Consider the following 144,179-nt stretch of genomic DNA (forward strand, 5'->3'; position numbering starts at 1 on the left):
AAATAAAAAGATTATCATAGATTATCTAGGTGGGCCAATATAATCACAAGGGTATTTAAATATGGACGAGGTAGCAGAATAGTACCAGTGATATCATGGGGAAAGCCTCCATGAACATTTCTGGCTTTGGAGATGTCAGGGACCATGTGTGAAATGTAGTAGTCTCTACAGGCAGGAAAAACAATTTCCTGCTATAGTGTCCAGAAAAAAAAAAAAAAAAAAAAAAAAAAAAAACCATACCTGCTTACAGTATGGTTATAGCCCATTTAGACTCAATTAGAACTTATGACCCCTAGAGCTATAACATAATAAGTTGGTTCTCTTTTAGGTCTTCAAGTTTATAGTAATTTGTTACAGCAGCAACAAGAAACTAATACGCCTAGATACTTGTTGCTTGATCTCAAAGAAGGTGTGCTGGCTTTGTGCAGGACGGGTGTGCTGAGAGGAAGGATGTGTCCAGAGGTGAGCTTGTATGTGTGTGCATGGGAGTGGGTCCTTTAGAGTACAGGGACCTCGGTGCCTAGAGCTAAAAGAGATAGGTACTGCTGCCTGTAACACAAAAATGACAGACACTGCTAAAGGAAAGGCACACTCTACCCAGGAAGATGGAGCAATCAGGCCAGTGTGTTGGATGGGGCCAAACTCTCCTACCCTTCACCTTTTCAGCCTCACTGTTTAACTTCTGGGTCATAAAAGGCCATCTTTTCCTAGTACTTGGGAGGCTAAGACAGAAGGATCACAGGTTCAAGGCACACACACAAGACCCTACTTCAAAATAAAAAATTAAAAGGGCTGTATGTTAGCTCAGCGGTAGACTACTCAAGGCTGAATACCCAGTACTCCCCCACAAAAGCCACATTTTGCTTTGCATAATAAAAAGGCTCATAAGAAGGGGGCTTCTAAGAGAAAGAGAGAGAAGTAAAAACAGAACCTGGGGAGATAGAAAAAAGGAATTGAGCCATAGGAATAATAGGAAACCATTCTCCATAACTCCCAAATCGGTTTCAATTATACTCACTACTTGGTTTGGCTAGATTTTCTTATAGAAACTGGTAGAGGAATGAAGCCTGTGCCTGCTACAACATGAGTTTATGTTTCTGGAGTTCCCCCTAATCTCCCCAGGAGTGAGCCTCTCTTTTTCCCAGCCTGCAAGACCAGTAGCTGTTGGCAATGCAGAACTGAATTCATTCCTGGGAAATGCGAAGGACACGCCCCAAGGGACAGCTTGTGGCCAATGAGCTTTGCAGAGGACCAGGGTCTACTGCAGTCCTGATTAGAGACCGCTTTGCAGGGCTAACCTGGGTCCAGGGTGCCCCTGAGGGGTAGCTGAGACCTCTGTAGCTGCTATAACACAGCCCAAATCCTCCCTTGACCCCACCTTGGCCCCTTATCATGCCCACAGAAGGGATTTCAAGAGATTTCCCCGATAGGATTCCTGTACAGAGAAATCTCAGTTTCAAAGTTGGCATTCTGGGGACACGGATCTGCCACAGAGGTGCAAACAGAGATAGAAAAAAATGACCTCAAAGTCCATAAAATCAAAACACAGTGAGGAGAGGCAGGCTTGTAATACCAGTACTTGGGAGGTTGAGACAGGAGGGTCACGCAGGTTCAAAGTCAGCCTCAGCTACTTAGTGAGGCTCCCAGCAAAATAATGAGACCCTGTTTTCAAATAAAATATAAAATAGGTCTGGAAGTGTAGCCTGGAGGTAGAGATTACCCCTGGGTTCCATCTTCAGTACCACACACAGAAAAAAAAGAAAGAAAGGAAGAAAGAAAAAAGAAAGGAAGGAAGGAAGGAAGGAAGGAAGGAAGGAAGGAAGGAAGGAAGGAAGGAAGGAAGGGAGGAGAGATGCTTGTCAATTAAGGAGAGGTTTGGACTGCTGCAGACCATGTCAGTGGAGTAACTCAGGTTCTCTAGGGTCAAGACGCCTTTGGGTTGATGAGCAGGAGTCCAAACGCTCAGGGTTCATGTGTATCCATGGAGCCCACTCTGGTCACAGAGGACAGGAGTGAAGAAATCAGCCAATCTGCATCTTCAGACCATGCTGTCATTTTTAGCGCCCCTGTGTTTCTGTGTGTTTGCTTATAAGTTTCCTTTTAGGTTCTAGTTCCAAAGCAAAATGATTAGAAACTAGAAGGCCAGCGTAAGTGGCAGGGAAGGAATGGCATATCAGAAACTTGCCTCTCCTATCTCCCTTCTTTCTGGAACTTAAACCCCTACACAGATGTCCTCATTGCTGGCCTGCTGGCCTGGATAATCATTATACAATATTTGTGAAGAAATAAAGTCTTTTTAAATTTTTCAGTTTTGTTGTCCCAGTAGTTCTACTACCAGAAATATATTCAAGGATTGGGTTATATTTTTGAGAGTATGATCAAATGATTATTTCATTCTAAGAGTATGATAAAAAATGTTTTATAATTCTCAACTTTTGGGAATCAGAAACTTCACTGGCCAAAACAAAGCATAGAAAGTTTCTGCAAATTCGGACACATCCATTTTATAGAGTTTTGCATCTTTAATGAGGATTCCTGTTTTTGAAGAGTTTAGAAGGGTATGAGGGAACATCTAGGAAGCTAACAAAAAACGGGAACAAAATTATTTATACAGTCTTGCCCTAAATTTGTACACATATGTGAATATTCATTGTTATTTTTATTTTAAGTGGAAGAACTGAAAGTATGCAGGATTCACTAAGGCAGAACCATTTTACGGTAAACGTTGCAATTTTTAACTTTGACCTTAAGTGCCAGGCTCTCATCCTCTGCAGTCCCATAAAACAACATCATCCACATTTTAAATAGCCCAGACTGTAAGACCTGAATCAATACCTGCATAACTATTTGATTTTGTTATTGCTTTTGTGCCTAACGGTGGCCTTACGAGAGGCATCCAGAGTGTGGCAGCTATAATAAACCCGAGTTCAGACTCTTTCTTGACTGCATCACACTCCGGAAAACACTGAGGAATTGGAGAAATGTGATTTGGGATAGCTAGTGATAAAATTATTCGTCTATGGCTTAGGGCAGTGGTTGTCAAAGTCTGGCCCCTGGACCAACAATATCCACATCCTAGATAACTTGGTAATGTGTTAGAAATATAGAATTTCAGGCTCTATTCAAGCCTACTACAATCAGAAACCATGGGGCAGGGCACAGCAGTCTCTGTCTAACAAGTTCTCTAGGGGATCATAATGCAGGCTAAGGCTTGAGCATCACCGGTGTAGTTGAATGGCCCTTTGATGAAATGTATGAACTGGCAGAGGGAGGTATATGGATAAGGGTAATTAGGACTGGGTATGCGACCTCGGGCCGCCTTTGTTTTCCATGGGAGTTGGCTTATGGTTCTCATTAGGTTTTCAGAAGAGTTTGTGATTTAGAAAAAGAAAACTATCTACAAAAACAATAATAGCTACAGTAATAACAACAGGGACAAGAGTATCACTGTTCTAGACAACCAATCAGGATGCTTCCCTTGTCTTAGAGCCTCAGTGGTTGAGATGTGGTTTGGAAGGACAGATTTGAATGGCTTACTGCATCTAAATGCATTGCACCAGTGTCCCCAGTGGAAACGTATTGCCTCAGTATATACAGCTAATGGCTTCCCTGCATCCTGCAAATGGGAGATCAGTGTTAAAATGGTGTCCGATTTTTTTATCAACCCAACCTCTGCTGGTAGAACCACATCCCTGTGTTGAGACAAGACCACCCCCCTCCATTGCATGAGATACATCCATATTTCCCATCTCCCTACCCCAGGAATGAATGTGTGATTTGCAAAAATAATGCCCCATTAAGTTTGATTAAAGTGATTTGTCAAGAGATGTCCTTTGATTCTCAGATTGAACAAAGGAGTCCTTTCCTTGAGCATACTTAAAGAGAGGATGTTTTCCCTGGCCTCTAAAGTTAAGCTGGATTGTTGCAGGACTATACTTGTATGTCAGAAATCTACTATTTCTTCATTGCATGAGGGAAAATATATGGATATGTATTAAGAGAGAATAATGCCACTGAAAAGCATAAGAAAGAGATACGTGATTGCTAGTAGATACATGACCATTTCTGGAGAGAGAGAGAAAGAGAGAAACAGAGAGTGTTCTGTGAGTTGATGGTATATGCACTTGTGTATACACCATGTCAATCAGGTGTAGAATAGCTCTTTCACCTCAAACTCCTCCACACCCCTGTAATTGACCTCTCCTAGGCCCTGGAAGCCATTGACTTGTTTTTTGTTTCTATGGTTTGCCCTTTGCAAAAATACCATGTAAATATAAACAGAGAGTACGTGGTATATCAAATCTTATTTCTTTCACTTAGTACAATGCACTTAAGATCCAACCATATATTTGTGTACAACAATAGTTCATTACGTTTTATTGCTGAAAAATATTCCAGTGTGTAGGTGTTTCAAGATTTGTTTATCTATTCCCTTATTGAAGGACATTTGATTTGTTTCCAGTTTGGGGTAGTTATGAGTAAAGCTGTAAAAAACACATGCCTTTGCAAGTTTTCAACTCACATGGTTAAATACCTAGGAGTATAATTATTAGGTCACATGGTAAAGACACATTTAACTTTATTAAAAACAAAACCTGCTAAGTTATTTCCAAATTGGCTCTGCTATTTTGCATTTCGACCAGCCATGTATGAGAGTGCTTACTCATTTACCCCAGAATTCTTAAGCCAAGCCAACCCTTGATTTTCAAATTAAGTGAGCTAATACATTCCTAACTTAAGTTCAGTGGCTATCACTTCCAGCCAAAAAAGTCTTGAGTAATATACGAAGCTTGTAATTAATAGAGCCACTTTCTTTGCATAATTTATTTTCTCCATATTTAGTTTGTCATTCCCAGTAATACTTGTTGAATTTCTACATGAAAGTACTGTTTTAGGAATCATAAAGGAACACATTTCTAAAAGCTTTTATATTTCCTCAAAGGATTTTAGAATCTGTTGATATCATCAGCGATGGAAATTTTAGAAGACATTCTCTCTTCATGGTGGGGTATTCTTACAACTTTGCACCTCTCAAATTAAGACCCAACCTACTCTTACAACCTAAGAAGAAAACATGTAACCATCCTCTGAGGATGCATTACTAAGGTTCATTTTGGGTGATAGGAATTGTTTCCTCAGCTATATTAGAACCTGGTAAGTAGTATATATATTATGGGAGAATTATCTTTGGGAACTTTAGAGATTTTTAGCAGAAAGTTCTTTTATACAGGATTATTCCAATCACCTAAAAACAATGAGCCATCATTTTCAGTTAACCAGACTCTTTGATGCAAGATTACTTTCCTAGGAAACCTGAGGTTGAACACTTTCTTCCTAGATCCTTAAAAGTCATAATATAAAAAGATCTCTTTGTGTATGGGCAAAACTGCACAAAAGTTATGTCATTCTGAGACCTCAAGCCAGGGCACTTGTTAGAAGCAGTCAAGATGACATCATCAGAACTTCTAAGCGTATCACTACTCCACACAAAGCTCTTGAAAAATACCCAAGGAAACCTTAAAAAACAGAATAGAATGTGCAGTTGCTTCTGATTCTGACACCTTCAGCAGAGGAAGATGGACTACTTTGTCTTCCTCTCTATTCTATTGTCAAAGACCATCTGTAGAACTTTTTATCAAGAGTTGTTCATAGTTTTCCATCAAAAATTTGATATGGAAGAGCCCCTTCACATAAAATCCTATTTTGATGTCTATCCAGATTTTTGGTTAGTTTAGTTGAAAAAAATTTTTATAACACAGGACATAATAAAAAATCAGAAAGAGTTATTTCTTTCCTGGCAAAAACAAAATGCTGCTCAGTGTACACGCGTGACCTACTGTCCAAATAGAAACCAAGGGCTGAGCGGGGTCATTGTTCAATGTCTATTCTGGTGACGTTAATCTCGGAAAATAAAGACTAAGTGAAAATAACCAAAGGTGTTCAGTCTGGTCCAGTAACAATGTAACAGAATTGTCCACATAAACCTATAAAATGGTGAACAATTTCACAGTTTAAGTTGGAAAGGCATTCTGAATAGATTTTTTAAAAACTTTGATTTTAACTTTGGGGGAATTTTAAAAAAGCACTGTGGGAGCACAGGATGTGGTGGTACATGTCTTAATTCCAGAACTTGGGAGGCTAACATAGGAGGATCACAGGTTTGAGGCCAGCCTCAACCACTTAGTAAGATCCCATTTCAAAAGTCAAAAATGATGTGAGTGTAGAATGCCCCTGAGTTCAATCCCTAGTACCAAAACAAACAAACAAACAAACAAACAAACAAAAAAGTACTGATAAATAAATGCATACGCATAGCCGGGCATGGTGGCACACATTTGTATTCCCAGTACTAGGGAGGCTGAGACAGGAGGATCACAGGTTCATGGCCAGCCTCAGCTACTTAGTGAGGCTCTCTGTAACTTAGTGAGACCCTGTTTCAAAATAAAGAAGAAAAAATCAGGCTAGGGATGTAGCTCAGAGGTAGAATGTCCCTGAATTCCTACCCAGTACTGAAGAAAAATGCATCTGCAGAATATATATATATATATATATATATATATATATATATATATATATATGTATGTATTATATATATGTGTGCGTATATATAAAATCTCCTGTCCACTACATCACCCAAGAATATTTTGTTATGGATAGTAAGGAAGAAGTAACAGATTAAACAACTAGAACTGATCATTATCAAGTTACAGGCTATGAAGGGGGCGAAATAAAAAATTGTGCCGGTGGAGAATGAGGAAGAATACTTTGAATACTTTGAGATGAGAGCTTGGGAAGTGAAGTTGGTAATATGTATCCATGCTGTTTCCCCTCAGAGGGCCTGCAGAGCTGGCAGGGTGAGCCCAGGGGCAGTGTGCAGCCCTTTCCCCCATGCAGGCAGCTTGCTTCTTGTTTTTGTTCTTTTGGCTGAAAATTATCTAATACATTTTTATATATGAAGCATTTTCTCCAAGCAGAATAAAGATGTTTACCTGCCTTAGTAGATATTGAAAAAGAAAAGTCCTGCACATCTCTCCAGTTTAACAGTGTTTCAAGGAGTCAGTGATATTACCAATACACAAATATTGCAGTGATAACTAAGTGCCAGGTATGGTGTTGGCAACAGACAGCGCCTGTTCCCAATAAATTATAGTTTCTTATAGTCAGACCCAAGGGAAGAGAATCAAACTTGTGCCTGAGTGATATTTGGAAATATTACTTTATAGCTTTCTCTCATTTTATTTATTTTTCCCTTTCCCTATGCAAGTACTCACTTGAAGGTGTTAGTGATTGGACATACTTAGAGATATGCAGGTTTGGTTTTCTCTACTTTAGCTTCCCCTTCTCGTCTCCTGTCCAAGTATTTTCAAGGGAAGATGGAGAAAGGAAGGAAGGAAGGAAGGAAGGAAGGAAGGAAGGAAGGTTGGTTGGTTTGGACTGGAAGTGATAGAAACTGAACTTGTTAGTGATTTATTTGTTCATTCCTTTGGGAAATCGAGTCATTTGCTGGGCTTAAGAACTCTGGGATAAACAGACATGCTCATTTGTGGCTGGCAAAAACGCAGAATGGCAGAGCCACATTGGAAATAGTTTGGCAGTTACTTATTTATCACTTTTGTAACAAAAAAACCAATAAAATGTGTAATAATACATAAAATATAATAAAGACAAAATCAATAAATATTAAAATATACATCATAAAAAGTAATTGCCAACATTCCCAACTAGATCCTTACTACAATTAAAACTTCTAAAACTACTTGTTAGCACCTAGAAATGACTTGAGTGTTTGCTTTGTATTATTTGAATACTTGAGATGCACCAGAAAAAAAAATATCATTCTTTTCCATACTTGAGCCAGACAGTGTAAAGCCTGTTACTGGAAACGTGCACACCACACAGGGAAGACATGGCATTTTGCCTTTAAACCTTAAAACCCCCTTCTCTGTGTGGAGATCTGAAGCCAGCCACCTTCCTAAATAGCCTGTTTTGCTTGTCACCTACCTTTGTGCCATTAGGAGCCTGTTAATTGATGCCTTGGTAACAAAGAAAAGCGGCATCATCGTGCTGCTAATAAAAGACCATGCAAATTGCTTCCCTTCCCAAATGCAATGATTTTAATGGACTTTATTTTCTTCCAAAAAGAAACAGAGTGAGGTCGGCCCTCGTTAATGGAGATGCGTCACTCTTCTCAGAGGAGAAGGGCACCTGGTAAATACCCACCTTGCAGCCGTGCAGCCTGCAACGTAGAGAACCCGCCTGTGCCTCTCTCTGACCCCTCCTCAAGCTCAGCTTCTCCTCCTGGGACCCAATAAAGGACTCGGGAGCAGGTAAAAAGCAGCACATTATTCTGTAGCTTTATCCCAGCTGCACTTTGGAAAACAGATTTGCAGGCTCTGAACCAACAGGCAATAAGTCACTCAGCCCATTTTCTCAGAATTACCGCTGCACTCTTCCTGTTTGCTTCCCAATAACTCTATAACCATGGAAAGTAACAAATACGCAAGGACATTTTCTTCTGGGCACTCAGAAAGCTATGCCTTCATGAATATCTCTTCCTCCGCTATTTTCTAATCCAATTCCTTCATGTCAGAGCTAGGGATTTGTGTGACAGTGCATTTGGTGATTTCCATAAGGCGAGGCTCAGCCACCGCTCAGCCACCGATGCTCGGATTCCAGCTGGCTTTGAGTTACTGCTTCCTGGGGTAACTCTGTGATAATTAGCAGCACTCTCAGGACTAGGAGGGGTGTTTTTAATGAGAGCCCCAGGTTATTTAAGGAGTTTAAAAGACGGGTATTAATTTAGAGTATTTTATATTTTTTTAAGCTCTGTGAGGGTTACATGGTAAAAATCGCATCTACAAATGTTTATTGTACACAGACTCTGTTAATTGAGCACTTACTATGTGGGGATATAGCTATGGGCAAAATTCCTCATGCTCCTGCTCTTGTCGAAATTGCATACCAGAAAGAAAGTCGGATTAAATTAGGCAATTAAAAATGCATTTACAAAATAGGGTCAAGTAATGGCAGCCCGAGGACAATGAAAGAGGAATGGTGATGATGATTCCAGGCTGCTTCTTGGGGAAGCCAGGAAAGGCCTCTCTAAGGAAGTTATGGCCAGGTTAGTGTGGTGCTGCTGTTGCTGTTGTTGTTGTTGTTCTTGTTGTTGTTATTGGGGGATTTTGTTTTGTGTTGTTGTTGTTGGTGGTGGTGGTGGTGGTGGGTGTGTGTGTGTGTGTGTGTGTGTGTGTGTGTGTGCGGTTCTTGGGATTTAGAGATTGAATCCAGGGGATTTATACCTCTTTGCCCTTTTATTTTCTTTATTTTAAAATAGAGTCCTGTCTCGACAGTTTAATGCATCAGCCTCCAACCTGCCATCCTCCTGTCTCAGCCTCCCAATTACTGGGATTACAGGCACCCACCACCCCACTGGACTTAATGTGAAGGTATTAAAACATGATACCCAAAGTCTCTGATACCCCTCCCTCAAGAGGTGAATTTGGCTTGGCTACTTGAGAGATAGAACAGAGCAGACACAGTGCTGGGCAGAGTCCCACCTCCGGACTTAAGAAACCTAAAGCTTTTATTTTGTGTATCCAGGAGGGTGCAGCGTGTAGGGAACAGGCCCTGTGCAGCAAGAGCTAATAAGACCCTAACTGGGGAGAAATGTCCCTTATCGGTACAGCAAAGAAATGTAGCTATTGAGACCTAATCCTGACCTCCAAGCTATATATTACATATGTCGTATCTATAGGTCAAAATATTTATGGTCAGTATAAATGCATTATTCTTTGCTTGGGAAAAGGACACCATCACCTTGCTAGTACTGAGATATAAACTTCAAATTGCAGGCCTCGCAGGTCAGTATGGGAAACGCCTTAGGGTCAAGGAGCATGCGCACACCTTTTGAGGGGTCATGGGGCATCTCAACATCTGTGCACATTTCCTACGTCTCTGCATCTGTCTCTGGTATGAGACAAAGGGAAGTCTGATCCTTTCAAAGCCTTTCCTCCTTGGAAGTCAGAAGTGGAACGCCGGGTGAAGGTTCTACATGGTGGTGCTAGTGTCCTCTTCATGCTTTAGGATGATCTGATTAAGTCATTTTGCTTCAGGAACAATGAAGGGTTTAGTGTTGATTTTTCTCCTGGCAACAGTTAATACCGGCGAAAAGTCATCATGAAAATATTGATGGAGAACAGCAATATTAATACATCAGCCGTTATTTATTAGCGATGTGTCATGTAACAAATACAGCTCATAAATTTAATGAAATGCAGTGCCGTTCATCACTCAGCATTGATAATGAGAGAACAGAACTTGGTTTGAATGTTTCCTTCTCACAGTCTGCTTATTACGAGGTCAACTGTGGCTGCCTTTCCTGTCCTGTGACAAATCCCTTCCTTCTTTACTTCCTAATTGCCAACCTTCCTTCCCCATCCTTAGGAAGTGTCTGCTCTCTGTTGCTATGGCTCCCGGCCAAAAGCAAGGTCTTTTTTCCTTATTGCTAAGAGCTACCGCCCCCTCAGGCAGTAATGTATGCGGTTCCCAAAGGACAAATCCTAAATGGTCTATTCCATCTGCCCATGACTAGCCTAGAAATGGATATTCTAATAATTTCTAGCTAATATGATAGAAATAGAATTCTGCTGAGACACATGGGTGAGATTTCCTACCCTAAAGATGCTGGATGTGGTTGTACACACCTGTAACCTCAGTACATAGGAGTCTGAGACAGGAAAATTGCATGTTCAAGGACAGCCTCAGCAATGTAGCAAGACTCTCAGGGACATAGGAAGACCCTGTTTCAACACAAAAAAATAAAAAAGAGTAGAAGTATAGCTCAAAAGTAGAATGCTCCTGGGTACAACTTATTTTGTTTAAATAAGGCATATTAACCTAATTGAAACATTGGCCTCTCCTAAGAACATCTTGACACCAAGTGCTTTCTAGATACCAGAAAAAGAATGCCTTCTCAATGCTACGTTGCTTCTTACTCAAGGCTCAGTTGTGGAATAATGGAATGTGTGAACCTGTGGCAACCATCTTGGGGAATTGAGAACAGGCCTTTCTGATTCTGAGGGGAAAAAAAAAACAGAGGGGAGGGAAATTCTGAGCTTTCGTTGCTTTATCAAGTAGATTAGCTAGCCCTGAGACTTCCTGGAAACAATTCTGTTTAACTTTTCATGGGTTTCATTCCTGTTTATGCAGGTATCTTGATGGATAACTTTGCATTCAGCAAATTGGGGAAAGGGCAGGGCAGAAGCCTTCAGAGCAGTTATGTCTCTCACAGCAAGTTGAAATGATGAGCCAAACACCATATACTATTTAAAAGCTACAAGTTAAGCTACAAATGTGTGTCTCTATCTTCACGTGGCATTTTCTTTTTCCTATAAAAACACAAGTTATAATGGATAACAGCCAACCATCATCTTAATTCTAGTATATCTGCCAAGACTCTATTTTTAATCCATAAGTAGGATCAGGGATAAGGTACCTATCGGTCAGTTTAGGTGAAGCAATTCAACCTATAATGACCTTCCTGGTCTGTTTTTCATTTGAAAAAATGAGAATAATTATTTATACCTTATGAATTTGCTTTGGAGGAAGAAAAAAAAACACTGAATTCCATAAAATATCCCTGAAGGATGTATGAAGAGTCTATATAGACTGCTCTGAAATAGATCCAGAGAACTTTAAAATAAGAGGAGTAGGATTGTCTATTAGTAGTCAAACCTTGCATTGAACAAAGAATCAAAGGAGAAATATTTACAACTTATTTTGTTTAAATAAGGCATATTAACCTAATTGAAACATTGGCCTCTCCTAAGAACATCTTGACACCAAGTGCTTCCTTCAGTCCTGGAAACAAGAGTCATCACAGTGAACAGCAGAGACGCTCCCCAGCCCCACAGAGCTGGAGAAAGAGGCACCAGGGCCTCCCTTGCGCAGAAGACCCTCACCGGTGGAGCCTGGCTCCCAGCTCCTTTCTCCCCTGGGCCTGCTTCCTGCTCAGCCAGCCACCTGCGGGGACTGATTGGATTTCCCGTGTCCCTTTCTTCCCAGGGAGAGAGCCCAGCTGCTACACGCCGCTCACCTGATCTGTTTTCGCTATAAATCAATATACCTGCAATCTGATTTTAGGCCTCAGTCCTAGAAACTTGCTTACCCACCCCTGAGAAAAGCCCTCCTTCTTCCTGGCCCTGACTCTCAGACCTGGAACACGGGATCTTGGCCAGGTACCGTGGGGAGGAGGGAGGGAGGCATCAGGCTCTCCCAGGTCATCGTGCCTCTTGGTTGATTTCGGATGTTGTCACCTGTCTTCTGACTGTCTACTCTGGTGCTCCTCCGTCTTCCATGAGCGCTTGATCACCTCGAGGCTCTTGGTAAATGCACATTCTAAGGTCGCCTGGATGTGACTTGGCTTGTGGTAGAATCGCTGCACTACGATTCATAATTCGAAGACATTCATTGGTGTTGCCAGCACTGCTGGTGTGGGGTTCACGCTTTGGGAACCATTAGACATCTTCAGAGTGTAGTCTCAGAATCAAAGACTTGTCAGGAACTGCACCTCCTTGGCCTCAGACCCTCCAGGGGAGCGGCCCCCGACCTGTGCTTGAGCCAGGCCTCCCCGTTCTCATGCTCGTGACAATGCAGGTCTAGAACTTGTGCTCAGCCAATTCGATATCTTCGTTTCCTCCTGTCTGCCATGAAAGACCAAGGGACGTAAGATGCGCACACCATAAGGTACCAGCTCCAGTGAACACAAGGAGCGGGAATACTCATACTCCAGGGACCCTGGGGATTCACTGTAAGCATATCAAATCAGTGAAGTTGCCATGAGAAAAGAGACCCATGCTAGAACCGTGCGAACCCATGAGGACTGCAGGCTTTCTACTCAGGGGATGCAAACCAGACTCTGAGGTGAAAGTAAAGACCCAGGTGCAGAGGAACCAAGAGCTGCCACTTATCAGAGCAAGAGAGGAACCGAGGCTTTGCCCGCCGGGCAGGAAGGCAGCTCTTCTGGTCCTTTTAAGGACATTTCTAAGATTGTAAAAGTGATGTTTTATTTATTTATTTATTTATTTATTTATTTATTTATTGACTTATTTATTTTTGCGGTAGTGGGTATGGAACCCAGGGGCATTCTACCTCCGAGCTACACCCGCAGCCCTAGTTTTTATTTTTTATTTTGAAACAAGAGTCTCACTGAGTTGCAAAGGGCCTCACGAAGTAGCTGAGGCTGTTTGCGAACCAGGATCCTCCTGTCTCAGTCTCCCAAGTGCTGGGATTACAAGCGTGTGCCGCCACGCCCAGCTAAAAGTGAAGTTTTATATTCATGGAGTTTCATAGAAAATATAAAAAGACAAAGAAAATAAAAATCATCCATGATTATTATTCACCCTTTACAAATGGCTTCTTAATACACTATATATTTTAATATATATTCTATAGCCTAAGATAAACATACAAGTGTAGATATAAATATAAATATGCATATATGCAAGTATACATGTTATTAAAAAGTAAATACATTATCTGTGGAGACATACTGATACACATGTCATACTCATACATGTAATTTATTTATTTATTTATTTTTTTGGTGGTACTGGGGTTCCTGGAAGCCCTCCTTCCTCCGGGCTACACTCCCAGACCTATTTTATATTTTTGAAACAGGGTCTTTTACGCCAGCACGGCTGGCTTCGAACCTGCGCCATACTCCTGTCTCCGCCTCCCAAGCGCGGGGATTACAAGCGTGCGCCACCACGCCCGGCTCATACATGTAATTTAAACCTTTTAAAATGTAAGAAACCTTTTAAAACATGAATGCAAATGTATAACATTTATATACAAAATGTGTATTATTATATATTTTTGTAGTATTGAGAATTGAACCCAGCATACTTTGTCAGTGAGCTACACCCTCATCCCTTTATATTTTTATTTTGGAACAGGGTCTTGCTAAGTTTCCAGGCTCTGGCCTTGAACCTGTGATCCTCTTGTTTCAGCCTGCCAAGTACTGTGATTACAGGCATGCACCACCATGGCAGCTATTACATACACTTAACAATTACATATTTGGTTTCTACAAAACATTTGTATATACAGAAATACATATAAAATATATACACAAGATTTTTGAAAATATGATGTAGGATTTTGTAGCCTGCTTTTTACACTAATTATTATATTGTACTTCACCCATATTAGCAGGACCTTCACACACAACGTCCAACTTTAAAATTTCCAATGTGTCACCACTAGCCATCCCCCGTTTCTCCAACACACAACTAGATATTAGAAACCTTTGCAGGTTCCACGAAGACTCAGCAGAAAGGTAACAGGTGAAAAGCAGCTCTTCTTCCAATTAGAACCAGTGAACCAGGCCATTGCGCCAGGACAGCCAGTTCTAACCGGCTTGGGGATCACCCCTCGCATGCTGGCGCCCTTCACACCCGTCTGCATGCTCAGAACCAACTCCGGGACTTCAACTCTTCCCAGCATATCTCATTTTAGCCACCCCAACTCTCCAGAGTATTTTATTATTCAATATAAATAAATGACATATCATTTTGAATTTTTCTTTTTATAATTCTAGATTGCTTCTTGAGTGAGCAGAGAATCCACTGAGGTTCTCTAAACAGGGATAGGAATCATGGTCATAAAGCCAAGCACAGAAACCCCATAGGAATGTCCCCAAGCCACCACAAAACCCAAAGACACCCTTTCCCTTTGTCTTTATCGAGTTGTCTATCCAGGCAGAGTCTAGGAAATTTTAACAGAATGATGTAGCCCTTCATTTAGATCTTTTTAAAAATAAATGATTTCACCGAGCTCATTTCCATGTTTATTCTATTGATTAAATTTAAAACACATTTTAACACAGAGCTCATAATAAGCCCAAACAGTCCAGGGATCATTTTCATTTTTAGACTAATAAGTCTTAGGGTTTTTTTTTCTTCTTCCTTCTACTGCTGCAATTACATTAGAATAGAAAATTAGATTTTAATTAATCAGCAAGGGTTCTTTCCCTCCAATCCCTGGGAATTTTGAGCCTGTAAAACTACCAAGTAGAGAAGTTGCTGGCTGCAAAAATACCTGGGGAAAAACAAATGATTCTTTGGCCTGATGCTGTGTTCTTTTCCCCCAGAAGTTAGAGGCAATTAATTTAAAGCAAGTGTCTCAAGCTCAGGTGGACATCTACTCAGGTGCAGACCAAGATTGCTGAGAGCTGGAAAGCTTTTGCTAAGGACAGAAACCACACGCATCACCATAGACCCTCATAAGACCTGGGGTGGGGGGATGGCATACAGGCACTTCTCTTATCCAGCGAGCTCGAGCCAGCAAACTTAGTGCCAAAAGGCACCTGCTCCTGGCACCGGGATCCAGCTTGCTATGTGGCAGGAATGCAATGGCAAATGCCACTGCTACCCATCTCTGTTCACTCTTCCAAGCTGCCCAAAGATTGCTTTTGTCTCAGGTACTGGCATTATGAGCCTTATTAATTATAGATCAATCTCTAATTTGAAGGTTTGAGCCAAGACTGTAGGGGGTCTCATTAACATAAGATTAAAAGCTGACTCAGAGACTAATTATTTTCTAACCATAAAAATTCAGACTGGATTCAGGTTTGAGGAAAATGGTCTCTCAGAAATAAGCATATCTGTAAGGGATATATTAAGATACACGTGCCATTTTTTTCTGAGTCCTTTTTTAACTTTACCTTTGTTTCATTGCTTGTGGTTAAATATGCATATATTTGCTGTGAAGACAAACTATATATTGTGAAATAGCAGGTGAGAGAGATTTCTGAATAGATGAAAAGAATTCCTATAGGGACATGTCGACTAAACTTGGAAGCCTGGTGCGAGCCAGAAAGACAAAGTCAAGTTCAAACACTTATGAAATGCTAAGTAAGCTTCATTTATTAATGACCGTTGATATAAGTTAAATATACAAACACCAGTACACTTCTAGCTCTATTTTCTTGAACTATAATTTATTAGGGGAGCATATAGGTGTACAGTCTCTACTAGCAGCTACAATACTACCATCTTCCATTTTCTTATACAATGATTATGGTAGGTGGTAGTTTTGTAGTTATTGCTATGATTGTCACATGGTTGGCATTTTTCAGTTTTGTTCCATTTAATTTTTGTATTTGAGCTTTTAAATGCATAAAGTTAATAACCGTGAGATGGTTCCTTCCCCTCTCTTTCTCTTTCCTCTCTACTTTTGTCATTTCTCTCTTTTTGTCTTTCTTTCTTTTGTTCTTTCTTTCTTTCCTTCTTGCTCTCTCTTCCTCTTTCTTTCTTTCTTTTCTTTCATTTTTCTTTTTACCATACAGATGATTTGTTATCAATTGGGAATGGGTTTAGCCCAAAGTAATAGAAAATCCAGTTCACTGTGGCTTAAGCAACAAAGATCTCTTTCACACATAATACAGCAAGGCAGAGGGTTATTGGTTTGGTTGGGCATTCCCTCACTTGCCATTTGTCGTATTTGTATTGTTGGTTTCTTTCCCTTTTGGATGACTGCTTGTGGTTCTGATAAAGCTGCTTTAGTTCCAAACCCAAATCCAAGAAAGGGGGAAGTTCCAGTGCATAGGTTACTGTTTAGTAGAACAGTACCCTTCCCTGAATGCCCCTCCCCCTGGCAGATCTCTGCTTAGGTTCATTGGTCAGTGCTCTGTTATACTGTCACACACTCAGTCCCAGCTACAGAGTTAGCCCGAGAAAGTGAACCTTTCCCTACTTAAGCTTCTATATTGGAAAAGGCAAGGAAAAACTAGAGCAGAGATGAGCATTCTGTTGGAGATAAAACAGCATCTGCCATATCCAGGAAATCAAGAGGTCTGACTCACACCATAACATTTTGCAAGTCCTTAGTTGAATGGTTGTCAAAATCTGTTCCTTGCACCAACAACACAAGCATCAACTCAGGATTTGTGAAGACATGCAAGTTCTGAGACCCTACCCTTGACTCACCGAATCAAAATCTGGGGATCCAAGTGTTGGGACCAGGTGACTGTGATGCCCTTTCAAGTTGGAGTACCACCGCCTCAGCTATGATACCAGGATCACCTCATGGCAGTGCTTCTGAATTGGTGAGATAAGAGCATGGCTTTGAGAAAAATATCAAAAATTTTGGTAAAGGTCAGGAATGTTTCAAACCACTCATGGCCTCTTTGCCTAAATTTAAGTGACCTGTTGACTACCCGTTCTCAAACTTCAGCTTGAGAATCATATTTCTGGGCCTTGCCCACAGTCTGAGGGTGGGGCCTCCAAATATGCTTTCCTGAGGATCACCAGGTAAGGCTGATACTGGTCCCACTTGGAGTTTTCAAGTGTGATCTGCAGACCAGTAGCACCAGCATCACATGGGACCTTGTTGGAAATGCAGACTGTCCCCAACACACCCCTGTGCCAGGCATGATGAATTAGAATCTCAGGGGTGAGGCCCAGAAGTGTGCACTTTAACAAGTCCTCAAGGTAACGCTGATGCACCCGAAATTATGTCCTAGATGCCTGGATGACTGCTTCTTATGCACTTGAGTCACCTATGGACCTTGCACCTCTATAATCCAAGCTAGTAGGAGGCAGAGGCAGGAGGATCACAAGTGTAAGGCCAACCTGAGCTATTTTAGCAAGACTTTATCTCAAAAATAAAATAAAATAGCCGGGCATGGTGGTGCCCGCTTGTAATCCCCGCGCTTGGGAGGCAGAGACAGGAGGATCACGCAGGTTCAAAGCCAGTTGTGCACGCTCGCTTAGGAGACCCTGTTTCCAAATAAAAATGTAAAAATAGGTCTGGGAGTGTAGCCCGGAGGTAGAAGGGCTTCCAGGAACCCCAGTACCACCAAAAGGAAAAATAAAATAAAATAAAATAAAATATGGAAAGGTCTAGTGGGGTAGCTCAGTGGTAGAGTACCCTTGGGTTCAATCCCCAGTGCCATAAAATACATATGCATTTTATGTGTTTGTGTGTGTGTGTGTGTGTGTGTGTGTGTGTGTGTGTGTGTAATCTCACAGCAGATTCTAATTTGGTACTTTATTTGTCTATTAGGTTTATAAAAGCGTAGTACCAGATGACGGGCAGCTTAAGCAATAGAAATGTATTTTCTCATAGTCCCTAAGGCTGAAAGGTTGAGATGAAGGTGTCACCAAGATTCACTTCCTCGTAGGCCTCTCTTCTCGGCGTATAAATATTGATGGTGTTCTTCTATGTGTCTTGTGTCTCAATTTTCTTTTCATAAGAATAACATTCACATGGGATCAGGACTGTACTAAATGATTTCATTTAACTTAATCAGCCTCCAAAATGTCTTATCTCTAGATATGCTTACACTCTAAGGTACTTTATGAATTAGAATGAGGGACAAAAATTCAGCCCTTAATAGTAGATATGGGGTGAGTCTGCAATTCTGCATTGCTAACCAGCTTCCTGCGTCACCCAGGCTGCTGCTGGTCTTTGGACCCCACTTTGAGTGACAGCGACAAGATTCTCCATCTTGCACTGTGACCAGGCAAGGACTGATCCAATGGTCTCATTTAAGTGACTCTCTGAATAATTCATGCATTGACCATTTATCTTTTATACATCTTTACACTTTAATGCAGTACATAATATAATAAACCTTCCATTATCTGATCTTCTCCAAATTGATTCCTCCTGGAGTTCATATAATTCTTAATTCAATTGTCCTGGGGACTCTCCTTGAGCAATAGAAATTAGAATGTTGGACTGCAGGATCAGAATTCTAAGTAACTTTGACAAATTGGAGAAATGTTACATTATAAATGAACAGGATAGATCCCAACAGAGAGAGGTGCAAGACAGGGCCCTTAGGCATGAAAAAGAAAGGATACAGCAGGAGGAAACCTATAAAGCACACATGGAGTGGAAATTCAGAAACTTATCACTCAAGGCGAAAAATTATCCTAAATACAAGCATTCAGGCAAGAAATTACAGAGGAGTCAGACAGAAAATGCAAAGCCTCAAGTTAGAAAGAAGCAGATAACTCAGTATTAAAATTACTCACATGTTACTAAGTTTTAAATATTATCCTTGTGAGAATTATATTTGCTTGGCTCCTGAACGGATTTGGATAATATTATCGTCTACTTGGGTCATACCTGCTATACACTTAGTTGCCTTAATAGTAAATACAGTAGTGAAAACCAATGCTGGCTGCACATTAGAATCACCTGCGTAACCTTAGAAATGGCCAGTGCCCAAGCCCGTCTACATGAACAGCCTGTGGCTGCCATTGCAAAATGCCACCAACTGGGTGGCTTAGAACAACATCAAGTTCTTGTCCCACAATACCAAAGGTTAAAAGTGAGAAGTTGAGGTGATGGGCATGTTCCCGCTAAAACCTGGAAGGAAAGGATTTTTCCCTTGCCGGTGCCTACTTCTAGCAGTGCCATACATCCGTTGGGGCTCGTGACCACATAACTCCAGTCTCCTCTCTACATGGTGCCCCCCTCCCTATCCTTTCACATTTTTCCTCTGTGTATCTCTGTCTCAGTGATCAAATTTCCCCTTTGAGCAGAAGGAACAAGTCATGTTAAATTAGGGTCCACCCTAATGACCTAATTTTACCTAGATGCCTTTATGAAGATGCCCGAGAAGGAAATCATTAAGATTCCCTTAGTGGCAACTTTTTCCTTAATGGCCCTGATGAACTATACCCCTAAGTACTCAGAGTCTCTTCGCTTGGGAGGCGGAGACAGGAGGATGGCGCAGGTTCAAAGCCAGCCTAGCTGGCTTAAGAGATCCTGTTTCCAAATAAAAATATAAAATAGGTCTGGGAGTGTAGCCCGGAAATAGAAGGGCTTCCAGGAATCTCAGTACCACAAAAGAAGAAGAAGAAGAAGAAGAAGAAGAAGAAGAAGAAGAAGAAGAAGAAGAAGAAGAAGAAGAAGGAGAAGAAGAAGTATTTGTCCTTCTTGGAATGCTCACTTCTGAAGATAGCTACCAAATTACAAAGAAGCGTGGACTAGACTACCCTGGAATAAGACCATGATAAGAGGGAGAAGCTCTGGGGAGGAACATGTGGCCTTGGATGTCACTGCACAGCCCTACTGCATCCTGTCCAAATGTCCGACTTACAGACTGTTATGACTTACAGATGGGTTGTGGAAGCTGCTGTCAGGGTTCTTCATAGGAACAGAACCAGTAAAGGTCCATACACGAAGGGAGATATTTTATTATAAGGAATTGGCTCATGCATAGGATTATGAAAATGAAGAGGTCCCAAGATCTGCAGGGTGAGCTGGCAAAGTGGAGACCCAGGAGAAACAATGGTGTTGTTCCAGTCTGAAAATAAAGACCTGAGAACCAGGGAAACTGGCCAGATATGTTATGGCATGAAGATGGGCAGGCCCAAGCTTAAGGAACAGTCAAGGTTTCCTTCTGAATTTGAAGGCAGAAGAAAGCATTTCAGTTAGAAGGCCATCAAGCAGGAGGAATAGTTACTCTGTTCTATCCAGGTCTTCACTGACCAGTTGAAGCCTACCCACATTAGGGAGGGCAATCTCTTTTACTTAGTCTACCAGTTTAAATGTTAATCTCGTCCAAAATAAAGCCTCACAGAAGCACTCAGAGTATGGTCATCTCCCCTTCTCTGTAGTTTCCCTTCCCGTGATTTCATTTAACGGCTATCAACTGTGGGACTGCAAATATTAAATGGGAATTTTCAAAAATTTAGAAATGTCCCGTTGCACAATATTCTGAGTTGTATGATAAAATCTCACGCCTTGTTTTCACATCCTACCCAGGATGTGAGGAATCCTTTTGTCCATCATTACAAGAAGGTATATGATGCCTGTCCTCAGTCACCTGGCTGCCAGATTACCTAGGTTATCATCAGATCTACTGCTGCAGTATCTCAGTTCTTATGTTGAAGTGACCCTCACTGTGCTTACAATGGCCCCAAAGCTGAAGAAAAATGATTCTGGCAACTCAGATATGCAAAAAAGAAGCCATAAAGTGCTTCGTTCAAAGGAAAAAGAGAAAGTTCTCAACAAGGAAAGAAAAAGAAAATGAATGGTGAGGTTGCTAAGATATATGGTATGAACAAATATTTTATTCCTGAGGTTGTGAATAAGAAAAAAACTGCCTAATTTACAAATTAAACTTTATCATAGATATGTATGTATTAGGAAAAATGTAGTATATGTAGGGTTTGGTACTATCTGTAATTTAGGCATCCACTGGGGAATCTTGACATGTTCTCACATGGACAAAAAGGAACCAATCAAACAGACACATATGTTTATAGGTCACTTGTTATGAATTGATAACAGAAAAAATACTTTTCATATAACATGATATAATAAAGACCAACATAATACAGACTCAAACCTGCTTCTTATATTATGATCCAAGAAATAACATAATAATCCAAATGTCAGGATTTTCCTAGATTCATAGGTTACTTCATTTGTACTTGGTCACTAGTTTGTTTTTGTTGGTGTTTGTTTGTGGGGTTTTTTTTTATACTGGTATGATTGACCCCAGGGGCATTCTACCTCTAAACTATACCCCCAGCCCTTTCTGGTTTTTTTTTTTTTAAACAGTATTTTGCTAGGTTGCTGAAAGCCTCCCAAAATTGTTGAGACTTGTTTTGAACCTGTGATCCCCCTGATCCAGTTTCTCAAGTACTAGGATTATAGGCATGCACCACCATACCTGAGTTGTCACTACTATTTTTTAATCTTTCCTCCTAACTGTGTGTGTGTGTGTGTGGGGGGGGTACTGGGAATTGAACCCAGGGACTTTCTACCTCTGAACCACACACCCAGCCCTAATTTACTTTTATTTTGGAACTGGGCCTCACTAAGTTGCAGAAGTTCTCCCTAAGCTTCCCTCAAACCTGTAATACTCCTGTCTCAGTCTCCCAAGTACTGGAATTACAAGCATAGACCACCATGTTCGGTCTAATTGTTTTATTTTATTTATTTATTTATTTATTTATTTATTTATTTATTTATTTATTTTGGTGGTACTGGGGGTGGAACCCGGAGGCTTTCTACCTCCGGGCTATACTCCCAGACCCATTTTATATTTTATTTGGAAACAGGGTTTCACTAAGTTGCTGAGAGCCTCACTAAGTAGCTGAGGCTGGATTCGAACCTGCGCGATCCTCCTGCCTCAGCCTCCCAAGTGCTCCAAAAGACTCTATGACCTCAGTGCCACTGTCCAGGGTGAGACAGGGATGTCAAATACTTGGCACTGTGCTGTCTCTCCTCCCTTCAAGGATCATGGCGGATGTGGCCAAGCCATCTGGGCCCTATGTCCAGCTCACTCCGGAAAGTGGCCACATAATTCTCTTTAGCACCCACCGCAGGCATTTACTACAAATCGATCACAGTGTGCAGGCTATTTTCTATCCCTGTCCCGGACCCTCCTGATTTATCACATGCATTAAAACAAAAGCCACTTTCCCAGTTACAGGTTATATCAACCTCCCCCATCACTATCCAAGTCAATTTATCTCCCGCCTTTTTAGAAGGATTACTCAACAAACCCTTCTGAAATTAACTGAGAGTTGTCTGAGTTGCCAACCTGTGTTCACCTTGGAGCTCAGAGTTGCTTAGGTGCATGCTAGTTGGGTTGACTGCAAAGATCGATCTTATTCCCTTTCCTCACCAGCATCTATGTTCTTTGTGATGTGGTTTTGCTGTCCCTCTCATTAAAAGAGTAAGTCAGTTTTGCCATTTTTTTTTTTTGCATCAGGGCCAGGCTGGTAACTTTCCTTGAACAGTGGAAATGACGCTGCAGAGATTCTGAACCTACGCTCAGAAAGCTTTAAGTACTATCTCTGACTCATTTGGAGTCCTGTCACGTCCAGAACAAACCTGGACTAGTCTGCCAGATGGGACATAGGTCTCTCTCAGCCTGAGTCCCCAAGCCATGTCAGAGAACACAGCCTAGATAACAAAGCCACCTGGCTGCCCACAGCTAAGCACAGATAGACTTGTAAGCCATTGCCACTCAACTGACAGACTCGTGAGGTTTGGGAGCTATTTGTTACGCAGAATTCTGTGGCCATAGGCAATTGATAACACGTTTATAAAAAAATCCATGTAGTAGGTCCGTGAGAACTCCATTTGATGAAAAACTGAAAAATGGCTGCAAGGGAACTCAGTCATTAAGTGAGGAAAGCAAACATAAGCACCAACAAAATTAAGAGGTGGCTATTGTAGGAAAATGTCTACAAGGCTCTAAGCACACAGGGAGCACCTGCAGATCCCACAACGCTGGGGCTAGCACGTTCATCACTGGCAGAGACAAAGCCCGCATCAGCTTCTAAGTGTCCCCAGAATCTTCAAAGGCATTGCCAGCATCAGCGACCTCAGCAGCTGATAGCCCTGCAGGGAGTAGAAGCAGAAAAAAATGGTAGACACCACATGGTATCTAAGAACAGTGCAATTGTAAAAAAATTTGTGATGTCGCTGGGGAACTGCCAGAAAGAATAGAAGGCACCTTGAAAGGCCCTGCCAGGGAAAAATGCCTTGTGGATATATATATATACTTTATCTTACCCCACAACCTGATGTATAAAGGTCTATTTTTAATTTTACAATAATGCATACCCACACATTCACACACGCAATTTCCAGCTGCCTCATTTCTGTGCACTTCTACCCTCTCCTTACTCTCCCTGTACCTCTTAGGTCATGTGGTTTCTCGTTTCCTGCCACATCAGCTGGAGAGGTGAATGTCTCCTCTTGAAAGAGCCCCCACCACTGACCTCCCTATAGGACACAGGATTTTTTGCAAGGAATAGCAACTATCATTCCATGTCTCAAGCTACTGTGTAAATAGGGAAAAGACAGTTCATTTTTTTTCCAGCAGTGAAAGTAAACTTGTAGTAGGATACACACACACACACACACACACACACACACACACACACACACACTTTGCAAGTCCTGCCTATAGCAACAAAGCCTTTTCTTCTAGTCCTTGAATCTAAGGTCAGGTGCTTGCTTTGGCCAATGGGACAAAAGTAGTACAAGGAAAGGCTTAGGAAGGGCTCACTGAGGCTTGCCCTTTCTCTATGTGCTTAGAAGTCTGATAAAGCAATTTGGAGAAGAGCAAGTGGCTTAGCCTGATGGAAAGGCCAACTGAAGGAAAATGTTAAGTGCTCCAGCCTTCAGCCTGCAACCAGTAGACCCGTTAGTGAGGCCACTCCAGCCCATCCCAGCAGCTGAACAGACAGCTCCCAGAAGCCTCAGGAGTGTTCACAGCTAAGATCAGGTGAAGAATGGCCAGGTTAGTCCAACCCTAATTGCCAACCCACAGCAAGGCATAGTAGCACCTGCCTGTGATTCAAATACATGGGAAGCTGAGACAGGAGGATGACAGGTTCAAGGAAAACCTCTGCAACACAGCAGGACTCTCAGCAACCTACCAAGACTGTTTTTTTCAAAAATTTAAGAAAGGGCTGTGGGTGTATAATGCCCCTGTGTTCAGTATCCTCAGTACTGCCCCCTAAAGCCAACCCACAAAATTACTAGCAAATAAATGATTGGCATGTATCCCCCATGTTTAAAGGGGGACTAGTATCGCTCATAAGTTTTACCAAATATCTGGGCACACCAAGTCTCAGTCAAATGACACATTGAACTTTTAGGCAACTTGTTATGCAAGCTGCCAGGTTTGCATAACAGGCCTCAGCTTCCCAAGTACTAGAATTACAGGCACATGCTACTCTGCCTTGCTGTGGGTTGGCAATTAGGGTTAGACTAACCTGGCCATTCTTGGATGACAAAAAAAAATTGTACTCTGTATATAATGTGACATAATAAAGACCTTTACAATACAGATTCAAACATAGCTCTTATATTGTGATCCTTTTGTTGGCTTAAGTCATTAAATTTTGAGATACCTTATTTATGAAGCAAAGTTGAATGGATGCATTGATAAAAACACAGTGTCTGAGGCCCATGGTGCAAAGGGGGTCACAGCACCACCTGATACAATGCAAGCTCTCCAAGCCACAGCACACTGCAAAGGTAATGCCATGAGAGAATGTCTCTTTCTCTATCATCAGGATCTTATTGAGGCCCATGGTAGGCTGGGGACTTGGCTCAGTTCTAGAGATCTTTCCTACCATGTGTGAGGCCCTGGGTTCAATCCCCACAACTGTCAAAAAATCCACAGAAGAAAAACAACAAAACCACAAAACAAAAGCTTTTCTCAAATCTTAAAAACAGAGCAGGTGCATTTTTCTGAGAACAGCAGTTAAAGTTATGTAAACTATGTAGATGCTCGTGTTTCCTTCTTTTCTTTGGTTTAAAAATAAAATCAGGTTCGCATTTGTGTCCCATCTCTAAAAAGTGAGAGGGCTTTCTGAACACAGTGTGTGTCTTCAACATTTGCAGGTCATATTTGCCTCGTGGTATACAAACATTTACCCCTATTTCACTGTTGTTTTACCAGGTACCTATTTGTTTTTCTTTCAAGCATTCCAAATGTCTTTGAATGAAGACTTGATACATACGATACTTACCATGATTATCTGTTTGTCCTGTTTTGATTTAAAGGCAAACTTAGGTTCAGCTCCTCACAATGTCTATCCTTTTGTTTATGTACCTTCTGTCTGGCTCCACATGTCTACAGTCATGGGAACGGAAGAGGCAGAACACAGAGGTGGTAAAACAGTTTGCAGTTCTCCAAGTACTAGAGATAATCTGGTATATACATTTTCCATTGAAATCGTTTTCCTCATAACAATACATACCCTTATTAGAATCGTAATTTTGCTGACAGAGCCCAGAGTTGCTTCACTCAGCATCCTACATAAAGAGGGGAAAAAGCAATATGTGCTCACTACTATGATATAAATATATTTGATTTACCTCACCTCTTTTTTGCCTTTGTATTTCCCCAATTTTTCCTTGATACTTCCAAATGACTTTGACACTCACTGCATTTTAACCAAATCATTGGAATTTTGATCTCTGTTTTTAATCAGGCACATTGTTTTGAATCCATTTGTCTGAATATTAGAGTCAAATGGCTATTGTTTTTTCTGTGATGTGAGTAAAGAAATTAAATAGGATTTAGGGTTAGCTTGAATGCCTTGTTTTATGTGGCTTAGATAAAACAGTGTATTATTATTACTGCATTCCTAGAAATAAAGTATATAGTGTTTTTCAATGAGGTAAAACAATAGCTATATAAACACAAAACATATTATTCATACCCATTGTGTACTTAGTTGTCCATTATTAATATTCATCATCTTTGCTTTCTTCCAGGGAGCGTAAAGTCCCATGTATTTTACAATCAAAACTGTCAAGAATTACAACACTACTCCATGTGATCTCTATAAAAGGAGGTATAAATGCCAATCAAAGGGAATGTTGGTTGCTTAATTTATATTCAAAGCGCTTCTGCCCACAAATTACATTAATGGTTTGTATTCTTCTTACCTAGTCTCAGAAAGAGCTTCAAGCATGTCAAGTTCTTTCTTTTTGTAACTTCTGCTTGAGGGGGAAGCAACCTTGGCAGGACCCTCAGAGGCTTTGCTCTAGACAATGCCAAAACAGAGAAGAGATGCTGTGGGCTGGCTCCTAGACTCCCAGACTTCTGATGCAAAGGTGCGACAATGACCTGAATCAACTCACGTGGCACATCTAAGGCGCTATTACAATTGTGTCCACCACGTTAAATCTACTCGAGATCCAGGGTCTTATTTTTCTCTTGTTAGCAGTAAAATGACAGTATCAAATGCAACATGCAGTGAAATGTCCTCTTACACCCATCTGGGCAGAGTTTCCTTTTGAACTTCTGATACTCCAGGACATCCCAGTCTGATATCAATGTGTGCTCTTTAGCAAATACCATTTATATGAAATTCAAGAACACATCTGATTTAAAGCAACCTTGATTAATCCATTTTAAAATGTCACTACTTTACTCCCAACGCCTTTGGAGAACGTGCTAACAAGCACGGGGTGCTGACGACCTGTTTGAACAATGATGCTGGAAAAAGAAAGGTCATTCCCCAGGAGAGCAAAATCACCCAATCAGCTGCACGAAACCATTTAAGCTAATTGTCTCCCTGCTTTCTTCCTGTTTGCTAAAGCACTTATTATTTGAATTGTGAACACTGAATCAGATTTGGGAGAAAGCCTCCTTCCAATTGACCAGCAAGTCAACCCCTTCGGAGACAGACAATATCAAGGGCACACCTAGGTCCTCAGTCAGAGTAGCATCTTGTCTCCAGGGCAACACCATTTCCTTCTTCCAATTTTTATAATTTCTTGGCTCTAATTGGAAGCAGGAAAGGCATTGTTAGGTAGAATTTTTAACATTATTTTGGGCAGAATTTTGTTTTTGGTACTTGGGTTCCTGGAAGCCCTTCTACCTCCGGGTTACACTCCCAGACCTATTTTATACATTTTATATTTGGAAACAGGCTAGCTTCGAACCTGCGCGATCTTCCTGTCTCCACCTCCCAAGCACAGGTATTACAAGTGTGCGCCACCACGCCCGGCTGGGCAGAACTTTTACTTTGTAGATCAGGTGGGGATGATTAGGAATGGGATGCTGCAAGTTCATTGTTTTATTTTTTTTCAAAGCAACAAAAAGTTGTGGTTTTAAACCACACTACTTAATTAATCACCATTTGAAGCTGGGTATGATGGCACATGCCTGCAATCTCAGTGCTTGGGAGGCTGAAACAGGAGATTCATAGGTTTGACAACAGCCTCTTCAAGTTAGTAAGATTCTCAGAAACCTAGTGAGACCCTGCTTCAGAAATTAAAAATAAAAAGGTGGGAGTCCTTGAGGTGAAGCTTAGAAGTATATGCCACTGGGTCTAATCTCTGGTACCTAAAAATAAATGAATAAATAAAATCTCCACTTACATCATCTTAGACTATGCATACATCTGCCATTATTCTAGGCACCTCAGAGTCAAGGTAAATGTGAATAAGCAATCATTGCCATTTCTTATGGGTACAGATACTCATAGTTTACATAAATACATATTTCTTATGTCCCTACTAGGTGCCAGACGGTATTCTCCCTCAGGCAAAGGAGCAGCGAATAAAGCAGAAAAGGCCCTTACTTTCATAGAAGTTTAAAGGTTAGCTGGAGCCGGGCATGGTGGCACATGCTTGTAATCCCCGCAATTGGGAGGCGGAGACAGGAGATGGCACAGGTTCTAAGCCAGCCGCGCTGGCTTAAGAGACCCGTTTCCAAATAAAAATATAAAAATAGGTCTGGTAGTGTAGCCCATAGGTAGAAGGGCTTCCAGGAACCCCAATACTACTACTACTACTACTACTACTACTACTAATAATAATAATAATAATAATAATAATGGTTAGCTGGACATGGTGGCACATACTTGTAATCCCAGCACTTGGGAGGCTGAGACAGGAGGGTCACAGGCTTGCTGCCAGCCTCAGCTACTTGGAGAGGTTCTCCACAACTTAGTGAGACCCTATTTCAAAAAAAAAAAAAAGAATAAAAAAAGGCCAAGGGTATAGCTCAGAGTTAGAATGTCCCTGGGTTCAATTCCCAATTCCCCCAAAAAAGTTTAAAGGAGACAGTAGTAAAAGAATGAATAAGCAAAGTGCACCTCTTGTAGTTCTGTAGAACCCAAAAGAGAAGAGAAGGAAATAGAAAGTGGGGTGAAAATGGGCATGGACGTGATGTCACATGCCTGTAAAAAAGAAAGAAAAGTAAGGGGGCTGGGAATATAGCTCCAAGGCAGACTGTCCCTGGGTTGAATCCCCAGTACCACAAAAAAATTAATTAATTAATTAAAAGAAGGTTGGATCTTAATTTTTACTGGATGTCCAGGGAAGAACCGGCTTAAGAGTGTTTAGGTAAAGATGTGAAAAAGAGAGAGCGCCAGGGACATGGATATCTAAGGGAAGAACATCTCAACAAAGAAAAACCAAAGGCTAAACCATGACAGGGAGCAGGCCCAGTGCAAGAAGGAAACAATCACAGATTTTACATCCAAAAAGGACCACCGCCATGTCCTGTCCACGTGACGGCTACTGTTTTACAAGCCCTTGTCTATTTTATCGAGGTCTGTGTCTTCACCCCTTGAGCCTAGACAGGCCTTTGTGCTAGGCAGACTTTTAGAGAACGGCACGCAGGACAGAAGTGACAGATTGTGAATTCCAGGCTAGGTCATTAAAAGCAATACAGCATTTGCCCATATCTTCTGGAACACACTCACCTTGGAGAGTGCAGGGAGATTTCCCCCATCGTCACATCCTTCAAAATGCCCAACTCGGGTAAAACGAAGGGCACTTCCTTTTTTCTGGAGGCTTTCATGGAGGCTTCTGGAAGTTGTTTTCCCTTGGGCTTAAAGAGCAGCTGGCTGACTTAGAAGGACTGCAGTATGGTTCATCTATCATGGGGACATTTGTTTCATGGTGTGGGAGGACAGGCACACACAGTCCGAGAAACAAAACATTTTTCAATGCTGAGAGGCTCAGGAAGACAAACATTAAAGGAATCCATCTTTGCCAACTTTTAAATGGATGAACGGGCCAAGGTGAGCTATAGTATCAGCCCCTGCTTGGGGCTGTGATTATAAAAGTGCTCATTCTGAAGTTTGTAAAGTCTGGATCGCCTCCAAAAAACAAGGCGAGGAGAAAGTCCAAAGCAGACAGCAATTAAGTTGAGTCTAGAATAAAAAGGCCATTGCTCCCTTCTCTGCTTCTGAGAGTCTTAACCATGTTAGGGTAGATCCGGGTGCCCCTGGGAACAACTCCAGAAACTTGGGCTTGAGTTCTAGATCATTCTACTACTCAGATGTTCAGGTTGAGACAACTACTAAGAGTGAGAAATTTCCAAATGTTACATTATATTTCTGGGCAGGTTTAGAGAGAACATTTGGGTTGGTAGATTAGCAGAGTATTTGACAAAATGCCATTTAGATCAAGCCCAGTCAAGAAGAAACAGATATCTCTGTTTTTGTTATTTGTTCTCTTTCAGCAAAACAGGATCATGGCTAGGATGGCTTATATGCTAAATAACATTTAAGTTATTAAATGACATATAGACTTACCTTGAGAAGAATTTTCTTCTCAACTGCATTGAGATAAAGGGAGATACCCAGCTCTAAAAAAATAAAATAAAATAAAATAAAATGTCAAACAGGAGAACAAGAGATTACTTTCAGGTTTCAGATGTTTTACTGAATTTTAAATCACATGGTACCATCACAGAAATGTTAAGCCTCTCTTAAAAGAATCCAGTCCTAGCCAGGTGTGGTGGCACACGCTTGTAATCCCAGCATTCCGGAGGCTGAGACAGGAGGATCAGTTCATGGCCAGCCTCAGCTACTTAGTGAGGCCCTTTGCAACTCAGTGAGACCCTGTTTCAAAATAAGGACTAAAAAATATAGGGATGTCATTCAAAGGTAAAATGTCTCTATTTTTCTGGGTTCCATCCCCAGTACCACACACACACACAAAGTAAGAACTAAAAGCTTCATTTGAGATATTCTTCTCATGAGAAAACTGAGCCCTAAAATAGTTATATGACTTATCCAAGGCCCTTAGGTCTGTGGGGGCCAAAAATCATACAGGTTATATCCTAGGATTTAGGGTCTTTGTTATTTACTGCAGTTGCTGATATTATAAGCTAGATACTCCAACATTGATCGGCACCTGGCATACAAATGTCATGTAATAATAGTGGTCTCCCCAAGAATGTCAGGTTTTGATTAGCTAGGTCTTGTTTTCTCCTAATTCTTCCATGTTTAGCAAATTGCCTTCCACAGGAAAAAAAAAGGCTCATTGAAAACAGATAAATGGATAAATGTTGAATTTAAAACACATTCAAAATGTTAAAGTTTTTGTTGTTTCTCATTGCTGAAACTCCAATATATTTAATACACATTGATTGCTCTTCTTTGATCATTCAGTAGATGTTCCTGAGTATCTGCTATGGGCTCTATGCAGTGAATGTTGTTGATCAGTACAATTGAGCCCCCCCGGCTCCTGGAACTGACACTAGTGCCGCTGTGTCCAGTCATAAATACTCAGTCAAAGCAGTTGATGGTTTGCCCCATAAGACTCACGGGCCAAGCAGATGAGGCAGCTCCACCTATTTAAAGAAAATCCAGAAGGTGAGCATGGTGGCATACACCTGTAATCCCAGTACTTGGGAGTCTGAGACAGGAGGATGCAGGTTCAAAAACAGTCTCAGGCACTTAGTAAGGTTCTTGGCAACTTAGTGAGACCATGTTTCAAACTAAAAAAATCAAACAAGGCTGCTAGTATAGCTGAGAGGTAGAATGACCCTGGGTTATATTCCCAGTAACAAAAATAAGAGAAGAAGATCCAGGCAGTTCTTTAATTCAGAATAACATTAGGGCCAAGTGTGGTGGTGCAAATTTGTAATTACAGTATTTGGGAGACTGAGACAGAAAGATCGTAGGTTCATAGCCAGCCTCAGCAACTTAGCAAGACCCTGTTTCCAAATAAAAAAAATTAGAGCTGGGAGTGTAGCTTGGTGATAGACTGTCTGGGGTCAATTTCCAGTATCACACACACACACATAAAAAGAATAGCATTAGAGTTAAATAATGAATTAGAACACAGTGGTTCAGCATGCCAAGGAATCAAGCAGCCAGAATAGTCTTTGGAGGCCCCAGAGACATTGTGACCAATTTTTTGAAGGTATGGTTGGACTGGAAAAGCTGAGAGAGAAGGTGGTAAAGTAAAAGAAGCAACGTAAGTGTGCTTAAGGGGACAGGGATGGCAACTGTGGTCCAGTCAAATTTTAGATACAGAGGGCAAATTTAAGCCAGAAAGATGAAATCATATGATGAAGCTATCAGTTATGGAAAAACCCAAACTGGCAAAATAGCATCCTTAATGTTCACCAAAAAATAATCAGAAAGTAAGTGATGGGTGATTACTTACTGTAGCTATGTTCTTTCTTAAGGCATGCATGTGCAGAGTGAAGATAAATCAGGAACTTACTCCATGACACTCCACCCTCCTCAGAGCAACACCTCTACAGGTGGAGAAACTTACTGACATGTAATAAGGCTCTTATACCATGGATTGTCAAATGTGAGAAATTAAATATCCATGATCACTTTATCAGAGCATACTCCAGCTATTCATACACCATGCTATTACTTCATAATTAATATATCAGGAAATTAATTTCAAGTGTGTACATTCACTTTGTCTAGCTCTCTCTCTCTCTCTCTGGATATACTCTGTAAATTGACACAGAGCACAAGCACATTAAAAGTGAATTAGTGATCAAATTACATTATATGCATGTTCCGATATTTTGAAATTAAACTCATCACTGTATGTAAATAATAAGCACCATTGAAAAATAAAAAGGAAAAGTAGATAAATACCTTTCTAGCTAAATTTCCAGATAAAATTTATTATCCTAAACTTAAGTATCACAAATAGGACATTTTACTCAGTAATGCATATATAATTAAGTAAGTGGAAATAAATAGAAACTCAAAGTATAATGCAATATTACGAATTCTATCATATAGTTAAGAACTATGATGTAGTCTACTCTATTATTTTCTCTTTAACACTATAAGCTAGCTGATTTCTCATATTGGTCTCAAGCCTTTCTCATGTAATAGATTTTATACAGTCTTATTAATTGCCTTACATATAAATTTAAGAACTTTCATAATCATATTTAATGATGAATATTACCTTGTAATAAATGTATGTCCTTTTGAGAAGTAGATGAGAATTTTAAAGATACAGGTATTTTCCTAATTCATGAATTATAGATATGTCATAGCTATAGTTCAGATTTCAAATATTGCTCATAATGGAGAGGTGTGTGAGGGAGAATGAGACAGTGAATTAATTTGTGGGTGAAATGTCTTAAGTTTTAAAGTAGCTCCTCTCTCGACCATTAAGTTAAACATTAAGTGTGAGTGGTAGATTGACGTCGCTATCGGTCTTAATTATTGGCCTTGATTCGTCAAGGTACTTGATCCGCTAATTCTGGAGTCTCCTTCTCTGACGGCAAGCTAGCCTTTTGACTTGCTTTGACCAACAGAAGATGAGAGAAATGAAGACTGCTGGTTCTGAGCCTAGAACTAGGAGACCACACGATTGTATGTCTTGGAACCCTGCTATAAGCTATCATGTGACTGCAGCTCACCTAGGAGATGAGAGATCATGCGGAGAAGAGCCCACTTGTCACAGCAAAGAACATGTAGCAGCTAGCAATGCGAACATTACCAAAATTAACAAAACTTTCTATCCCATCCACAGCTGACCTCAGATACATGAACAATCCCATCCTTCACCAGAAATACTATGCCCTGGGTCCTCAGACTCCCAAGTAATAATTCGTGTGTTTAAACCCATTCAGCTCTTGTTTTTTTTTTTTTTAATAAGAATATCTACCTGATACCAGATTTTGGCTCAACATTACAATTTTCTTGAGTTTTAAAACACATCAATACCTGTGCACTTTCCTCTTTACTTCAAAATTCTATTTAATTCACCTGGGCATAGTCATTTTTACAGTTTCCAGGTGATTATAGTGTGTAGCCACAGTTAAAAGCCTTCTTAGGAGAAACTCCTTGCTTACCCTTCTGAATTTGAAAATTCAGGGTAAGTGGGACTTTTTTTTACCTTATATCTAGATAATTCTAAGGTATGTTCGTGTTTGCACATATATCACAGAGAAAACAAGAATACTTCGTCTTCCTACCTGCAAAACAACTCTCTAATTGTCCATCAGTATCTCCAGGTAGTATGACAGTAATTTATACTTCAAATGCTAAAATGTAGGGCTTTGACTTACAGGATAGATGACAGACCTTGATCCCCATAGCTTCTCTAATTTCCTCTGCTGGCTTTGACAGAAATAAGCCCTTTTTCTCCTAAATACTTAGTGTAGGCAGGCAAAAACAGGCACAAAATGAATATGAGAGTAATAAATCTTTCGGTGAGAAACAGGTAGGAAGTGACTTTCAGAGAACTGCACTGTTTTTACTTTCTAGTTAAGAGAGAGTTTGTCAGAGAGTTTGTCTGGGGAAGAGGGAGATAAACAAAAGTCGATCTGAGCACAGGATCTTTCTGCGTGGTAGATCCCTTCGTGCTCCATCCAGATTCTCTTTCTTTTGGGCAAGCATTCCCTTTCCCAGTTGCTGTGGATGTTGGCTACCAGTGTCTTGAGACCTCTTCTCTTTCCCGAGAATTTCCTTCAGCACATATAGGCCTTCCTGGAAATACCTGGGAAATTACACCTCATTCCCCTCTAGAGGCCAGCTGCAACTGGCTAACGAATAAAAGACACAAAGGTACAAGATGTTGGCCCATCTTCTCAAGATACAACAATCCTCTGGAGCCATTCATAGTCTAGAGCACCCCTGAGGGTTAGGCTGAAGCTCTACATTAGTTGAAAGTTTTATTCCCCTACTACTTTTTTCCTTGCCTCGGCCCACCTCCTTCCTTTCTTTCTCCTGAAACTCTCCTTTGATTTCTCTCTCTCTCTCTCTCGCTCTCTCTCTCTCTCTCTCTCTCTCTCTCTCTCTTTCATTGCAGGTCTTCGTGTGATGGATCTCTTGTACTAGACTTTTCATCTCCCATCTTAGGCTCAACTTCTGGGGAATCTAGTCTAAAAATCTGCTGCCTGGAAAAGTCTCTAGCCATCCATCAGAAGCTGTCACAATTTTTTTTTTTTTTTTTTTTTTGCTGGTCTAGAGATGGAACGCAGGGGCATTTGACCTCCAAGCTACATCCCCTGCCCTATGTTTTATTCTTTATTTTGAGACAGGGTCTCACTAAAGTGCGAAGGGCCTCACTAAGTAGCTGAGGCTGTCCGCAGACTGCGATCCTCCAGTCTCAGCCTCCCGAATGCTGGGATTACAAGCATGCGCCACCACGCCCGGCTAACATTTTTTTTTTTTTTCCGTATAACAATCTCTTCTTTCTTTCCACTGGCTCCAGGTAAGAGGAAGCTTCCCAACACTACAATGTGATTCACTTAGTCAGATTTTATCTTCTCAAATTTCATGGATTGTTGCTGCACCACCACCTTAAAAATTCCTCAGTATCTAATCCTTCCTCTGACTCCATATATCCTGTGTAACCCCCATCTTAGGCAAGAGTATAGTGAACTGTCTGGGTGTTATGGTTTGGCTTGGGTAGTATGGTTTGGATTTTTTCCCCAAAAGGCTCATATGTTGAAAGCATGTCCTCAAGGCAACAATATTCAGATGTGAAATAACTGAATCTGGATTCTAATCTCATCAGTGGTTAAGTCCACTGAAGGATTGATAATGTAAATGGATTTACCTAGTGGCACCTTAGGCAGGTGCGATGTGGCCAGAGGAGACCAGTCACTGGGGTTGTGGCCTTGGGGACTATCTCTGTCCCTGGTCACTTCCTGCAAGTCTCTGCTTTCCAGCAGCCATGAGATGAGCTGCTGTCCTCTGTCATATGCCATGCCACCATGATGTCTGCCTTGACATCAGCCAACTATGGACTGTGCCTCGGAAACCATGAGCCAAATTGAACTTTTTCACTATGTTGTTCAGCTCAGGCATTTGGGTCACAGTGATGATAAATCTGACTAAAACACTAGGCTAAATGCTCCACTTTCTGGAAAGCACTCAAGGTCATATTCAAGCCCTGCTCCCTGCAGGAAAACCCTTCATCGCTTCCTCCCTCTCTCCATCCTTCCAACACTACTTCACACTGGTCTCTTTCACTTCCTTCTCCACATCTACTGAAGCCTTGTTACCCTGTCCTGAAAGGACCCCTCAGGTGCTAACGTCATGCAGAACACTTACTTTGTTCATGTGCCTTGTCTCTCCAGTTAAACAGCAGGTAGTCTTCATGGATAGGGACTGTCTCTTTCTTAGGCTTTTGTATTCCACAGTATCTTGTTTAATAGATGTACATTATTGACTGATGAGCTAAAAGAAAAAGTCAAGAGTTATACCTAGATTTTATAGTGCAGGCAATACACAGCCTAACCTCACTGTCAGAGCATAGAAAAGGTTAACTCGATGGTTGGACTTGCCATTTTAGAATACCACATCTTTAACAATTATATCCTCTACCAGAAGAACCCAGTAGACTGAAATACTTAAATGCCAGTTTCCTAGTTAATTGCGAAGATAGATATATTTTTCTCCTTGTGTAAAAGCTGCTATTGTTTCACATAACGACTTTAGCTTTCATGGAAATGAGGCAGGACAAATCAATTTTTAGCCCTCAGCAAGTTAAGTTTGTCAATAGAGAAAGTAAACAGCAATAGAGATTGGTAATTAATACTATGGTTTTATTCCCATATTGTAATATGTACATTCTCTCCTTCCCAATTAAATTTGGCATTCTGTAATTAACACAATTTATTCAACCAGTATAAAGGTCATTTCTGTAGCATTAAGAATAGCTTATTATTCAAAGGGTTGTGGCAAGGGATACAAGATAGGAAGGTTATATGGAGTGCGAGTAGGTTCCATTTTTATTCAGTTAGGTGGGTAACAAGTTTTAGAAGCAGATGATAAGACTTAGAAAGAAAGAATGACACATACCCTTACCCCAAGATTTTTTTTTCCAAGATGAATTAGATTATTGCAGATTTCTCATAGAAATCTACGTTTTCAAAATCTCTAACATAATATAATCCTTCATGACCTAGAAGTTTGCTACCATGTCATAGGTGAAGAAGGGTCCAGGGGTCTCTGGATGAGACAGCAGCACCTTTAAAGACACACAGAATTTTAGTGCTTGGTGTAGGTATAGCTAAGTCAGGGAGGAGGGCAGGTATGGGAAAGACTTGCAGGGCTACTGATGTGTTCCTGGTAGTAGGGCAGCTAGAAAGGTCATCAGTAAGATGGACTCTGCTGGGTCTGACACCCAGTGGAACCAGAGCAAAAAGACAAGAGAATGGTGGCAAATAAACGGACCTTGAGGTCTCAAGCTTGGATGCCTGGGAGAAAGGCACTGTTAGTAGATACAGAGGCAGGAGCTTGGCTGGTCTTGACCAGGGCACCTTTACACAGGAGGCGCTGGTTGTCGGCCAGTAGAGCCTGCCAGCAGGCAGTGTGAAATATCAAACTTGAGACAGACCTAGAACGTGGCGTCCTCTCCCAATATAAGATCATCTGATCACCCCAGCTTCGCGGTTTGTGGACCACAAATTTGGAAGAGCATTGGAAATGCGCTTTCCTGGGCTCCACCCCTGAGCTACTAAACAAAATCTCTGAGATGAGGCTCACAGTCTGCATTTTCACAGTGTCCCAGTGATTTTGCCTAGTAGACTAGGAAGTGAATTAGATCATATGAAGGAGAAAGTATATAGTCCAAAGAAAAGAAGTTTGCACATTGGAAAATTCACTTAGGGCTAGAAAATAAAACAACATAATAAAAAGACTCCCAAGGGATTATGAGAAAAATGATGGTGCATTTCATCATAAAAATCAAAGAAAGATAAAATTACTCATATACTTATCTTGAGTTTTTTGATGAACCATTGAATTGTGTGTAAAGAGACTGTTAAGGGGTAGGCTAAGAGTTAGAGCCAGCAGCTCCAAGAATAATCTCTTGTTTATTGCTGGCAAATAAAAAATGAAGACTGTTCTCTATAAAACAGAGCTTTGGTTACTTTGAGATCAAATGTGTGCATGAATGGTGGCTCTATGGATGGCAATATTCCAGCTGTGGCCAATCTTTTGGCTACATTTTAACTTCTTTGCTAGGAACATATGCCTTTAACCCCACTCCAAATAGACAAATTGTTCATCTAAGAAGCTGCAACACAATAAACACCAGAAATCTGTAGTGGGTCCCAGAAGGGAGGAACAAAAGAGCTCATTGGCCTCACTCACCTGTAATTTATCAATCTCATAATTTCTCACACACAAATATTGGACCACATTGTTTGATAACTTCCCTCCAATGTACACGAATATCAGGCACAAAACCAAGTTCGCTGTGGTCCCCGATGCTGAGAGAAAATTACTTGCAGCCATTATCTCTCAGTAATGACAGCATTTAGTGTGCACCCCTTCATCAGAGCCATCGCAAAATCATCTGGAAAGTGCCTATTTACACAGAGCACGGAACTAGGCTCCTAACTCTGGAGAGCAGGGTCTGGCTTTCGTGCAAGGCAGCGGCTGGCAACCCTGAAGCTGCTTCTCTGTCTGGCTAAACTAATGTGGCTTGAGAACGTGTGACTGGGGGAGAGACGCCACCCTCAGCTTATCTTTACTCCACTACAAAAACCTGTAGGTACCATTGCCAGGGATCTTTATTGCAGCCTCTGAGCTCACTGGCTTAACGTGATATAACGTTAGAAGGTTTGGTGAAATCCCATAAAAAAGAGAGAATATTGGCAGCAATGCCTATATATATATATATATATATATATATATATATTAAAAAAAGAAGTAGTATACATTTTTAATGTATATAAAATAAAACCTCATGGACAAAACTTTTTCTGTTTGTGTACTTTCTTGTCCATAAAATATGTATACAAATCCTTTAACTGGGTATGGTAGCTCACACCGGTAATCCCAAAACTTGGGAGGCTGAGACAGAAAGATCTCAGGTTGGAGGCCAGCCTCAGCAACCAAGCGAGGCCCTTAGTAACCTAGCAAGAACATGTTTCAAAATTTAAAAATATAATAAAATAGGGCACAGGGTATAGCTCAGAAGTACAATGCCCCTTATTTCAATCCCACTACACACGTGTGTGCGTGCACACACACACACACACACACACACACACACACACAGTCCAGAATTTCTTGATTAAGTTATTGACTCTCTTTTCTCTTTTTTCTCACTAGAAAAGCAAAAGGAACAGGTTTCATTGCTCTAAGTTCCTCTCATCTCAAATATCCCATAGACCCCTACACTCTTACCAACTGAAATTAATTATAAAATGATCGCTTATGTGTAAACTACATGAAATATTTTATAGATCTGTGCTTCCTTTTTTGAAGAATTGCTAAAGTTTTATCTATTATTGAAATAAAACATACAAATAGAAAAATGACAAATCAAAATATCAACAAAATTTGACCTGTGTAATGAACATTTAGATCGGATGAAAACTTGACCAGATCCCAGAGCTCCTGACCTTTTCCCTCTCGTACACCTAGTAAATATCCGTTAAGACACACAGGAAACTGCTAACATAGACTTTTTGTTAAAACTTTAAAACAGTGTTAACATTTTGTTCTCATTAAAACAAGGATAACAACAAAAACTTAGGCTAAAGAAAGAAGCTGTTTTATTTTTTGACGTTTCAAGTGCATTTGAGGCTTTATTCATTTTTATAGACTTTTATATCTCCCATCATCCTGTAGTTCTGAGACCAACATACATCCGCACAGCACTCGGTGGGCTTTCCCTCTGCTCTCTCCCCACCTCTTCTCTCCATACAGGATATTGAGATTGGCTTGCTCATCTCGAAATAACCAGGTTGGCTTTGTTTGTTTGTTTGTTTGTTTGTTTTTGTGTGTGTGTGTGTGTGGTACTGGGAATCCTGGAAGCCCTTCTAACTCCGGGCTACACTCCCAGACCTATTTTTACATTTTTTAAAAATTGGAAACAGGGTATCCTAAGCCAACACACACGGCTGGCTTCGAACCTGCGTGATCCCCCTGTCTCTGCCTCCCAAGCGCGGGGATTACAAGCGTGCGCCACCACGCCAGGCCAGTTTTATTTAAATTAATTTTTTTTTTGTGTGTGTGTGTGGTACTGGGGGTGGAACCCAAAGGCTTTCTACTTCCGAGCTATACTCCCAGACCTATTTTATATTTTATTTGGAAATAGGGTCTCGCTATGTTGCTGAGAGCCTCACTAAGTAGCTGAGGCTGGCTTTGAACCCATGCGATCCTCCTGTTTTAGCCTCCCAAGCGCGGAGATTACAAGTGTGTGCCATCACGCCTGGCTGAAATAAACAGTTTTTATAAATCACATTCTAGACAATAAAAATGTAAAAAAGTTGGATCAAGATAAATAATCTTCACCTTGGACCCCACCAGAAAGCTAATTTCTTGACCCATACCAGTCCTCCGGTCACCTAGAAAACACGCCTTAGACTGAGCCCGTTTCTTTATGTGTCCGTTATGTTATTGCTGCTGGTGTCCTGACGTCCCTCTCCCTGCTGGTGTCCTGGTGTCTGTCTCACTGTGCCGCAGCCGGCCGCTTGCCTTTACCCAGTTCACTCTGCAGATTTGCAGTGCTTTTTCCTGGCTGTCTGGTGGAAAGATTTTCAATCCAGACAGACCTGCGTGCCTTTGGAAACGGCAGTCGGCGAGCTGAAATAGGGCTTCCTTTCTGGCTGCATCATTATCTTTTAAACATACCTTTATGCTGAGTTCCAGAGAGTCATTTTCAATGTGTGCGCTCTTTTCCTACCATCACACACTAGCTTCAAACATAAATAGACTCCATTAAAGTCACAATAACAGTCTCACAAGGTTGGCATCGAAAGCCATGAATAAAAGAAATGTTTTGTAGGAAATGTACACTCTGGGCTTTTTATTTTTGCTTGAGCTTAAGAAAATTAAAAGAGAGAATAAAAGGAGGAACTTTTAGGTCTTACTGACAATTGGTGGGGGGGCTGTAGATTTTCTAAGAATGCTGTTTCTCTGAGTTTGGAAGAGACAAGGTGAAATATCTTTGATTGCATTCATGTTGCTTGGTTCCCACTTCCACTCCTGCCAGAGGTATCGCAACCCAGGGAACCCAGAGTAAAGGAGGAGAGGACGAAGAGGAAGAGAAGGGAGAGCGAGAGGGTTTTGAAAGAGCAAACGCAGCCCAGTGTAAGGTTAGCACTGAGGGGGGCCCCCAGCAAGCAGCAGCGCGCTAGCCCGAAGTCTTCTCCACTAGTTTTTTATTTCTGGTGATTCTCCCTGCTCCTCCCACCAACTTCCTCCCCAGAGACTGTGAGGTCCTCATTGCTTGGGGTGGACCTAACCCAAGGAAGAGCAAAAGACAGGGTGTTCAGGTTCTAATTTCAAAGTCACCTCTGGAAGCCCATGTAAGCCAAAGTAAAGGATAGCTGTGAAAACCAAATCTTTCATTTGTAAAATCAGAAGTTTGGAGGGCTGGTAGGAGAGAAAGGAGTTACTCTTTGTGACTTTTTACTTATTTATTTATTTATTGTTTGTTTGTTTGTTTATTGCTAACCAAAATCCAGAGAATATAGAGGAGTATTGAGGGACAGGGTGTGGCTTCCAGGGCATTTCCTGAAGCAGAGACTGGAATGGGCCTTCCTGGGCTGAGGCTGGTGGGAAGGACCCCAGAGAATCTGACAAGGGAGGACGCCGCCCAGCTTCCTGTCTGCAGCTCTGGGAAGAGAATCTCCAATGGGGCCCCACAGTTTGTAGGAAGCTTCCACCTCAGCATACCCATATCCCTAGGAGGTCCAGAAACCCTGAGAGAGTTGAATGCCTGACCTTCCTCCTCAACACACACACACACACACACACACACACACACGCACACGCACACGCACACGCACACACACACACACGCAACAAAAGCCAAGCAGGGAAGACTCAGGCATCACAGCTGGAAGCCTTGGCCAGGATCACAGCCATGAGCAGGATGCTGTTAGGCAGGACACAACTGGGAGGTACCTGAGGGGAAATTTAGCAGGCCCTCAGGAAAGGAAATGGGGGAGCCCCATCCAGCTGCCCTTAGAGAAGCAAAGTGACACCAAGAGGGCAAACTTACTGCATAAGTCCCCACTCCTGCCTCACCTGAAGGCAGCCTCTGGCAGCTAAGGTCACATTGCGCAGCTACTTTACACACCCCCAGTCCTCCGTCCCAGGGTTCACTTAGGCACCTGCGGGAAAGTTTGCAACATGGAAAATCAAGCACAGATAGCGACCCTATGGTGAGAGAAAGGACAAGTGACTGCCCCGATGCATCTGTCTGGGAAAGAAGGCAAGGCAGGTGTCCAGGGTCCCTGTGAAGCCGCACTGTTCCACCTCAGGGAACAGCCGGTTCCAGCCCCTCTCTCTGCAGTGTGCCCTTTATTGTTGGCTTTCTCTTAAACTGTACCACCACTACACTAAATAAACCTCTTACGCTTCCTATTTGTGTTTTCCATTTGAAATCTCTCTCACGGGAGAAGCCAGGACTGAGGAGGCCATCTCTGCCCTGGAATCTTTATTTCTAGAAGAGATTGTCTACCTGGTCACAGTTGCCAGAGCACATCAGTGGCCACAGTGGTAATGGTGTTGTCCCCAAGCCCCTCTAGGACAAGGCAGGAGACCTATGGAGAAGCATTGCTAAATCCATTCTTCTCAATCCTGATGTGCCTCCTCTGAATCCAGCTGCCCTCCTGGATCCACCGAGAGGGAGGACCGTAGGAAAGGAAGAGGAGCCTTGAACTTAGAAGGGAATTCTTGGAAGCCCAAATCACCTGAATACCTATCCCAGAGTAGTTACACTTTAATCAGAAGGGACTGAAATTATTTAGTGTGAACTGCTGCACAGGCTGGATCCCGTTACATGTGCTTCTGCTTAGCTGCATCCTAATGTGTCCATATCAAACCTCGGGAGGCTTCTGGGCAATTCCATGGAAACCGTTGATTCATCATATGCGCAGTGTCCTAGGAAAGGCATCTCATGGGAGTCGGGAAGGCTCAGTGGGTATAACTAACTATATCCTAATCTGCCCTCCAGCAAGGGTACGGGAGAGCATCCTTGGAGACTGGAAAGCAGGTGGCCTTCTGCACCATCCTCCTTCAAATGACCAGAGGGGTTCAGAAAGCCCCTTCTGCGACCCAAACCCGCACCCCAATAATCTGCACCTGCTCTTCTACTAGCATCCTCAACTCTGTTCTCCATCTCGCCTCAGAAATCATCCTCCCACCCAATGCTTATCCCTCCTTGTACCTTTTCCCAGAAGTGATCCATGAGACTTTAACATAGTTCTACCATTTAAGGAGAGGCTCCCAGTCAAATACTCCTTCTCTGGCTTTAAAAGACTTCTTCCCAATGTGTGCACAAGATCAGAAGCATCACTAAGAAGCTGGCTGGCTAGAAGGTAAACTTTTGAGACCTGCCCACACTTACTGATCAGAAACTCCAGGCAGGGATCTGTTGGAAAAGTCCCCACCCCGCCCATTCCAGCCCATGCATGCTAAGTGCAAGATGCATGGTGTTCAGAGACCCAAGTGGTCACTCTTTGTTGAGCTCCACTAAAGGTTTCAGCAGGTAGGACAGATGCCTTAAGATTCCGTGGTGCCCAAGCCTCTAGCAGCCTTTCGGCAAATCCACTTCAATCGCCAAGAAGTTCAGTTCATTCAACAGTTGAGGATCCATGCTTAGAACTCTGAATTCTTACTCTGTGGATCCGTGATAAGTTTTATCCAGAACCTGTGAATAAAAATCTGAGTTTTCACCCAGAAATTAATATTCGCATTAAAGTTTGAGAAGCAGTCATCTTGCTCAAAGGTTCTCAGCTCAGGCTTTATAAAAACATTAATATACCCAAACCTTATCATTTAATTGGCTGTGGTGAGTCCTGAGGGTCAGTATATCTTAAGTTTCTTCAAGTGTCTCTAATGTGCAGCTTGGGCTCCTGGCTCAACCAATAGACCTGGAAATGTCAGGTTTCCTGGTTCAAAATCTGCAAGTGGCAATCCCTAGTGCCACAAAAATTAATTAATTAAAACAAAAACATGGAGCTTTGTTGATGTGTCTTCACTGATGGAAGTGCAGGAGTAGGTAAGGGAGGGAAGGGACCTGATGGTCTCCTTTTCTACAGAACGCACTTCCTAGGCCACTGCACTGGTCCATTAGTGAAGGTGAAGCCTCCGTAACTTACACCTCTAAAAGGCCCCACCTCTCAGTGCTGCTGCATCGAAGACCACGTTTCCAATGTATGGATTCTTTTTTTGGGGGGTGGGGGTTAAAATCATAGCAACTCTTTCAACCAATAATGGAAACTGAAGCTTTGATAGTTTAATGAATTTAGACAAGATTCCAAAAATAGCGAGCTATGGAGCCAGTATTCAAAAGTCTGAATTGAAAACCTAAATACAGAAACTGAAGCTACAAAATGAAAAAATAAAAGCATACAGCAGAGATCAGTGGAAGAAAGCAGGTTCCCAGCACAGCGGAGCTTTACAGTACATGGGATTCTACAATGGTCCACAACTAATCAGATATACACTAAGTACTAGACCAAAGCAGGGCAGGAGGTCAGACTCTTCAGACAAGACTTAGGAGATCTGAATTCTTTCCCAGGCTCTGTTCTGGAGGTAGCCTGACTGGAGGTGGATCTATAGATTAGTGGCTTAAAAAAGCACTGCATAAGGAGGAATCTTGCAGTGAAAAGAACACTGGGTAAGAAGACAGAGCGCTTCGCCACACAACCTGCAGGTGGGGCGCTCCTGAGACCTTCTTGGGTCCCAATTCTGAGTCAGGGGCTCCCCACAGGCAATGGCAAGGCAGGATGTTTAGTTAAAAATCTTCCCTTTGCCAGTGTGTCATCACGTGTTTGTAATCCTAGTAATCGGGAGGCTGAGATAGAAGGATGTAGGTTCAAGACCAGCGTCAGCAATTTTGTGAGACCCTCAGAAACTTAACAAGATTCTGTTTCAAAATTTAAAACAAGCTGGGCATGATGATGCAGGTTTGTAATCCCCATACTTGGGAGGCAGAGACAGGAGGACCACAGGCTTGAGTACAACTTCAGCAAAGAGTGAGACTCTAATCAACTCAGCAAGACCCCATTTCAAACATAAAAATAAAATAGAGCTTGGAGTGTAGCTTGGAGGTAGAATGTCCCTGGGTTTGATCTCTAGTGCCAATAGATGAATAAATAAAATAAAATAAAATAAAATAAAATAAAATAAAGATAAATGGCTGGTGATGTAGCTTGGAAGTAGAATGCTCTTGAGTTTGACTCCCAGTACCAGCATTAAGTAAAAATGAAAAATCACACACACACCCTATATCAAACCTGCCTCAGTTTACATGCCAACTCTCCCACCTCAGGCATGACCACTGTTGGCAAGGAGCTAAACCTCCATGCCCCACGTAACTCGTGAATTGGAGGAAAGGGTCCTGCAAAGCCTCCTCCCTGCTATTCTGTTGTAAAGATGGAAACAACACTTTTGAAGCACAGAGCGCCATGCCAGTGGTGAACATGATACTCTGACTCCCCATGGCCTCTGCCCTTGCCTTCACTAAGTGCAGTTCCTATACCCATCACCACTGGAACTTTCAGACACTCACCCTTTCAGGCAGAGCTGTAGGTCCTGGGCTCAAATTAGCATCTCACAGAACAGAAGACAGAAATATCCCAATAATCTGAGCTGAATACAGCCATCTGTATTCAGAGGCATAGCTGCCTCTGCTAGTCGACCACAGGCTTCCCAGGACAGGGTTTTCCTTGTTCCCCCTTATATCCCCAGCATCTAGTCCAAGGCCTGCTCATAATCAGTTCAAAAGAAAGCTTCAGAGAATACATGAACACATAAATATATGGAACTGACCTTTCTGGACATGGCTGGCTGATTTTCCCCAAATCCCAAAGACCTGGCTGTTGGGGGACTGGTAGTAACTGGGACATTTCCCTGCACTTTCTTCTCTGCATCCTTTTATCCACTGCTGGCCCCTGGTTTGAACCTTCAGGTGGCTGTTTCCTGCCCATGACTAAGGTTAAGACAGTCTCCATGCACTAGTTTTCTGTGGCTGTGACAAAATGCCTGAGAAAGCAACTTGAGGTCGTAACGACTTATTTTGGCCCATGGCTTTAGAGGGTTCAGCCCATGATCTGCTGTCTGCATTGATTTCAAGCCTGCGGTGAGGCCGAGCATCGTGGAGGAAGCAGATGCCTGAGCAAAGCCGTACATCTCATGGCAGGTGGAGAGCAGAGAGAAGGGGCCAGACACAAAATACACCCTTCAAAGGCGTGCCCTAATGACCTACTTCCTCCAACTATGGCCCACCTCTTAAAGTTCCTGCCACTCCAATAGTCCAGTAAGCAATGAATATATATGAATTAATCCACTGATAAGGTTACAGCTTGTGATCCAGTCACTGCCCAAAGCCCCCACCTCTGAACACTGCTACATTGGGAACCAAGCCTTAAACACAAGAGCTATTGCAGGACACTTCACAGGTGAACCACAACACTCAGGCTTTTGCATAAACTCCAAAACTCTCTTGCAAAGTACTTAAGCCAGATGAACCCGTCCACCTGGTACAGTGGAAGAGCATTTGAAGGGTTTTCACCTTCAAATCAATTTTTGCCCTTTGAATCACATGCTAAATACATATAACTTTGTTCTGTCAGAGACATTCCTTTAGACTTCTTAAATAACCTGTAATTGGCCAGCATGGTGGCACGCATCTGTGTTCCCAGGACTTGTGAGGCTGAGGCAGGAGAATCACATGTTCTAGATAGCCTCAGCAGTCTAACAAGACTCTCAGCAACCTAGAAAGACACTATTTCAAAAATAAATAAATAAAAAGAGCTGAAGGGGGTGGCTCAGGTGGCTCAAAGACAGAATGTCTTGGAGTTCAACCCTCAGTATCCCCCTACAGATCTGTTATGTATAACTATATACGCCACATATCTCATTCCACTGCATACTATTTCATGTAGAGATAACTACTTTACATTGTTTTAGGATGGGACAGATGCTCCTAGGAGCCTTCTTAATTTCCTTTCCCTTTTCTATAAATAAATAAATAAATAAATAAATAAATAAGCAAATAATTAAATATATTTTTAAAAACAAGATTTAAAATACTAGTTATTTTTCCCACCTCTTCTTGGATCTAAGACATAGGCAGGTGCTCCAGTTTTGGCCAATCAGACCTGACCTACAGGGAGACATAATGGGTGGGGAAATTTCACCTCGAGAAAAAGAGATGCAAGGAAGACATGATTCTTCCTGAGCTGGATGTTGCCATGGCTACATGTGATGCCTGTAACAGCAGCCTCCAGCCTATATCCATGAGGAGAAAGCGCTAATAGAGCAGTTCCATGTGGTAAAGGTGAGCAGCAGAGGGACACGCCTTGAAGACAACATGGAGCCACCATCCATCTTTGGAACCACCTATTTCTAGGCCTGTTGCTATGCGATAGAATAAACATTCACATTGTTCACTTGTAGATAATATTACCTCATGCTGAAACAAGAAATAAGACCTGAGAAGCTAATTACCTTGGCCAAGAAGACTATTTGCAATTAGCAAGAGATAAGAACATTATAGCAGAGGAAAGGTGCTAACCTTATTAGCTCATCTTCAGCAACAAACTCTGTCAAGAGCAATACATAAAATGTATCATCAAATCCTCACCCAAACCCTAGGAGGATGTTATAAATATACCTTTTTTTTTTAATGTGTGTGTGTGTGGTACTGACCAGAGATGGAACCCAGGGGCATTGTACCTCCAAGATACCCCCCCCTCCAGCCCTATTTTTTAGTCTTTTTATTTTTTTCAATATTTTTTATTGGTGCACTGTATTCATTCATCCTAATAAAATTAAAAACTTGTGTATACATACATGCACACATCGCCCAGTTAGCCCCTACCCAATCCCTACCCCATTCCCTTCCTATCCCTCCTTCCCATGCTTGGCTTAGTGGTTGACATCTAATATTATAGTAATTTATCCAAAATTAACAATGGTAATCTCACATAACAGATTCCTTTGTCTGATATCAAGCTTTTGATGACTTAGAGATAACATTTTAATATTCTTTTTGCTTCCTTTCTTACCAGAGGATTTTCTAACATAAAATAAAACTCTAAATACCCAAAAAAATCTCAAAAAAGAACAAATCTAGAAGATGTACATTTTCTGATTTCAAACCTTATACAGCTACAATAATTGAAACAGTATAGTACTACTATAAAGCAGACATATAAACCAGTGTGGAGTAAAATAAAAAGCCTAGAAATAAATTCTTCCATATATGTTCAAGTTATTTTTGACAAGGTTTCCAAGAAAATTTGGTGAAGGAAATAATAATATTTTCACTAAATATTGTTGAAAAATAATAATTACATGAAAAAGAATAAAATTAGACCCTTACCTAACATCATATACAAATATTAACTCAAAATAGATAAAAGACCTAAATGTAAATCCTAAGACTATAAACTTTTAGAAGAAAACCTGGGATGTGAAACTTCACAACAATGAAAGTGGCAGTGATTTCTTGGATATGATTCCAAAGGCACAGGCAACAAAAGAATAAACAAAAAAACTTCCTAAAAAATAAAAAAAAATTTGTACATCCAAAGACAATGTAAATAGAGTTAAAAGTTACTGATTGAATGGTATAAAATATTTCCAAATTCTGTATCTGAAGGTATATTAATATTCCAAATAGAAATCCTAAAACTTATTAACCAAAAAAGCAAACAATACAATTTAGAAATAGGTAAAAGACTAAAATAAATAATGAATCTCCAAATATAACTAATCTCAGTTGTCTGCTGGATGGAAAATCTTTTTTCTCTGGTTCTAGTATGTATTGCCTATTTCTTCTTTGTAGTTAATCTCTTTGAGTATTTTTCTCTAGCCCTGGTTTTGAAGACATGAATTCCTTCAGTTTCTGTTTGTCATGGAAGCTTCTTATTTCCCCATCTAATTTGATAGATAGTTTTGCTGGGTAGGAAATTTTTGGCTGGAAGTTGTTTTCTTTCAGAGTTTGGAATGTTACTCCAAGCCCTTCTGGCTTTCATGACTTGATTTGGGAAGTCTGGAGTGATTCTAATTGGTTTGCCTCTGAATGTCACTTGGCCCTTTGTTTTTGTTGCCTTTAAGATTCTGTTTGGCTTCCACATTGGTCATTTTGACAATTATGTGGTGTGGGGAACCTCTTCTCCGATCCTGTCTAAATGGAGTTCTATAAGTTTCCTGGACCTGTGTATCGACCTCTTGCTCTATGTTTGGAAAATTTTCTGCTATTATTTCTTTGAATATATTATTGATCCCTTTGGTTTCACCTTCTTTTCCCTCCTCTATTCTGATTATTCTTAGGTTAGCCCTCTTAAAATGGGCCCATATTTCTTCAATGTCAGATTCCTGCAGTTTGATTTTTTTTCTAAGTTATAAATTATGCATTCATTTTTGGAGTGATCCTCTTCTAGGAGCAAGATTCTATTCTCCATGTGGTCTAATCGATTGTTTATACTTTGAATTGAGACCTTTACCTCAATGATTGCACCCTTTATCTCTTTTAGACTCTCTCTAAATTCTTTACAAAGGTCCTGTATTATATCTACAGTTATATTCCTGATTTGATCTTCTGGAGCTCTCTGAAATTCTGTACTATCAGGTTCTGATAGTATGGGGTTGTGGGCATTCATTGCTCTATTGTTGTTCCTCTTTCCCATGATTTCAGAATTTTGTGCCTTCCCTGAGTCACTAAGACTTCACTTAGGGTGCTCTGTATCTGAAGTCTGTGGTAATCTCAGCCGCCACTACTCCTTTACTGGGTTGTATCGCAAAGTCTCAGACCGAGGGAGTTAATGGAGGCTGTGCGAGACCATGGGGGTGCCAGGCTGGGTGTTTTCCCAAGGGCAGCTGTGACTAGGGTGTGGTGTCTCTGCCACCACTACTCCTTCACTGGGTTGGACTGCAAAATCTCAGACCCAAGGAGATTATCAAAGCTGCACAAGTCCCTGGGAGTGCAGTATAAGGATTTCTCCTTTAGGGGCTGCAATTTCACTCACGGTTATTGTGCGCACTGATCAAGACCTGTTGTGGTGCACGGTGAACTCGCTGTCACTGCTGGCAATATGGCGCTGCTGCCACACCCTCGGCCGTGAGGTTGGCATATTTCTTTTCTGTTTTTGAGCTCTGTTCTGAGTCCCTGGAAGGCATGATGAGCTTGGCCACTGAGAGTTTTAGGCATTCTTTTTGCCGAAAGATCTGCTGAATAACACCCGAATGATCCGCAGCTGCTGACTTCAGCTCCTTGTTTACCTTTCCTTTCTGGAGACTCATGCTGTGAGGGAAGATGGTGCTGGTGCGGCTCCGGTGCTACATTGAGGGCTTGATTTCTTCTCTGGTCTCTGGTTGTTCTTCTAGTCTTTTTTTCTCTGACCCTTGTGTTTACATTTTTTATTTCTCTTTTGCTAGTGTTTTCTGGCTATGAAAAGTGCTGATTTTATGGCAGTAGAGATCAAGTATTAGCAGGACTCGTAAATGCTGCTTTTCTAGGTCGCCATCTTCCCAGAAGTCAGTCTTTTTATTTTTGAAGCAGGGTCTACTGAGTTGCGAAAGGCCATCTGTGAACCACGATCCTCCAGTCTCTGCCTCCTGAATGCTGGGATTACAAGCATGCACCACTACGCCTGGATAAATATTTTATAAAAGAAAACTGAGAGAAATTAAGTAGCTTTCCTGAAGTCAAATAGTAAGTGGTAATCTTCTTATTCTAACTCCTGGTGGCATGGCCCCTTTGTACAGAGGAACTTGCCATGCAACACACCCACGGACTTGGCATTCCCAGAGGTTGCCCTTTTCTGTAACTCTCTTCCTTACATCTTGTCATTTTATTTTGGAGAGAAGAGTGTGAGGTATAAGGGGAGAAATGATGTCTCAGGAAAGTTGGAAGAGTGAGGGGTACGTGACAACAGGAAGGGTGTCAGAGACCGAAAACTACCTGAGAAGACTTTAGATGTTCACACAGCAGACCTGAAGAGACACCGCTTTGATCAGAACGATACAGGTAAACACACACACAGTACCAACATTTTTTGCACAGTCCTTATTAACTGTATGTTTCTTGATGTATTTATGGAATTGTTATAAGGAAAGCATTCACAAATGAGTTGGATCTGGTTTGGGCTGGATAACAATGTATCTATTTATTTCTGTTAGACCTTGGAAATTTCAATACACTGTAATTGTTTCTAATGACAGAAGATTCATCTCATCTGTATGCATTCCATTATTCACCACACATCTATATTCGGGTAAATGAACTTGTTCATTATACGTTGTAATCTTTTTGTTGTACAATGTTTCCATTTTTGAAAGCCATGTAATCACTTCATTGTGGTATTGGCAATTGCCATTATATAATATATAAGATTTCAAAAGGATGCAATTTCAAGGTTTTGATCTTACAGCATAAATATATGCTTGACACGTAATACAAATAAACTTCTCCAGATGGTTGCTCAAAACAGATAAATCAAATTTCCCAGTAGTAACAAACTAAAGCCTCAACCAAATATAGTTTTTTTCCTTGATTAAAATAAGCAGAAAATTTATGTCAATCAAACATAATAAGTGTGACAAAATTGAGATAGATCCTAAATTTAAAAATTAGGTTTTCTGGTCATTTTTAAGAATTCCTTGGGAGCTACTGAAGATGAAGGACTTCATGTCTCAAAAGGCTCAGGTCTCAAGTTCAGCTCTGCAGAGTTTCAAAAAACATGCAAGCTCAGCATGTTAGGATTTCATGGGGAGAACACAGACACAGTGAGTTTAATCCTCCATGATGAAGTTGGCAAAACCTTTCCCTTCTACGGCACCTTCTAGTTTTATTTACAGGCCTTTCAAACACAGGCAAAAACAGAACTCTACAGAAAAATGTTAAGTAGGAAACAACATATTGGCTCAGTAACACCAATAACCCCCAAAGCCAGAGCGTGGCATGTTTATTGAGTGTGCTGCCCCTGTTAGCTCTGCTGTAGGTAGTTACGGTGCAGCCCACGTGCATTAACAGCCTAGCTCCTTCTGCTCAGCTGCTAGCAACCTCCCCGCACTCAGCAACTAGTAAAATTAAACTTCTTTCAAATAATTCTCATGTGCACAGACTGTAAAGTGAACATAAATTAAAGCAATACATTACAAAAACCCTCAACTTCTTTAGAGAGCTGCTCGCTAGTCTCACTTTTGCAAACATTTTTCATTTACCACCTGAATCAAACACTTAGTCAGTGTTCACAGAAACTCACCTTTGTTCCCACCCTTCTTTATAAGACTGTTTTTCCTATCCACATGGCTTCTGTGTGCTTCTAAGTGCTCAAAATACAGTGCTCCTGGTGCTACACAAGATCAAGGATCAGTGACCTTTTGTATACATGGTCTCATTCTAATCAATGAAAAAGAAAGACAAAAATACCAGTAGTGGAGGGGGGAAAGGAAGGAGGTCAACATTTATGAATAGGCCCGAAAAAGAGTGAAAAGCAAACGCCCAATGAACACAAGAAAAAATGTGTATTTCTTAATAATGTTCAAATGGATAAAAATAAACATGTACGTTTGATTTTTAACTGTGAGACTGAGTTTTTTTAAATAATACTCTTACCTTGAAACGTGGAACAAAAATGAGTGCACTTAAGCTATTGTTAATTGTGATGTTGTGAATTGGCATCACAATTGAAAATAAGAGGCATTTGCTAGCTGACCCAATAGTTTTCTTCCTATAATTAAATCCTCTCCTTTGAAGTCAGTTACACACACCATGACCAACCACCCCAAGCCACGGGGCCTCATTAATGCAGAAGTCCTGGCTAAATTTTGATCATCAATCAATTAGCCCAAATCAGAAACATTGGGGACATTAAAATTCCCAGTTTACCAATAACTTTAGTCAATGTCAAATTATGCCATATGGTACTTAATATATTCATTAATCTTCATATAGGATCATATTACAAGAAGCATATTCGATCAATTTCTCACATTATATCTAATAGGCTTTGTAATAGACGGCATGAATATTCTGCATAGGAGGGGTCTATTCACACACTGATGCTTGACAAATGTTTGCCTATGACTTTCATTACTGATTAACAAGGTCATCTTCAAACCCCATCATACAACGAAAGAACACTCTAATCCTATGAGTTTTATGCTGAGATAACCAACCTAAAACAAAATCATAGCAAACTTCCCATTAATATAGAACATAAATTATCATAAGATAACCTTCAATAACAATTGTAGAAGTAAACACGATTGCTGTATCACACCCAAAACATCTGCAGTGGCCAACACGGGCCCAGGTATACTGGGAAATTTCTAATGCTATCATTTGCATGCCTTTATCCTTCTTACTGGCATCTCTGCCTAGGTGAGTTCTTTAAATTGAATAGAAGCAAGATGTGCGAGTTGCTTGGTTACATGCAATCAGTCTATACAAAGAGTCCCACCTGGTGTCTGCCTGGGACTCATCACCACCTTTTAGGAAACTTGTCATCTTTTAAGAAAAGGGAGCTGCCATCACTGGGCAGTCATGACTCTTATCTGCTCAGCAGGTCTGGCTAAGCCACGTTTTCTGCTAATTAAATTCACTGTGGGAGATTCCTAACGTTTGTCTCCATGGGAAATGGATCTGAAAATCTGGATGATGCCCCTAATTGCTTCTTGTAACAAGGTTATGAAACCCACGATGCCATGCCTAGAGAAAGAACTCAGATAAGGGTGTCTGGCTCACCAACCATCTGGGCTTCTTCAGCCTGTAGCTGGAAAAGCTAAAGACTGGGCTCAGCTGCAACTGGGCACTTCCTGAACAAGGCCTGTCACTTTGTGCTTTTCAATTACTTACCTGGAAATGCAGCAGGCAGGCAACTGTGAAGAAGCACAATGGTAAGTGAGCAGATGCTAATGTTTGCTTAACCTGTGCTGTGAGATTAGCTCAGCCTGTCTGAGGCAGGGCTACTCAAAGTGTGGCCAACAGACTGGCAGCTTGTTAGAAATGCAAATTCTCAGATCCAACTCAGACCTATTGAATCAGAATATCTGGGGGAGGGGATCTGGGTTTTAGCAGCCTCCCCAGGTGACCCTGGAGCCCACCAGAGCTGGAGAAGCCCTGAGCTCAGGTACACTGAGTGGGTAACAGAGGAATGTCGTTCTCCTCTTGGCTGTGCCATAAGTAGCCTTTGCCCTTGAGGAGATCCCTTAGCCTCCATATTCTTAGTTTCTTCATTGTCTGGTTATCTACTGCTCTGTAATACAATGCCCAAACTTAGTGGCTTAAAGGAACATTGCTTCTGTAAGATGATGGAACTCAGCTGGGAAGTTTCCACCTGGGGTCTTTGTCATGCTTATAGTCAGGAGGTGGTCAAAGCTGCAGTCATAGGGATAAGCCCCCTGGCTGAATGGCCACCTGGCTGGCTACCTCATTCTCATGCCTGGAGTCCTAACTGCAATGGCTCATGGCTGGTGTGGCATACCTCCTTCCACATGGCCTACAGTGGGGAAGCTTGGGCTTCCTCACAGCATGGCATCCCTCTTACATGATGGCTACCTTCACCAAGAGCATGGATTCTAAGAGACACAAACCTAAGCTTCCGGCTCTCTCTAGGATTTAGGCCTGAAACTGGCACCATACCATTTCTGCCAGATTTTGAGGGTAAAAATCAAGCCACAGGGCCAGCTCAAGTTCAAGGAGAGGTTCCCATGTAAGATTGGTGGGGAAAAGCTTCTTTAAAAATAAGCTACCACATTCACTTATAAAATGTAGAAGGTGGCTTACTTCTCTCAAATGCCTTCATGGGCTTTATCATTGTAATTTTCTGATGTAGACAGTATCCATATTTCTTAGGGAGGCCCATTTCTCTATAATATCTCTGCCACTCATTTAGAACTGAACACATGCAGTCTTGCATTATGATTTACCTTATAAATGTAGTTACTCTGACTTCCCAACTTGATTATAAGATCCTCAAGGCCTTTTCGCCTCCTTGAAACCCCATTGCCTGGTGCAGTGACCTATACATCATTTTAGACTTTCATTGAAGATGTAATAATGATGAGGATGATGATAGTGATGGTGATAATGGAATCACTGCTGTTAAATTATCCTGTCGCCTGGATGAGTACAAAGCAACCATTTACAGAGCTGAAAAATAATGCTACATGCCTTTTGTAATTTTTCACAAGTTTTTGAAGGTAGACTTTTTTAAAGGTAGACAATAGGGCTGCGAATATTATTTTCCATTGGTTTTTTTTTTGCTTTAAATTAATATTGTTCTTTTTCTCATGAACTTCTTCCTTCCTTCCTTTTTGATATTCCCCAATGCAAAGGAACATTTCCTCCAACTGTATTTTATCCTCATTGAACCCATTGTTCCAGTCAATAATCCTAGTCAGTAAAAATTCACTGAAGAGGGCTGAGTGAAGGTCCCGTGTGAACTTTCATCCTCTCCTCGGCATTTGTAGGGCCTTCTGGATGGTAGCAGAAGCGCTCCTGAAGTTACAAGATGGTACAGTCACAAGACAGAAATGGCTTTGTTCCTATTTACTGCATGGAGCAATTCCATCAAAACAAAAATATCTTTGTTACATTTTATCTGAGCAAGAATCAAACTTACATCAGATCAAAACATTGAATTTGAGAGTTCAGATTCATCCACAGAGTCAGTGCAACATTGTCTCACAGCAATATTTTAAATTGTCATTTAAATAGAATATTTTATTAACAAATACATTTCTACAATATCATTTTAGTAGAAATTATTAATGCATGTTTGAACATTTCATATTTTATTCAACCAAAATCACAATATTTTACACTTAGAGCGATATCTTACTATTCGAACAAAGCTGGCCTCTTCGATTCATCTCTTCACTATATTTTCCACCACCTCCCCAATAATACTGCATAAGCATCCTGTGTATATTGGGCTCTCTGTGCTTGTTACCTTTGCTCATTCCATCCCTCATTTTATCCAGTCATTTATTCAAAAAGCAATGTGTTATAACCTGCCATGTACCAGACATTATCCATATCCTTCAAATGCCAAGATAAGTAGTCAGGGGGAAGACAGTCATGGTGGTATTGGTGGTATTACCGTTCTGTAACGAGAGGATGGACAAAATACAAGAGCATACAAAACAATGAAAGTGCAGAGACGTTTTCATTTTTACAAAGGTGGTGACCTTGATAGGCAGAGCGGTTGGTAGGCAGTTTACTAGGAGAAGGAAGAGGCCAAGTCAGACACTGAGGCTCTAGAAGGTCCACAGTTTGCATCACTGCATCCTGCAGCATGATCACTATTGCTGGCCTATGGATGTGGTTAGCATGACCCCAGAGTTGACTGGATAACCAATCCAAGTTTACCTGAAGAGGAAAGAGGTTTGTCTAGATCTGTTGTTCTGGAATTTGTATTGCTTGAACCCAAGATTTATGTGGGGTATCAGATGACTCAGCTAAAGTGGTCATGACAGCTAAAATGGGAGGGAGAACATTTTTAGTCTTATGTAAATAAATTTGGGCACTGAAAGACCTAGTTAGGCCTCTCTCGAGGTCTACTGTGTTCTCCTTTATTCACACACTGTTATTTCCAGCTATGCATCACCTTGAGGCGGATTCTGTGGTGCAGGAGACTGCACCCTGCACCTCCACCCATCATCTGTCTTCCTTGAATCCTGGGTGCACTTGACTTCTTTTGGTATACTTGACTTATCCAGTTACTACCAATGGCTGATCTCTTACCCTCCCATTCTAATTCTATTTGTTAATTCAGTGTGTTCAGGGAACTACAATTAACTTTATATAGCTAGGAGTGTGTTGGTGATTTGTAAAAGATGATGGAAGGAGTGTGCATGCATGTTTATATCATTTGAATCTTACTATGATATTTATAATTATAATGCACCCATAAAAATATTTTTATGCTAACTAGATAGGTGATACATAGATAGATAGATAGATAGATAGATAGATAGATAGATATAGATACAGATATATGGTTTGAATATACATATATGTCTTTTTTTTTTTTTTACAAATAGGACCTTTGATTTGTCACTATTAAAAATCTGGATTTTTAAACAGATTCTTGAACTGGTGGTTCATATCCATCAGCGCTCGACTTTAGCGCCTGTCTCATCCCCAGTAGCTTTTCCAGAACTGCTACCTTCACCATGAAGCTCCATTAGTTTTCCCAATTCAAACTTGGGTTTCTTCAGCATTTTTACTTTTCTAACGAAGACGTCATGAAGAGGATAAATAGACTGGCAAGCCTTTTCTATGTCCTTCCCAATGCTATCTGGAATCAACTTATTGACTACTTCTTTTAAGTCATTTGTCTGCACCTCCCGGGTCATGATTTCCATCATCTTCTTCCGGATTTGGCGGACCTGTTGGTGCTGAGCATAAGAGGTCTTCCATATCTGATTGTTGCGTTTTTTAGTAAAACCAACACAGAAGAGACGCAGCAAATAACCATCGGTAGTCTTGACATCAACATGAGCTTCAATCATAGTCTACCATTTTTTGACCATGGAACACATCTTGTCCCGTGTAAGATCCAAGCCATGGAAGTTAGTCAGGCGGTTTTTACCCTGAACGTCCTCAGTGATTAGCTTGAATTTCCTAAATGCGACTTCATCATTCTGTAGATCAGCAAGGCTCACTTCAAACACACGACCCTTGAGGCCATCAGATGCAATTTTAGTTCCTTGAGTTCTCGTGACTAGTGTTTTCCCAATATTTCTTATATTGAACATGGCTGGGGCTTTCACATCATACCAGTCTTTCTTAGAAAATGCATCAACCACTTTCTTCTTGGCTCCCTTCTTGCAGCCTTTAGTAAGGTGCTTGTTCTTGCCGACCGCCATGGTGCCGCTGGGAGAGCCAAAAGGGTGTCATTTCTGATAGAAGTAGAAAAGCAACATTTTTAAGGTATAGCAACTAAGAAGCTCTTGCAAAAACCTAAGAAACGACAAGACTAAGGACAATGGAATGAAGAAGAAAGTATAGACCTCTATGGTACTGAGAAAGTAAAATAAGCCAACTCTGGTGTGCTTAGGCATAAAGGGAAAGGAATGTAGGTGACCCTAAGGTTTATCTTGAAGTAGACAATGAAGTGTCATTAGTTAAAATTAGTACTAAAGCCTGAAAGGGAGGCAAGAGGTAGAAATGGGGAAGGTGATAGATTAAGTGTAGTATATTAAGTGTGAGAGGACTCTCAGAATTAAGGGTAAAAATTGTTGCCAATTGGAAATGTCTAAAATTCAAAGCTGAAGTCTTGAGAGGAGAAATGGCTGTGGGAGTCATTTTCACCCAGAAGCAGTCATCAAAACCATGGCTGTTGATTGAACTGAGAGCAGAGAGAAGGATCGAAGCCACCGAGGCTGGACTCCTGAGGAAAGGGAGCACTGACGGACCAGTGGAGAGAGAAGGCACCAAAGGAGACCAAGATGCAAGGGACACTGAGTAGCAGACCAGATGCTCACAGGAGGGCGCCTCTGCCCCCCTAGACTGCAATCCCCTCCAAAGTTCAGCTGAAGCCACATTCACAGATAACCCCTTACCAACTATCCCCATTACCCCCTATGTCAAACCCAACCTGCTGTTAGTTATGTCCCCGCACTAGCCCTTACAAGAGAAGACTCTGTCTCATTAAGTTGCAAATGATGGTAAACTTAAATTGGCTTAAGGAAAAAACAAAAGAAAAGCTAAGAGTAGACCCTGTCTTTCAGCATGTCAGCTCTAGCTGCAAAGCTACCTGTTTCTCCTCTCTGACTCTGTCCCTGGAGATTTCCAAGACTATAACTTATTTTTTTTTCAACCAAAGGGAAAAAAAATCCTTATTCATGAACATTCTCAGCCTTAGTTGGTTTTAATCAGGTCTTGTACCCCATTTTTAAAAAATTGGTATGAAGGATTGAACTTGGGAAAATTTCACCTGTGAGCTATACCCCCAACCTGTTTTGTTTTTTGGTGGTTTTTTTTTTTTTTTCAAAATGGGTTGTTGCTAGGTTACTGAGGACCTCACTGAGTTGTCAAGACTGGCCTTGAACCTGCAATTCTTCTGCTTCAGCCTCCCAAGTTCTAGAATTATAGGTATGCACCACTGCACCTGGCTCATGTACCTGTCTTTACCCAATCATAGAGGCCAGGAATGCTGAGCTGTAATTGACCAGGAAGGATCACATGACAAGGAAGAAAATAAAGTTCAGTTTCACCCTGGGAGGATTATGACATGAGCTAAAGGCACGCATGAAGGAAAAGGAAGAGTGGTCAAAATATGTACGGGTGCTATCCAGAAAAATAAATGGGTATTGATACCAGACAAGAAAACAAGAGTTGTCCACAGTGAAGATCTTGCATGTCACGGGCGTTCCGCAAATAAGTCCTGATTGACTGGTGATGGCCTTAATTGCCCACTTTGCACTCGTCATGAAAAGACAGGCAAATGTGTAATTAGGAAGAGAAGCGACTTTAGTTTATGTGATTAGGAGAAATCAGAAAAAGGAGAAGCTGAGGCCTGTACCCACTGGCCTGCTGACTGGTAGAGAAAGAGAATTCAGAGAAAGAGAAAGAAAGCAAGTGAGAGGGGGACACAGAAGTGCTAAGAAGGAAGGGGCGCAAGGGCCAGAGCTTTCTCTGGGGGCTGGGGGCAATTTAGGGTGAACAGTAATGGGCACCGCTATGTTTTGAAAGTCAACCAAGTTCTGAGGCATCTGGGTAACGAAAATAACTAGCTTGGCTGTATAAATCAAATCTATGTTATAAGAAAAGTTTGACATTTGCTAAATTACCTATGAAAACTTACCCTGGTTGTTAAGAAGAAGAAGAAGAAAAAAAAAGTATATTCATTTCAAAGCTAAATGTCAAGCTCTCTTTAAAGTTCTCCTAACACCTACAGATGAGGGTGGGGGAGCAAGTGCTGTGCAAATTACAAGCAATAAACTTTCCAGACATCTTCCTCTCCATAACTGCTCAGAGATGTCTCCCGGCCTGCTTCGCTGGGTGACTGCAACTTCCTACTGCGTCTATATTTTGGTGACCCATTTTTAAAGCCATGTTTACAGAGCACTTGAAAACTAAATTGAAACGCTAGAAGACAGACATGGCAAAATTGACCCAAACTCACTTTATTTAAAGGCTGTTGCCAGAGGTGTGTTAAGAGGGGAGCCCACAAAACAAATGTTTCCAGAATACTAAACTAACAGCGCTCGTATCAGGAGACTGGCAAACAGCCAAAACAACTCTTTAGTAAATTAGAATTAAGAAGTACCTCACCCCTTTACATGTCAGCGAATCGGTTGTCCATTACTAAACTGAACCATTGATTATAAAGGAAGTGGGAAAGGTAAATAAATCTGAAATACAAGACTGGAAGTGATCTCACAAAAACATTGTGAGGTCAATAATTCTTAAGAAAATTTTGCCTATTTCAGTTCCTAGTTTAAACACTTGGCATGAAAATCCAGTTTCTGGCTATTTGTATACTGAGAACAATTATGTGTACACACACACATACACACACACACACACACACACACACACACAAGCACTGTCTCAAACCGTTTGTGTGAATAGTGGCTCAATTTTTGATCATTGTTCAAACATTTATTGTTTAAATATTAATAAATTAGGTTCTGAATAGAATGGAAATCATTCATATGCGTGTCTCTTTTTTTTTGTTTGTTTGGTTTCTTTTTGTTTTGGTGGGACTGGTGTTCCTGGAAACCCTTCTACCTCTGGGCTACACTCCCAAACCCATTTTATACATTTTTTTATTTGGAAACAGGGTCTCTCATGCCAGCGCAGCGGCTGGCTTCGAACCTGCGCAATCCTCCTGTCTCCGCCTCCCAAGCGTGGGGATTACAAGCGTGTGCCACCACGCCTGGCATGTCTCTTTGTTTTCTTGGAACTCATAGTTGACAAAAAAAAAGATCCTTCTTAATTCTCAGTAGGCCCACTTCTATACTAGATACCTATGACTCAAATGAGTTAATAGAACCAAATACCCTTCTTCCAGGGTTTCTTTATTTTCTTTCTTTCTTTTATTCTTTCTTTCTTTCTTTCTTTTTCTTTTCTTCTTTTTTTCTTTATTTGTTTCTCTTTTTTTTCTTTTTCTTTTTTTTTTCTTCTTTCTCTCTTTCTTTTTTTTTTTTTTTTTTTTTTTTTGCAGTACTGGGGTGGAACCCAAATGGCATTTTATCTTCAAGTTATAACCACAGCCCTATTTGTCAATTTTTATATTTTGTTTTAAAACAAGTTCTCACTAAGTTGCAGAGGACCTCGCTAAGTAGCTGAGGCTGGCTGCAAATCCAAGCTCCTCCTGTTTCAGCCTCCCAGTACAGGATTACAAGCGTGCATCAGCATGCCCAGCGAGAGCAGGTTTCCAAACAGGCATTTCAGAGGTGTCTGTATGGAGATCTCAAGTGACTAAGAAAAGTACTTACGGAGCATTTGGAAACAAAATCAAAATACCGAAAGAAAGACATGGCAAAAGTGACCCAAACTCACTTTATTTAAAAGCATTTTCTTCAGGAGATACCAGAATTATACTCCCCCCATCTCTGGGCACCAGAATGATCTTTAGTGAAATTAGCAAGAATCCTAGCAGGACATGGTGGCATACTCCTCTAATCCCAGTACTTGGGAAGCTAGCTGATGAGAGGATCACAGTCCAAAGACAACCTCAGCAATTTAAAGACCCTGTTTTAAGCCAGGTGTCATGGCGCACGCTTGTAATTCCAGCGTTGGGGAGGTTAAGACCAAAGGATCGCAGTTTGCAGAGAGCCTCAGCTACTTAGTGAGGCCCCTGCATTTTGAAACAGTGAGACCCTGTTTCAAAATAAAGAATAAAAAAATAGGGCAGCAGGTGTAGCTCATAGTTAGAATGCCCCTGGATTCCATCCCCAGACCCATAAAAAAAAAATTACAAAAAGACCCTGTTTCAGAATAAAAAATAAAATAGGACTGGGAGTAAGTGCAGCTTGGAGATAGAAAGCCCCTAGGTTCAATACATAATTAAAACACACACACACACACACACACACACACACACACACACACACATCCCCTGCCTCTGTTCAGATCAATCTGTCCCTGGTGATCTTACTTGTACCAAGATGGTAATTCTTGACATCAGAGTGAATGGGCCTTTCTTCCATCTTCTCCCAACCCCTTCAAGCAGATTCGTGTCCAAAAAGAGAAGGAAATGGCAGTGAGTCTCCATTAGTGTCTTATAGCCTCACAGACACACACCTGCAGCGCCCCCACCGATACTCGAGGCTTCCCACCCTCTTCATATACACTCCTGCGCGTATCTGGTCTACTTCCCTAGCCTTTGAGAGTTATGGGATTACTAACGCCATCATGATGCCCCAGTCCCTAGGAATCATGAAGTTACTGTCTCTAATAAAGAACAAAGACAGAGCATGAGGACAGGGCCAAAGAAGCCCAGGGAAAAGCTCCTGTTGTTCCTGAACCCAACCTTAGGCTGTGGCTATTGACGTTCTTGCTATTCTTTCCTGAGGCCATCTCTTTTGGGACAATTCCAGGTATAGCTGGATGGTCACCAAATTGGACAATCTTTTATTTATTGGCATCATGGAAGAGAGTTAGAGAGGACAGAGAAGAGAAATGCATTTTATTTTTCTAGATACTTTTATGATTTATGAAAAATTGATCTACTTCCTTCAGTTAGATAACCATGAGTCAGAGAAATACAGTTACAATAAAGTGGCAGTGTCATTTCTAAAGAAGACTATGCTCTGTATCAGGAAGGATGGCCAATTAAAATAAGTTATTCCTGTCTGGTGGGGCTGTATAAAATGAACTATCACCCAAGATGAATTAAAGCTGGGGCTTGGAAGACTTCTTATTGACTGGCCTGCAGTATAATTTATAATTATTTCTGTTTATGAGCAAGGTGGGGCAAAGGAGCCAGGAAGAACGCTGGCCTAGCCCTCACCTGAAGATGAGTAAGAGGAAGAGAAAGGGCATCTGCTTATTAAAGTTGTGACCCATAAATATATTTTCAGCCATCACAGTGTCGAATAGCTACAAGGATATAGATGTACAGGAGAATGTCAACCAAGTGCTTTTCAGCCATGTATCCATCCCAGTTCAGTGACCAGGAAGGTCTTACCACTTGGATCACCCCACATCCAGGAGGCTGGGAGCCACCTCCATGCACTTTCTATATTTCTAAATGCAAGTAGTTGTATTATTTCATAATGACAGGACTGCCTTTCAAGGGAGTTCCTTCTATTTTAAGGATGATTTTCTCTTTTTTTAATCTCAATTTTTCCAAGCCTTATAACATCTAACAGAAATAGGCCCCTAGAGTTTCAGTTATTAAAGTAAGAATTGCCAACTGTCATGATTAATGGGCAGAGGGAGATTCCAATAAGCCTGCCTGTGATTCCTTTTATACCTTTGTTTCCCTTTCCAAATTCATTTCTGTGTATTTCTCTGCATTTCTCTGTATCTGTACATCACGGAGCTATGAAGGCACACTACACAACTATATGCACCTCCTGTAGACTCTCTGTGTGTTCTCTATACTTCACTCTTTCATAAACACACAGATACACACATTGATTAAGATTTGGAGGCATCTCAACAGAATTTTTTCCTTCCTGTTTGTACTTCTAAATGAATGTTTTTAAATGCCTGAAATGTGAGTTTTTATGAATCCACTTGGATCAAGGAAACCCTTCACCCTTCAGGTTCCTTTAGTGGGTGGGGACCTTTTGCACCTGCCACACAGAATCATCTCTCAGATAGCTCAGATAGCAGCCCTGTGTCTAGCCAGCAGGGATGTGAAGATCGTGGGCCTCAAGATGACCCATTCAGCCTCCAGCCAGCCTTGTAGCCAAGTACAGACTAGAACCCTCTCCTTGTTCCACAAAAATATCCTTACCTGGCCTTGGAGTCAACAATGGTTCCATGTATCTGCTCTGTTCATTATATAACTATCTTATTCTCAGGTTCTTCAAAACACAACTTGTTACATTGTCAGTTTCTCCAATTATATTTTATATTAATTTATTCATCCATCCAATTAATCTATGTCCATTGAGCATCAGCTACCTACTGAATTCTGGAATAAACTTAAAGATGGTGTCATAGAGCAAAATGGTTAACACCCTCCATTTTGCATGAGTTTGCCATCTAGTTGAGGGAAATCAAACTCTACCTCCAGCTCAGACTATGTTCCTTTGATTGGTCCCCTCTCTCAACCTCTTTGATCCTGCCTGGCATTGCTTTAGTTCTTTGCTTTTCCTAATGATCTATCTCAACTTCCTCACATTCTGGTGACTATTCCATCCTCCAAATCTATCTGCTACTCAGGCTCTCCCCTGCCCTCCTTGCCTGGCCCATCTTGCTTTTGAAAGATTGATACATACTAGTAGGGATGGGTTAAATTCTTTCAACTAAAGGTCATTCCTTTATATTTGCCACAGTATGCTAGTCTTCTTCCAAAATTTCGTTTGAAGTGAGAAACTCCTTTACCACGTAGGAGCCTGGCTTTCTGTGTAAAGTGGAGAGCTTAGTGTCAGTTTTTTTTTATCTTTTTATTTCTATGAGTATTTTTAAGTTAAATTAATATTTTTACTTCTACTGGTGCATTGTAATTATATATCCTAGTGGGATTCAATGTGATACAAACATTCATGCACACAGCACTTGGTGTTCGGGTTTTTTTTTTTTTTTGCATCTTATAATAAGGACAGGAGGACTTTAAGCTTGGCTAGGAAAAGAGAAGCTTCCTGACCTTAATTTCCAAATCCTCCTAAATAAGATCCTACAAGACACTAAATAGAATCCCTCAGAATCCCAGGCAACCTGCTTGGCCTCTTGAGTCTTCTCAAAAGATTATGTGACTGTTCATTTATGGATATCAAGATTGAGTGTGTGTGTGTGTGTGTGTGTGTGTGTGTGTGTGTGTGTGTGTACATGTGCTAAGTACCATCATCAGCCATTTCCTTCCACCTCTTTAAAAGCTGAAGTGTCTGTTTGTCGCAGTATTGTACATCCCTGGCATAGGTCACCAGGATCCTTGGTAGTCACAAAAACTCTTGCATCCAATGCTGTGACATCTATTTCCAGTGAGTCTTTATATAGCCCCATTGTGTAGCACTGGGAAAAGATTTCCAACTCCCCGGAGAGCCTATAATGAAATCATATTCATAAATCTCTTTCCCTTTTTCCACCACTTTGCTTTTACCAGAATCCGCGTAAATGTGCCCTTTCTGTGCCTTATGATTAATAAATCTAATGCATAACAAAGGAAAGATGCTGAATCCTTGTGCACATTCCAAATGAAATGTGCACAGTGGTTCTAGAGAGATAACTTCTGTTTGTAACTGGCAGATCCTGGAGTATGGCTGCTGCCTTGAGGGTGGCCAGGGAGCTGAGCAGGTTCCAGTCCTTCCCTGGAAACGTGATTTCTGGATAAAGACTCCCATTAAAACAATAGAATGCAGTGCACACCAGTTACCAATATATATATGTTTACTGTGTCATCCATCCCAACTCAAAGCAAGTACATATTTCAGCAAAATGAACTGCCTATAATACACGTGAATACCACTGAAATAAGAATATCCTTAAATTCACTAGTCACAGAAAAGTGGGGGCTAGCACTTGTGAGAATAGGTTGATTCGCTCCCTTTGTGGATCCTTCAAGCCTTTTGCTTTCCTCTCTATTTTGTCCTCTCATACTTCTCCATGACTCCCTCTTGAAGGTACATTTGATTTTATTATCCTTAGTTTTATTGTACCTATTCAAACTCCTAAAACAGACACGCAGATAACACAAGGAAAATCTGTGTACCCTATTTCCCAGAAGAAAAGCTGGACCCTGGACAATAAGAATTGCAGTTACTTTTTTAGGTCCCCTCCTACTCCTGAGAAGGGTCTCAAACATTTCAGCTAATGGAGAAAGCAGGTATTTATTCAAGCAGAGGCAGGCAGGGCGCTATGACTAGAAATGAGTAGTCAATTTCACAATTAGAGAGCAGAGCCACTAAAAGCTCTTACTCAGAGGGCCCTGAGATTATACTGTGAACAAATTAAATTTCCTGTTGCTTCCATTCTCACCAGGTGACTAGGGACATGTGATAAAAGGTTGAGTAGATATATTGAATTGGATTCCTGCTTTAAGATGAAAAGTGTTGCAGAAACTTAGAACCCAACATTAAATTTTGCAAACCCCAATTCCCACCAAAGGAAGACAGGAAGTCTTGACATCTCATGCTTTTTCAGAACATGGGGACTTGGTTTTTGGGTAACTTGCAATCTGAAAATGTCACAATCTAATAGTCCCACAAGTAGAGTTACAGCCTCCTAATTTCCAAACAAGTAAGATAGATATTAATTAATCTCACCAAATCTTCCCAGAGAAGCTGCAATCTCAGCCTGGTAGTATTTCATAAATAATATAAAGTTTGATCAAAAGGATCAGGAGAAGCAGGCATGTATTCAAGGTTATGATGACAAGGAGCAACTCCACTTCAGGATGCTCTCCAGACATTTTAGTTACACTGAATCGCCAACCAGAGTGCACCACTAACAGAATTCCCACATCATCTAATTAGGCCATCTTCATGTAGGAAACTCATAGGCTAATGGAGAGCCCAGACTGCAATCCCATTACTTCATTAAGCAGTCACCTTTGCTTGGACAATAGCAGAAAGCTCTGGCATTGCACTCGCCCAACACAACAGCCCAAGAGAACCTGCCAAATCAAATGTCATGTGAATTTTTCAAGGTCACACAATGAGGTAGCAGTGAGAGACACCACTGCAGAAGTTGTGACATATTCACTCGCCAAAATTGGCTAGTTCATATAAATGGGTGAGAATTTTTCAGTATAGTACCTAGTCCGAAGACTTGGAAGACTCAGCCAGCATTACCCCTCTAACCACCAATTTCTAAGGTCCCAGAAGCCCCCCACACTTACCCCATTAGGACTCTTGACTTATTTAACTCCTTACTAATTATAATAGAGAAATCAAAGGAGATGACTACTTTTAGGAGATGGGGTCTATTAGTAGGTCTTCTGGTCCGTGGGGTGTATCCTCAAAGAGGATATTAAAGCTCACGATCCTTTCCTCTTACTCTCCTTTTCGCTTTATGGCCAAAGGTGAGGGACTTTCTTTGCCTTATGCTTCCAGATCTAAGCTTCTGCCTCACAGTGAACCCAAAGCAGTGGACCAATCGCTTATGAACAGAAACCTCCAGACTAAACCTTTTCTCTTTATGAATCAATTATTGCAGGTATTTTGTTATGGTGACAGAAAGCTAATTGATGATGTTGAGCATTTTTAATACATTTATTGGCCATTTCAATTTCTTTTTTGTGAAGTATCTATTTAGTTCATTCACCCATTTTTTGATGTGGTTATTTGTTTTCATAGTGCAGAATTTCTTGAGTTCTCTGTATATTCTAGATAATAGTTCTCTACCAGAGGAGAAGGTGGCAGAAATTTTCTCCCATTCTGCCGACTCTCTGTTGAGGTTCTTGATAGTTTCTTTTGCTGTACAGAAGCTCTTCAATTTCACCAAGTCCCACATATTGATTCACCTTTTAGTTTCTTGTGCCTCTGGAGTCTTGTTGAGAAAGTTTTCACCTGTGCCGATGTGTTGCAGTGTTGAACCTGTGCCCTCTTCAAGGAGCCTCAAGACCTCTGGTCTAATTTCCAACTCTTTGATCCATCTTGAATTGCCTCTTGTGTAAGGTGAGAAAATGGAGTTTATTTCCATTTTTCTGCATATGGTTTACCAGTTTTGCAAACACCATTTGTTGAAGAGGCTGTCATTTTTCCAGTGTATGTCTGTGGTCCCTTAGCCAAAAACCAATTGGCTGTGTGTGGATTTGTTTCTGAGTCTTCTTTATGTTTCTGTTTTCATGTCAGTAGTGTGCTGTTTTTATTACTAATATGTCATAGGAGGAACTCTAGATGAAGAAGAAGAAACTATAGATGAGCAAATAATGTGACCTGAGGGAGATGGGATGGAAGAAGAGGAAAACTCACTAATGCAAATGATGTACATTCACAAACATATCAAAGTCAGTCACTGAGCCAAACTTGAGAAGGAGGGAGGGGGAAGGAATGGGGTTGGAACTGTGTAAGGGCTAATTGGGTGACGTGTGCATGTATGCCTCTACCATCTTGTACTCCATTAAGATGTATGACTACAATGCACCAATAATGTTTTTTTTTTAAAAAGCTAACACAAAGACAAAAAAACAAATTAAATACATGAGCAATCTGTCCAGTTCTTGGAAATTCTGCCATCACTGTAGACAATATAGTCCTAATCATTCTCAGTTTCTCCTCCAAAAGCTTTTCTGACCTCCCATTTCCTGTGGTCATCTAGAGAGTCCCTAAGTTGTACCCTTTGACACACATGATCTGCAGGTGGCCTGTCGTAGCCATAATCATTTTTTCTATCTCACATAAGAACTGGTCCCTGTGGTAATGTCTTCCCAGGTAAAGACCTGCCTATGCCATTAGTACATTAGTTAATGATAAGTTAGACCATTGCTTCCTCTCTTGCTCAGGAGAACAATTGAATGTGGGAGACATCTCAGGCTGAATATACTTCTCAAAATGTTCTTTATATTATTACTCTCACATGCCAATAAAACAAATAAGGTACATTTTGGTTGCTGAACAAGACACTGTCAGTAAAAATGGTGGGGATACTATACACAGGTAAAAATTCACTCTAGATTTTAGGAGTAGTCTATGGGAATTTGTTCTATTTAATCTTACAACCTTAAGCAAACATTTCTAAAGCCTTAAAAATAATATTAATTTACACACGGACCTTTCCATAATTCAGCAATTTCACTACTAGGTTTTATCCAAGAGGAATGAAAACATATGCCCACAAAGGACTTTCACAAGAATATTTAGAGCAGTTTTATTCATACTAGCCAAGAACTGGAAACAACCCATATATCCAGCAACAGGAGATTTAAGAAATAAATCGTGCTATATTCATACATGAGAATATTATTCAGCAATAAGAAGAAGCCAAATAGGTAAACACAACTATCCAGTTGTATCTCAAAAGTGAAACTTAATATCAGTTGAAAGAAGACAGACACAAATAGTACATCCTATATGATACTATTTATATGAAAGTCATGAAGGAGCTATTCCATACTAATAAAAGGCACAAGGATCATTGGCTGAAGGTGGGGAACACTGGTTGGAAACATCCAGGAGAGAGTTTCTAGGGTAAGGAACATGTTCTATATCTTAATAGGGGTTCATGTCATATATATATATATATATATATATATATATATATATATATATATATATATAATATATATATTATGTATACTCATTAATTCATGCAAGTAATATTTACTTATTTTGCTCTATGCAAACTATCTCAATTTTAACAAAGATTTACTAAACAACATAGTATTGGCATACATGGAAAATATGCCCTATATTCCAACCGAGTTTATACACATCCAATATATGTAGGTTCACTTTGCGTCACTGACCAATAACTCATTCCTCTTGAGTGTTTCTTTCATTATCAGTTAAACCAGCATCCCGATATCTGCAGAAGAATCTACTCTAAGGAGAAGCTAGAGAATTTTAGGTGCCATTCAGATCCTTCCTATCTACAAACACTGGCAGTAAATACAACCAATTAACTGGAAGGAAGAGGAAGAGACCTCAGGCTGTGTGCGAGTACCTATCAAATCTCCTACAGCCTGGAGAACACATGAACTACTTCCCAAATCCACCAACTCAAACCTAAAAGAGAGAAGGTGCTAGAGTTGGCAGCATTCAGTAAATCATTCGATACTACCAACATAGCTGTTTACTTGGGATGAGTGCTAAGCCTCGATTGAAATTTCTTCAATAAATCAAATGGAGCAAGGTAATTTTGTAATTACCCATAAATAACACTGCAGCCCTCATATCTTAGACAGAAAACTAGGACCTGAAAACTGCTAGCAATGAGACGAGCTTAGATGGCAATGTCACCTGAGCCTTGTGGTGCCAGACTTGACAATATAAGAGCAAGTCCAGCTTGAAGAAAATCATCACAATTTGCAAACCATGCCATCAGTGCTAGAGAATGCATACAAGGCAAAAGAGGGCTGGTTATAATGCCTCTATTCTTGAGGGTGGACCCCGGGAAGGAAGAAGTGTAGGGAAGAACAAGAGTAGAAAAAAAAAATCCAGAGAAGCACAGATGGAAGGTGCCATTGGCCAGATTTTGTGATTTGGATAACTATGGTGATTTTTAGTTCCAATGCAAATGCACTGAATATTTTCACTTATATTTCTTTTTCAGCCCTAATTACTTGTCTTTTTGGGAAAGGAATGTTTGTAGGAGCCTTGTTTCCTGCCAACAAGATAATGTGGGCTTAGATGTCATAATTGGAGTGAACTACATGGGCCTTTAACTTCTTGGTCAGGACCTAGCCAATCTCAATATTTTCAGGTAATAGCAAACTAAGCGTTAGGATCTTAATTAAAACTATTATTTCCTTTTCATATTAGAACTAAAAACTAATCAATGAAGCTACAATCTGCTCTCATCTTAAGAATACAATGCCTAAATTATCTTTATGAGGCTGAATTAGAAGTCCTAATCTATTTAGGAAATTGTTAAAAATTAAGATAGGAACAATCTTCCCAGAAGGTCATAGGAATGGTGACCTGCTGAAAGCAGCTGCAAACTTCCCGCCGTGATATTATTTCAGTTCCTGCCAAAATGGGCAGAAGTCCTGGGAAGTCATGCCTCCAGAAGCCGGCTGCGGCCAATAAGAGGTGAGAATTAGTAAATGAACTACCCCAGCTCCTCAGAACATCAGGATAACTCTGAGGTGTGTTCTACACTGCCCCCTGGCTGTCCCCAGTAGTAGTGAGTCTTGATGCCTGTGGTGTGAGTTAACATACAAGGTGCACAAATCGGCACTTCCTGCAATTACAACCCACATCATTGATTTGCATTGCAATCCTAGACTCAGGAACTGTTTCTAGCAGAATCCAAGTTTAGCTACCCATTAGCATACTTTTGATTAGACCCAAGGCCAGCTGCCCAGAAAAAAATTGTGTGGTTCAGGAGAAATAAAAAGAAGGCTTCCGCACCGACCTCTAGGAAGTACAGACTGTTCTGTGATGGATCAAAAAGGAAACATCTGCGTTGACATTCTAATTACACAGGGCTGGTGGGGAACTGTCTGCTTGTCTGGTATTAAATTTATAAAGATTAGGAAAATTCTCAACCATGTTTGTGTTGGGGAGCTCCATAATCGTAATCTTATTTTGGACAGTTATATTATGTGCTAGCATGAGGTCAAAAGTCAGTTCTTTTCCCCATCAGACTTGGAGTTTGGGGATTTTTTGTTTTTTTGGTTTTTTTCCTTCTTCTTTCCTGTGTCAGAGATTGCGTTCAGGGGCATACTACCTACAAGCTACATCTCTTGTCCTGTTTTATTTTTTATTTTGAAACAGGATGTCCTTGAAAGTTGCTCAGGGCTTCACTAAATTGCCAGCGCTGGCCTCAAATCTGCGATCTCCTATCCAAGTCTCCCAAGTACTGGAGTTACAGGCATGCATCATCATACCCAGGGAGTCACTTTTAAGTATCAGGCCCTATAGAGGTATTCTTTTTTTTTTTCACACTCCTATTCCTGCTAGCTAGTCTGTTGGTTATTCTAAGCTATTTATCCATTAGTATGGCCATTCGATTCCTAAGACTCCTTAGCATCTAGAAGTGTTTAGATTGCATTATGATACCTTCAGAAGCCATTCTGCAGAGGCTTGCAGAGAACTGTTGGAGGTCGGCAGTAGTTCTGGTACTTGCTATTCACCTTCAAAGAAGGAAACTAGCCAGTTAGGTCTTCAAGAGATGGGGACAATAGACCATTTGGACATCCAGCAGTAGACTCCCTTCTCACAGTCTCCTTTGGCAGTGGGTGCATTGTATGAAAATAAACCTGAACAGGGAGCTGAAGGTGTAGATCTTATCTCCACGCAGCAGTGGCAAACTCTGTGACTTTGGTGGGCACTTTGGTATTTCGTCAGCCTTGGTCCTTCTTCTCTAAAATGAAAAGAAGCAACTGAAAAATTCCTCAGCTCTTTAATTCTATTCTCTGAGGTTAATGTTAATGTATTATTCAGGATGGTGATTGTATTATAGAAATAAAAACTGCCATAATCTACCTGGGATTGAAATGTGTCCTGAATGATGGACATTGGTTTGGGAAATTGTGCTCTTTTTGTTGTAATCCAAAGACCTTTTAACCTAAATCCTTTAAGAAATTTTTATAACAACTTGTTCAGTAGAATTCAGAAAAAAATCCTTTTCTTTCAGCAAATAAGTTGAGAACCTGGGAATTATAAAATTATAAAAAAGTTTTAAAAGATTATTTAAAATCTTACACAGAATTAGAGTATAGTCAGAAATACAAATTTTGAAAGCATGTATGTCCTTAGCACCGTACCAACTAGAAATAGATGTAACTCATATAGTTTTGTGCCCAAGCCAGTGGTGATGTCAGCAAGTGGTGTTTAGGATAAAGGTGAAGTTTCAGGTTCATGTTCAGTCCAGTGTCTCCACTCTTTAATGTGGATACATGCACCCTCAGGTTTCTGATTTGCATATACATTAGCCCATTTTCCATTGCTATAACAAAATGCATGAGGTTGGGTATCATGTAAAAAAGAGATTCGTTTAACCCACAGCTTTGGAGATTCAAAGGCATGTCACCAGCATCAGCTCAACTCCAGTGAGTACCTCTTAGCATATGGCACTACCATGGTGGGAGTGTGTACAAAATAGGGAAACAGAGATTATATGGCAAGTCAGGAAGCCAAAGAGAAGGAAGAAGCCAGCCCTCTTCTATATAACTACATACTCTTTCAGGAACTAACTAGGGTCCCACAAGAGCTACATTAATCTCTTCTGAGGTTAGCACTTTCAATGACTTCCCAGATCCAACCAGATTTAAATTGAATTACATTCATGCATTACATTGAATGCCTTGGCATTTTGAATATATATTAGTCCTCCCCTACAGAAATGTTTTCCCAATTAACTTATGTCTTATTTTATATTTTGAATAAGATTTTATAGTTTTCCTCATTTTCTGAACTATACCCTGTTCATTTTATTTATCCCTAAATATTTTAATTTTTTGTCATTAAAAATAATAATTTCTTCCCAATTCTAACTTGTTATTTCAGTTATGGAGAAAAACTATTTATTTATTTTCCAGTCCCCTTCACTCCCAATTTTGATGTTCTCATAGTAATTTTAATGTTTTAGTGGAGTATCCCAAATTCTATATGGATAAAATAATTAGGTCTCTTCCACAGTATTTATGCTGATTGGTTTATTTTCTCCCTTCATTGCACCAATTAGCATTTGTGAAACATTGTTCAATTTTAGTATAATGAAAGTTCTCCCTAATATTCACATATTTTAATGTAATTTGCTTCAGGGTTTTAGCAAGAATTTTTATGTTTTCTGCTAAGTAGCTGGCCTCTGTGGTGGCTACTTTTTTCCTCCTATTCAATTTTACTTAAAATTTTTAAGAGGAATGGAAGCTGGATTTTATAAATTTATCCATTTACTATCCAATGTGATTATCATATGGTTTCTCTTTTTAATTCATTTGGGTAAGGAAGCATGTGATCTATTTCAAGACGTGAAATCTCTTTGAATTTTTGAATAAGTTTCATCTGGGTGCAATAGTCTTACTAATCTATCGTTTGATTAGAATCTCTTTGCTAGCACTTTGTTTTAGAAATTCTGCATCTATACCCTTGAGTGAATAGATTCAAAGCTTTAATTTAGGAACCTTATCAGATTTTTAGCAATAAAATTATGTAAATTTAACAAAATGAATTGTAAAGCTAAAGTCCTATTGTCTGTTTCTAATTATTCATAGAGAAATTTTCATATTTTTAAAAAGCCAAGCCGAATGAGGTGGTGCAAGCTTGTAATCCCAGTACTTGGAAGGCTGAGATAGGAAGATCTCAGGTTTGATGTCAGCCTTGACAATTTAGCAAGCCCTCCACAACTTAGTGAGAACCTGTTTCCAAATAAGAAAATCAGGCTAAGGGTTTAGCTCAGAGGTGAAATGCCTCTGGGTTCAATCCCCAGTGTCACACACACACACACACACACACACACACACACACACACACACACGTCCAGATTTGACTATAAACTAATCTGGACCTGATGACTTTGTTAAATGGTAGGTATTTAATTACTAACAATTTATTGGCAATTTTGGCCTAATTAAATATTTTTTCAGCGAATCTATTTTATTTGCTTATGCTTTTCCAAATAATAAATTCATTCACAATACATTTATTATGTTTTTCCAAATAATAAATTCATTCACAATACATTTATATATGATATTCTCTAGTAGATTTTTAAAGATCTCAGAGATCTGTGGTTTCTCTCTCCTGATCCCACAAACTATACATTTGCTTTTTTATTTTTAGCTAATCATACCTGCTATTTTATTTTATTCATTTTTCCAATAAAATTAATTTTTGTTTGCTGTGCATTCTATTTTTAAAATATTTATAATTTTCCTTTTTTATCTTTCCTCCTATATTTTTTTTCTTTTGGTTGACAACATTCTTTGTCCTGATTTCTTAATTTGAAAATGAGATTCTCTTATTTACATTCTTTTTTTTTAACTGCTTTAAACCCAGGGCTTCCCACATGCTGAGTGAGTACTCTGTCACATATTTTGCATGATATAGTTTCAACTATAAACCACAGATTTTTATACCAAATGTTCTCTTTTCATTATTTTCCTAATACAGTAGGTAGTGTGTAATTTCACTTTAATATCTTTATTGATCCAGTAATTTTTTAGGAGAATACTTTTAACTTCAACCTAATGTTCTTCCTGACCATTTTATTTCTTATGTTTTGCTTAACTGAGCTTAGTCAGAGAATGTGGCCTATCAAATCTCTATGTAGGATATTTTATTCAGATCGCCTTTATGGCTAAATACACAATCAAGACTTATAGACACTCCATCAAAATAGGGGGAAATGGGCATTTCCTGTCAGTAGTTTGCAAAAAGAAAGGTCTACAAAGAGAATATTACATTATTCACTCTAATGTCTGTCTTAATATGCTCCTGCTAAATTGAATTTGTTAATTATATTCTTCAATGCTCTATATTGTTTCTCAGATTTTTATTTGATATTTGAAATTCAAAGGGCTATTTATTAACTATGATAGCATCATGTTTCATCAAAGCTTTCTTATATTCCTGGTTTGTTCATTTAGCTTTGTCCTGGCTGACATGACTTTGTATTTTTATTCTTTTTGTGAACCCAGGGGCATTTTACCTCTGAGCTACACCTTCAGCCCTATTTTTTATTCTTTATTTTGAAACAGGGTCTCACTAAATTGTGAAGGACTTTAAAAAGTACCTGAGGTTGGCCACGAATCTGTGATCCTCATGTCTCAGCCTCACAAGTACTGGGATTACAATCCTGTGCCACCATGCCCTGCTCAGATATGACTTTTGAGGCATACATTTTTGTAGCTGTTGTCTCCTCTTTGGTGAAAAAGATGTTTACCATTATTCATCCTTCGTATCTCTGTTTGATGGTTTTGTCCTTGTATTTCACTTTATTCTGCATTAATATTCATTTTTACTTGATTTCCTGGAATATTTTTGGTAAACCCTTGATTTTTCATATCTTATTGTACCTCTGTTTTACCTATAAAAATTCTAGATGGCATGGGGTAAATTACTTTGATTTGCACAATCTGAAAATCTTTCTATTGTAACAGAATGTACCTACCATAACAGAATTCAGCCCCCATCAACACACACACACACACACACACACACACACACACACACACATTGGCACTACTGGGGATTGAACCATTGGGTATTCTACCTCCATGCTATGCCCCAGCCCCTTTTTATTTTTACTTTGAAATATCAAATAAAAAAATAAATAAAAAGGATCTCGCTAAATTGATGCGGCTGACCTCAAACCTGCAACTTCATGTCTCAGCCTCCTAAGTATTAGGATTAGAGTTATATGCCTCCATGCCTGGATTATATTTGTTTTAACAATTGATGTAGTTTACCTATCCAAATTATATTGTGTTGTTTTCCCTTTTTGTGTAATTATACATATATAAAAGCAAGGGCCACCGCTGGTCTTATGTATCTGTATTTTTGCACATTTTTTAAAATTTTGAGATGTATGACCTGAATCAATTATTAGTTAGACTGTGTCCTTGAATATTTTCCTCAAGGTTCATGAGGTTTTTACTTTCTAGTTGCACTCTCTCCTACTCTCTGCAATCTTGCAACTCTAAAAATAAATGCTGGGGAGAAAAACTAAATTTAAACTCAATTTCTCTTCCTATACTCACACAATGAAATTTGTTTCTGTGACCCCAAAGATGTGGAAATTTCCCCACTCCTCCTACCACCAACAGCAAGCAATCAATCAGTTCTGTAGCAGACACCAGGTGGTGTCCTCCAGCCCAGCCCAGCTCTGACTCACTCTACCTGGAGTATCACATCCCACAGTTGACGCTCTGTCCCCTAGACTGGCCCCCTCCACTTCCAATACTAGTCCTAAGTCCCAGGTCCTTTTACCTCTGCTTCTGATTGATTGGCTAAAAGACAGGATCCCCATAACCCACCTTTTGGGTTCAGTTAATTTGCTTGAGTAACTCACAAAACTTAGAAAAATAAGTTTACTACTTTATGCAAAGAATATTATGAAGGAAAAAGATGAAGCGTCATAGGACCAGGTTTGTGGGAAGCAGTGGAGAGCTTCAGTGCCCTTCCCAGGGTGCCACCTTCCAGAACCTCCAAATGCTCTGCTGTCTGGAGGCTCTCTGAACTCTGGTGCATGTGTGCACGTGTGTGTGCGTGTGTGTGTGTGTGTGTGTGTGTGTGTGTGTGTGTGTGCTTTATATATCAAATTATTTATATGTATAAATACTTTATTCATTTATGTTTATATATTAAAGTATACACACACATACTTTATTTAAAGGGCATTGAACACAGAGCATTCTACCTCTGAGCTACACTCCCTTTTAATTTTTTACTTTGAAACAGAGTCTTACTCTAAGGCTGGCTTCAAACCTCGGATCCTCCTGTCTCACCCTCCCAAGTACTGAAATTACAGACATGTGCTACCGCGCCTGCTTATATAAACTATTATTGGTGCCTTGTTGTTTTATATCATAGAGAGATTCAGTGACACATTCACACCTGCACACAGCACTTGGATTATTTCCCTCTACATCCCACCCTTCTCTCCCCTTCCCGCTCCCCTCCCATTGTATACGTTAGTGGAATTGACAGTAATAGCTTCATATGTAGACATAGCATTATTTGAACTGTTCACTTCTTCAATCCTCCTTTTACCACACCTCACTCTCTCCCAACCCACCCCCCAATATTTTTCTGGTCTCTTTCATTTATCTGAATTCTTTATTTCCTATTTAATCTTTAGCTTCTTCCTATGAGAGAAAACATATGATCCTTGACTTTCTGAGACTGGTTGATCTCACTAAGCATAATAGTCTCTTATTTCATCCATTTTTCTTATGGCTGATTAAAATTCCATTGTGTATATATAACCACGTTTTCTTTATCCATTTATCTATCAATGGACACCTAGTTTGGTTCCACACTTTGGCTATTGTGAACTGGGTTTTTATGAAGATTTCATTGCATGGGATTAAATGATGGACAATTGTGTAGAAATGTAACTGGACAAAAGGCGTACAGTGTAGTAGGCTGAGTGAGGAAATCCAGCGAGGCCTGTCTGTTCAGATTCTTCTTTATGTAGAGCTCCTTCCTTCAGGGTATAAGGCATGACCCCTTGTGAAATGGAGATTTTATGATCTACTATCAGAGAAGGTATGTCAGAAACTTCCTTTGTGGCCAGCTCCAAGGCAGATAGGTGGGGGAAGATTAGAGTTTCTAATCTTCTGCCTTGGGCCAGGAATTCTAAACTAGAAAATGTGGACAACAAGTAGGTGTGTGTGTGTGTGTGTGTGTGTGTGTGTGTGTGTGTGTGTGTGACAGAGAGAGAGAGAGAGAGAGAGAGAGAGAGAGAGAGAGAGAGAGAGAGATCATATTATGCCTATTGTTGGCACTGGCAGATACTTGGCTGGGTATAGTAATATAGAATCTTAGCCATTTTCTCCCTAAATTGCTATTTATGAGAAGTCCTTTTCCCTAACAAGGTGGGCTTCATCTCTACATTTACCAGGGTCAAAAGGTCTGAGAGCCTCTCACCCCACAAAGCTCATATGCCTCAAGTAGGTAGTAGCATCCCCTCCCCAAGGCCTCTCTGGATGAGACTCCTTAGGTAGCAGCAAAACCTGTAGACCTCAATCTGGATCTCCAAAAGAGGCTACTGTGTCTGCTATAGGTCCCTGGGCTTCTCCATCCCACATATTCTGATGGAAAGCTCAAGAGCAGAAATCAACTCAGATGTTCCCTTCTGATTCACAGACTATTTTGTTTCTGCAGAAAAGAAAGAGAGGTGGTCAGGGTACAAGGATGAACACTGACGCATGGTCCCACGCTCCCATCTTTCTGGTGGACTTCCTATTTGTATATCATTGTTCTAATTACTCTTCTACGCATTTTCTCATTTTATCTTCAAAATAACCTTTGAAGTGAGGAGGGGGATCAGAGCCAGAGAAGGACAATGAAACTCAAGTAGTCAGTTTATCCAAGGTCCTATGGAAAGTGAGTCACAGAAAGAGAACAAGGGTTCAAGTGTTCTGAGGTCTATTGCAGTAATTTTAAATTACTTATGCCTAATTTCACTACCATATGGATTTTTCAAAAGTGCAATTTGTACGACTCAGTGCCAAAACACATCAAATGGAATGTTCCCCCAGCAATGCAAAAATAAAACACTTCTTTCATCATCCTAACAGCAAAAAAGCAAATGAAATGTCCAGATATTAAATAACCAGTCCTGAGCTAATATATATATATATCATATAAATTTATCTATAATCTCTATATAATATGTATTATATATAAATATATTATATGTGTAATCTCTTTTATCCTTATTTGGACAAGTGTTGAATTCTACACACAACCTATGCGGGTTTTGAGAGCCCACAGGATACTTTGCAAATCATGGCTGACATTTTCTGCTAAAGGAGAAGCATGAGACATTATACACAGCATCACAGAACCATCGTTCATATGATTTATCTCAAAAGTTTCTCTTCCTTGCAGTTCTTACTGCAAGGAAGAGCAACACAGAGACTGGCGCCGCCCCACGCTAAGTTCCCAGTGCAGCACCATAAGGCTGTTGAACAATGGGGTACAAGTGTCAAATTCTTCTTACACCGCAGTCTAATACTTCATAAAGTCTAATATTTCATCGATTCCTGTAAGTGCTGCTTATGCAGAAAAGTGAGTCTGAATCCGTGGCTTAAAGCAGTGCTTCTCCATCTTCAAGGGGCCCCAAGATCTCCGGGAGGTTTGTGGATACGCAGAGTTCTGGACCCTGCTAATCTGGAGAGACTCAGACTGAGAAGGTCTGTTACAACCTGATGTGGTGCCTTTCTATAACCCTTCCAGGTGGTGGTGATACCCTGCTAGCCTGAGCCCTCTAAAGAACCCTGGCTTTGAGAATGTGCAGCTAGGCAGCTGGTATGGAATCCTGAGTGGTGAGGTTTATCCATCAAAGCCCTCCTATTATTTTATATAGCCCATCTTTTTCCCATCTCCAAACCCTGAAATCTTTCTAGTTCTTACATGAATAATTCCTAGCTGAAGCTAAAAGACCTGCTGAAGGTACCGCCATGTCTAGGGTGCTTTCATTTTAATAAATATAATTTGGGAGGGTACAAGGGATTGAACTCAGGGGAATTTTACCTTTAAGCTACACTCCCACCTCTTTCTATTTTAAAACAATGTTTTGCTAAATTGCTGGGGCTGGCCTCCAACCTGAAATTTTCCTATCTTAGCCTCTCCAGTGGTGGGATTACAAATGTGTGCCACCACGCCCGCTGAATATACTTGAATTCCACCCTTCCATACCAAAGTCTGGGAATTTGCAAAACGTATGTATATCTGAAGATACTGCCTGCTCTGCCCCGCCCAAACTGCTCAGAGAGGGTAACTACATACCTCATGGCAAAAGAGACAGGCGGGGATGAAAGCTTAGCTAATTTCTCTTAAAGTTGTGTCTTTAATGCTTGCACTCACGTGCTCTCAGCCACAGAATGATAATGCATCTGCCATGCAAGTGGAGCCCTGGGGTGGTGGTGGGGTAAGGGTTGTGGAGGGCAGAGAAAGGGCACAAACAAAAGAACACAGAGCGCCTTGCCCACCACACACCCAAATTCAGAGCTTCCACAAAGACAAACGGAAAGCCTCAAAAGGAGATGCCTTTTCTGCTTCAGAGTGAGGGTTCCAGATCTGTTGAGACGTGCTGTAATTGAGAGACACTGGGATAAGAATAATGCAGCTTCTGTCCCAAAGGAATCAAAAGTTTAGCAACCTCAAGCAGTCAGACCTCACTTGTCTTCTTTAGCTGACAAAGTTTCAAGTCTTACGGCTCAAAGCTCTGTAATATCCAGCTGCACCATTTACTTTCAAGTGACCCAGAAAAAAGGTGGCGAGGCTACCCACATACCTGGGGATGGGCCTGCATTTCATTTTGAAAGGCTCTCTCAAGGGAGGTTTAGGACAGAGAGGTCTGTGAGGTGTTAGGCTCTATTTATTCAAAATTTATAAATGAACAACTTTTTTCTTAGTCAATATCTTTTGAATCCTGTTCTAATTATAAAAATCCCTAATTTGCATTGTTTCAGAATAACTTAGCTAAATATTCCACTCACCTTCTGATCTTTTCATTCCCCTGAGGCAGTGACCCCTTGTCACCAGCTTTATCAGTTTTTGATGGGTCTCTTTCAATTCTTGAGTGCATGCTGACCAAGGCAGGCAGAAATGTCACATCCTCCAACTTGTCCAGTCCTCAGGTCTGCAACGTGTTTACTGAGCTGTGGCTCCCATCGGATCCTTGCCATTTAACTCTGCCTGTGAGGCCAGCATGCCACCTAATCCCTCTCGTTAGCGCCCCTTTCCATAGTCTGGTTCACAGAGTAGAAGCCTGCACTTTGCAGCCAGGAGAATGCCTGTGTCTCGGCTAGTAGGAGGCTCCTGTATCCATTGGTCCAGACACAGTCTCTGGAGAATTGCGGCAGCATGGCCATCCACCAGAAGCCTACTCCCTGGGCCCTGGAGCCACCAGCTTGTGTTAACGATGCCCATTTGCACAATTAAACTGGAACCTTGGCTCAGTCTTCTGAAAGAGGGGCCAGCGCCTTTGGGTGCCTATGGCTGGTGACAGGGGCCCCAGTGCAAGAACCTTGATTTAAATTTATTTTTAATTGATATGAATGTATACTCATCTACAGAGAATAGTATGATGATTTTATACATGTATACTTCTATCACTTATCATTTCTGTGCACTGGGAACCTTCAAATTCTTTAAGGATGTGTGTGTGTGTGTGTGTGTGTGTGTGTGTGTGTGTGTGTGACAGAGAGAGAGGAAGGAGGGAAGGAAGGAAGGAAGGAAGGAAGGAAGGAAGGAAGGAAGGAAGGATTGAACTGAAGGACATTCTATCTATCTCCTCAGTCCTATTTTTTTTGAAGCATAGCCTCACTAAGTTGCTGAGGCTGGCCTTGAACCTGTGATTCTCCTGTTTTAGCCTTATAGGCTTATGCCACCATGCCCAGCTGAGTTATTTTTAAACATATAATAAATTGCTATAGACTACAGTTTACCCCATTGGACAATACAATACTGAGAGAATTGTCATACTTACCTTCGGGGAAGGAACCTCCATGGTAACTTTAAAAAAACTCGAATAATTTTTTTCGGCATGTGTGTAGTGCTGGAGATTGAACCTAGGGGCATGCTACCTCTGAACTACATTTTCAGTCCTTTTTATTTTTTTTTTTATTTTGAAAAACAATCTCACAAAATAACAGAGTCTCCCTAAGTTGTTGAGGCTGGTCTCAAACCTGTAATCTTCCTGTCTCAGCCTCCCAGTACTGAGATTACAGGTTTGCACCAACACACCCAGCTACTCAGGTGATTTTTGAAACTAAGTAGAGTTGTATTTTTAATAACAAATATCAACTGAGCTCCCAGAATAATCATGGTTATATTTATTTTTATTAAGTTATTAGGTGATAGATTTGGGCTTTTTTAGGAGTCTTACATCTCTGAGTACTTAATTCTTTGTCATCAGGCTTGCTAAAATATAAGTAAGACAATAAAATTTATTCATCTTCTTTGTCATACTATCTTTTGAATATTGGCATATACAATCTGATAGCTACAACCATAATCAAGATATAAAACAGTTACAATTACAACAGAAACTTCCCTGGTGACCCCTTGAAGTCCATACACACCCCTACTCCAGGCAACCATCTGCCTATTTTGAGTCCTCATGGCTCTCCCTTTTCCAGAATGTCATATAAATGGAATCGTGTAGTTTATAAATTGTTTAGGCTCATGCCTTTCACATAGAATAATGCATTTAAGAATGAAATTTTCAATTTCACCTTTTCACAATCTAGCTAATTGTTACAAGTCACTGTAAGAAGACATGTGCAGGAAACAGAGATACCCACCAAACCCAGCCATGTTGCTGACAGATCATAGAAATTCTTCTTAGAGAAAGAAAGATTTGACTGTGGTCAATAAAGAAGCCAAGCCCAAGGTTAAGATAATGAAAGAGCCTTTCATGCACAGAAAGTCAATATCCAAAGAAATAGCAATCCCTTCCTAAAAAGTGAAGCTACCAGTTAGCAAAGGGTCTTACATTATAGTCTAAAGATCAAAGCCAATGTAAACAAGTGGCTCTTAATAAAGTAAAAATAATATAGTTTCCTAAAGCTAACAACTCTTGACACAAGTGAAAATGTCATGCTTCTTTCTGACAAGAATTTCAGCCTTATTGACACACACATCTCTCTCTCGCTTTAATAGTAATGAGAGGCAGCAATTTTTCAAGCTGGAAACACATCAGATGAATAGACTACTTCTACCGTAAAACCCATCCTTGACTGAGGGTTCCGGAAGGTGAGGTAGGGACTGGAGGAGAGCTCTGAGTTCCAGCTCTCAAATGTCCTCAGATACATAAATAGGAGAAAATGATTTATCATTTAATGGGATTATATATCCATCAGTTTTCCCATGAGAATGCTAACAGAATGGAATTGAAAAAATAATGGGCAGAGTTTTACCCAACTGTCTCTAGATTCAAGGGCAGCAGACAGGTTCCATACACTGCCAACTGCTATATCTTGGATGGATCTCTTGACTTTTCTGGTCCTATTTTTTTTTTTTTTCTGTTAAAAAAAATGAAAAAGAACCAAGAAGCTGGATCAGGCCATTTCAGAAATTCCTTTTAGCTTTCCTACTTTGTGGTTTTCCATGTTGACGTCGAAACCACTGCACTTAAAGAAACTTGCAGCACTCTGAGAAACAGGGCTGGAATAAAGGCCTCATTCATGCCACAGGGTTCAGTGAGCACAATGTGACCTTTTGTTGGGATGGTGGGTGGAGAGGGAATCTGGGAGGTCTGGTGTTCGCTTTCTCCACCGCAGATCTTAAATGAGTTCCTGAAATTATGGGAGCAATGGTGAATGTGAAAAGAAGGGAGAAAACAGAGCACCTATGGGCTCTCTCATCCTCCTGAACCTCTCCTGGGACCATCAGATGTTCCTCCTGAGGTCCCTGTACCTAACCAGCCTCTGTCTTTATTGAAAGACCAGCTCAGCCGTATCTGTTCTCATCAGTCAAATATATTTTTAGTGTGTTCACCCTGGGACTACTGGAGAAGTTATTATACATGAGGCTGTATATCTACCACCAGGAGCACTTCCAGAAGAGCCCTCCTCTGGAGAGGGACACAGGGCCTTTTCCCAGGCCCCTTTGCACATAGGTGATACGTAGAAACTTCAAGAGGAAACTTCAAGGTCCTAGCATCAGCCTTAACTTCTGAAATACCAGGTCTAGAGGAGGCTCAAGAAAAACTGAGTTCACAGTAGTGTTCTAACCAGTTTTTGTTTGTTTGTTTATTTGTTTTTGGTTTGTTTTGATTGGGTTTGGGGTTTTTTGCAGTACTTGGGATTGAACCCAGGGACCTTCGATCTCCAAGGTCCACCCCCAGTGCTAGTTTATACTTTATTTTGAAACAGAGACTCACTAAGTCTCTGAAATTCTTGCTAATCAATCTCACAATTCTCTTGTCTCAGCCTCCCAAGTACTGGGAGTACTACGCCACCACGCCTAGCTCTTCACTTTTATTTTTTAAGCAAAGCAAAAGTTCTCAAATAAACCTTGTAAGGAAAATCAAAACAAAAAAATGACAAAATTATGGAATTGGGGCAGAAAGGTAGAGTAGAATCTTTTCAAAAAGAGGGGACTTGAGATCTTTTCAAAAGTATTTTTCCTCATATATTTATTTTAGATTGACTCATCATATTTGTACATATTTATGGGATAGAGTAGATAATTTTACATATGTGTGTGATGTATAATGATCAAATCAGGGAAATTCAGTATTTCCGTCCCTTCAAACATTTATCATATCCATGTGTTGAGAAGCTTCAAATTCTTCTAGTTATTTTGAAATGTATAATAAATTATTATAGACTATAGTTATTTGCTGTGCTGTAGACCAATGGGAAAGACTCCTGCTATGTAATTGTATTTTGGTACCTTCTTTCTAATGCTTTTCTATTTTCCCTGCCCTGCCGTTCCTAGCCTCTAGTGACCACAACTTCACTCTCTACTATAAGATTAACATTTTTAGTTTCCATATATGAGCAATATGTAGTATTTATCTTTTTAGACCTAACTTATTCCACTTAATAATAATGTTCTCCGGTTCCATCCATGTTGCTGCAAATGGCAATATTTTATTCTTTTTATTAATTAAACTCAGTCTCACAGTGAACACACACACACACACACACACACACACACACCTGCACACAAATGCAGTGCACATATGCATGCATACCCACACTGCTGAAAAATCCAATTTTAAGAAACAGTCTTTTCACAACCTGAAAATCATTTCTACAAAAGTAATAGAAAAAGCACATTTATTGTAGGATAAGCATTATATGTCCATTAGCTTTCCCATGGGAGTGTTAGCAGGATAAAATTGAAAAAATAATAATCTACGGAGTCCCCAGCTAAGAGTTTCTAAGTCCAGAGGCAACAGATGAGCCAGAGTGTGCTGTGCATTGCAGGTGACATGCAAGGACAAAGAGATCACACGCGCCCTTTGGTAGAGCCAGCACCTATGACCTGGGGGAGACATATTCTCAAGATACACAGTAACTAGCTCCCAAGCAACACTTGACAGCACCATTTGCCATGCATGGCTAGTAACTCCTAACTTTTCTTGGTAATTGGGGTGATTATCAATCTTAGCTAATTGCTTTTATGGGTGGGAATACATCTGGAAAAAGACACGCAGGAGAAAACAAACTTCGATCTTTTTGATGGTAAATAATTTTGCAACCTGATGTGAAGCTCTAAAGTTAGATTCTTTCCCTTCCAAAGAAGTTCTGGAATGGGGTATTTCCCCCCTTGATGTTTGTGTTTCAAAGAGATAGACATTCCAGTGCTGACAAAAGGCTTATTTGCTTTCTAAAAGGTATTTTTTTATAAAGAGGCAGGGAAAGTACTTACATTCACAACTTTTCTAAGGGAAAAGGTTTGACAAAAAGGGAGGGAAAGGAGATGTCTTCTTTACTTTCAACAGGAGGACTTAAGCCTCTTCCTCCTCACTCACACGTGCCCTGGCAGCACAGGTGCAGGCATGTGTGTGCTCACAGGCAGCATTTGCTTGAATCCTTCATAATCCTCAACTAACTAGTCTAAAACCTGCTGTTCTGAAACCACCCAGTCTAACAAGGGCAGGGTGGGTCGGGCAGAATGACTAACCCAGCCTTTCTACCTCAGCTCTTAGCACTTAGAGTCACGGTGGTCATGCCCACATTAGCTACACATCAGGACCCAGTGCTGCTGGGGCCAACCCAGATCAACGACATCCAGATCTCATTGGTGTGGTGGTGCACATCTGTAACTCCAGTGCTCAGGAGGCTGAGACAGGAGGATCACAGGCTTCAGGCCAGCCTCAGCAGAGGTGCTTCCCCTCCATAATTCTCCTTTGATGTTCTGCCTCATCCCAGGTCCAAAATCACTGGGGCCAATTGACCATGGACTGAACCTTACACAAGTCTAAGCCAAAATAAGCCTTTCCTCCTCTTAAAAGGATTATCTCGGGTATTTTGTCACAGTCACAGAAGGCAGACTAACACGGAACCTGGACACCAGTGTGGTTTAAAAAGGAAACAGGTGCAGGGTTGAGATCCATTTAGCAAAAGGCACAGCAAGTGAATGATAGTCTGGATGAGACAGTGGCGCTCAAACCTGCTTGTTAGAATCTCAGGGAGCTTTTATAAACCCTAATGAACAGGTTGTACCCTAGACCTAATATGTCAGGAGCTCTGGGGTGAGGACTCCAGTACCAATTCTTCTTAAAGCTCCCTGTGTAGACCTAGGATGCAACCAAGATGCAGAACCAATGGGCTAAAAGTTGGTCCCCTAAGAGCTGTGGACTCACAGGCAAGGCTTCCAACCCCATGAGTTCTATGGATACATCCCAGAATCAACGTGCTCATTAACTGACAGGCTTTGAATCGTGTTACTACAGCATAGGTCGTACACTTAGAGTCCACAAATTGTAGTCATTATTCTGGGTAACTGTAATACTTAAATAAAAATGATAAACACTATTTAAACTAACTCTGTACTGGATATAAAGACTACTCTCTAATTGAAACTCTTCCTTCAATGTGACTTTCGGCTTTGTGAAGCTGACAAAATGTCTCATTTTTCTTCTTTCTTTCTTTATTTTTATTGGTGCATTGTAGTCATACATATTTAATGGGGCACAAGGTGGTATGGCATGCAGGCACACATCACTCATTTAGCCCTTCCCCAACTCCCACCCCACTCCCCTCCCTCCTTCTCATGTTCGGCTTAGTGACTGACTTGATATTTTTATGAATGTACCTTAGAGAATGTCTCTTTTCTCCTCCTATCCCCCTCAGTTAGGTCTCCTTATTTGCTAATCTATGGTTCCTCCTTCTTTGTCTAGAGTTCCTCCTATGACCCCTTTTCTCCCTAGCTTCTGCGTATTAGGGAGACTATCTAATTTTTTACATTTTGTGATTGACTAATCTGTTGGTGGGATTCTGTCCTTCCCTGACCTGGTTCCATTTTTTTTTTTCATCCAATTAAAGAAATAATCCTCTAGACAAAAAGGACCATTCTCTCCTCTGCTCCTCTCACCAGACTTTGATAGCCCTGCACACTTAAATAATCCATATTTTCATTGAGGGTGAGGGGGCAAAATTTTCCTACTGGCTCTTAAACTTCAGCCTACGTGGGAATCACCTGATTGGTTTATTATAACACAGACTGATGGCTCCCTTCTCGGAGCTGCTGGTTTAGTAGGTCTGAAGTGGGACCTGAGATCCCACACATCTGATAAGCTCCCAGCTATTGCTGAGACTGCCAGTCCAAAGACCACACTAGAGAACCACTGGACTGTCCCCTTCCTTTCTGGTCTTTTTCCTCTTTATCATGCAAATGAAAAAGAATATTCCAGACCTGCCCTTGTTCCTTATGCACCCTCATCACTACCCAAGCTTGGGCACGGTTTGAGGCAGCCCAATCCTTCACAAGGCCTCAAGTCAGGCAGTTTTCAAAGAGAAATAATACAAGCAAATAGACTCGGTGTTTTTAAGGGAGGTCCCTGCCTGCTCACCCACCATCTGAAAAAGGCCTTTGTATCAAGCGGAGGGAGAGAGAGTTGGTGGTGGGGGTTGCTTTCAGACAAAATTCTTGTTTTCCTGCGGCTGATGTTTTTCATCTCCACCCCCATATTTTCTCGCCACACCCAGGACTCACTTCATTTCTCGCCCCAGGACATTGTCTATCACATAATTGAGAAGAATAAGAACACTTGAGAAATGTAAATTCATGGGGACATCTCTAATGTGGTGGTGCGCTCGAAGATGGTAAATAAATAAGAGCCTTTTTCTAAATACAGATGAATTTAAGACTAAAAGCTTTTCTTTGAGGAGAAAAATAAAGCACATGGAGAAAGCTCAAAATTCACTTTAAGAAACAAAGGGAAGCCTGGCCTTGGAGCAAATGCCTGAAATCCCAGTATTCCAGAGATTGAGACAGGAGGATCGCAGGTTCTAAGCAAAGGCATCTCGCAAGGCTACTTAGCAACTTGATGAGATCATGTTTCAAACTAAAAAATAAAATAGAGCAGAGGGTATAGCCCAGAGGTAGAATGCCCCTGTGTTCATTTCCCAATTCACCTCCCCCTAAAAAAAAAAAAAAAAAAAAAAAAGGAAACAAAAGGAAAACAACTGTCAGTGAAGAGACCCAAGAAAATCTAAAAATGGGCCGGGTGTGGTGATGCACGCTTGTAATCCCAGCATTTGGAAGGCTGAGACCTGAGGATCCCGGTTCGCGGATAGCCTCAGCTACTTAGTGAGGCTCTCTGCAACTCAGTGAGACCCTTTTTCAAAAAAAAAAAAAGAATAAAAAATTAGGCAGAGGGGGTTATAGCTCTGAGGCCAAATGTCTCTGGGTTCCATCCCCAGACCCGCAAAAAAAAAAAAAAAAAAAAAAAAAAAAAAAAAATCTAAAAATGAAGACTAAGGGAGTGATTTAGACCAAAGGCAGGTATGATGCATCTACTCTGGATTTAACTACAACCTTTTCATGTCTTTGACAGGATTTCGACCTACTCAAAACTCACATTCTTATGATGGCCCTCAACTCCCGATTCTTATAAACCAGGTTAGAGTTCATCCTAAGATTGCCGGATTTATTAAAAAAAAAAAGGGGGGGGGTCGCCTAGTTAAGCTTAAACTTCAGATATTCCAAGTATTGTCTCATACATACTGAAACATGAAAGGCTTCGCTGTTTATGTGAAACGTGAACTTAGCCAGGTGTCCTGAATGTTATCCAGCAACCTGTAGTATCAGCCTCTCTCAATGTACATTTCCTGCAAAAACTCGAGTTTGGTGCTCAGCTCTTAAAAGGCAATTTGCAGTCTTTACTAAAGTGCTGGGAAGATAGAAGTTGTGTTTGTTTTAATTTTTTTTTAATCCCCAAAAGCACAGGTAACCTAACATTCAATGTTGGATATTGCTCTTCTCAAAGCCCCCTCAGCTATGTCCACAATTTGAAATTCCACTTGGCCTCAACTTTCTTTCTCTTCTGTCATTCCTTTTTCTTACTCCTGTTATCCCCAAAGGACAACACATTTCAAAAGCCAAATATTCTTAAGATTTTCGTTAAACTTAAATTATTTATAAGAGCCAGCATGGTAGCACACACCTGTAATCCCAGTACTTGGGAGGCTGAGACAAAGGTATCACAGGTTCAAACCCAGCCTCTGAAATTTAGGAGGCCCTCAGCAACTTAGTGAGACACTGTTTCAGAATAAAAAAATAAACTAGGGTTGGAGTATAGCTGAGAGAGAGAATGCCCCTTGGTTCAATTCCTGTATCACATGCACAAAAAAATATTTGTAAGATTTTTGTCATTTGACTCTTCTTGGCCCTTCTGCACATCTTACCCCCCACCCCTTAGTACAGTTAAGATCACAGAGAATAGATTGCTCTGAATAGAGGCAGATAATTCATATTAATTTGTTCTTGTTGTTTTGCTTTGGTACTAGGGATTGAACCCAGGGCATTCTATCTCAGAGCTACACCCCCAGCCCTTTTTATTTTTGAAAAAGGGTCTCACTAATTTGCCAAGGGTTTTGCTAAATTATTTAGGCTGGCCTTGAACCTATGATCCTTCTGTTTCATCCTCCCAAGTACTGGGATTATAAGCGTGTGCCACCATGCCCAGCTCTGCATCTCATTTTATATCTCCAAACAGTTTATCAGAGTATCATCTGGGAGTTTTATAAATATACAGATTCCTGAGGCCACTCCCAAAGATTCTAATTAATTGGCTTAGGGAACCTGGGTACTGATGTTCCTTTAAAGCTCCCAAGGTGACTCTACTGTACAGCCAGGGTTGAAAGCACTTGCTTAGATCAGGGCTTCTTAATTCACACAGGACACACTAGAGAAGCATGTAAAAACATAGGGTTATGTCCAGCCGTTGGTAGTTAGGGATAGAGATTTGAATTTCTAACAAGCTCCCAAGCAAGGCTGACACTGCTGCTTGTCAGATGAGCACATTTGGAGTAACGGACTCTTAGAGGAAGGCCAGGACCAGGTGTTAAGACATTTCTTAGAAGTTGCAGCTGGGTCATTATTGAGAGAGTGGAGTAGTTGTAGGTCCCACACTGTGCAGTTGAGGAGGCACTTGGACGATGCTACAGTGTAGTAGAATGCCAGTGCGCTGCATGGGTAGATGGTTGGACATTCATAGCATCATGAAGCAGAAGAGCAATTCTTGAGCTCCCAGCTCCCTCAATGTTTAGAACTTGTAGTAGCTAAGATATTAAATCCAAATACTTCTCTGATAAAATAATAAAATCTAATATGTATTTACTCCTTTGACAAGTAAGCATGAGAGTTATGAGGCCCCTTTTGGTAGATATAAACACTGATGCCTAAAGATAACAATAGACCTATAGCTGTTGTTAACACTCCCCACCAATAAAGGTTCTAAAACGCCAATGTTTCTATTAAATACCCATGTGGCCTCTGACTCATAAAATAATTCATTATAGTGGAGTGCTTCTCAAATGTTCATGCACATAGCAAGCCCCGGGGTTTTGATAAGCTGCACACTGGCTCAGCAGCTCTGAGTGGAGCCAAGGTCCTTTTTGTGGGATGTGGCTGCGTGGGTCCCCGGCCTCACTGTAGGCATCAGAGAACGTGGCCTTGCCTTAGCCAGTTCAGCTCTTCTCAGCTCTGACATCTGGTGGATTCTTTTCATTGTTCTCTTATGTTTCTAAGCCCTTAGCAAATGTGGTGGCCAAAAGAATGGTCTGAGTATTTGCTATTTATTTTTTGGTAATGGGGATTGAATCTAGCCATGCTTTACCTCTGGGCTATATCTCCAGCCCTTTCTGTTTTCCATTTTGAAAAGGTGTTGCTAAGTTGCTGAGGCTGAACTAGCATCTGTGATCCTCTTGGCTCAGCCTCCCAAATACTGGGATTACAAGCTTCACCGTCAAGACTGGCTCAGAGTTGTCTGTTTTGGTATTATCTTGAAACTATCCCTGAAGAAGCAGCTCAGTGGTAGATGTTTGCCTAACATGTTTGATACTCAATCCAAAGGGGGGGAAAAAAAAAAAAAAAATATATATATATATATATATATATATATATATATATATATTCAGTGCTTTGGGGAAAATATTTTTGCCATTTTATTTTAAATTATCATCTAGCCGGGCGTGGTGGCACACGCTTGTAATCCCTGTGCTTGGGAGGCGGAGACAGGAGGATCGCGCATGTTCAAAGCCAGCCGCACTGGCTTAAGAGAGCCTGTTTCTAAATATAAAAGTATAAAATAGGTCTGGGAGTGTAGCCCGGAGGTAGAAGGGCTTCCAGGAACCCCAGTACCACCAAAAAAAAAAAGAAAGAAAGAAAGAAAGAAAGAAAGAAAGAAAGAAAGAAAGAAAGAAAGGAAAGTAAATTATCATCTAAAAAACAAATATAAGTGGTATGAAGCCTTACTGCTTCAGTCTTTTTATTCTATCTTAATGCTTACCTATAGTACTTCAGTAGCAATATTTGTATATAAAAAGTATAAAGTTTTATTATTTGTCCATATCTCTTACTATCTTCACTCAAACATGAGTCTATGAGAAACCATTTTGCAAAAGTAACTAATCTACGTGGGTTTGCTTTTTTTCCTTAGTTACTCACTCACGCCTTTAAAATAAATATTTCTCTTGGCTTCTGTTTGTGTCAGGAAAAAAAAATGATCAGCTTTCCAAAGATAAAATCCAAGCTCAGAATGCAGGCATCTCTTGATGTCAAAACTGAGATGTCAAAAATGAAACTAGCATTTGTTTAGAAAAAGGTCTCTCTCAGTTGACAGTGTCCTTAAAACAATCCTCTTACAGTTTCCAAGAGGGACTGATAAAAGAATTTTCAAAGATCTTTAAAACTCTCTTTACTCTGGGTATGGGAGGGGGGGGAGAATGAGAAACCTTACCTTCTCCTTCCCCTTAACTCACGTGCAGAACACACTCAAAAATGCCCGTCCTCATTCCACTATGGGTCCATTCTCCTTATTTTTCTTTAGAAAGCTATCACATTTTTTAGCAAGGACAAGGGGAATAATGGTGCCTGTATCACCCACATATAAATCATCACTTTAATATTGGAGACACATTTATCGCATCATGCTCCCCATGGCTTTGGTAATGACCTCCCATGTTGACTTCAGGCTTGGCCAGGCTATTTGTTTTGGCCAATGGAAGTGGAGCAACTTTGAAGCAAGCTGATTCTTGAAAAAATATATTTGTTATTTGCCACTGTCTCTTCTACTATGAAAATGAACGCTTTAGTTGTTTTGTTAGAAGCTTATAAAGAGCAAGTCGAAAGAGCCGTCAGCCCAGCTGAGGCCAAACTGGACAAGCCATAACCCAGCTGAGCTACCAACTGACCACAAATACATGAGTAACCCAGGAAGCCCAGCTGGACTCAGCTCATATCAGCAGGGCAGCTTGACCAAGCCCTAGACTCTTGAGAAGTATTGAGCAGTCGGCTGTTTTGGAAGGTGGCTTCCTTCTACCAGTAAGCATGAGTTGTCCGGGAGAGACAAGGTCTCCCGCTGATCCATCAGTGGGACTTCTAATCCAAGCTCACCACACATCCAGGCACAGCACCAGCTCAAGTTCCCAAGTGAGCAAAGTTGGAAAGATGAGAATACAGTAAAAGAGCATTTTGAGCTAACATAATCTTAACAGTTCTGTAATCTTGACGTTCACAGCATGAAGAAACCCATTCTCTCAGAGCAAAATAAACAGCAGCTATAGATAGAATCAATATAAACACACCTGCCTACTCCTTGGCACTTTAAGGCTTTTGTTTTGTATTTTATTGAAACGTGGGAAGAAACTATCTCAGCAGGGCTTCTAAAAGTTTCTGAGTCTTTAATCAAACAAATGATAAGGAAAATCTGTCAGTCTTACCAAACATTGATGTCTACAGCCATTTATTATTGGGAAAGAAAACAAAATATTGTGATTTGAGTTTATATTGTAGAGAAGGGAAGAAGGCTTTTATACAAAATGGTGAAATATGAAAGCCCTGTTCTACAATAAGAGCAAAATCACAAGTACTGCTTACCTCTAGACAGAGAAATGTTTTACCATCCAGTTCTGTTTTCACTATCAGATTAGTGGAGATGGAAGATAATTTACTGGTCTCCAAACTCATCTCCATGCAAGCTGGCAAATTCCTTTGATGGTATGGATTCCATTTATAGATCTGAAAATATAACCAACCACAGCAGAAATAATTTTGCTCTGGAAGGAAGAAGGGCTCTGAATCCTATGAGTAAATTTCCTTTTTCTCTCCCCACTTTATATTCGCTTCCAGTACAAAACTGACTAAGACCTTGTCAAATCCAAGTCCCAAATCTGGTTATCCTTGGGATTTACCTGGGGATCAATTTAAAAATATATTCCCTGAGGCCCACCCCAGACTTGCTGAGTAAAAGCTTGCAAAGGGCGAAATTAATCTTGGTATTTTTCAGATGTTCATTAGGTAATTTTAGTTCATATCCTGGTTTGAGAACCACACCACTAAAATAACCTTTCCAACCTCATGAATGACTTATGCAGTCATTAAGGCACCTACTTTTGCTTCCTTTAATTAAAAGGGGGTGCAGCACAAAGGAGGTTCTCCCTTGTATAAACAAATAGAGAAGATTTTAAGCTCTAAATGCAAATATTCAGTTCTTGAGCAGTTAGATTTTAGAAAAGCTTTTAATCTCTGGGCTTTATCCTTCAGCTGTTAATTGGCAAGTTTAGTTAAGACGGACTAAAAATCATCTGATTCTGTTTGTCCTGTGCACTGGTCCCAAAACAAACTTTGAACAATTTTTTTCACTCATATCTCAACACTTACCCAAAGCCCCTCAACTTTGTAAACACTCTCCTCCAAGATGTGTGAGCCATCTCTTTGGCTTGCCTCCCTAAGGTTCAATTGGTACCTAATGCAGGCAGAAGAAAGGGAGAAAAAGAGAAGAACAAGTAGAAAATAGAATTTTCACTTCTGTCTGATTCAAATTATTTTCTTAAGGCCCTCAATCCTCCTGGGTCAGTCACACAAGGCTATGTGCTTGGCACTGCAAAGACACAAGGTTCAGAATAGGAGTTCAGAAAAGACTGGTAGTGTTTGACAATGCCTAATTAATAGCTACACTCAAACGTGACAGAGTACACCAATGCCCCCAAATTATCCATGTTGGTGCTGAACTTGTATGTTGGGCAAGGAAGGCCACATCCTTCTGGGAGGAGTTCAGCAGGCTCTCCTGCTGGAATGACCCAAGTCTGAAAACCCAAGTCACTCATGTTTTATGTACAACTTACATGATATGTCTATACATAGCCTAAAGGTAATTTTATGTGACATTTTAATGCACCTGTGTTTTGACTGTGACCTTTCACATGAGATCAGATGTGGAATTTTCTGTGTAGCCTCATGTTGGCACTCAAAAAGTTGTGACTTTTGGAGTGCTTTGGATTTCTCCAAATTAGAAATACGCACCTGTATTTCATTACAAGAGTATGCCATTATTTTAACATATTTTTTGTGTGTGGCACTAGGGATTGAACCCAAGGGCGTTCTACCTCCAAACTACACCCCCAGCCCTGTTTTATCCTTTATTTTGAAACAGAGTCTCACTAAGTTGCAGAGAGCCTCAGAAATTGCTGAGGCTGACCACAAACCTGTGATCTTCTCTCAGCCTCCCAGGTACTGAGATTACAAGCATATGTCACCATGCCCAGCTCATTTTAACATTTTAATGGGTAGTGTGAGAAGGGTACAGAGGCTAATAATAATAATAATAATAATAATAATAATAATGTCTTTTCTAAATAAGCAAGGATTTGAAATGCATTTTGTGATTAATTATAGGATGTTGAAAAGTCCCTATTGGTATTGGTCAATGCCACTGTAGGATGCCATCAGGATGAATAATATTGAACTGAGTGTGGTTCTCAGCTGGTTCTGAGATGAGTTGAAGGTTCAAGTAGGCTTTGGGTTGTACAAGGGTTAGGCCCTTTGGTGTAATGGAAAAGGTCCAAATGAAAATTTTCTTTATCTACTGCAAAACCAAAATAAATAAAATCTGTGCTTACTGTTTTATATCTTGCCCTTTGGACTCAACTATAGCCTGCAAACATTTTACTCTATTCAAATATATCTTTTACATTATTTTTAATGAATGCAAAGTACAGGTGGAACAGCCCTTACGTGAAAGACTTGGGAACAGAAGTGTTTTGGATTTGAGACTTTTTCAAATTTGGGAATATTACGTATATAAAATGAGATATTTTGGGCAAGGGACCCAAGGCTGAAAACAAGGCATTTGCGTTTCATACACAACTTAAATGTTATGTACGTAGCCTGAAGGCTATTTTTTCAATATTTTAGTTGCACCTATGTTTTGACTATAACCTGTCACATGAAGTCAAGTGTAGAATTTTCCACTTGTAGCATCATGTTGGCATTCAAAAAGTTGGTTTTGTCTGTTTGTTTGGTCCTAGGTATTGAAACCAGGGGCATTATACTTCTGAGCTACACCTCCAGCCCTATTTTTTTATTCTTTAGTTTGAAACAGGGTTTCACTAAGTTGTGGAGGGCCTCACTAAGTAAATAAGCCTGGCTGCAAACCTACAATCCTCCTATCTCAGCCTCACAAGTACTGAGATTACAAGTGTGCACTATCACACCGGTTCCTTAAAAAGTTTTAGTTTGGGGGCATTGTGGGTTTCAGATCTCTAACCTGATGCTCAACCTGTATTCCATTATAAGAGTATGCCATCCATTTTAACATAGCCTGTTGCTGATATGCAGATCTGAAATGCAAAGTCTTAGAGCCAAATCTCACCCAGACCCTCATTTATTTTCTTTAAATATGTTTCTAGAAATATAATCATTAAGTCAAACATGGCAGGCATTTTCAAACCTGTATTTACAGCCAAAATTGCAATCTAGAAATGGATTATTACTTGCTAGTTCCATCCTACATCTTTCACGTGTGAGACCACAGGCAAGGATAAGCAGAGACTTGGGAATACACCAGGCTGTGAGGTCCTGCTTCTTCTCCAGTGGGGAGTGACTGACCACGGGGCAGCTGGATCTGGCTAGGGCACAGTTGGTAACTAGCAGATCCTCAGACAAAGATTCAGCTGTGAGTGGCTTATCTGGGAGTTGATCCTGTGCAATACTAGTATAGGTGGTAGGGTATAAAATGTAGTAAGCAAAGGGTATGCCGTTCAGGAGATCACTGCTGTGAGCAACTGGTGGTTGATTTTGCTGGCAAGTTTGGAAACAATGTAGAAGACACAGGAGTCACACAGTAATCTTCCTGAAGAGTGAGGGAGTTGGAGTGTTTTTACACCAGTTCCGATCAGTCCTTGATTGAAGTCTGCTCAGGGAAGGGTGGATTCTCCAGCTCTTCCAGCCGGCTGTAAGCACAGCCAGGCAGCGTGCTGCAGAGCCTGCTAATTCTGAAATGGTGTGGGCAACAGTGTTGCTGTAATCATCTGTGTGATGAATATAGAAGAGAGCCCAGTGGTTTAGTGAAGTGCTTCTCTGTAATTTCTCGCCAGTCTCCCCTGCTACCTTCCATGCCCACACAAAAAGCAGAGTTTTCCAAAGCTATCTTCAGTATCCAAATTACGGTGCAGCCTCATGCATAAGAATGCATCAAGATGGTTATTAAAGTCTAATTTATGTGCATGTTTGGAACTTCTGCTTCCAGCGTTGTAGAAACAAGGACTAAATCTTCCCTCCCACCTTCAATAGCTAAAACACTGGACAAATATATATATATATATATATATATATATATATATATATGATTTTCAGACATTGGATAATAGGCAACTTAAAAAAGAAAGAAAACCTATGACTGCCTAGCTTAACTAAACAGAATTTTCAGATTGCAGTACTGGGAGAGGGACCCAACAGCCAGTGGGGAAGGGAAGCAAAGGAAACCAGAGTTGCAGAACAAAATAGCTGAGAAGAGAGAGAGAGGGAAAGAGAGAGTGAGAGAGAAGGAAAGAAAGAAAAAGAAAGAAAGAAAGAGAGATAGAAAGAAAAAAGAGAGAGAGAAAGAAAGAAAGAGAAAGAAAGAAAAAAAGAAAGAAAGAAAGAAAGAAAGAAAGAAAGAAAGAAAGAAAAGGAAAGGAAAGGAAAGGAAAGGAAAGGAAAGGAAAGGAAAGGAAAGGAAAGGAAAGGAAAGGAAAGGAAAGGAAAGGAAAGGAAAGGAAAGGAAGAAAGAAAGTTAAGTTAGTTCAAGGGCTTTACCGGGAGTTCCCACTGAGTTTTGGCTGAAATACTAATTAGCCTATGTATGTGAGGAAACTACCCGAGGCTAGGGAAAGAGCCACTAAAAAGCAGCATATGGAAATTTTCTCAGAACTCATTCAGAATTAGAAATAATTCCCATTTCAAGAGCAGAATAGAGAAATCTTACGATGCATGAGGCATCTGGTAGAGTACTTGAAGGATATTGCTTTAGCCAGAGAACCAAATTATCCCTAGATAAAGTCTTCAGTCCTCCCTAACAAAGCTTAAATGCAAGCCCCAAAGAATCAAACTACCTTTAAGGATAAAACTCAAGTATATTTAAAGGTATACAAAAAATTAAGGACCTAGCAATGGAAAAAATTATGATGTCTTGCATTTAATCAAAACTTTCCAGGCATATAAACAAGTATAGAAATACAACTCATTAATAAGAAAAAAATCATCTATAAAAATAAAGAAGTAGCACAGATAAGAAAGTTTATACATAGTGATGCTAAGACATCAATTCCCTTTATCCATAGTTTCAACGTTTTTGGGGGGAGGCAATACTGGAGATTGAACCAGGGGCATTCTACCTCTGAGCTGCCTACAGCTCAGCCCAGTTGTTTTACTCTTTATTTAGAAACAGGGTCTCACTAAGTTCTAGAGGGCCTCACTAAGTAGCTGAATTCCTCCTGTCTCAGCACTGGTATTACAGGCATGCGCCACCTTGCGTGGCTATCGTTTCACATTTTTTTGTTTCAGGTACCCAAGTGAAACATGGTCCAAAAGATGAAGGCTAAGGACAATATAAGAAGATTTTTTTTATTTTTATTTTTTTATTGAAAGTAAATGTTATACATTTAATCTGTATTTGGTGCCCTCCCCCCCGCCTCGTTTTTCCTTCCCCCTTCCCGACACTTAATACCCAGGCTAACCTTGTTATATTCGTACTTTTACACCTATTTGGAAGTAGCCCCTCATCAATCAAATTCAGCTTCCTTCCTCTCTTAGTTTTCCATTCAAACTATGCTGAGAGTTCCCTTCCATTGTCTGGAGTCCCTCTGGTATCCCCAATGCTCACTCGTTTGGGCATATTAGAGGATACATATGTCCCTTCTCTTTCTGTGTTTGGCTGATCTCACTTAACATAATGCTCTCCAGCACTTTCCATCTTCTTACGAATGACGTGATTTTGTTCTTTATAGCTGAATAGAATTCCAGTGTGTGTATTTCCCATAACTTTGCAAACCATTCATCTGTTGATGGGGGCCTAGGTTGTTTCCAAATTTTGGCTATTACAAACAGTGCTGCTATGAACATAGGTATGCATATGTTGCTGTAGTTCTCTGTTTTCAACCCCTTTGGAAAAATACCCAGGAGTGGTAAAGCTGGATCATATGGTGGATCTATTCCCAGTTTTCTAAGGAATCTCCACACAGATCTCCATAGTTATTTTAAAAGAGAGAAAAGAAAAAGAGAGTTCACACTTACATAACTTTTAAGTGATTGTGATAACTGTTTGGTTTAATTGATATTTCTTGTTGCTAATATCTTGCTGTGCCTAATTTATATACATCCCACTATATATATATATATATATATATATATATATATATATGTATCCCATTAGTATTTCAGCAATATATATATATATATATGTGTGTGTGTTATATATATATATATATATATATATATATATATATATATTCAATACATTCTGTGATTTCAGGCATCCACTGGGGGTCTTAGAACATATTCACTGAGGGTAAGAGGAGACTACTACATATTCCATATATTGAAGAAGATAGAGAAAAGCATGAACAGAGACACAGAAGATAAAAGAAGAGCCAAATATAATTTCTAGAAATGAAACACACCATGGGACACAATGTCTGCAATAAAGAAATCCACACTGAATAGTATCAACAGAAAAAAAGACATTGTGGAAAAAATCATAAGTGAATTTGGAGGCATGGCAGCATAAAGTATACAAGATTAAACCCAGAGAGAAAATATGCTCATTCTATGTGTACATTTTGGTACATTTTCACAAAGGTATATATAAGTCTACTCTAGTCAAAATAAGGAACATTTTCATCACTTCAAAAAGTTCTTCTATGCCCCAGCCAGGGTAGCAGTGCATACCTGTAGTCCCCGCTTCTTAGGAAACTGAGGCAGGTGGACCACTTGAGCCCAGGAATTCAGAAGCCAGCATGGTGACATACTGAAATCCTGTCTCAAAAACAAAAACCAAACAGTTTTTCTATGTTTCTTTATAATCGTCTCCCCATCCCATCACTGGTTTTGGGTAACAGCTTTTCACATTTCTGCCAGTATATGTTAGATTTTTCTTATCTAGTACCTTATATGAATGTGATCACACAATAAGTCTTTTGCATCTGACCTCTTTTATTAATATTTTTTTACATTTACCAACATATGCTTATTAGCAATTGTACCTCTTCCTATTGCTGTGTAGTGTTCAATCACACTGATGTGTCATTATTAGTTTACTCATCAGCTGATAGACATCTGGGTGGTTTCTAGTTTAGCATTTCTAGTTTAGAGTGATTATGAATAAAGCTGCTCTGAACTTGTGTGGACAAGCTTTCATTTATCTTGGATAAATACCTAGCAATAGGAGGGTTGGACATATGGTAAGTGTGTATTTAATATTTTAAGCAACTACCAAACGGTTTTCCAAAATGACTGTACCATTTTACATTTCTGCAGCTGGTACAAGGGATGTTAATTGTTCCACATCCGTGTGTAGTAGTATCTCATTGTGGATTTAATTTCCATTTCCATGATGACTAATGATGCCGAATATCTTTTCGTGTACTTATTGGCCATCCATGCATATTTCTTTGCAAAGTTTTTTAGTCAAATATATTAAAATCATGTTTTCTTATTATTGAGCTGTAAGTGCTCTTTATATTTTCTAGATACAACTACTTTATTAGATATGTTTAGCAAATATTCTGTCCCGGTTTGTAGCTTGCTTTTTCATTTTCTTAATGGTATCTTTCAAGAGAACAGATGTTTGAGGTTCTTTTTTTTAATATGCACAATTTAATTTTATTCCCCAAACAGTCTTATTTACTAAATGAGTCTGGTATTGTTTTCTAGTCAGCATTCTCACTGCTGTAATCCAAAACACTTGACCGCCACAACTTAAAGGAAGAAAAATGTATTTGCTCACAGTTCTAAAGATTTCAGGGGTTCAGTCCTATTGGGCCAGGTGAAATCTGTAGAACTCAAGGCATGCTGCAGGTAGGAGAGAGAAAAAAAGAGGGAAAGAGAGAAAGGGGCAGGGGTAAAGGGCTCAGCTCTAACATCATAGAGGCTGGAAGCAAGACAGAGAATAAGGAGAGGATTAACCATGTATAATCCCCAAGGCCACACCCCTGGGTACCCCTCTTCAGCAACCAAGCCTTGTCTCCAACATGGCTGTCTCAAGGAACTTTCAAAATTCAAATCGTAACATTGTTTCAGCATTTCAGAAAAAAGGAACTACACAGGTTCCCTGGCTTATTGAAAGGCACAGCTGACCAGGGATGGTGTCAGGAGATAGACTTCAGTTTTGTGATTGTGGCTCTGTTCAGAACTTGAGTTTATCAATGCAGACGTGACGAGGGTTTTACCCTCTCAAAGGGCGGCATCTAAGCGAGACCTGCTTTACATAGTAATCCACTCCCTCCAGATGGAGGGTTTCAAGGCTCTGGTTATGAATCTGCATTCCAGCTGCAACTGTGTCGCCCACTCACAGAGGAAAATGTGGAGGAAGAACAGGAGCTACCAGTGGTTTCAAATTCCTTCGAGCTGAAAGCTATTTATTAAACATGACAGATGATGACAGAGCATGATCCTGTGCCCTCTCATCTCCCCTGACCTCCCATCTACTTCTTTTCCCTTCTTGGACTTTTAAAAAAAATCACTTTTTAATGATATCCATAATTCATGTAAAGAAATCATAAAAATCAAACATATTACCCCTGGCCTATAAACGCCAATGCCATTAATTATTAACAGCCCAAGCAGGAAGTCAGAAATGAGCCCAAAGGTGAGGGAGATAAATAAAAGCACGTGTGCGCAGGCACAAAAAGTTGATTAGCAACCTTTGTAATCAAAGGCTTCCCATCCTTGCTATGCATATTAATTGGAGATTTATTCCTTTTCTTGAGGAGCCCGCAGTTTAGCCAAATTAGTGTCCTGAGCAATCATTTAATGAAAAGCCCCCAGGCTGAAAACAAGAAAGCTGAAGTCCAGGGCAGGCTCACCTGTGCAGCAGGACAGAGTGATGGGGACAGAGGAAGCCAACTTCTGTTACTGCCAGTCTCATCCTCTAACTACCACTGCCTCTTCTTATGTATGTATTTGCTCATTTATTTGTTTAGTGCTAGAGATTGAACCCATTCTTACATCCGAGCCACAACCCTAGCTCTCTCTCTCTCTATATATATATATTTTTTTACTTCAAAACAGGGTCTTAGCCGGGCATGGTGGCGCATGCTTGTAATCCCAGCATTTGGGAGGCTGAGTCCGGAGGATCGTGGTTTGCAGACAGCCTCAGCTACTTAGTGAGGCCCTCTGCAATTTAGTGAGACTCTGTTTAAAAATAAAGAATAAAAAACAAAATAGGACAATGAGTGTAGCTTGGAGGCCGAATGCCCCTGGGTTCCATCTCCAGACCCGCAAAAATAAATAAATAAATAAATAAATAAATAAATAAATAAATACTAAATAAAATTGCTGAAAGTTCTGGAACATTTTCTGGGCTAGCTTCAAACCTATAATCCTTCTGTTTCATATTTTCATGAACTGAGATTAGAGGCATGTATCACCATGCCCAGCTTTTACTTTTAGTTTACAACTAAAAATCATATGTATTTGGGGAGTACAATGTTATATTTTATTACATGCATACAAGTATGGTGATCAAATTGAGCTAATTTGCATATCTGTCACCTCAAATATTTATCATTTCTTTATTTGATTTTGAAATACCAGAACTTACTTCGCCTATCCAACCAAAATTTACTCACAGACCAGTGTATCCCCTGCCCCAACCACACCACCATCCCAAGCCTCTGCTCCCTGCCAACCACCATTCTACTTTCAACTTCTCTGAGCTCTGCTTTTAGAATCTGCATATGAGATCGGATGGTATATGTCTTTCTGTTCCTGGATTATTTTACTTAATATAATGATCTTCACTTCTAACCATCCATCCAGTTGTCACAAATAACAGGTTATTTTGGGGGTGCTAAATAGTGTCTTATGTATTCATACACATTTTTTATTTTTTTTATTATTTTTGATCTATTAGAGACGGAACCCAGGGGCATTCTACCGCCAAGCTACACACCAGCCCTATTTTTTTATTCTTTATTTTGAAACCAGGTCTCACTAACTTGTGGAGAGGCTCACTAAGTAGCTGCAGCTGGTCATGAGCCTGTGATCCTCCTGTCTCAGCCTCCCAAGCACTGGGATTACAGGCATGTGCCACCACGCCCGGCTCATACACCACATTTTAAAACATAATCATCTGTTATTGGACACTTAGGTTGTATCCATTTCTTGGCCAATGTGAATAATGCTACAATGAATGTGGAAATGAAGACATCTTTCCAGCATACTGATTCAATAAATACTGTTGGGAAAACTGTAAATGAAGATCTTACTCCTTATACAAAAGTCAACTCAAAATGAATCAAAAGCCTCAGTACAACACTTGAAACTATAAATCTTCTCAGAGGAAATATAAAGAGAATGTTCCATAGCATTGGTTTTGTAAGTGGTTTCTTGGATATGACCCCAAAATTAAGGAACAAGTGTGATGATAGAAAAATTAGATTGCATCAAACTTAAAAGCTTCTGCACAGCAAAAGAAACAATTAATAAAGACACAGCTTATAGATAGAGAGAAAATATTTGCCAATTACCCGTTTGGTAAAAAGCTAATATCCAAAGTATTATCCAAAGTATATAGTTAAACCAAAGTCCCCAAAAGCAAGAAAACCAAAACCCTCCTTAAAAATGGTCAACTGCCTTGAAGAGACATTTCTCAAAAGAAGACACACAAATGGTCAAGAGAGTTAAGACAAAATGCTCAATGCCCCTAATCATAAGAGAAATGCAAAACAAAACCATGATGAGGTATCACCTCATATTTCCTAGAAAAAGATGGACGATAACAAGTACTGGTGAGGGTGTGGAGAAAAGGAGACCCTGGTACATTCTTGGTGGTATTGTAAGTGAATGCAGCCATTTTGAAAAATTATCTGGAGGTTCTTCAAGAAACTACAAACTAGAACTAATGCTACCTCTCTTAGAGCATACTCAATACTGAGGGAGGATATACACTGCTTTCATAAACAAAAGAAGCATTTGCAAAGGGTAGGAATCACTCCCTACTTCTGTTGCTCTACTTCCCCCATAGAATCACTCCTTCTTTTATGAGAGATGGCAAGTGAAGCATCCACTTTCACCTGCGGGTTAGACCCAACAGAACTTATGCTAAAGAGCATAAACATCCTTAACCACTCCTGGTCCTGGACTTTCACAAATGGAGATACACTCCTTTTGTAGAGAAGTTCCTCCAAGCTCCATAGATCTCCACCTGGAAAGTGAGTGGATAGGACTTAGGACGCTTGCTTCTTGCTTTCTTCATTTGTTTTAGAAGGCAAATAATTTTAGCAGCCTGTTCAGGCTGTTATGAAAATTAAATGAGGTAATTCCCTAAAGTTTTCAACACAGGTAAAGGGTTAGTTGAGGCTGCCTGCACAGTAGATGAAAGACTAGGAAGGAAGAGAGAATTGTGTATGAGGGGCATATAAACCAAATGTCACTACAGTATTCTGAATAATTTTGTCAAGATCCATGGTCTTGGGGGAACAAAGCAGACTCTGATTAAAAGATGAGCTTTTCATTGAGGAAATTGTCCTTCCTGGCCAGGACCAGGAAGGTTTGTGAGGCTGACGTGCAGTGAATCACCTTTGCTACTAGGACATACACTGAACCCGCAGGGAAAACTTTCAGCAATGAAGAAGAAATCAGTTATTATATTCTCTGGAACTTTCTGGTTCAGCCCAAATCATGCAATGTGATCTCTTATCTTAAACAAAAGAATTTTTCTGTGGTGTTTCTATCAGGTTTTTCTCCCTCGGCACTGGAATTCTACCCAAATTCTAGAAAACATATTATTCAGCCTAAGGAATTTGTTTTCCTTTGAGAAAGGAAAAATAACAGAAATTCCAGAGAAGCTAGACATGTGTGGCTTTTTTTTTTTTAATCAGTAAACAAGGTCCTACAGAAAAAAAATCTGCTCTCCTTGGGAGGCTGATATTCATCCCTATCACCTTCTCCTTCTCTCCATAGAAACACCAACTATCGTCTATAAGGGTCTTCCTCTCACTCAAACCCTGCTCTACAGGCAACCAGGCAAGGCTGGTATTTTGCTTAGATGAGTTCCAGTTATATAAAGAATTTTAGCCTGACGTGGTGGTGCATATCTATAGACCCAGTCCTTGGGAGGCTGAAACAGGAGGATCATACGTTTTAAGGTAGCCTCAGCAAATTAGTGAGACTCTCAAGTGGGCTTGAGGTGTAGCTCAGTGGTAAAATGGTCATGGGTTCAATCTCTAGTACAACCTTCTGCCCAAATTCCAACATTGACTTACAGACCAAAACACATGTACTGTCTCCTTTGTCTTTAATTTCCAACCCAAAGGCAAGATTTTCCAGGACTTCACAAAAGAATCTTAGCCTTCACAGGCAAAAGATTCAGATATCAGAAGAACTTTCTGGAAATCCATTAACTAAAATCTTGCTTCTAATCAACTTGAGGATCTCCTATTTTCACTTTAAATAGTCACAAGTGTATTAAATTTCTTCTCTTCACCACTTCTATTTTGATTTTGATAAGCACTGCACTCAAAGATGCAACATCACTTTCTTCTTGTAATTATCATGCACAGTTTATATTTTAAGAAGAAGAAAAGCTTACTGCAAATAATCACAGATAAATACATGCTAAGATGCATTTGGGGCTAGTTTCCCCCATTCCCCAGCCCACTCAGTTTCCCTGGGAGGTCTGGCCCCAGGGAAAAGATGTTTACACTCTAGGGGCATTGTGTGCTGTTGGGCTTTGGACCTCAGCAATTTCTGCAGTAAGTCCAAGATGGATTGTGCTTTCTATTTTTGGATTCACACTGGGCAGCCAATTAAATTAAAAGGCTATTCATTTCACTATATTTGTCTCCAGGCTGCTTAAATAGAAATGCAAACGACTCATATTGAGTGAGTTTTCTGCCTCAAAGAGAATGAAAGTGTAACACCAAGCCCTGTATACTTCTCAGTGTTCAAGTTGCCTAGGGCAGAAACAAACCCCCAACTCTTGGGCTAATTACTGGCTTCTTTCGCAAATGGGAGTTGAAGTTATCCTAAATGACGGTGTAGTCAGCTTCTCTGGCCCAGTCTCTGCTCCTCTGTGCGGTTATAGAGAATGTGCTGGGGTTTACTGAAGTGGACACAACTGAGACGGAGAAGAAACCATCTCCTAAACCCCTACTTTGGGCCCCTGCATAATTCAGAAGAATGAGGAAATGGCAGAATCTAAATGTAAGGAATTTTGCTTCCTTCTTGTTGATTGAATCTACAACAAGCCAGGCCTTCCAATTTGCCAACAGGGCCATCATTCCCTGAGCTCCATGCTCCTGTTTTCAAACCCTTTGAATTGGAAATGATCTGCTCTCCAGCAGTGCAAGCCAAAGATCCAGATGTCAGTTGTGCTGGCCTGATGTATAAGGTGTGGACAGTGATGGCCAGATCACAGAGATCAAAGTTGCCCTTGACTTAAGCAACTGGAACTCACTCTGAAGCTGTGAGTGGAAATCTACCTGCCTGGGACAGTAAGGACCCCTGAGAAAAGACCAGTGGGGAGTGGACAGTAGGGTCTGACCTCACACATCTACTACAGATTTTATGGATAAAACATTTTCTCAGACATGGATTAACTCGTGGCTTCACTAAGAAAAGAACCAGAGTCAACTAAACTATGCCGTATTTTCCTGAAAACATGCTCAGCAGGTGGGACAAAGAGAAACTGTCCCTCATCAGTTCTTATACAAAAATGATTTCAATTTTGAACAGGTGACTTTCCCTGCTTGGAAGAGGACTTTTAAACTAGCCTAGAATCTATAAAATAGCAGCCTGCAACCTGCCATTTGTAGATCATTTCACATGCCTGCCCAGCCCACATTGAAACTTGCCCCTCATCGATGGCAGATGAAACATGGGCTGCCCTCTAACAGTAACAGTAAGGGCCCTAGGGATGGAGAGGGTGCCTCACCATGGCTTCCTTGGCCTCCGTTACAGAGACTCATCTGGAAGAATGTAAGAAGCAGAACAAAATAGCAACAAAAAAGGCCCAGTGTTTACAGAAGTCCAAGTCTATTTACTAGGAAAAGGAGCCATTTAGAAAAAATTGAAAATCGCTTGGCTTTATTTTCACTTTCATAAAAAAGTCACTATCTGAGAATGATTCGACATAGTTTTTGAAATTCCCATCTATCTATAAATAATTGGGGAAGAAGGAAAAGTGAAAGGAAGGAAGGGTGAAAAGATTGCTACAGAATAGCCCAAGACGTGAAGAACAATGTGGTCATTTTATTAAGCTGTCTCTCAAATTTCAGAATATACTCTTTATTTTTTTTCCTTCTCTCATAAAATAGAGCAAATACAAACCTGAATTTTACCTCTATAAGGTAAAATTTCCTCTGAAATTTATGTTGGCTTTTTGCAACTACTTGAAATAGCAAATTGGATCAAAACGAATGGGCTTTTTAAATTTTATTTACATTTCTACTATCCCCCTCCCATAAAGAAAAAAATAAGCTATTGAAAAGCAAGCAGACAACTATGTACCAGAGAGTTCATGGCACCTTATTCATACTAGTCTCAACTGGAAACAGACCAAATGCTCATCAGGGGTAGAGTGGATATTGTGGAATGTTCATATAATGAAATACTCGTCAACATAAAGAATGCACAAACTACAACTACATGTGATAACATGAAATGATCTCACCAACATATTATTTAACAAAAGAATCCAGACACCATGGAGTGTAGCCATCCCTCCAAATCTATGAGAGATTGGTTCCAGAATCCCAGAAAATTCCAACATCCGTGCTTGCTCAAGTTCCTTACATAATATGGCATAGTATTTGCATATAACCTACATGCATCCTCCCCTCTACTTTGAATCTTTTTTTTAATTTTGATGCCTGACACAGTGTCAGTGCTATATAATTAGGTGTTGTTCTACGTTTGTTAGGGAATGGTGACAAAAAGAATCCGCATGCTCAGCACAGATGCAATTGCTTTACTTTTTAAAATATTTTTGATCTGCTTTTGGTTGAATCCATAGATACTGAACTCACAGATAGGGAAAGTCAGCTGCACTTACATGTTTCTATTAAATTTCATAAACAGGCGACTAAACCATAGTGATAAAAGAGATTAGTGGTTACCACTGGGGGAAGGGAACACTTGGGCCCTTCAAGGGAGTTTGATATGCTCGAGTCCTTGATAAGAATTATAAATACTCTTGGTGAAAACTCATCCAGCTGCACACTGATGCTTTTTCTGCATGCATTTTTACTTCAATTAAAAAAATTAAAGGATGCATAATATACAAATGTTATGGAGGGAATGGATGTGTGCCATATTTTTAGTGTGATAGTTTATCTATGACCATATACATTCACAAAAGCACAACAGACTAACTTAAAATTGGTGAATTTTATTTATATGTAAATTATATTTAATAAAATTATTTTTTAAAAAATCCCTAAACAGTGTAGGAAAAAATCATTCTGCTCTCTATACACCAGGGCAGTTGGAAAACAATTCAGAATGAAAACAAATGTGTGTATTTATTCCTGAGCTTTATTTTGCAAGAAGAAACAAATAAATCAATGGTTTGAATATTCAAATATGTATCAGTTATTGGAGTAGAAGTCTTCAAAGATAGAGATTTGATTTATGCATGAATCTCAGTATTAACCAATTGAAAAATTGAGGCTAAACCTTCTTGTTCCAATTCTAATTCATAATCCCTAAGTTTCTGCCAGTGCCACAAATGTGCTTGTATCAGCACATTATCATGCCTGTGCAAAAGAATGCTGCCAAACAACCAACCACAAAACCCCATTTATTGCTCACACATCTGGAGCCAGCTGGGGTTGCCTGGGCTGCTCTGCTGATCTCCCAGGCTCACAGCCCTGGATGGTGTTTTGCTGGCTACTCACTGTAGCAAGTCGGCCTAAACTGACAGGTCAGTTGGTGTGATCGTGGTCCTCCAAGATGGTCCCCAGTGAAACTCGGCCACTGCCATCATGTTCCCATTAGACCCCTCCTACATAAAATAGATCTGTCCTGTATAACTAATAGGATAGTCCCAATCTAAGAATTGATTACACAGGACACTGTAGCATTTGCTTTACTCTCTTAGATCTCTTAAGGCAGTAGAAGCCACATGCCATGTTGTCAAGACACATGATCAGCCATATGGAGAGAATCACATGGCAAAGAAGCAAGGCCTCAGCATGTCACAGCAACTGACTGGCTGCAGGTGTGTGCCATCCTGTATGAGAATCCTCAAGTCCCAGTCAGCTCCAGATACTACAACCCCAAACCAGGACCCTAAGCCCAAACCAACCAGCTTTTCCTCAATGCTTGAACCACAGAAACTTTAAAAAATGATCAGTATTTTTTTGTTTTATTCTGCCAAGTTATAAAATAGTTATATATTGGTGGTAGATGATTAATATTCTAGACTCTGTACCATGTGCCTCTCTTCATTCAATAGTCTACCTTGGGTATATGATCATTTGGATATAACAGACTCAAGAGAACAAGTAAAGACATAGTACTTCTCAAATCTCTGTATTACGTCTTTTAAGACCCCTTTGGCCAAATAAAGTTTGATGACTGAGCCCAGATTGGTGAGACAGAGCAGATTAGCTCATGTTCTGTGGGAAACTAGAGCAAATTTACATGGTAAATCCTGTGATAGGTGGTTTGTAAGCATGTTCACAGTCTTAGACATTTGTCTCTTTTATTATATATAATGCATATATTGAGGGTCTGGGGATGGAACCCAGGGGCCTTTGACCTCTGAGCTACACCCCCGTCCTATTTTTTTTATTCTTTAATTTGAAACAGGGTCTCACTAAGTTGCAGAGGGCCTAAGTAGCTGAGGCTGTCTGCGAAACACGAACTGGGATTCTCCGGTCTCAGCCTCGCAAAATCTGGGATTACAAGTGTGCGCCACGGGCTTTGACATATCCCTATTTTAAAAGGTGGCGCCTAAGCTGGGCATGGTGGTGCATGCCTGTAATTCCAGTACTTGGGAGGCTAAGACATGAGGATTGCAGATTCTAGGCCAGACTCAGCCACTTAGGGAGGCCCTGTTTCAAAATAAAAAGAGCTAGCTGGGCATGGTACATGCTTGTAATGCCCGTGCTTGGGAGGCGGAGACAGGACGATCATGCTGGTTCGGAGCCAGCCTCACTGGCTTAAGAGACATATATATATGATATTAGAGTGTAGCCCAGAGGTAGAAGGGTTTCCAGGAACCTCAGTACCACAAAAAAGTAAATAAAAAGAACTAGAGGGTAGCTCAGAGGTAGAGTGCCCCTGTGTTCAATCCCTACTACCAAAACAAAAAAAGGCAGTGCCTATTTCCCTTCCCTTGAATGTAGGTTGGACTTAGTGACTCAGTTCTAAAAAATACAGTATCATAAAAGTGATGGCGTGTAACTGCCCAAGCTAGGTCATCTAAGGGAAAGTTTTTGCTTCTCTCTCTCTCTCTCTCTCTCTCTCTCTCTCTCTCTCTCTCTCTCTCTCTCTCTCTCTCTCTCTCTTTCTCTCATTTCTACCTCTGGGGAGCGCCAGTCAATTCTCAAAAGAACAGTCCTATAGAGAGGTCTACAAGGAGAGGAATTGAAACTAAGTACCATATACCAGTTTCAACTTGCCAGCCATTTTGGAAGTGGATTTTCCATCCCCATTAATCCTTAAGGCCTTAAGGTGGCTGATGCTCCTACTTACTGCTCACCTGCAGCTGAACCCCTAAGGTAGGCCACTTCTAAACACTCCTGAACTACAGAAACCAGGAGAGATAATAAAGTTTTGTTATTGTTGTAAACCACCAAGTTGTGGGATAATTTACTATGAAGCAATTGATAACAAATACAAAGACGGAGGAAGAATTGGAGTGTGTTTTGTTTTGTTTTGTTTTTAAAACAGTACATTAGAATGGATTATAAAACTGTGGGATATGTACACAATGGAATTTTACTCATCCATAAAAAGAAACAATTACATCATTTTCGGGGAAATGGATGGAACTGGAGGATATTATGCTAAGCGAGATTAGTCAGTCAAAAAGAAAAAATGAGAAATCGGATGCTTTCCCTAATATGTGAAAGCTAAGGAGAAATGGGTCATAGGAGGAACTCTAGATGAAAAAGGAAATCCTATAGAGAAGCAAACAAGACAACCTAAATGAGGGGATGGGAGGGGAGAAAGAAGGAAATTCTCTAAAGCACACAATGTACTTAAACATATCGAAGTCAACCACTAAGCCGAGCGTGGGAAGGAGAGATGGGGAGGGAATGGGGTGGGAATTGGGTAGGGGCTAAATGGGCGATGTGTGCATGCTTGTCTACACAAGTTTTTTACCCCGTTATGATGTATGAATACAGTGCATCAATAAAAAAATTTAAAAATTTAAAAAATTAAAAAATAAAATAGTACATTAGGATTCTTAGTTGAACATACTATATATACTACAACTAGTTTAAACAGAAAAATAAAACATATTAGGTGGCATAACTAATCTTCAGGAAGGCCAGAGTACTAAGTCTAGAGTCTACAAAAGCAACGATGCTGAAAGCACAGGGCACCTCTGCTCTAGCCAGGACCTCGGTTCTGCTGCAACTGAGATACCTCAGTTCATACCAAGAAAGTTGGTAGCCAGATGCTGGAATCTTGACCATGAGCGCCTCAGAAGGCTAATAGCTTTCACCACCCTTTCACCCAAGGATGGATTCTGTGAAGCTCCTGTTACATTGGGCTATTCTCCTTCAATTAGAACTCTTTCATATGTGCAAATAATTGGAGACGGGAAAAAATGATTTGTGGGATCCATTCTTAGGGAGGTTGTGATGGTTAGCTATAGAATATGCCCTGAAAAAGCTCACATATTGATGTTCAGAGTCGATGTAATAAGGGTTGCAGTCTTATTGGGGGAGAAGTCTATTGTAATGGATTTATTGGGCAGTAACCTAGAAGAAGGTGGGGTGCGGTGAAGGAGCTGAGTCCTTGGGGCTAAGGCCTTGGGGGTTCTGCTTGTGTCCTAGAATCCCCTTGCTTGCTTACTCTCCCTCCAGCTTCTGGGCAGGGGACTTGCTCTTTGTCCCTCTCTGCCTCCCATGGCCTTTCCCTGAACTCTACCAGACACAACCAGCCTGACATGGACAGAACCCCTAAACTGTGCAGAACTGTGAACAAATCAATCTGCCTTCCTTTAAGTTGTATGGCCAGGTGTTAGAGGGTCACAGCAGTGACAAGGCTGACTGAAACAGGGGTATTATTATTAAGGCAGGAAATATCTTGGTCATAGATAGGATGTTTCAGGCAGTGCCAAGTAACCAGGAAAACTGACGAATGCTCATTTCTTGTCTCCAGAAAAATCATCATTACATCATTACACTACTATATGGAGAAGTTATTGACATGTTTTTCTATTTCCTGGAACTGAAATTTATCAATAAGTTCATCTCCAGAGTCCTTTCCAATCAGTTGCTAACGATTCCTTAGAGCTGTATGTTAAGACAAGCGTTCAGGCTGCATCTGGGCTCTGTCAAAAGAGCTCTGGCATCAAGTTGTAATATGCTGTGGGTGTTTCATGTTTGCGTTAAATAATAGGTACTTGCAAAAATAAACATCGCCAGTCTCTCTGTTTTCTTATTTCCTATAGGGAGGACCTGAAAATATCTCATGACCTGTTATAATAGTTTAGGTTCAAACTCTTCTCACTGACCAAACCTCCTTATCCATCTCACTGAAATGGCATGCAAGCCAATCCATGTTCCCTTTGTACCAATTTGGTAGAACCCAGACATACAAAACTACCCTTTCAAGTTAATCTGAAATCCTGCTGTCTCCGTCTTCCCTACCCCAGTGCTCCCCACCGAAGAGCCCCTTAAGAACATCAGGATTCCAGAAGACGTACTCAGAATATCACCAACCTAGATTATCAGCATGACCAACTGTTTACCTCCCTCTCTTGTTCATTCATGCTCAAATTTTTTCTCCCTTCCCTGAAATTCGGCCAGTTGGTATGAAGAAATCAGAGGTGAACAGTTCTTACACTGTAGCCTTTCCATTTCCCTGTTTGGATAGTGTGTGTGTGTGTGTTTTTCCACAAGTGAGTCAATAATGTTTATGGTTCTAGAACTTGGTGTAACTTGTTGGCTGTCAATAATTTCACACATACCAACTTCAGGACTATGATAAAGTCTACATTAAGTTGATTTATCTTCCTCCTTGTACTAATAACAGGAGATGTTCCTGTCGATACATTGAATATCACAATTATTGTGTAATGGGTTTAGTGGGCCAGATTCCCTGCTTTTGCCCATTCTCCAGAGCCACTGTTGCTTAGTGCCTTCAGCAGGAGGCTTCTCCTCCTCCTCCTCGACCCCTCCTCTTCCCCCTTCTCCTCCTCCTCCTCCTCCTCTCCATCATAATCATGCTATTTGCTTATATGTAAAGCATTGTTCTCAGACTTTAATGTGCACATAAATGACCCAGATTACCTGTTTAAAAGCAGATTCTGTCTCACAAAGCTGAATTAAGATCCCTTTTTCCCATCAGCCTTCCAGATAACTCTGACATCCATGGCCCATGGACTACATGTTACACAGCATTGTCGTAGAAGACCCAGCCTCACCCTCAGTGGGAGGAACTCACTGGCTTTTCTAGAACTCTGCATACCATTTCTTCTTACATTTCTCCTCTGGATCATATCCCTTCACCATTATCCCCTGGACTTGAGTGTTCTTCCTGGATCCACCCCTAATCATACAATTGTATTCCTTCGACCAGACAATAATCACTGAGGACCTATCATGATCTGGACACTTTACTAGGCACTATGGAAAAATTCATTAACAAGGCAATGTCTTTATTATCCCCACTCATCTGGATATCCCCACTCATTTCTCTTTAGGCTCATCAAGTCTAAAGAGAAATATTTTAAAAAGTGAATATTAAAACAAGTAAATAATAAGTTTTAATTGCAAAGAATGTTAGAAATTAAAATTACAAAATGCTTTGAGAGAAAGTAATGGAAATAAAGTAATCAAGGCTCCTGGATCCTTAGAGTTTTTAGTCTTCAAAATTTCCTTCATGCTTGTATATACCAAACCTTCTCTATGCTGAGGCACAATGTTAGAGGTTTCCAACACGAACCTCAACCGGTCCCCTGATCATGGTGAAGGGTGTGCGCTGGGTGATGGTGGCCACACTCACCTGTGGCAGGAAGAGAGGCATGGCACAAAGCAGTGATTGGCAGGCAAGTCCTGGGCTCTGGATGACAGCTGGACAGCTTCATGTGATTTGAACCTCTTGGATCTGTTGCTAATGGTCCTAGTCATCTGTCATGGCAAGCTGTTCCCTCGCAAAATCTGATCAAACTTTCCCCTTCCCTCCAAAATGACAGTAAATACACCCCAATGTCTTCCGATTCATGACCTCTTCTGATCTACTACCTCATACCATGACTAGCTATTGCCAGCAGATCTCTACTGATCCTCACGGGGGCTTACCAAATATACCTGATATATTTTGGATTCTGGCCTCTTAAACTCAGAAAGCTTCTCTAGCTGCCATAATTATCCTTGCCGATATTCAGGGCATCATTTGGCCACAAAAAAAAAAGAAAGTTGTAGAGGCTGCAAACCATCGTCCTCTGTGTAAGATGAATCGGTCCATGGCTTCTGCCCCAAAATTCACCCATGATGAACTGCAAGTTCCTGCACAATGCTAAATTCAAGGAAATAGTGGTATAGCACTCAAAGATATCCAGAATATAAATTGAATCTTTCCTAAAATCTCTTAAAAAGAGTTCTACCTGCTTATTTTTGTACTTTTATTGTTGCATTGTAATTATATATCATATTGAGTCATAGAGTATTAGAAATCTACATGCACAGAACTCTTAGAGCATTTCCCTCCGGGTCCCACACACTCCCTCCCCGTCTCCATACATGTCTTTAATATTGGCATTGGTAATTTACTATGCATACTAGTATTATTTTAACTGTCACCTTCCTATGTCTCGATCCCCCTCCTCCCCTCTAAACCTCTTCCACCACTCCACTGGAGTCTTGGCTTCTCTATCTGGGGTTACCCTTATTTCTCAATTTCTATCTAGCTTCCATGCATGAGAGAAAACATAACTATTTGCATTTTGAGGCTGGCTAATTTGCCTTAGCATAATATTCCACCTGTCCATTTTAACTTTAAGGATGACTAAGTCCTTTTCTTAAAATTCCTTTTTTCCAATACTGCATGTCTTCAGAAAGTTCCCCAATATCTTTTCTTCTTCTCTCCTCTCTCCTCTCCTCCTCCCTCCACCTCTCTCTCTCTCTCTCTCTCTCTCTCTCTCTCTCTCTCTCTCTCTCTCTCTCTCTCTCATAACTCTTCTAACTTCCCAGCAAATCAGACCTAAAAGCTGGGAGTGGTGACGTACACTTGTAATCCCAGTATTTGGGAGGCTGAGACAGGAGGATCATGGTTCACAGCCAGCCTCAGCTACTTAGTTAGCCTCTCTGCAACTTAGTGAGACCCTGTTTCAAAACAAAGAATAAAAAATTGGGCTGGGGGTGTAGATTAGAGGTAGAATGCCCTTGGTTCCATCCCCAGTACTGAAAAAAAAATCAGATCTAGAGCACATCCAGACTTTGCATCCCTACCTTTTCCCTCCCTGGATTCCTTCTGCTAAGTCTCAAGACGGTGCCTTTCCTCTTTGCCCTGAGGAGATAGGACAGCAGGACCTGGCCCTCTTGGTCCTGCCATCGGCCCAGTTTTCAGATTCAGTCCGATCTGGAGGCAAACTCAGAATTCTCCAAACAGGAGGTAGAAGGGCATCATCCCACACCATCCATGTTTGGTTTGGTTACTTACTACCACATTATTAACTCAAGGAATTAATTCCTTTTATTTTTAAGGAAGAACAGGGCAGTTCTTATTGGAATTTTAATGAGTACTGGTTAAGAAAACAATATGGCAAAAGGCTAGTTTGAAATCTGTGAAATTTTATTTTACTGACTATATCTACATTCCATCGATGTGTGTCTGTACGTATGTGTGTGCACTCTATGCACAATGACTGATATATATTTGATACATATGATTTTATTATGCAGACTTCCTGTTATTACAGCATCCGGAAAAGACACTGCATCCTCCCATTGCCCTCTTTCCACAGCCCACAGGCTGACACCCAGAGATATCCACTACTCAATTAACTTATCTAATACCATCACGTGTCAGAACTGAATGTTTTTAAGTCTAACTTTAACATATTACTTTTCATGAGATTTCCAAAGTATTTGGAGTCAGGAGCAAAAAAATCCTCCTCCTGTGACAGGTATGTAATCATTTTAGGAGTATTCAAGGGATAGACTCTAATCAAGTGCCTCTGACATGCATCTGACTTTTCTGCTCTGTGGAAAGCCTCATAAATCCTCACACTGGGAGTCAGCTCTGAGCCCTCCCTCATGAATGCTAATTGAACCCAACATTGGTGGCGAGTGGGGATGACACTGGCTTCCCAACCTGCAACTTTGTTCCATAATCCCCGGTTCACTGGCTGGGACTTTGATGGGGCGTTTTACAGCATAGCCTTTGCAACCCTCGTGAAACATAATAATCACACAAAACGTTACGCTGTAGGAGTGATCACACGCAGTACATACCCGTGGCATCTGTGCCTGCCTCAATCACCTCTTTCAACTGCTTCACTGCCTATGTGGGAGTCCTTAGAAGGCTTCCCTGCACCTGAATAGGGGTGTGGAGCCTAAGCAGCCACGCCCAGCGAAGGCACCCTCATTTCCAATTCCAGTCCGACAACTTACCAAAGGTGGTGTCCGTGACCTCTCATTTAGTCAACAGGAAAAGGAACACTGCCTCGGTTGCCTTTTTTCATTTGCATACAGGCCCTTCTGGAAGGCCTGTTGCAGGTGCTCCAATAAACTTCCCCACACACCAATAACAACTTGTGTCAAAGGCCCACAAAGATCTCTTCACTTACTCTGGGTGCTAGCAAGAAGGAAAATAGCCTCGTTCCTGACCTTGGGGAGATAGTAGAGATGTGCCTGGGTTAAAAATAGGAATCAGTGACCTAATTCTTGTTCCTACCTAGCTCTGTAGTATCATATGTGAAATAGTCTCCCTGGTGTCCCCTAAGTCCCCATGCTGACCATGATCCCAGTGCAGAGAGACCCTAGACATTTCTCTGCCTGAAGTCAATCACCAGCTGGTTTCCCACAGCTGGAGTGACATGTGCCAGGGCAGTGCAGATGAGCACAAGTCAGCCAGTGGGTGCAGCCATGGAGAATGATGTCTGCACTGAGTCAGCATCACCTTCTGCAGAGGATATCAAATGAACCCACTCAAAGATAATGGCTGGATGAGGACAGGGGGTATCTCTGCTGGCCTCTACCAAGATGCCAGCAGGGCTGGCCTCAGGCGATCTCTGTTGGCGTTCTCCCATGGTCAGGCAGCAAGACAGCAAAGTACCCGGCACAGATGAGAGCCAAGCACACAGCCAGGATCTAATGATGCTCCGGAGATGGAAATCATCTCCTTGTAACCAGAGTGCTCTTGGTTCCAAGTAACCCACTTATGTGGGTGCTTTTGATTTCAGCAAATGCAAAAACAGGCAAATGTCAACCAACTGGGGCAAGAGGAGAAAGAATACCTCTCTCTGCCTCCTCATCCAGGGTAGACCTGCTGCTCTTCTTCCAGACCCTCAGATGCTCAAACCCTACATGGCATGGCATAGTGTTCTTGGGCACCAAATCTGCCACACATCCCAACCACCTGGGAGTTTAAAATATCCCAATGCCCAACTCTCAGCTAAAATCAATGATGTGTGCGGCACTGGGAAGAAATCGAGACATCAGTTTTGTTTCATTTGTGGTACTAGGAATTGAATAAAGGGGCTTTATTCAATTCATTCACTGAACAACACCCCAGCCTTTTAAATTTTTTTTTCCATTTTGAGACAGAGCCTCTCTAATTTTCCCAAGCTGACTTCTAGTTTGCAATTTTCCAGCCTCAGCCTACCACATATCTGGGTTTAAAGCTGTGTGTCATCACACCCAGCTCAGGCACCAGTTTTAATTTCATTTTTAAATTATTATTTATTTATTTTTAAGATTTGTAAGGGTTTCCAGTGTGCAGTAGTTCTGAGGAATCTTTGGGAAAACGGTTATGAGCACTGTCCTTGGGGTCGGGCTTGAGTTTGAATCTTGGCTTTATAATTTACCAGCTGTGTGGCCTTGGGCAAGCTACTGAGGCCCCTTGTGCTCCAACTTTTCTCATTTGCAAAATATAGCACTTAACTCACCTTTTCTAGTTCCCACTTTGTCTCCGTATCCCTTTCGGTCTTTTCATATTTTGGGGGCTTTTAAAATTATTTTGAGTGTGTGATACTGGGGATTAAACTCGGGATCATTCTGCCTGCAAGTTACAAAACCAGCCCCTTTAACTTTTGAAACAGGGTCTCACTCATTTTTCTAGGGTCTTACTAAATTGCTGAGATTGACCTTGAACCAGAAATCCTCTTGCTTCAGCATCCCAAATACTGGGATCACAGGGGTACACTACCTTGCTCAGCTAGTCTCATATTCTTAGATGTGCATTTATTGTAATCATTGATTTTAGTGGTCTCCTACCAGAGAATACAAGCCCCCTGAGAGCAGGGTCTTCCCTATCTCTAGAACAGTGACAGACAAGGCCAAAGGAATGTGAGATGTGAGACCAAATTAATTCCTCAATACACACAGAGGGGGCCTCAAGGAATAGAGACCCGTGCCTTTGAACAGACAACCTTCCTCAGGCCACCAGAGTTCACATGTGGTTTGGAGCCTTAGGGTTTGTTGTGGGTGAGACCTTGTGGCTGGAAACAGGTTCATGTGTTAGCATCCTCAATTAAACCTTGTGCAAGAAGAGCCTTGCTCATAAACAAGAGAGGCAGCCTCTCCCTGAAAATCTGGACCTGCTGGGATTCCACACCAGATAATTGCCTTATTTGAATTCTTTCATTTTATTTCAGTAAAGAATTCATATTGGTTTTATTTCATTTAAAGCTCAATTATGTATTCTCATTTCTATAAATTGCCACCTGTCGCCAAGCCAGGGCCCCAAGTTCTCTCTCTGTGTGAAGGTAAGAGGAAATAATCTCCATGAGTTTTAAACTGCAAGGAGTATATGCAGGCCATCCCAAAGGCGGTGAAGAGATTTATATCCTATATAGATAACATGGTAGAGATTAGCCCCATCATTCTGTAGGTGCCAGAGCAGTGTCTGTACATCTCATTAATTTGAGTTTCCATTTATATATGTTCATCATCCTTAAATCATCATATAGGTGTGCTCTGTTCCATAAAGGATGATAGATCCTAACCCAGAATGCTAAGTCATCCGGAGTGTGACTTGAATTACCAAGTTGCCGGCCTTTGCAGAGGAGCTACTGTGGCTTCCTGCAGACAAGAGCTCCTGTTCATGCACAATACTGGTCAGAGCTGCAGAATAGCAGACGGTGAGGTTGGGATGGGAGAACTTAAAGCCACTGTCAACTGAAGGTGACAAAGACCCTCCAAGTAAAACCGCTAAGCTCTTATTTTACGATAATATTTGCGGGCAATTATGTAAGTCACCATAATAAAAGGCAAAATGGCTCATACAGACCAGTCCTTTCTCAAGGATTTGTGGCTGGCTTGAATAAATTAATTAGAAGAAACTTAACAGAGGGTCCCCAGACCCCAGTATGGGCTCTTCTGGCCCTCCCCTCCTGCTCATCTGGGGTGCCTGATAGCATACTATTGGCACTTTGTAAGAGCATCACATTTGGATTTTCCTGTTAACCAGCGTCTTGTAGTGGAAGATTGTCTAGTAGAGACAATCTTATTTATTTATAAATGTCATTTCTTGTTGTTTGTGTTTTGAATGATTGCCATCCTAGTTGGAGTTAGGTGAAATCTCAGGGTGGTTTTGATTTACATCTCTGTGATTGCTAACGATATTGAACATTTCTTCATGCATTTATTGGCCATTTGAATTTCTTCTTTGATGAAGCAAATATCTAGACCTTCTATGCCCCCCCTCCCTGAATCCATCATGGTCTAGTCAAAAATGACTTGTTAGACAACAAACGTTCAAATGAGAGGGGAGGCTTGGTGGGTTTTCATTCTCAAGGGCATTTGTCATTTTTCAGGAATAAGAATACTTTGACAAAGGAGAGCAGGTGCCTGTAGCACTGTGGTTCTGGAAGGAGGTGCAGGAGGGTTTTAGGGGCCCCATAGGACAGCCTCCTCAAGTCACCTGAGATTCTGACCACTGTCCATGTCTCGAAGCCCCACGCGGTGTCAAACCATGGTGAAGGCAGGAATCTGAGTCCTGAGATCGACAGCAGCATCGTGGAAAGAAGCACAAAGAGGAGGTGAGAGCCCAGGTTTATGGGACACGGGTGTCTCTTTCTTTCTCAGAGTGATAAGTATTGGAATCGGTGTTGTCGAGACACAGGTTTCTCATCCAATGATGAGCATCAGAATCAGTGTTGGTGTTTGTGTCTGGTCAGGATGACAGAGCAGGAAGATGCCGCAGCCACCTCTCCCCTAGGCTTAGCTGGCCATTCTGGTTTAAGACCAGCTTCCCGTGGAGACATCACCTGCAGGAAAGGCAGAGGTGACCGAAGTGGGCAAAACCAGCCCGCTGCTTTATCATCCAAGCTGCTGGTGGATTGCGTACAGGAAGGCTCCCTCCTCCCCACAATTCCTCTTTCTCCCTTGTTCTTCTTTATTTATAGCTAGGAAAAAATAATTACCTACAGCTGTGTCTCTCAATTGCCAGGCACTTAAGACAGCACTTCTGCACACCAGGTTGCTAGCGCTGCTCCCTGCGCTGGAGGAAACTGCAGCCCTTCTCCTCAGCCCCCTGACCTCCAAGCGCTCTCTGCTCTTGAGAAGACTCCGACAATCAGAAAAGACCTTCCACGCAGTTCTTCTGTGATTTGACTGACACCTTTGGAATCCTTCCTTCCTTCCTTCCTTTCCTTTCCTTTCCTTTCTTTTCCTTCTTCCTTCCTTGTGCTGGGGATTGAAGCCAAGTACAGTCTATATACAACCTATACCCCCAGCCCTTATTACATTTTATTTTGAAACAGGGTCTCACTCAATGGCTGAGGGTCTCACTAAGCGAGGGCTGACCTTACACCTGTACTTTATGTCAGCCTCCTAAGAGCTGGGATTTATATGCACATGCCATCAAGCACAACCTGGATTAATTTCTTTCTTTCTTTCTTTTTTTGGTACTAGGGATGGAACCCAGGGGCATTCTACCTCTGAGCTACACCATCAGCCCTATTTTTTATTCTTTATTTTGCAAAAGGGTCTCACTGAGTTGCAAAGGGCCTCACTAAGTAGCTGAGGCTGTCCTCAAACTATGATCCTCCTGTCTCAGCCTCCCAAATGCTGGGATTACAAGTGTGTGCCACCATGCCTGGCTTCTGTTTGTTTTTAAGATGATGAAATTGAACCTAAAAATAACTTAGGTGCTTCCAATACTATCACAAGCAGTATCTTTTTTTAAAGTTTTCACTGGTGATTAGGGATGATAAATTAAATGCACATATTTAATAAAGGCTACTGTGTCTTTCACCAGCAAGAGACCTGGAGTATACCACTGAGGTGCCACAGTTACTTTGTTTTCCTATAGAGATGATTTCTGTGTCTCTTATTTTAAAGTAAAGACCCGAATTCGCTCCAGATGCTAAGTGAACCTACCCATACATGTCCCAGCTAGGAGCCTCTGAAAGCTCTGGGAAAGCCCAAAGACAGAAGATAAAAATTACCTAATCACCAAAGATGGGCAACTTCTACAGCTTATTGAAACAATTTTTAAAGAAATAATATATAAAGGTGAATGAAGCCAAGGAACACAAGTATCATGTACGTGTCTTAGATCGATTGAAAAGAGAAGAAAAACCTCAATAACCCTCCTCCCCCCATATCCGCGTCCTTGGCAAAATGACATTTCAGCCTTTTGTATCAACGACTGGAGTTTGTTTCCTCAGCCTTTACAGGTGACATATTTTGGCCAATAAGATGCAGCAGAAATAATGCGATCCCAGGGCCAGGCTGGGCCCCAGAGGCCTTGCCCTCTCCTGAGAACTTCGCAAATACCTCATGAAGAAGCCCATCCTCCACATGGCCCAGCCACTTCCAAAGTTCCACACAAGTCAGTGTGTCCATTCAAGAGCGCCCGGCTCTGCCCATGTTATCATATGACAACAGACTCATGAGCCAATCCAGGCGAGATCAGCCAGGTTTGGCCAGAACAGAACAGCAGAATAATCCAGCTGCTCCACAGACTCATAACAAATAATAAAGGTTCACTATTTTATTCCTCTGAGTTTGGAGGCGATTTGTTACAAAGGAGTAACTAATACACCCCCTTCAGAGTTGGTAGTCACAGACAATAACAACATAGAAAACATATTAAAAGCAGTAACAGTACTTCATATATATTCTGAACTACTAAAAGCTGTTGATCTCCAACTATGTTTGACTCATAGAGACCAACCTACTTCTCAGCTGTCAGGCACTGCATTCTACAGGGTTATCGCATGTCATCTTTTCAACACTGCCCGATACTACTACCCCCATTTTACAAGTGAGCAAATAGATAGCGACTAAAGAGCCATCGAAGGGATGAATAAAAGAAAGGAAGAGATTTCTCATGGTCACATGGTCACTATCTGGTGGGATGAGAATTAGAGCTCAGATGGACTTATTCCCTCTGCCGATATTCTTTCAATGACAGAAAAGAGGTGTTACTGACAAGGACTGTCACTGGCCAAGCACTGACTGGCATCAGGCTCTAAGACCTGGCATGCCTCATCTAGGTTGATAATCACACACACTCTGTGAGCTTAATGTGATTTATGCTTGAGGAAGTGATTTTGATGAACAAAGCTCGGTCATCTTACCAAGGTAAGGAGAAAGTGTCCAAAGTCAATTTCCAGGCCAGAATTTGAACTCAGGGCTTCAGGAAGCCAGGCACAGTCACAAGAACTATAGCATCTTTCATGGAAGTGAGGACGGAAGAATGGAAGAAGAAAATGGATTTTTCTCCTAAACAGAACCCCAGTATACTTTTTGCATCTTTTAACCTGAATTTACATCTCTTGACCTATTACCCCAGATTCATGGCATGAAAGAAGAAAATTGATTTTTTTAATAAGCACAACCCCAGTATGCTTTGAATCTTTTAACCTAAATTTGCTTCTCTTAACCTATTACTCCAGATTCACTGTACTAAACAACCCTGGTTTTATAAACCCTCTTTCTTCCCAGCAGAACACAGATAGATTTTTCTCATCCATTTTCATATTAGTATATGTCATCTGTTAGGAAACCAAGTCATCCTCCTCATGGAGATATGGCAGGTGACCTTCTATAGGGTCCCTGGAGAAGCTCTATAATTTTCTACAGAAACTGGCCACGATGGCTGAGGGTTTCCACTATTGGCAATACACTCCTAGTTTAAGGCATCATCCACAAGAAGCTTAGTATTCACTGATTTTAATTATGTCAACTTAAATCAGGAGACACAAGCTCGGGGCCCATCAGAGACCAGGCACATTAAGAAGATGATGGAAGTGGCTGGTGTGGAGCAAGAGGGGTGGGAAAGACTGGAAATGGAAGAGCACATGCTCCCTGTACATGGGGAGCATGGGGATGAACTGCAGGGCAGTTGCTGCTGTTGACAGTAGAAGGTGGTTTTATTTTATAAGAGAAGAAAGACACCTAGATATTTGTGGGTAATTTTTAAAAATATTATAAGGATCGGTGGTCTGAAATTGGCCCATAGGAGGCCAGTCTGCAGCTGATGCTTACCTCAATATATTCTTTCCTTAGAGCAGGGCTACTTCAATAAAGTCCCTGTCACCTCTGGAGAGCATGTAAAAAATGTAGGATCTGACCAGTTTTGGCGTGATGCCTGTAATCCCAGTATTTGGGAGGCTGAGATAAGCAGATCATAGGTTCAAAGCCAGCCCTGGCAACTTAGCAAGGCTCTCAGCATCTTTGTGAGACCCCAGATAAAAAATATAATAGAGGTGAGAGTGTAGTTCAAAGATAAAATGCTCCTGGGTTTTATCCTTAGCACCACAAAAGGAAGAAAAAAGAAAGCAGGAAGAAAGAAAGAAAGAAAGAAAGAAAGAAAGAAAGAAAGAAAGAAAGAAAGAGAAAGAAAGGAAGAGAGAAAGACAGAAAGAAAGAAAGAGAAAGAAAGAAAGAAAGAAAGGGAGAAAGAAAGGGAGAAAGAAAGAAAAAGGAAGGAGGGAAGGTAGGAAGGAAAGAAGGAGGGAAGGAATAAGAAAAAAGAAGGAAGGTTCTGGGAGTGTGGCCCAGATACCTTCAGGTGATTCTTTTTATATTATTATTATTATTATTATTATTATTATTAGTAGTAGTAGTAGTAGTAGTAGTAGTAGTACTGGGGGTAGAACCCAGAGGCTTTCTACCTCTGGGCTATATTCCAAGACCTATTTTTTATATATTTTTATTTGGAAGCAGGGTCTCACTAAGTTGCTAAGGTTGGCTTCGAACCTGTGCAATCCTCCTGTCTCAGCCTCCCAATCGCAGGGATTACAAGCATGTACTGCCATACCCGGCTTCAGGTGATTCTTACACACACAAGATATGCATAGCCCAGAAGCAACACAGACCGGATAGCTAGGTACCTAGGGGTCTGGGACAAGGTCTGGGACTGATGGAGAGGAAGGTCTCCAGTTTTCAGGGATAGGAAGAGGGAAAGGAAAGGTGTGGACATGACTCACGAGATACAGACCCGAGCACAGCCCTGCGCAGCCTTGTGCCGTTCCTCCTCCAAAGACAAGATGCCACACTCGTGAGCCTGGCACCTCCTCTCTCCCAACCCCCGAACCCCCGAGGAAGTGACACTGTTCCCATGGCTGCAGAGCGTTTCCTGCACTAAATCTGTTCAGAAGCATGCCTCCAAAGTTGTCACTATTCTCAACTAATTAGTCAAAGGCCTCCATCTGCCTAGCGGCTCACCACACTTTTGATATTAATTTTTTATGCAAATACGATGATTTGGGGGAGGAATGATGTCAAGCAGAATGACAGGTACTTCACCAAAGCCAGCATCCATGGCATCCTTAGGACGCAATCTTCAGAAAGAGCATGTTGAACTAAGCTCTTGTACTTGGGCTCCTCTGAAGCTTAAAAATAACTTCAATTAAAGTCACGGGAGATGTCTGATATATATATCACTGCCTGCCGAGTCAGTCATTCAAATCACAGTTCAATTAATTTCTCCTTCTCCTTTCATTCCTCCTAATTTTTTTTGCTTAGCCATGCAATCTTATTCTCTCTTTATATTATTTGCTGCCTTCTTTTTAAAGAAACTGAGTTATCTTTCAAGAACAAATTCCATTGTAGCAGTGACCTCTAGGATGATAAGACAGTAGATTAAAACCTAGCAGGAGCTTGAAATGCTGAAGATGATTTGAAATAAGGGGTCAACTGTCTAATATTAATTCAGTAATAACTGGAGAGACATTATTCTTATTGCCTCCTTCCAGGCAGAATTGTCTGGTGTCTCATGAAGTTCTTTGGCACTACAAAGGGGAAGGAAATAAAAATTGGGTGGAAGTGAATTCGCACCATGGTACTGACCCCCACATTCAGATTCCGCCTAGTGGTGTTTGTTGGACTAGAATTTAGATTCAGGCATCAGATCATTCCTTTCCCTCTGTAGCAGGTAACTATTGCTGCATACAGAGCATCCTCAAAGTTAACAGCTTCAATCTACAACCAATTCTTTAGCTCACAATGGACCATTCCCATGGCTCTGCTGATGTGGGCTGGGCTCAATCATGTGACCAGCTAGCGTCTCATCAGTCTAGAATGGCCTTCCTTTTGTTGGACCACAGCTTTTGGCGAACCTCGTCAAGATGGTGTGATAAAAATGGCTGGTGCCCTGCCAAGACTCAGTAGGACCCCTTCTTCTGGTCTCTTGTGCCTGTCTCCCAGTTTGTCCATGCAACCAATCCAGGAACTTCTTCATCAGTATGGAGAGATGGAAATTGCTGAGAGTGATATCCACCTGGGTGATCTCTAGACATGAGTATAAAAACCCAGTTCCCTTACTTCAGTGGAAACACATTCTGATGGGATGATGAATGAATGCTCCAAAACCCACACAAGATCAGGCTGAGGCCAGACTTTTGCCCCAAACTGCACTTATCTCAGCCTCTTCCCCTCCCTCCCTTCCCCCTTCTGCTGGGAGTTTGTACCTAATAGATCACTCAGAGACCTGCATCTCAGGTGGGCCTCCAGAGATCCGACCCTAAGAAGATCCTACCCCAATGTCTTCAAGCAGCACAAAGCAGTTCTGTTCCTCTGTGACATGCATAGTTTGTTCATGAGAGTTCACATGGAGAAGAGAATACTAGGTAAAAAAGGAACACACACACACACACACACACACACACACACACACACACACCCTCATCTAGCCCAGCCTATATTTTGTAAATGAAAAGACAAACATACAAAGAACTGAAGCAACTAGTGTAAGCTCACACAGCCCGGGAGGACAGAACAATTTCAGGGCCCATGTTACTTGACTCTCAAACACTTCTGTCCCCAAAACGGGGGTGACTACTGTGCTCCACTGAGAGGTCACACCTGGAGAGGAGAGGACCAGAGTCCAGCCCAAACCTGAGAAACTTGGCTTTAGTTCTGCCTCTGGCTCCTATTGAGCCTCTCCTCTTTCTCCTCTCTTCTCCTCTCCTCTCTTCCTTTTTCCTTCTACTCTATCTCATTCCCTTTCCTCCACTTGATTTTCCCACCCTCCACCACCCTCTCCTCTTCTTCTCCTCCTCTTTCTCCTCTAGCCTTCCTCCTCTCCTCCATTCCCTTCTCCTCCTCCTCCTCTTTGCTTTCTTTCTCAATGTTTCCTTCTCCTGTTTCCTCTTTCCTCCTTTTCCCTCCGATCCTCCTCCCTCTTCTCTTTTTTCCCTCCCTCCCCCAATCCTCCCCTCTCCTTTCCTTTCTTTGTCCCCCTCTTCTCTCAATCCTCCCTCTCATCCTTCCCTCCCTCCCTTTCCTCGCTTTTGTCCCTCCTCCTGTGTCCTCCACTTCCTCCTCCTTCCCCGGCTCCCCCAGTACCCACGCCTTCACCATCCTCACTAACATCTCCATGTCTGATGTCTTCCCTCCACATCTTTTCCCTTGAACTCACTTCTGTTTATTTCTCAAGTAAAGACTTGTGAGCCAGTGATTTGGCAAAACACACAAATTTGGACTGACAGTCGTGAGAGCTGCCTCAAGGCATCTCCATCAGCAGAAATGCCACCGCCCAGATTCATGGCCCTAGAAGCAGCGGGAGCCGCGGGAGCACAGGCCCTTCTGCCCCAGAGGGATGCTGTGTGTTACCCTTCAAAGATCTTCAGGGCTTGATTTATCGAACTGGTGATCAGTGTGAAAATACTGTCAAGCTTCGGGGACTAGGAAGATATTTAGATCACCCTGTTCAAGTACATCACATTTCTGAAAGGAAAAGGAAGTGGGTAGATGATAAATTAGAAAAACATGAAGAAAACCTCTATCCTGTCCAAGTTTAATCTTTAATGAACCCCCTTCTAAAAGGCTGAGCTCATACTAGGGAGTAGTGGAAATACCAGAGGGACTCCAGATAATGGAGGGGAAATCTCAGCAAAGCTAGAATGGAAGGATAGGAGAGGAAGAAGGCTGGGGTTGATTAATGGAGGAGCTACATCCAAATATGTGTAAAAGTATGAAATAGCATGGTTAACCTGGACACTCATTGTTGGGAGGGGGCGAGGGCATCAAGCACAGTCTAAACGTATACCATTTTCAATATATTGCACATATACATAAAATAAAATATGAAAAAAAATTAATAAAAGGCTGAGCTCAAAAGTAAATACCTCATATTTGTTGAGCATAATTTCTAGCTCCCAAACAGCCCTTTGCAAAAGACTCATCTTCTGGGAATCCTACAAGGGCTCCTCCTGGTCTGCCCAGACCACGTTTTTGCCCCTTCCTGGCACCTTGCCTAAGGACATCCGCAGAATTCAGCATTCACTCCAGTCAAGAGCTGGAGGAAGTCAGGAAAATGAATTCATCTCTCTGTAGTTAGAGAAACTGAGCCTCACAAGAGCAAGTCTTACACAGAGAACCCAAGAAGTAATCTAAGGGTCAGCACGGGTCGGAGAGCCAAAAATCCCAAGCCAAAGTCCCAGCTGCTCTTTAAGTGTTCGTTGTTACTTCCAGATAGTCATTTTACCATTGGAGATTCAGAGTTTCTGACTGCATAAATGGCCTACCATTGCCCATGCCTCCCTCTACCTGCTCTCTTGGCAGGGAACTCCAGGGCATCTCTGCTAAGAGGTGAAGTCCATTCGTAGCAGGGCTCTCTGGGCTGGCCTTTGACTTACTTTGTCCAATGGAACACAGTGGTAGTGGTGGTGTGGCAGTCCTGAGATTTGGCCTTGGGTCTGGCACATGAACCCTGGCCATCCTGTAGAAGGCTCAGGCCAATCTTCAAAAGTGAGGATCACTTGCAGTGCCCGTGTGCCATGCAGTTGGGGCCAACCTACACCAGGCATCTCTTAGCCAAGCAGAAGCTGCCCCAAAATGTACACAGTTGACCTAGGGAGACAATCAAAGCTGTCCAGTTCCACCCATCCTAAACCTGTTACTCTCGGTATCATGAACTAAATAAACGGTTGTTATTTTCAAGCCAGTGTATTAGAGTGGTTTGTTATGCAATTGACAAATTTGGTTTCTTCAACTCTATTACAAAATTATGAACTAACTCTCTCTCTCTCTCTCTCTCTCTCTCTCTCTCTCTCTCTCTCTCTCTCCCACTGGGAATTGAACCCAGGGGCATTCTACCTCCAAGCTACACTTCCAGCTCTTAATTTTTATTTCAGCTCTTATATTTTATTCCAACTTTTATTTTTTATTTGGAAACAGGATTTCTCTTATTTTCTGAGGGTCTCACTAAGTTGCTGAGGCTGACCTCAAACCTGAGATCCTCCTGTCTCTGCCTCTCAAGTGCTCAGATTACAGGCACGCACCATAGTGCCCAGCTTAAATAACTTATTTTTAAAGGATCATTTGAAATACCAAGTCCATTGAAGGTTAAGACGTAGAGCTGAGTTGTGCCCTTGGATAGTCACCAGATACATGTGACTACTGAAACGTTAGATTACGTATTGCAACCATATAAAGAAAGAGTTTCCTAGCCACACCAGCCACATTTTAAGTGTTTAATTGCTCCGTGTATGTTCTAGCCATGGTACAGGACAGCACAGGTACCAAACGCTTCTGTCATGGAGCGGGGCGCTAGACGATGGTTTCTCGGAGTCACTGTGAGAATCAGCATCAGGGCTGAGACTGGGAGGCTAGACCCCTGCACTGTCTCGTCCTTTAAAAATTTCCAATCCAGCAGGGCGTGGTGGCGCACACTTGTAATTCCAGCAATTCAGGAGGCTGAGACCTGGAGTATCGCGGTTCGCGGACAGCCTCAGCTGCTTAGTGAGGCCCTCTGCAACTCAGTGAGACTCTGTTTCAAAATAAAGAATAAAAAATAGGGCAGGGGGTGTGGCTCGGAGGTCAAATGCCCCTGGGTTCCATCCCCAAACCCGCAAAAAAAAAAAAAAAAAAAAAAAAATCAATCCATATTCTGAGTCTTCTGTTTTATCTAAAATATCTAAATCACCCAGGAGTCTTTGGATTGACAGCAAACAAGTTCCGTGTTTCAGTAGTTAAGAGGAAGCGAGGCTCTTAACAAGGTAGGAAGTCTTCGGGCTGGTGCTGAGCACTCCCTCCCTCCTTCAGGGGATTGCCCTAGTTTTTATTTTAAGCAGTTTTTTTTTTCCATGTTGATAGGGTTGATAGCTAACTTTATCTGCATTCAACCCTTAAAGAGGATTGACGGATTGATTTTTTTTTCTTTTAACGCCTGTGTATAAGTAGGAGGTTTCCTCCCAATTCTCTTTTCACATTTTTTTTTCCCTTCTCTCTCTCCAATGCCCAGGGCTTCCTCTGACTTCAAAGAAGTAGTGAAGACTCTGAGGAAAATGGATATCTGACCTAATTAAGCATAGAGATGGAGATTTTCTCTCTTAGCTGATGAAACATCCTCTTTTTCCCCACAAGCGTTATTCTGTTATTTTTTTAAACAAGAGAATGCCTTCATGTTTTTAAAGGATTCAATAGATTTTTTTTTTTCTTGATTCCACTCACTCCCCTTCTTCCCTCCCCCTGCGTGTAAGTGAGATTGGTAGTGACACCTTCATGTATGGACATGACATTATTGGGCTGTTCCCTTCCTCTAACCTCATTCCCCCTCCCAGCTCCCCTCGCCTGGACGCCTTCACTCTTCTCCTGGCCTCTCTCCCCACTTGACTAAAGTTCTTTTTTGTTTCCTGTTTCCTCTCTAGCTTCCACACATGAGAGAAAATACTGTGCTTGACCTGACACTGTCCCATCTCACTTAGCATAATATTCTCTAGTACTATTTTCCTGCAAAAAATTAAACCTACATAATTTTGTTTTTTTATGGTAGATAAAATTCCATCGTGTGTATATAACCTGTTTTCTTTATCCATTCATCTGTTGATTAACACCTAGGTGGTTTCATAATTTGGTTATTGTGAATTAATAAACATGGGCATGCATATGTCACTACAATTTTTTTTTTTTTTTTTTTTTGGCAGTACTGGGAATGGAACCCAGGAGCATTCTACCTCCAAACTACACCCACATCCCTATTTTTTTATTTTTTTATTTTGACACTCACAGAGTCGCAAAGGGCCTCACTACGTAGCTGTGGCTGGCCGCGAACCCAGATCCTCCTGTCTCAGCCTCCCAAATGCTGTGATGACAAGCTAGTTGTGATGCACAACTAGGCCTGGCTACTACTATATTTTAACTCTACTTCTTTTGGAAAGATACTGAGGTGTGGCAGAGCTGGATCATATGATGATTCAATTTCTTTCCTTATGAGGACCCTCCGTTCTGATCTCTATAATGGTTGTACTAATTTGTAATCCCACCAAGAGTATTTAAGAGTTCCTACTTTCCCACATCCTCTCTAGCATTTATTATTGGTTGTATTCTTGACAATTGCCATTCTAACTGAAGTTAGATGGAATCTCAGTGTAGTTTTGATTTGCATTTCCCTGATTGCTAATAATGTTGAACGGTTTTTCATATATTTGCTGGCCATTTGTATTTCTCCTTTTGAGAAGTGTCCATTCAGTTCAATTGCCCATTTTTGACTTGGGTTATTTCACAAGGCTTATTCTGATTCCCTGAATATGAGAGACCCAGAGAAATATCCTCCTGGAGCTCCATGAAAAGTTACTGTCCCTGTTGGGAGCCTAGAGCAGATAGGCAGGCAGCAGGAGCCCATAGAATAGGAAAGGCAGGAGGGAGCTGGTAAGAGTAGGGACTGGGGGCCTGCAGTGCCCAGGTCTGAGTTCCAGCCTGGTCACTTTCTAACTGTGGTGACCCTTAGTCTAATGACTTAACTTCCTGTGCCTCAGGCTTTACAATTATAAATAAGGTGGCAACTGTTCTCACCTGCTAAGGATTTGATGACTGAATTTGAGGGAAGCCCTGTAGCAGCCCCTGTCGTGAAATTAGAGCTCAGGGTAGTTCACAGTGGACACATCAGTACCCTGCCCTGGTCCTTGGGGACCCAAAGGACAGGTTCTGGGTGTCTATCTTGACTGATGTGTGTTTTTGTGCCAGCATGGCCAGGACCTGCTATGAATAGGTGTAGACACCCAGGCCAAGGAACTAAGCTTGATCCTCCCCCAATCCTCTTCTAAGAAGCCACCATGAGCCCTTGTCTACATACCCTGCTAACATGGTGGTCTACCTTTAGAAGGGAAAAACCCCTAGGAAATCACCCCCTAGAAATCCTGAAGAGCATTTGGTTTTCATTCTAAAACCTACTTGTGAATCTCTTGGAGGGCTTCTCAAAACACATGTTCCCAGGCCTTCCTCTAGAGATTCTGATTCAGTGCATTTACTGTGGCGTTCAGGACTTTGGCACAGCTAACAAACACCTACTTGAGGCTGCCACTCCTAATGTACAGAACCAAGTGGAGCAGCAATGTCCTGAAAGACCCTCGGCTCCAGGAGGAAGGGCACAGCTCAAGGGAGGCCAGAGAGAGGCTGTCTCTCTGCAGAACCTGGCTGCCTGGCTCTTGGTGGTAATGTTCACAGTCATGTAAGGACTTCCGTAGTCATCCGGAAATTCATGAAAAGCAGGTGTGCGAGATGGCCAAAACATAGTGTATTAGATTCCTGTTGCTGCTGTAACAAGTGACCACAAACATCATCTTAAGGCAACAGAAGTTTATTATAACATAGTTCTAGACATCCAAAGTTTGAAATGGATCTAAAATTTAAAAAAAACTGTGTTCCTTCTGGAGCGTCTGGAAAGGAATCTACTTCTTGCATTTTCTAGGTAGTAGAGCCTGACTATATTCTTTGGCTCCTGGCTGCATCATTCTTAGCCACATGACAGATGGACAGTATATGCCATGTTATGTTATTCTCATTGGTCCAGAAATAACAAGAGCACCATTTTTTAACATAGGAAGTGATTCTATTTCTGTATATACTTCCTATATATGAAGTGTCTCATGTCCATATAAGAGATATTTCCAGGCTGAAAATGTCTCTTATATGGCTAGTACAATATATTAAAAGTCAGAAAAAAAGAGTATTTTCAACATCAGATCTCCAGCTGATTTTGTGATACTAGGAGATCTCACTTCGAAGGGAACATGTGAGAACCTTTGGGGATGCTGAGGACATTCTGATTCCTGACCTGGGTACCGGTTTCACTGATGGCAAGGAATTTGCAAAAATTTGTTGAGCTGTACATTTGAGATTTCTACCCTTTCCTCTAGGTATGATATACTTTAATTAAAATTAAGAAAATGAAAATACAAAATAGGGCTTTTTAAAAGTCTGCACCTATGACACCTGACATGCTTTTAACTAATTGGTAAACTCAAATGTGTACAGAAGACAAGAAACTAATAGAATTGGTTAAGTATAGGACAACGGGAATTTGTGAGGACTCTGACTAATTGGCATGTACTTAACTCAGCAGGGAGCTGAGTTCATCATACTCCTCAGTCCATATGAGGCCACTGTCATGTAATTTTTTTCTAATTTTTAATATAGCCATATCAGAGGCATACTCAGTCTGCAAATTATATATATATAATATGTACATAATTGAGGTACTTCATATATAGATAACTTGTCCATGGTCCGCCACAAAGAATACATGTGCTCTCTCACCTAGGAGTCAGAGCTGGGTGGACCCATCTTGGTGAATTTCTGAGCCCAGACCCTGTCCAGCCAATACACTTTCGGCCTGGGAGCCTTCGTAGATCATTACTATTTGGAAAAGCACTAAAATATATTTAGTTTTGCTGCTAGAGTTACCCTGACTAATACGCTAGTTCATCCCATGGTTATTCATGCATTCAATAAATATTTATGAAACTTTCTCATATGCAAGGCACTGCGCCAGCTTTCTGCCTTCAAGCACATTATACACTAGCTTAAATCTAAGGATAGGCTACTCGTGTTTATTTGCCTTACTATGTTGCAGACCATGTATAAATTACACATAATATAATATTTGATCATCACACTAATTTTACAAAACAGGGATTAGAGCTCCTCATTATAATTAAGAAACCTGACACCCACAAAGTCTAGGAAGTAGATTTTTTTTATTTAAACACTTGTCCCCTCCCCCCAATATGCCATACTGCTTCCTAAAAGGGGGTAAGATGAACATACATGAACATTAGATCAGTTATTGAGGAGTCAATGTCATAAGAAAGGTTTCAATGTTCAGAAAAGACTATTTTGCTATCATTTTCACACTTTTCCCAAGCAGGACTGTCACAGACTCAAGTGTTTCTGTGTGTCTTGATTGGGCCCCATCCTTGACTTCTTCGTTGCCGATGCTTTTGGTGTTTGAAAAGTCCAGAAAGGTCCATATTGGCCGCCAAAGTTCAGGTGTGTCAAAAAGCACCAAGTGTGTGACTCAATAAGTCAGACACTGAACATTCCTGCTTTGCTGGGTGACGGCTCTCTGTGTTGCCTTTTCAAAATTCACTTTCTCCCTCGACACAAGGGTCTGGGGGAGCCTGTCCTCCTCCCCTCCCAGAACACGGGGGCTGGATGAGAATGCATTTAAATTGCATAAAACCAAAGAAAGTATAAATCAATCCTATTAAATATTTTCACTCATTCACTCAACAAATAATAAGACAACACATTTTTTCTTCCTAGTGATATGGCCAGATTTTCTCCATAGCTTAATTATTTCAGACACACTGTACTTGGAAATATTCTCAGCATCCTGACTGTGCTCTGAAACCCAAAGGCTTGGCATTGCCTTATATGTAAATACCAGGGGGAGAAGGGGAATCGCATGTAGTTAACAGCACACAAAATCGTCGGATCCGACACCTTTCCAGCGATTGAAGTGGAATCTTTCGGACGTGGACGACCCCTAGGCTTCAAGGCCTCCTGTCTTAGTTAAAAGAGATACAAATTGCTTCCCCAGTGCATCATCTCCAGGGAGCTTCCGGGATAAAATGCTGAGATTGCATGAATCCATCTTCAAGCAGAAACCTAAGGCAGATGCCATTATTTTTTCATGTCATTCTAATGGGATTGCTTTAAAAAGACAGAGGCATGTTTATGCTGAGTTCCTTGGTATTTTGCATTGGCTTCTCTAATGAGTCCTCACGACGGCAGCATAAGCGGACAGGGAATCAAACATTACCTACATTTTTAATGAGTTCTCTTCTGCATAGTTACTCACCCTTCTCTTCATATGCATTCCTTTGTGGGTTTCTTTTTTTTATGGCTTAAAAAATACTCTATTTTATTCACTCAGAAGCCAACAAATATTTATGGAGCACCTGTTATGCGCTGGGCTCTGAACACGGCCCCGAGGAGCGCATTGGTACAGGGACAGTAACTACTGTCCCTGATTGTAAGGGGTTTATCTCTGAGGCTGTGATCTGCAAAAGATGTGTCACCCTTTGAGTTGCCCATGCTCCTCCTCGAAAATGAACTCCTGGAAGGCAGTCTAAGTCCTATCTATCTCCATGTTCCTAATGAGATCTGTAGAGAGGCTGGCTGTGGCACGGGGCATGTGAGCAGCACAGATTTACTGACTGAATAATTGAATGTTTAACAGAAGAGTTTGCCTGCATATTATAAAAGAACAGTGTACTTTATATTTCACACTAACAGCCTAGGTTTTGATGCCCAGAGCCTGGGAATGAATTCATAAAAGGATTTAAGTAGCCTCCCAGAAACTCTCATTTTAGTTCCACAGAGAAAAGACATTTGTTTGTTCATTCAGTCATTAAACAAATATTTATTGATTATGTACTATGTGCCAAGATTGTTCTATGTCTAAGACAGACAAGTCCGTGCATTAAGAGAGCTAACCCACGCCGGGCGTGGTGGCGCACGCTTGTAATCCCCGCACTTGGGAGGCGGAGACAGGAGGATCATGCAGGTTCGAAGCCAGCCATGCTGGCTTAAAGACCCTGTTTCCAAATGAAAATATAAAAATATAAAAAGTAGGTCTGGGAGTGTAGCCCGGAGGTAGAAGGGCTTCCAGGAATCCCAGTACCACCGAGAGAGAGAGAGAAAGAGAGAGAGAGAGAGAGAGAGAGAGAGAGAGCGAGAGCGCTAACCAACATTTTCATAGAGAGGATAACATATAAGCAAATCAATAATGTTTGGCAGTGATAAGTATTACTAGCAAAAAAATAATTAAGCACAGTCTTCCGATTACTATTGAATCATAACAGACCACATCAAAGGTTAATAGCAATAAACAACCATTTAATTATGCTCACATATTCTGCAGCTTAAGAATTTAGACATCCAGGCATTGTGGCGCACACTTGTACTCCCTGCGCTTGGGAGGCTGAGACAGGAGGATTGCACAGATTCAAAGCCAGCCTCAGCTACTTAGGTTCTCAGCAACTTAGTGAGACCCTGTTTCCAAATAAAATATAAAAAGTAAGTCTGGGAATGTAGCCCAGAGGTAGAAAGCCTCTGGGTTCCATCCCCAGTATCACCAAAAAAAAAAGAAAAAGAAAAAAAAAAAAGAATTTAGACAATGCATGGGGGAGGGGAGAATTATCGCTGTCACAAAACCAAAGGTCTAGGGGGATTTTAAGGCTGGTGGGCTGGACTCCTGGGGGCAGTAATCATCTGAGAACAACTCATGTGTGTGAAGTGGTAACAGGTTAGCTGTCACATACACTGAGAATGCTAACTGGCACATCTCCATGTGGCTTGGGCTTCCTTCCAGCATGGCAGACTCAGGATAGCCTGTCTATATCCCCACTAACTCAGAGTTCCCAAAGCAAGTGTCCCACCAATGTGGAAGCGTCATAACCTTCCATAACTTTACTTCGGAAGTTAAAGTGTTATGCAGTCCATTTCTGTTGCATTTTGTTGGCGTAAAGGTTAGGATTTTGAATCTCCCGCCCCTCATGGAAACAGGTAGCAATGTGGAGGTTGGGCTCAGTTGCTAAGGAAGGATCTCTAGGGTGTGGCCTTGGAAATAACACGGCTGCTCCTCCCCCTGTCCTTTCTCTGCTCCTGTCTTCTCTAATGTGAGAGCAGAGCTTTGCTTGCTCTTTCTCTCTGCTTCTCACGACTATTCCCTGAGCTTTGTAGACCCATCCTGACATGGACTGACCTCTAAATATCCAAAAACTGTGAGTAAATATGTCTTTCTTCCCCCTAAATTGTGTGTGGTCAGGCTTATTGGATCAAGCAGTGAGAAAGTTGACCGAGAGTTGCTTTCAACAGTCTTTAAATTGACAAAAGTCAAGGAGTCGAGACTTAGGCACTCTCTGGCAATGAAGACAGTATCAGAAATATCTGTACACATGTTTTAAAACTACTACATTAGACAATGTGGTATAAAAGGAGGCACCTGGAAGTCAGAGAAGGCCACTCTCGGGTCAGTTGAGCTGATTTATAAGAAAAGCCAACCACACAAACTATGGAAAAACAATTCTCAACATAGGGAGCACCTGGTGCCCAGGTCCTCAGGTAGAGCAACCAGGTGAGGCTCACCTCACCTGGGACCCCGTCTTGAGATGATATCAGCCAACCACTGACGTGCAAGGAGTCTGAGTTTATCAGCTTCACTGTCACCCAAATGCTCCAAGCCTGAGTGGATTATTCCTTATTCCACAGGCTTGGAAATAAATGAAAGTTCTGAAATATTCATGGTATAAGAGGAAAGCCACACTGTCTCTGTGCAAAAGGCTTCAACTGCATCCTACTAAGGGTATAAGTCTCAGGCAAGTTTATGCCCAAGAAAAGGGGACAAAAAAATAAACTGGGGTCCCAAGAGACTTATACGAAGGTCATTTCTCCTCAAAGGCATCATGAGACAGGCCAGCCTGTGAGTTTCTTTTAATGCATTAATCTAAAATATGTACCAAAATATTATTACTGGGAACAAAATGCGAATTAAAAAAAAAAGCAATCGACCAATTGTATTTCCAAGTTTCCTTGGAGTGTAAGGAAGTATCCTTCCCACTGAGAAATCTTCAAGGTTGAGGAGACATCAGCATAATTGTGCTGGTCTCTCTTGCCAAAGAGGATAGAAGGTTTTGGCAAAGATAAAGCTGCTTATCCCAGCCCTTTCCTCTCCATCTACCTGTATTGGTTAGCTTTTCATTGCTGTGACAAAAATACCTAACGAGAACAACTCAGAAGAGGAAAGGTTTATTTGGCTCACAGTTTCAGGGATTTAATCCAGTCCATGGGTGTCCAACTCCAAGAAAGAAACTTCATGGAAGCTGAGCATGGTGGAGGATGGCTACTCATATCAAGCTAGGGAAGAGAGTAGAGGGTGGATGGGAGAGGGGGGAGAGGAAGAGGAGAGAGAAGAGAGAAGAGAGAGAGAGAGAGAAAAAGAAAGAAGAAGAAAGAAGAAAGAAGAAAGGAGAGAGAGAGAGAGAGAGAGAGAGAGAGAGAGAGAGAGAAATGAACCCAGGAACAGATATAGGCCCCAAGGCCATGTCCCCCAATAAGCTAACTCCTCCAGCTACATACTGCCTGCCTACAATGACCACCCCAAAAATCCATCAAATTATCGACCCAGCAATGGAATAATCCATTAATGAGATTAGAGTCCTGATTCAATCATTTTATCCTGAACATCTCTGCATTGACAACATATGAGTTTTTCTGGGGGACGTTCCATATCTAAACCACGTCTCTCTTGGGATTTGTCTATGTATAAGAAGCCAGAGATGCCTATCCTGAACCCTCACCATGTTTGGTTGTTAAATCCGTCTAAGCCAGGAGTTCAGTATTCAGCACCCCTCTTCCTCACAGATAAAAGCCACTTTCTTCAGCATCTGCTTTATTTTGGAAAACCCACCTCTGGGCATAGTGTTCCGTGTTCACACCATACTTCTCAATTGGTTCAGAATATGGATGGGGAGGGCTGAAATTTGTATTAGCACCTCTGGGAATCCAGCAAGCTGGAGGAGTGCAGAGGGAGTGCGAGCGGCAGGTCCTGGTGTAGGATTTAGAAGCCCAGGCCCATCTGCCACAGGAGCAGGGGCAGCCTCCTGGGAACACAGCAAGTTGCAGGTGCTTGCTTTGGCCATCCACTCTCACCGTGATGGAGGATTTGTCTGTGGCTGATGGACGATAGACGTATCCACGGAGCCGAGGCTGTGAGCCAGAGCGAAGGTGCTGGCCTCTGTTTGTCTCCAAGGCACAACTTAATCAGGTGACAGATGAGTGGTAAGCAGTGAGCCAGGGGCTGGGATACGGGCAGATAAATGTGGTCCAGGCATCTTACTTCATTTTGTGTGCAATAATAAAACGTCTGAGCCGGGCGTGGTGGGCATACTTGTAATCCCTGCGCTTGGGAGGCGGAGACAAGAGGATCGCGCTGGTTCGGAGCCAGCCTCGCTGGCTTAGGAGACCCTGTTTCTAATTAAAAAAAAAAAAAAAAAAAAAAAAATATATATATATATATATATATATATATATATATATATATATATATATTAGGTCTGCGAGTATAGCCCGGTGGCAGAGGGGCTTCCAGGAACCCCAGTACCACCACTAATAATAATAATAATAATAATAATAATAATAATAAAACGTCTGAGACTGAATACTTAATAAAGAATAGACATTTTATTTCTCACTGTTTTGGAAGCTGGGAAGTCCAAGATCAAGGAACTGCTTCTGCTTTGAAGATGGTTCCTTCTTGATCCCTGAATAAATGAAGGAAGGAGGAATGCTGGGTCTTGCTTTGGCAGAAACAGAAGGGCAGGAGACCTCAAAGATCCTTAATCTCATTTAGAGGGGAGGCAGCCTCATGACCTGACTCTTTTTATCGTTGTCTGGTACTGGGAATTGAACCCAGGGGCATCCTACCTCTGAGCTACAACCCCATCCCTTTTTAATTTTTTTTTTAATTTGAAACAGGATCTCACTAAGTTGTTGAGGATCTCACAAAGTTGCTGAGGCTGTCCTCGAACCTGGAATCCTCCTATCTCAGATTCCCACCTACGTCTTGGAATTGTAGGGGTAGGCGTGTACCACCATACCCAGCTCCTAATAGACTCTTAAGGATTCCACCTTTTAATATGATCACATAGGCCACTAAGTTTCATACCTGCCTTTTTGGAGGGGACACCTCTGGTCCATAGCACGTGGCCCTTAGCAAGGAGCCGTCTCAGTAATGCGTGGTGACCTTAGACAAATCTGAAGGTCATATAGTGCCAGTTGTGACAGCTATTTCTCATAAAACACCTCTGCTGCCCTCAGCATGCATCCAAGGGCCTCTTGGGGAGACGAATCCTTCAGTGGCTTTAGTTCAGTAACAACCATCTGTTACCTGTTGTTATATAACAACCCTAAAAACTGAATATCTGGAAAGAGCAGCTTCTTATCTTCTGTGGGTGTGGGAGGGGTTGGCAGCTCTGCTGATCCCGGCTCAGCACGGCTGAGTTCAGCACGGCTTGCTCACACGTCCAGCTATCTGTTGACTGACCGGCGGTGAGGATGATCTCAGCTGGACAGCTTCCTTTGTGCTACGTGTCTCTCAGGTACCTCCCACGGGAAGCCGGGGCTTGTTCTACCTCAGCAGTGGGCCTGAAAGGTGGAAGTAGAAATGTACAGGTTCCTTTTAAGTTTCTGCTTGTTTCCTGTTTGCTACTGTCTAATTGGCCTGTGCAGGGTCAGTGTGGACGACTGAGTGATCACTGCCAGTAGCCTGCCTTAGGAGGTAGTAGGAGCAGTTCACCCCAGGGCTGTGGTGTCTAGGATGGGGAGTCAGTGGGGCTAGAGTGAATTATTTGAGCATCCAAGTGTTACCGAATTCTAGTACTTGCCACAATTTGCCTAATCAAATAATTGGGACAGCCTTTAGGAAGAAGGAAAAATAAATTTACTGATTTGCTAGGAAACTGGAGAAACCAATGAGCTTAAGAGTTAAGAAACAAGCCCTGGACTCTCCCAGAACAAAAGAATCAAGTTTCTTTTAAGAGTTAGTTCTTCAGGTTCATTCTGATGTCTTACCAAAAGGGATGCAGTTCACGTTTAAGTCTTTCTGGAGTCAGTTCCTTTTTATTTATTTATTTATTTCTATATTGGTGGTACTGGGTGGAACCCAGAGGCTTTCTACCTCCGGGCTATACTCCCAGACCCATTTTATATTTTATTTGGAAACAGGGTCTCACTAAGTTTCTGAGAGCCTCACTAAGTAGCTGAGGCTGGCTTCAAACCTGCGCGATCCTCCTGTCTCTGCCTCCCAAGCGCGGGGATTACAAGCGTGCGCCACCACGCCCGGCTGTCAGTTCCTATTTAAATCTGTGGTCTGGGTCTTACTACAGTGCTTGTCAGAAGGGGCACAGTTTGCCAGATGTGGTGGACCATGCTTGGGAGACGGAAACAGGAGGATTGAAGGTTCAGAACCTGCATTGGCAACGTATTGAGGCCCTCAAAAGCCTAGGGAGACCTTGTTTCCAAATAAAGAAGTAACACTGGGCTGGGGGTGTAGCTTGGAGGTAGAAAGCATCTAGGTTTAAGCCCCGGTATGAAAGAAAGAAGAAAAAGAAAGAAAGAGAAAGAAAGGAAGGAAGGAAGGAAGGAGAAGATGAAGAAGAAGGGAAGGGAAGGAAGGAAGGAAGGAAGGAAGGAAGGAAGGAAGGAAGGAAGGGCACAGATCATCTCTGAGTCTTCCCAGGGTCAGTCCAGATCCACAGGTGTCATGTTCTCTCCCATCAGTAAACAGATAAGAACATGCTATTTGTAAACAGAAGGTGAAAGAAAGGGAGAAGACCAAGGGGGGAAAATGTCAGCTTTGAAACAGGTCTTCTGTTAACTGACAGGGTCAGAAGCAGGCCCGTTATTATAAGGAGTGACTGAGTTCTATGCCAGTGGCTGTCCTCTCTGCCCTTTCTCCTTTAAATAAACCAATCAGGCCGGGCATGGTGGCACACGCTTGTAATCCCCGTGCTTGGGAGGCGGAGACAGGAGGATCACGCAGGTTCGAAGCCAGCCGCACTGGCTCAAGAGACCCGGTTTCTAAAAATAAAATAGGTCTGGGAGTGTAGCCCGGAGGTAGAAGGGCTTCCAGGAACCCCAGTACCACCAAAAACAAAACAAAACAAAAAAACATTGAACTTTCTGTTCAACTTTATAAAATAAATAAATAAATAAATAAATAAATAAATAAACCAATCAGTGCTGAGTCGATACCTAAAGAATACAGGTTGCAGGAAGACAGCTTTTCTCTGGTTATATACTTTTTGGTCCACAGCTGGTTCTTCCAAGGTCTGAGACCAGGACAGTCACGACATCCACCACTGCATACTGGGAGCTCTTGGTAGGAGACAATGAAGCCTGGATTCCATGCCAGTTCTGACTGTGCAGTCCAATTCTCTCATCTTAATAGGGGGCAGGAAGGAAAGCACCGACTCCCTGGAAGAAAGACATCAGGTAATGAGTAAAGCGTTCAGCGCAATGCCGAGCACAGAGTACCTCGATTCATGATAGCACTTACCGGTCTTGTTATTTTCTGAGAGAAGGAAACAAGGTAAGTTTTCCTTTAGAGTAGATGGAGCGAGAAGGAGGGAGGCAAAGACTCCATTAGCAGTAACAGATATTAGTGGAGCTGATGCACAGGCAGTGGAAAGGGCTTGGTGTATATTTAAGCAACCGCCTTTCTAGGATGCAGAAGGAAACACTGTTATCAGAAAGAGAACCACATGCACTGGCCGGGTGAGAGCTCATGGGAGAATGATTGCTGGTTTCAGATGGATGCGACCCCTTCCCCTTTCCAGCCTGCATTGCCATGTCCTTGGGACAGGGGAGGGAGGGGCTCCAGGAACAAAGCCCATAGGGATTGGGTCTTTGGACTTGGGGCAACTAAGGAGTAATGATGCTCTAAGTACTCTTTTTCTTCAGTGGGAAAAGCTTAGAACCAAAGATAGAACAGCCACAAAGTATAGATACAAAGCATCTGAAATTAGGTAATACTTGTGTCGGCCAATTCACAAATGACACAGAGGTCTTGAGTGCATGGCGATCACATATTGGTGAGAGTTTTATGCTTGGGAAATTGTAGCCAGAGTCACTTACAGCAGTCTACATAAACTGTGCCCCTCGACCCCTGCGCAGTACACCAACTACACGGCTGTATATGGGTACTCGGCTTAGCACAAACTGTAAATCACTGAACAACTGTGAAAAACTCTCAGTCACCTCTAGATATTAAACTTTTTTTTTCCTTTGAAACCTCGACAACTTTCTTTAGACTAGCCCCAGTGAGAACTTGATGCAAAAGTTTGAATGATTTTTCCAAGAATGCAACTATTTTCCCTGAGAATGTGGACAGATCTGAAATCTGCTGTGATCTTTTTCATCTAGCTTCCATACGTGTTTAAGCTCATGTTTGCTTTCTCATCCCGGTGAGGTGAAAACCATGTTTCTTATCCTCAGAAATGTACCACGTGGCTTTATTGGCGGTATTGATATTAATGCTATATTCTAAAGCTCTGTATATTTGTTTATTGTCAAAACTAATTAAGTGAACAATGCAGACCTCCCATATTTAGGGAAGAAATTTCCCAAAGTTCTTTGTGAAAGTGTAAATTTTTAAATACCATGAAAAGTACAATTCTCAAACTGGATGGGAAAGAAAGGTATAAATTCAATCCCCTCTGAGAAGTTGTGTTGGTATCATAAAGGACTGTGTACAGTTTTAAAAGAAATACATAATCCAAGTACTTGGGAGGCTGAGACAGGGGGATCACAGGTTTGAAGCCAACCTTAGCAATTTAGTGAGGCTTTCAGCAACCTAGCAAGATCCTGTTTCCCAATAAGAAATAAAATCGGACTGGTGGTATAGCTTGGAAATAGAATGCCTCTAGGTTTAATCCTCAGTAACACACACACACACACACACACACACACACACACACACACACACACAGAGAGAGAGAGAAAACAGAGAAACATATTAGACCTACCAATAGCATTTTTTAATATAAGCCATGAAGCATGAAGTTAACAAAAATTTTGACTGGTAGGAATAGTGAGGGGAAAAAAAGTGAGAGGAACATTTTAGATGACATAAGTTAAATAAAGAACCTTGAGTAATTACCTACTGAAACATGTACTTTCGCCCATAAGAGACAGTAAAATTTTAAGTGTCCCTTTCAGGCTCTGGACTATTCCATAAGCACAGGATTAAAGTCACAGATCGGAACTCCTGTGGAATAAGGTACTTTCAGTGTTGAACGTATGTGAAGTGGACTTTCTGAGGCAGAGTTGCCTCCCACCCCTTTCATCCCCTGCACGTCCACAGCAGCACAGGCAGCGGAACCTCTTGCAGGAGGAGCCATTTTAAGGAGAGCAAAGCTATTGCTTTGTTGAATTGCAGGTGCCTACATTCCAGGGAGAAAGCTCCAGTCACCCATGTTACATAACAACAGAATGTGCTGGTTCTGGTTCTGTAACGTGCAGGGCGGTGCTGGCTCCAGGTCTAGGATATAGTGGGGGTGGAGGCACTTTTCTTCTCTGTGCCCTGTGTGTACTGGCCTTGTCCTCAGGCCGGCTCCCTCCTGTTAGCAAGAAGGCTGCCAACCCCCTTTCCTTGTTCATCAAGGAGTGAGACACAGAGACAGAGTCAGTTTTGATCTTGATTTCATTCTCACTTTGATGCCCCGATGGCAAAAACGGTTCCAACTCTTCACCCTTCCAGGAAACCCTGTCCTTTGTAACAGTAACTTGTTCTCCCTCTAACAGTGAAACCACTAGATAACTTTATGTAATATATATA

General features: G+C 41.1%; 1 pseudogene across 1 annotated transcript; it reads right to left on the reverse strand.

Annotated features, from left to right (window-relative positions):
• Positions 1 to 56,761: 56,761 nt before the first annotated feature.
• LOC308277035 (small ribosomal subunit protein eS1-like) lies at positions 56,762 to 57,572 on the reverse strand (annotated as a pseudogene). Its single transcript has one exon. The product of its transcript is annotated as a small ribosomal subunit protein eS1-like (transcript).
• Between the last annotated feature and the right edge of the window lie 86,607 nt (positions 57,573 to 144,179).

The sequence above is a fragment of the Muscardinus avellanarius genome, assembly GCF_963383645.1.
Source record: "Muscardinus avellanarius genome assembly, chromosome: 19".
Taxonomy (NCBI): Eukaryota; Metazoa; Chordata; class Mammalia; order Rodentia; family Gliridae; genus Muscardinus; species Muscardinus avellanarius.